General features: G+C 45.5%; 1 protein-coding gene, 1 non-coding gene and 1 pseudogene across 6 annotated transcripts; 1 reads left to right on the forward strand and 2 right to left on the reverse strand.

Annotated features, from left to right (window-relative positions):
• Positions 1 to 11,577: 11,577 nt before the first annotated feature.
• On the reverse strand, positions 11,578 to 109,914 carry Prdm2 (PR/SET domain 2). 5 transcript variants are annotated; one of them, XM_070037906.1, is made up of 10 exons: positions 109,828 to 109,914; positions 97,801 to 97,874; positions 84,353 to 84,470; positions 82,706 to 82,809; positions 73,870 to 74,022; positions 66,757 to 66,883; positions 44,182 to 44,292; positions 36,478 to 40,891; positions 13,310 to 13,447; positions 11,578 to 12,563 (listed from the first exon to the last, which is right to left on the reverse strand). In XM_070037906.1, exons 2-9 carry the CDS (start codon positions 97,807 to 97,809, stop codon positions 13,330 to 13,332), a joined length of 5,154 nt encoding a protein of 1,717 aa, XP_069894007.1. In that variant the 5' UTR covers positions 97,810 to 97,874; positions 109,828 to 109,914; the 3' UTR covers positions 11,578 to 12,563; positions 13,310 to 13,329. The 5 variants fall into 5 exon arrangements, with proteins under 5 accessions (XP_069894007.1, XP_069894010.1, XP_069894006.1 ...); XM_070037909.1 differs by lacking the exon at positions 97,801 to 97,874 and having other exon boundaries at positions 109,828 to 109,908; XM_070037905.1 differs by lacking the exons at positions 97,801 to 97,874; positions 109,828 to 109,914 and adding an exon at positions 93,833 to 93,883.
• Positions 43,128 to 43,652, forward strand: LOC138838022 (small ribosomal subunit protein eS10-like; annotated as a pseudogene).
• Positions 52,619 to 52,722, reverse strand: LOC138838490 (small nucleolar RNA U13). The gene has a single exon (XR_011375627.1). It is a non-coding gene; the product is annotated as a small nucleolar RNA U13 (small nucleolar RNA).
• Positions 109,915 to 128,430: the final 18,516 nt, after the last annotated feature.

Here is a 128,430-nt window from a genome sequence, read left to right on the forward strand (position 1 = left end):
GTGCCCATCCATCCACGTCCGGCTGTGCCCTGCAGACACTGCCGGGCTTTCAGGAGCCCAAAGATCCCCATGCAGAGCAGGCTGGGGACATCCACGTGCTGGGAGGGGCTCCCGTGTGACCTGGGTGTTCACGTGAATGAGGGTAACCTGATAACCACAGAGCCACCATTTGTGACCGAGACCAACGCAGGTCGGGACAGGAGGCCTCCGCCACGGGGGCCCAGAGAACTCACAGGAGTGCTCACGCTTTCAGGGTGCCAGTGGTTCACGCCTGTAATCCCAGCAATTCAGGAGGCTGAGATCTGAGGATTGCATTTTTAAGCCAGCCCAGGCAGGAAAGTTCATGAGATGCTTATCTCCAATTAACTAGTAAAAAGCCAGAAGTGGAGTTGGGGTATAAGTTGTAGAAAGCTAATCCTGAGCAAAAAAAAAAAAAAAAGGGAAGAAGAAAAAGAAGCCCAGAAACTGAACTCAGGGCCCAGGCCCTGAGTTCAAGTTCCAGGATAGGCACAGAAAGAAAAAATGAAGCACTCAAGCTGCACTGGTATTTTGTTTCCTATCAGCTCCACACAGGAGTTTCATGGTTTTCTTGAATCCTGCAGACTTGCCTGAGAGGGAAGGAGGGAGGGGGAAGGAGTCTAGGCTGAGATTTACTGGGCTGCTCAGTTGACCTTGGAACAGATTCCCAGGAGAAGGCGTGAGCTCTGATCTGTAGAAATGCATGTCCTTGGGCAAAAGGGAAAGATGGCCTGTCCCTTCTAGAGACTGCCAGGGCAGAGCTATCATTTTGCAGAGGATGTGTGTTACCCTGCACCAGGACCTTTGCACTTGGAATATTCTCCCACAGTGTTATTTCCTACTTTCCCTGTGCACAGTTAACTTTGTCATTCTGGTTTGGGTTTTTATTTTATTTGAGCGTCTCCTCTGACCCCCTTTAGCTAGGTTGGACATTTTCCTCTAGGCCTTCACAGCAAATAGAACTTCCAGAAACTTAACCATCACACCTCCCTTCCCACACCCACCCCCCACTTTTCAAGCAGCAGAAGCTCATCGGAGTCCTTTGGGGAGTCCCTTCCACCACGGCTCACTGTTTCAGGACCTTTGGTGGAGAAGGGACGAGCACAGGATGATCCAGCGGCCTTGTGTTCAGAGCATCTCCCATGGCACCACAGCTGCTGTGCTTTTACTGGTCGAGCTTGTAAATCTAAGAATAGCCAACTGAAATCCGGGCCGACTCTCTGGTTGAAAATACACATAAAGCAGGTGTGGGCGGCTATTTCCATCACATAGTTTTAGCTGTGTTGGCTTCCACTGTATTTGTAAGTCTTCATGCCAAAATGTGATTATTCACAATTTTTAAAAATGCCATTTTTGAGCCAAGCCGTGGTGGCTCACGCCTGTCATCCTAGCTACATAGGAGGCTGAGGATCAAGGTTCAAAGCCAGCCCAGGAAGGAAAGTCTGTGAGACTCTTATCTCCAATGAACCACCAGAAAAGCTGAAAGCAAAGCTGTGGCTCTAGTGATAGAGCACTAGCCTTAAGCCAAAGAGTTCAGGCACACCAACCCAGGCCCTGAGTTCAAGCCCAGGACCAGAGGGGGGCGGGGGGAAACTTTTATTAAGGTTATATACTTGGTAAGATTAAGGTTAAGGTGCTATTTTAATTAAATACATTGGATATTTTTGCCCCTAACTTTATGGGGGTTTGAGCATGATCTCTATGCTGGCTAAATTGACAGCTTCACTGAGCCACACTTCCAGCCCTATTTTCCATGGATTGTTTTGTAAGACAGATTCTCTCCTGAGCTGCCATCCACCTCCTCTAGACTTCTCATCCTTGCTGAGATCACAGGCAAGAAGCAGTGGGTCCAGCTTCCCTCCTATGGAGAAGGAGTCTCACAGACTTTTCTGCCCAAGCTGGTCTGGCACCTTGATCCTCCCAATCTTAGCCTCCCAGCTCTCTTAGGATGACAGATAGGCAATGCTGCACCCAGCTGTGGGGTTGAGAAGGAGTTGTGGTAGCTTTTCTGTTGAAGCTGGCCTTGGACTGTGATCCTTCCATTCTTAGCTTCCCAAATCCCTAGGAATTACAGGTATGAGCCACTACCCCTGGTTCGTTTGGTCTATAACTTTCTATAAAGGATGTCTACTGCACATGTAGAGAATTACACATGTGTATCTTCTACCTGAGCCCTTAACATTCCCATCTTATTTTATGCACTGGAAATTGGTAAAGACTTTGCCAGAAGCTGTAGTCTAAACATTTCTTTCAGGCTGTGGAATGTTAGTTGAGAGAGAGAGAGAGAGAGGGAAAAAAAAGCTGTTTTCACACAGACAGACCTAAGATGGATTTGGCTGCTATCTTATGTAATGTTTTTTTAAGCTTTATTTTCCTTTTAGCATTTTGAAAAATGTGTGTTTTGGTCAGTCTAAAAGTAAATCTTTGAAAGTTAAAAAGAAACTTGACCAAAAGACAGTACTAAAATGCTGGCCTGTCAGAATGTCACCGCAGGCGACACGGTATTTAGGGCAGTGTGAACATCTCGAGTTAAATCCCCTAAACCTCTGACCAAGTTCATGTGACCTGACATTGGCCATTAGCTATACCTTTCTGGAAAAATTAAAGACAAAACTGGCAAAGACTTGAAATTAAAACCTACCAGCGGGGCTGCGAAGGTGGCTCAGTGGTAGAGTGCTTGCCTTGCATGCATGAGGCCCTGGGTTTAATTCCTCAGCGCCACATAAGCAAAAAAAGAAAAAAGCCAGAAGTGGCGCTGTGACTCAAGTGGTAGAGCGCTAGCCTTGAGCTGAAGAGCTGAGGGACAGCGCCCAGGCCCAGAGTTCAGGCCCACGACCAGACCCAAAAAATAAAAAATAAAAATAAATAATAAAACCTACCAGCTTTCTGATTGCGCCCTCGATCCTACCTAAGATATTCACAAAGATGCCTCTTCTTTTCTCAGTTTTTTCTTTGATGATGCTGGGATTTGAACTCAGGGCCCTGCACTTACTAGGCAGGCACTCTACCACTTGAACTATGCCTCCAGCCCTATTTGCTTTAGTTGTTTTGTTTTGTTTTTTCAGATAGTGTCTCACCGTTACCTGGGGCAGGCTAGGACTATGATCCTCCTATTTATACCTCCCTCGTGGCTGTGATTACAGATGTGCACCACCATACCCAGTCTATGACATTGGTTTCAGACATGTTCAGGCACATTTTCAAAGGTTTGCTTAGCTGTGTTCTATTTGGATGGGTTTTCAGTGACTGTCAGGCCTAGCTGTCATTCCAACACAGGCTTGTATTTGTCTATTGCCATCACTAGTGGCTTTTACACTCAGGTTTATTAGCCGGCAGTACTCACAGTACATTGAACTTGCTAGATGGGAACACTGAACTTCCAATCACTGTGCAAATATAGCTATTGCTTCTCTAGATCCGTTTTAGGGGCCAGCACTGAGTGAGTTGTGCTTATTCTAACTTAATTGAAATAAAATGCTATTTTATGAGGCCAATGGAACGAGTCTGATCTGCAGCATCACAGCTCATCCCTGGTCTCTGAGTTCGATTACTCCCCTTGTCTATCTTAAGGACTATGTCATAGCTTCGCTCTTCACTGGCCTGTCTGAGATTGTCCACTACTCTATTACTTCTACCACTGACGAGCCCTCTGGGTCTCTAGCCATCCACCCCAGCGTCAATGTGAGACAGACAAATACACAAATATAACTAGGAACCTTTTCACCCTTCTGTTGACAATGAATGGCCAGACATGAACCATACGGCTATAAAACAGAAAAAACACTATCAACAAAATCCTAATTGACATTTATTCAACACACCACCTAACAACAAAATAAGCATTCTTTGCAAGTTTCCCCAGAACACATATGAAGATACACTATCTGTGCCATAAAGCAAACTCTAGAAAATATATTTAAAAGAACTGAAATCAAGCTAGGTGCTGGTGGCTCACACTTGTCATCTTAGCTACTCCGGAGGCTGAGAACTGAGGATGAGTTCAAAGCCAACCCAAGCAGGAAAGTCTGTGAGACTCTTCTCTCTAGTTAATTAGCAAAAGGCCAGAAGTGAAGCTGTGGCTCAAGTAGTAGAGTGCCAGCCTTAAGGGAGAAAAACAAAAACTGAAGTGAGAGCTCAAGTGTTCAAGACCCAGTACTGAGCCCTCCCTCCCCCCGCCCCGCAAAAAAAATCATGCAAAGTGCATTCTCTGAGCATAATATAAGCGAAGCATAAGTTGAAAAGAATAGGAGCAATTCCATGCTTCTGGAAACTGAGCAACTGTGTCATCTAAATAATGCATGGATGGAAGAGGAAGAAGTCTCAGAAAATGCTAACATGTTCCAAATGGGAACAGAAGATGTAAACATTTCTGGCACATAGCTAAGCCGAAAGAGGAATTTATAGCACTAAATCCACACTGTAGATAGGTAGGTAGGTAGGTAGATATAGATATAGATAGATAGATAGATAGATAGATAGATAGATAGATAGATAGATAGATAGATTGATAGATAGATAGATGCATACATACATACATACATACATACATACATACATACATACATACATACATAAATTTGAAGCTGGCTTTGTGAGTGAATCTGCTTCAAAGCACAAAAAAGACAAGTTGCAAACTGGGAAGAAAACATTTGCCACAGATCCAGGCCAAGACAAATATGGAGAGGATCTAGAGTCCTCATCCCAGCCGTAAGAGACAAATGATCACAAGCAGACATCAGAGAGACACTAAGGGCCCCTCCCACTGCGGTCCTGAGGAGCCTGGGCAGAGGCCCCTGGCCCTGTGCTCAGACCCCACATCCTCTCCTCCTGCAGCAGCTAGGGCCTGCGCTCACCAACACTGACCACATGGAGTTGGGGCTCAATTTGCTCAGCTGTGCTGAGGATGGAATAGCTCCGCCCCAAGACGCTGATCCCTGAGATGTAAAAATTACAAAGCCATCCCATCAGACAAAACAGTTCCTTGACTCTTTTCTGCCCAGATGCCCCAATGTGGCATTATAGAGTCTTATGCTGGCAGAAGCACTTGGGGACCATGATTCCCTTAAACTTCCCTGCAAAGCTGCCTCTCCTGCTCTCCTGCGCCCTCCACAGGATGACACCCACACCTGCACCCTCCACCGGCTAAAACCGTGGAGGACCAGGGCTGCATCTCCAAGAAAGGACCCCTGGAGGGACAGCCTTCCTAAGGGCAGGGACAGGATAGTCAGGAGGAGGAGCTCAATGTGAGAGGAACTCAGTTCAAGTCCAGCTCAGGCAGATGTTAGAAAAGGCCACTAGAAGCAATGAGCTGAGTGTGGTGGCATACACCTATGATCCTGGCTATTCCAAGGAGGCTTAAGGCTTAGGCTGGCTCAGGAAAAAAAAAGTCAAGACACTTACCTGAAAAATAACTAAAGCAAAAAGAGCCAGGGGCATTGGCTCAGGCAGTAAAGCACCTACCCTTGCAAGCACAAAACCTTGAGTTCAAGCCCAAGTACCACCACCACCTCGACCCCCAAAATAAAGTACTTTTTCCAAAGTGTTTAAGGAACTGCTGAGTCCCAGGGGAGTACAGAGGGCAGGGGACCCCAGCAGTAGGAGCCCTCTCTTGTGCCAGAGCATCCTGACAGCTGGTGCCAAAGCAGGTCCCCTCACATGTCCCTCTGCCATTTGGTCTTCGCATCAGACAAGAATGGGAAGACTTAAGCAAAACTAACAAATAACAACAACAATAACAACACAGCGAGCAAACATCAGAGCCACAATCCCAGGGGCAAGGCCTCAAGTCCACTTGAAAACTCTTCAGAGCCTTCGTGACTCCACTTGACATTGGATGACCTTCACATCCAGGCATGAGTGGCTCTTAAGAGTGGAGATAGCAGTGGCCCGGATGCTGGGCCGAGAGCCAGAGCAGGCTGAAGGGCACCAGGGTAATGAGCCTGAGACCTTCATGCTGACCCAGAAGAGAGGACCATCGTGAAGGGGCTCAGCCCTCCAAATCAGCCTGCCAAATCCTGCCAATGGCAGCCCAGAAAGCCCATCCAATTGGACTTCCTGATAAAGGATGGTTGTTTTAGTGTGAGGCTGTAATGTAGATTTGGGACATTGGGGCATACTTAAACTTAATATTAATTGATTGGTTGACATTCACGTGTACCCAAAATGGTTCTTTATTGTTCTGTTCTTGGGTGAGGTGGGTTTTTTGTTTTTGTTAGTCCTAGGGCTTGAACTCTGGGCCTGGGTACTGTCCCTGAGCTTTTTTTGCTTGAGGCTAGTGCTCTACCATTTGAGCCACCATGCCACTTCTTCCAGATTTTTCTGATTAATTGGAGATAAGAATCTCCCAGACTTTCCTGCCTGGGCTGGCTTTGAACCACGATCCTTAAATCTGAGCCTCCTAAGTAGCGAGGATGACAGGTGTGAGCCACCGGCGCCCCGCTTTTTGTTGTTGTGTATTCATTTGTTTGTTTGGGGGCTAGTATTGGAGTTTAAACTCAAGGCCTGGCGTTCTTGCTTTAGCCTTTTCACTCAAGACTGGTGCTCTACTACTTGAACCATTCCTCCACTTTTGGCTCTTTGCTGGGTCATTGGAGAAAGAATCTCTCAGATTTGCTTGTCCTGGCTGGCTTTGAACCTCAGTTGCCAGATCTCAGCCTCCTGAGTTCCTAGGATTCCAGGCATGAGCCACCAGCGCCCGGCTGTATCCTGTGTCTCACCTGGCAGTCCCATCTCTGAAGTAAGAGTTTAAAATAAAAGGCTTCCCTGGAGTCAAAGACAGACACAGAGAGACCTGGCAGGCCAGGCTGCAGGTCCTGGCTCAGCCCTGAGGCTGGAAACCAACCTGTGTCTTCACTTCACTGCTTCATACCATCACATTCAGGGAGGCCTTCCGATGGCTGTCACGGTGAATCCTTGAAGGGCCTCCTGGCAGCCAGAGGGCTGCTGGCACCAAGGCACAATGTGTCCGGGGACAGGTGGAGCCCCTCTGCTCCATGGGATTGATGTTCTAGTTCAACTAAGGGGCCAGGAGTGCCTGCAGGACTAAATGCTGTAAGAATAAAGCAAAGCCAGGCCCAGCTCCTCTTGGGAGCGTCTCTCCCTTCTTCCTTGAGCAGGGAGGGGTATGGGGACACGGAGCTGAGTGGGTCCTGCCTCCCCAGCCCCCGGCTGCAGAGCTCTGGAGCCCCAAGGCTCCCCTGGGCTCAGGCCCTGACTGGGTGCTCTTAGCTCAGTGGCTGAACGCACTAAAGGGAGGAGCCTCAGGGCGCTGCCCCATCCACCTGGGCCTGGGTCCCAGCCACAGCTGATGTGATGCTGTGTGGCGAGCAGGCATCTTCCTGTTGCCTTGGGCCAACTGAGCTGGCAGAGACTTGATCACTCTAGTCTTCCTGCTGCAGAGGCTGATGGGCTTCCTGTTCTGACCCCTCCCCCACCCTCCCCTGCACAGCGCCCTCTCATGGCCCAGCTCCTTCCTGTGAATGCCCATGTCCCCAGCCGCCAGGGACACTGTCGGCAGGGCATCCCAGAGCCCTTGAGGCAGCCTTGGCCCCCTGGGGGGCTGGAAGCCTGTGCTCACGCTCGGTCACACCTCAAACTAAAGAGGTGGTGAGAAACAAAGAGACCACCCAGGATGCAGGTGGTCCAGGCGCACACCCTACCCCTTGGTCTCATTCAACCTATTTTTTTTTCTTTGTGTGTGTGTGTGTGTTGGTTGTGGGACATGAACTCAGGGCCTAGACCCTGCCCCTGAGCTTTTGTACTCAAGGTTGGTGCTTTACCACTTGAGCCACAGCACCACTTCTGGCTTTTTGCTGGCTAATTGGAGATAAGATTTTCCCGCCTGGGTTGGCCTTAAGCCACAGTCCTCAGATCGCAGTCTCCTGAGAAGCTGGGATTACAGGCGTGATCCACCGGTGCAGCTCAATGCAATCTCTTTAAACAAAACTACCAGGTGATTCGAGCAACAGTGGTTTCCTCCACCTGAGGAGACACTGGACCAGACCACGGGGAGGCAAATACACAGATGTCACTGTGTGTTCAAACAAGGAACAAAGCTGAGCTCTGGGGCCAGCCGGGCCTAACCCCTGGGAGCTGAGCTGAGGATGGGGTACTGACCCTTGCTCAAGTCTAGGAGGAACCAGCAGTGTGGAGACAGAGGCAGCGGGGCAGGGAGGGATGGGTGAGGCAGGTGAGGGGGGCTTGGAAAGATGCGTGGAATTCCTGGCCCACAATGGCCAGCTGTGGGACCCTCACCAAACTGCCCAACCTCTCTGAGCAGACGGCTGTGGACGGAGATGCGAGTTTTGCCTGGCAGGCCTCTGAACTCAGTAATGGTACCGCTGCTGCCACCACCGCCGCTGGGCTGACTGAGCAGGGGTGGCCTGGGGAGCTGCCGCTCGCTGACCTCCTCTGTGCAGAAGAGACATGGGGCCTGCCAGGCCCTCTGGAAGCTTCTTCTGAGGGAGCTGAACTGTGGTCTGGAAGTGGACACCACCTTCTTTTTCATCCTAGCCTGCTTGCAATCTTACCTTTTAAGGCTCAGTATGACCTCAGAAAATGGGGTCCTGATTAGGGCCTGTGAGCCTCTTATGTCCCTGCCTCCTCCAGGAAGTCCTCCCAGATACCCACCTGTTGCTCGCAACCCAAGCAGGGCTGGCTTTGGATCTGCTGCCTCCTGACACGGTCCTTCTTCTCCAGCCTCTGCCAGCACCACCACGTGGAGGCCTATAACAAGGCCTGTGTGCATTCAACTCCACCTGCTCGAGTTTGGGGGGTGGCTGGAGAGCCGGTGTGAGGGTTCCACCCCCTCATTCCGAGGCTGGCTTTTGCTTTCCCAAAGAACAGGAAGTTATGGGTGGTGCTACTCTGGTGTATAAGCAAGCAGGCAATAGGGTGGGCTGTGCCTGTGGGATTCTTCCCAGAGGAGATGAGCCCCCAAGTCACAGAGGACCGCCCCATGTGGTGACAGTCACCCCAGCCTCCCTCACCAGGACGCTTTCCCGCACCGCCAGCCTGCGGGGTCTCGTGGGATGTGATGGGTCTCCATCCACTCTGTTTGCATGGAGATCCCTGGCCCCCACACCGCGGTGTCTTTTTAGAGGAAAGTGTTCAGGTGAAAAGACAAAACTCCAGGCTCTTTCCCTTATGATTGTACAAGATTAAGACAGGAGCAGAGCCCCTCTGCGGGGCAGGGGGACCCACCCCAAACTCCAGAGAGAATGCAGGGCTGCTGTTCCCACACTTCCATCCTCTGCCCCACCCACGCCTAGGATCACCCTCCCCAGGACCACAGCCCCTTCCTTCTAGTAGAGTGGCTAAAACCAAACTAAGGCAGCAGTAAGTGCAGACAGACACAGGGAGAAAGCTGTTCCCTGCTGTGGGAGTGCCATCTTGTGTGTAGGGGTGACGTGTGTGTGTGTGTGTGTGTGTGTGTGTGTGTGTGTGTGTGTGTGTGTGTGTATGTGTGTGCCCACAGCTCTACTTCCAGCTTTTTGCTGATTAATTGGAGAAAGCTTTGAGGCTAACTTTGAACTATGATCCTCAGACATCAGCCTCCTGAGCAGCTAGGATGACAGGTGTGAGCCACCTAAACCCAATTAGTGCCATCCTTTGTATCAGCCCCCATCTTGGAGCAATCCAGGAATCATCAGCTGCGGCGGATAAGTGGACTGAATACAACCTGAAGATGCTATACCAAAAGTCGCGTGTCACATGGTCCATTTATATGCCATGGATAAGATGGGCAGATTCTTAGGGATAGAAGGAGGTTTTATAGTAAAGGCATTTGGGGGAGTGGCTGCTGAAAGTTTCTTTTTTTGGAGGTTTGTGTGTGTGTGTGTGTGTGTGTGTGTGCGCGCGCGCGCGCACGAGTGTGTGCATGTGTGTGCTGGTTCTCAGGCTTGAACTCAGGACCTAGGTGCTGCCCCTTAGCTTTTTCATTCAAGCCTAGTGCTCTACCACTTTGAGCCACAGCTCCACTTCTGGCTTCTTTTGGTGGTTAATTGGAGATAGTCTTACAGACTTCTCTGCCCAGGTTGGTTCTGAACCTCGATCGATCCTCAAAGCTCAGCCTCTTGAGTAGCTGGGATTACAGGCACGAGCCACCTGCACGCATCTGGGGTTTCTTTTGAGGTGATGAAAATCTTCTAAAGCAGATGTGGCAGCTCACACCTGAACTTCAGCACTTGGAAGGTAGAGATCAGGATTATAGTTTGAGACTAGACCAGGCAAAAAGTTAGCAAGACCCCCATCTCAAACAGTAAGTTGGGTGTAGTGGTGAATGCTTGTGGCCAATACATAGGTATAAGTGGATCTCAGTCCAGGCCAGCCACGGGAAAAAATAAGCTAAAAACAAACAGAGCAGGGAGCGTGGCTCAAGTAGTAAAGTTCAAATCCTAGTCCAAACAGAATAAAGAAATAAAATTGCTGGCCACAATGGCTGCACATCTGTTACAAATCCTCCAAACATGATTTATCTATTTTTATTTTTTTGCCAGTCCTGGGGGCTGGTGAACTCAGGGCCTGAGCGCTGTCCCTGAGCTGCTTTTGCCCAAGACTAGTGCTACTTGAGCCACAGCACCACTTCTGGCTTTTTCTGTGTATGTGGTACTGAGGAATCGAACTCAGGGCTTCATGCATGCTAGGCAAGCACTCTGCCACTAAGCCACAGTCTCAGCCCCTAAACATTAGTTTCTAAGGGGGCACACTGCCTGTGAACTGGATCTCAATAACATTGTGGAGAGAAACATTTTTCTTTCTATGTTAAAGGCAGGCCTCCTGTTTGCAGGCATGGGTGGACTTTAGGACTTGGATAAATGGCTTCATTACTGGAGGGTCAGCGAGTGACCAGCGAGAGAAGCGTGGCTTTCCAGATGTGTGTGGGGGTGGGGGAGTCTCTGAAAAAGCCTGTGTCTCAGCCTCAGCCCTGCCACCCACCCACCCATGTGGGAGACCACAGGCCAAGATCCACAAAGACCACACCACGCCCTCTCCTCGCCATCCCTCTCCAGCCTTTATTTCCACTGGCTTCCCGCAGCAGAGGCAGCTGACCCGTGCCCCAGGCTGGAGGCCTTTGGAGGAACCCCCTCCCCCCGCCCCCCGGCCGGGCAGGCCCACCCCCCATGGACAGCCTGGTCTCTGTGAGCGGAAGCGCTCTCCTCACAGCCGAGTGTGGACGGGGCTTGGTGTGAGGTGTGTGGACGAGGAGGAGCCCTGGGCGCCGACGCTGGCGGCTTGCTGCGTGTTCCTCTCTCCCCTCGGGGTGCAGAGGCCGGGGCACGGTCTGTGAGTGAGGACGTGCAGGGGACAGAGCTGTATCCGTGCTTCGTGCTGGTGAGAGGCCCCCACTGGGGTACGGATGGATTTATACAAGTGGAAAACAAAGAACCAGCTCTATCTGGGTGGAAGCTGGGACAAGGGCGACCTGGGCCGCTGGCCGGCACCTCTTTGCGCATGTGGCTTTCTCCCAGAATCCCCGGAACCCCCATGCGGCAGCCAGGACACGGACGGATTCGATTAGAGGCATTATAAAACTTTAAAAACGGGGCATTTACAATCGGGGCCATAAATAACGTGCTTTTTAAAAGTGTCTCCATACATATTTACAGAGTTGGGAGATCAACCCTAGTAGCCCTGAAAAAGGAAAACACAAATCTCTCTACGGTGTCGCGCTGTCCCACCACCCGGGGCCTGCCACGTGCCCAGGGGACACAGCACCAAAGGGGTCCCAGGGCCCCTCTGCCTGGGGTCCACCCCCAAGGCACCGGACCCACCAACCTCACTGACCCAGACTATGTCCAGGATAAGCTGATGTGACCCCCGACTTTCCCTGGCAGGAAAATCATTCCTATTCCCGCTGTCCTTTTTGTAAATTCTTCTCCTTTTCTTTCTTTTTTCATTTTCTCTGTGTGTGTGTGCGCGTGCACGCGCATGCACGTGCACAAGTGTGTGCGTGAGTGCAAGTGTGTACACGCATGACCCTCTGCTCTGGTTCCTCAGGCAGGAAAGAGGATTCCTCCCAGTGCTGGGGCTGAGGACTCAGGCTCAGCCCGTGGGGTCTATATGCTACTGATTCCCAGAGGCATGGCAGGGGGAGGGGGGAGAGGGAAAGTAGGGGTGGGAGTCAAGGGGGAATTTGGCCTCTTGGAAGGCCTTCCTCAGGCAGGACTAAGGCTGACTCCGGGGGTTAACCCAAAGTCCCCACAATGGCCAAAGACAGCTCAAGAAGCAAAACAAACAAACAAAAAGAGCAGGGCAAGGAGCTCTTGAGAAATTGCATAGTATGAGAGACCCCATCTCAACAGCGAGACTGAGCTGCAGAACACTTTCTGGGGTCACATCCAAGGATCAGTCCAGAGGATGGTGTGAGCCAGCTGCCTGCCTGCTCCCCCGGGTTTGGGACCTTGGCTTGAAGGGCATGCGTGGACCCGCACGCCCAGACACACACGCATGCACGCTCGCAATCTCACACGGGGCCCGGTTGTTAACTTCCTGCAGGGTCGACTGCCAGTCCCTTTGGCTTCACTGATTCCAAGTCACTTCTGGTGCTGAGGAGAAACAGGAAACAAACAGCGATGACCACACGCACTGGTGGCTATTTTGTTGTTGTTGTGCTAGTCTTGGGACTTGAACTCAGGACCTGGGCATTGTCTCCCTTTTAGCTTTCCCTAATCCAAGGCTGGTGTTCTACCATGTGAGCCACACCTCCATTTCCAACTTTCTGGTGGTTCACCAGAGATAAGAATCTCATGGATTTTCCTGCCTGGGCTGGCCTCAAACTGGCCTCCAACCTCAGCCTCCTAAGTAGCTAGGATTATAGGTGTGAGCCACGGGTACTTGGCTGCCTCCCAGGTTTTTCCCATTGTGGGAATGGAGACTCCACAAGGCTTCGTGGACTGACAGGCACTGAAGCTTCGATTGTTGTTGTTATTTTCCCACTATTTATCATTATATCACCATACCACAGGCTAACACCCAGAGCTGAGTGATGGCCAGGCACCAGGCTACATGCTCTGGATACATTTGACCCTTACTATGTGCACAATCATCCCACAAAGCACGCTCTATTGTGCTCCCCATTGTACAGATGTGGAAACTGAGGCCTGGAGATCACATGACTTGAGTGAGTGGCAGAGCGAGGGTCTGAAGCCCAGGGGCCCCACGTCTCTGCCTTCGGTCATGAAGGCTTTCCTGGAGGAAGGTCCTAGACAAGCCCACCCCAGCCCACACCAGCCTCTCCACCCCCAAGAACCACCCACGTCAGAAACCAATGCCACCGCTCCCTGCTTCCTACCTGTCAGGGCAGGCGAGCATCTACTCTTTGAAGAAAGGTGCCTGGAAGTGGGGCGCAGCCGAGGGCTTGACCTTCCGGCACTGCCTGGTGATGTAGGCGGCTGACGAGGGGCTTCGGGATGCCAGGCGGAGGCTGTAGCTGCACGGGAAGAGGAAGAGCAGAAATGTTACCTGGGGCTCAGGCAGGATGGCATCTCCTGGACACCGGGCGGCTGAGTGCCTGGTTTCAGCCCATGTGACCTGAGATGTTCTGCTTTGTTTTGTTGTGCCATTCCTGGGGCTTGAACTCAGGCCCTGGAGGCCCTGAGATTTTTTTGGCTCAATGCTGGTACTACTGTGTGAGCCACAGCCTCACTTCCAGCTTTTTCGGGAGTAGTCAATTGGAGACAAGGGTGTCACAAACTTTTCCTGCCTGGGCTGGTTTCAAACTATGATCCTCAGACCTCAGCTCCTAAGTGGCTAGGATTACAGGCATGAGCCCAGCACATGCACTGTTGGGTCTGATCAACATGCCCTCCCCCTGGGGGACCACACAGAAATCTGGGCAAGAATAAATAAAGGTCTATTTCTGAGGCCCCACAACAGACAGACAGACAGACAGACAGACAGACACACATACACACACACACACACACACACACACACACACACACACACACACACACTCTCCCAGTGGACAGCTAGGACTGGCTCCAGCCGCAGAGACCACAGCCTGACCCGCTCTGTGGCTCCATTTCCCACTGGCCTCCCTGATCTCCTACCTGCCAGGCCTCAGCACCACAGGCAGAAAGCTCCTGGGGCGGTACAGACACACCTGTGTGGGGACAGGAGGGCAGTGTCCCGAGCCTCTGGACCCAACATCCAGCCTACATCTCCGGAGTGTCAGCCACTCTGGAGGAGGGTAAATGGAGTCTGGATTTTATGACAGCCCACTCAATAGAATGTGTGGTTTCCGTGTTTTTCAGAAATTTTAAAAATAATATTATAAATATATTAAAATTATACTAATATAATGTATGTGTATATGTGTATCATATGTATATGGGGTGCGCACCCGTGGCTCTGCCTGTAATCCCAGCACTCAGGAGGCTGAGGCAGGAAGGTCCCACAATCTAGGCCAGCCTAGGCCACATAGACTCTGCCTCAAAAGCAAAACAATAAAATGACTCCAAGGTGATAGTGGTATACAGGACTGTGTCGTATTTATACACAGGCCATGCCCCTCCCAGCACAATCTGTTGTCTCTGCCCATCTCTGGAGACGGACCAATAGGAGGCCAGCAGGATGCTGGCCAAAGCAGCTAGAGGCAAGATGGGTAGGCCAGGGCTTCTGGGCCTCAACTTCCCTGGGTGCTGGCTGACTGGGTGATGGGGCCGGTGACAGACAAAGCGCAGGGTGGGAGCCAGTGGTGCCCCAGCCTGGCACGCAAGGTGGTAGTGAGCATAGACTAATACCCAGCTCCATCCAGCCATGCCCCGCCCCCACAGCTGTCCCCGTTCTCTTGTCCCCCATCTGCGGCATGACCATTTCCACTAGGGGGCGTGCTCTCCCCCTGCCTGCACGCGTGTGTACACACACACACACACACACACAAGCCTGGCCACCACATCTGGATGCTCTGCCCACCTGGTGGACAGTTCCAGCTGCCACTCATAGGAACCCCACTTCCCCAGCCCTTTCCCGGCCTTCCCTCTGGGCCCCCCAGCAGCCCAGGAGATAGGGAGGGTGGATGGTCACATTGTTTCACAGATAAGGAAACTGAGGCTCAGCTCACCACTTCAGGGTCCTCTCTGGCCCAGGGAGTGGTTGTCCTGATCTTGGAGTCCTGCATTGGTCAGGGCACCCCTGAGACCCCAGTGTATTCCTGGTCCCCAGGATGCTGGGGGCTGAGCACAGGGACTTTGGAACTAACTGGTCCTCCGGCAGTCTGCTCTGAGTCACACAGAAGATGGCAACATAACCTCACAATGCTGGGTGCCCACTCCCCGGCTGTGCCACCCCGGTGAGTCAGGGGTGAGCACCAGGCCCATCGGCAATGTGGGAATACCGGCGTTGAGAACCGTGGTCCTTCCACATGGAGACGGCCCTCGGCATGCTGGCACTCCAGCGCATACTAGCAGGGTTTGGAGGGTGGCATTTGGAGACATTGATGCCAAGGGTGGCAGCATGGCCCTCAGAGAGCTGGGGTGTGCTCCCCAGGCCCCCTCCCCCACACCATCCAGGCTCAGAGCGGGACCGCAATCCACCCAGGGGATGGCCTGTGTGGGAGCAGGAAGCACTGGGCGGTGGGGGAGGAGGGGTAATCTCGGATCCTCAAAGGCTGACTGCCAGCCTGCACCCATGGCTCACACCTGTCATCCTCAGGAGGCTGAGATCCAAGGATCACGATTTGAAGCCAGTTCAGGCAGGGAAGTCCATGACACTCAACTCCAATGAAGCACCAAAAAGCTGGACCTGGAGCTGTGTCTCGAGTGATAGAGCACTAGCCTTGAGTGCAAAAGCTAAAGGATGGTGCCCAGACCCTGAGGGCAAGCATCAGACCGGCACAACACACACACACACACACACACACACACACACTAGTGACAAGAGACACTTCGTGGGTCCCCCCACAGCTACTCCTTCTCCTCGGTCCCCTTCAGTCCCCCTCCGCCAAACAATGACGGCAGCCTCTTCAGGACACTAGATGGAACAATGACCCTAGACTGTATCGCTGCATCAGAGTGTCCTGCTGGCCACCCTTGGCTCCCCTTCACCCCAGTTGCTCTTCTCCCACCGATGGCAGACGGGGCCTGGCCTCCCTACCTTCAGAGCCCCACCCCCACCCCTGGGTACCCCACCCTCAGCTCCAGGGCCTCACCCCGGCACATCTGCCTCTCTGCTACCCTGTGTAATCAGGCATCCACTTCCGTACAACACAGTATTTCTGTACAGTCCCTTCAATACAGATCCCAACCCAGACTCACACACACAATCACACACTCACACTCATTCACCAACACAAGACACACATTCCCACACTCACATTCACTCACGCACAACACACATTGCCACACTCACACTCATTTGCACACACACTTATTCGATCACACTCACACACTCCCCATCTTGGTGAACAGTTCCCTGCTCATGTCTGGCAGCAGTGTGGTTTTCTCTTTCCACATCTGCTCCTTCAGAAATCCTGGCCCCTGCTAGCATCTGGCCCACCTCCTTGCCTTCAGAGCTCGTCTCGGTGAACTTGGGTGACGCCTCTGGAAGGGATGGGGCCCTGGCTGATCCAGAGATTCCCTGAGAGAGGCCTGGCCTAAACACAGAGGTCCTGCTGCCAGAACCTCGGGGAGGAGGGGGACATGGGGAATGGGGTGTCTCCAGGGACCCAAGGTGCTGCCCAGGGGAGAGCCACCACCCTGGGCCACCCTTGAGGCAGAGTGGCCGTGGGCCAGGTCCCATAGCCCTGAGCTCCAGAGCAGTTAGGGTGAAGACCGCCACCTGGGTTTAGTACCTTGTTGTGTTGTTAGCACTTAACATAGCACTGAGTGAACACAGATCCAGTGGTTCTGAGTCCACGAAATTCCCACCACTGGGGCTGCACCAAGATGGATTTAAAGGGCTCCCGCGCACATCCCTCCGTGAGGGGTGCCAAGTAACTCTGAATCCCAAAGCCAAGGCGCTGAGCAGGGCCCAGGAGTTTTGCCACGCAGGGTGCGAGTGCCGTGTGCAGGTTCTCACAGAGTGGCTGGACTTCTTCAAAGCAAAGATGGGCCGTGAGGAGCCAGCCCCCAGCTCCGCCCTGACCTGGCTCAAAGTGGGATATCCACCCACAGGATGCCTTCCAGAAACTACTATGCGGCACACAGTCACGTACAGGCCGCAACGTCGGGGACCCCAGAGCGCACCAGCTACCCCAACCGACAGCTTGCTTCCTGCGGTCCCCTCCTGCCCCAGGCAGCACGCCTCTTCTGTTACGCAGTGATCTGGCTTGCCCCTCTCTCCTACGGAAGGTCTTTGCTCAGATGCCCAACACCTGAGAGGTGGAGATCAGAGGATTGTGTTCAAGGCCAGCCCAGGTAAAAGTTAGCAAGACTCTGTCTCAAAAATACGGTATGGTAGTTCACACCTATAATCCTAACTACTAGGAAGGTAGAGAGAGGAGCAGGCCAGCCAGGCAAAAGTGCGAGACCCTATCTGAGAAACTAACTGCAAAAGGACTAGAGGTGAGGCTCAAGCAGTCCCTGGCAATTTCAGCTAAAGGAGAAAGACAATGAGGGGCCGGGAAGGTGGCTCAGTGGTAGAGCGCTTGCCTTGCATGCATGAGGCCCTCGGTTCGATTCCTCAGCACCACATAAGCAGATAAAGCTGGAAGTGGGGCTGAGGTTCAAGTGGTAGAGCGCTAGTCTACAGTTGAAGAGCTGAGGGACAGGGCCAGGCCCAGAGTTCAGGCCCCACAACCAACAAAAAAAAAAAAAAAAAAAAAGAAAGAAAGAAAGAAAAAAGGAGAAAGACAATGAAATATACAAGAAAAATTGAAAAGAAGAAACAGGAAGCCAGGCCAGCTGGCAGGGAGAAAACAGGGAAAGACTGAGGGGAGGAAGAAGGGAGGTTCTAGAAGTGAACAGGAAGGTTCTAGAAATCCCAAGCAGACAAGAGCTACTGTGGACCCTATGGGGATCTCTCCCTCTGGGGTCCAGAGCTTTCTCAGGAACACAGTATGGCTGGGCCAAGGAGACAGACCAAAGCCAAGGCAACAACAAAAACAGAAATTAGGGAAATAATAACTACAACCTAAACACAGGCAAAGGATAGCCAGCCACCGAGCAGAAAAATAGACTTGTGGGTGGGAGAATATGGAGAGCAGCTTGTGTCCCTGCCAGCTTCAAACCCAGAGACAGAGACAGAGAGACAGAGACAGGCAGACAGAGACAGAGAGGCAGAGACAGAGACAGACAGGCAGAGACAGAGAGACAGAGACAGAGACAGACAGGCAGAGATAGAGACAGAGAGACAGACAGAGATAAAGTCAGAGAGACAGAGAGCGAGACAGACAGGCCAGACAGCAAAGGAACCTTGGCTGCTCCCCGGGCTGCTGTAGCTGAGTGTGGGGTAGTGGCCTCAGCCCCTCCCGTGTCTCCTGAGACCTCCCCAGCCCAGCCCAGACTCCAAGGCCAGCAGGCGCAGAGAGTAAGCAGGTACATGCATGCGTGCCTGTGGCCCCAAAGACCCCAAGATGGTGATGACAGAGACCCCACAGAGGGCAGACCTGAAGTGCTATGGGGAAGACCAAGGCCTCAGAAACAGCACCAAGTGAGCTAGGACTTGCAGGAAGTGGAGAGACGGACCCATGTTGGGCCTTCGGTTCCAAGAGGTGGGAACAGCAAAGGCCCTGAGGGTCAGATGTGCCTGAAAAGCCAGAGAGATGATGACGAGGGTGGAAGGAAGGGCCTGGGGGAGACCTGCCCGCATCCAGAGCCTCACGGTGGGAAGGAGGAGGGGTCCAGGCATGGCAGCACGAAGGGAACAGGGGGAGAGACTGGGTGGAAGTGTGAGCAGCCGAGGTGGAGCAGGGAGACCGCCACTGCCAAAGGTAGAGGACGGGGCGGGAGCACCTGGAGGATGCGGTTGCCTTGGCAACAGACTCCTGGGGAGCTAGGGGAGCTGATCTGGAGGTGCACAGAGCCCAGTCTGGGGAGGAGAGGGGCGGCTGCCACTCTGATGGATGGGGGGTGGGAAGGCAGCAGTGTCCCTTTGGGGCATCCTGGGCTGAGACTCTTGTGCACCCTGTCCCGCCTCGTGTCTCTCCTGTGTACTTGTCAGGACTGTGCTAGTTGGGCCATGGGCCCAGCCCAGCAGTCTTACCCAACCCTAGTGCCTGGGACGTTCTGTACTTTGGCTGCAAGGGGGTGGGGGATGGAGGGAGATGGAGGCCCAAGAGTTGTCTGGCATCTACTCCCAGGAACTGTCGGGTGTCACCCAATGCAGGAGCCAGGCGTGGCTGGGGAGAGGGGTGGGGCTTCCTGGCTTTGTCACCGACTTGCTGTGTGGCCTTTGGGAAATGCCTGTGCCTCTCTGAGCTCAGGTAGACTCATGGAACAAGGTACATGTCAGGAAGTAAACTGAGGAAGCAGATGAGCTCCCTTCCCCCCCCCCCTTTCTAATGGACATACACGGGGGTATGTAAATCTGATATCTTAATTTTTTTTAAATCTGGGAACGCCACAAATGGGTAGAGATAGAAAGAATGAAAGGTATGTGTGGCAAAAGAGGTCCTTGCAGGTTACCTAGGTGATGGGGGGCTGTCACCCATCTTAGCCCCCCCACCCCTGCAAAAAAACAAAGGTTTAGGAGCTGCATGAGCAGAGCATGAGAGTCCTCGCCCAGCTTGGAAAGCGGACAGCCACAGGACGGGGACCAGCCTCCGCCAACCTCCAACTCCCACTCTTCCTACGCGGGGAGCAGGACGCGTTTCTCTCCCTTCCCGTCTCTCTCTCCCTCTCCCTCCCTCCCTCCCTCTCTCTCTCTCCCTCCCTCCCTCCCTCTCTCTCTCTGTCTCTGTCTCTCTCTCTCTCTCTCTCTCTCTCTCTCTCTCTCTCTCTCTTTCCCTACTTTATCTGAAGATACTAAAATAAACTCTTGCTAAAGCTTGAAAGAGAGAGAAAGAAAGGAAGGATGGGAAGAAGGGAGGGAGGGAAGGAGGGAGGGAGGGAAGGGGAGAGAGGGAGGAAAGGCGAGAGAAGGAAATAATGTAATAACATCATCACTGAGCACCTCAGTGGGGGGGGGCAGTTACTTGGGGTGCCTTGTGGAGTCCTCAGCCCCCCTGTTTTGAGGCCAAGGCTGCCACATTTGGGAAAGAGGCTCCTAGGCAAGTTCTCTAGACCATCCAAGCTCTCCTGGACAACAAGAACACTGTGAAGATTTGAATTCAGGACCTGTGGCTCCCAAAGCTGTGTCCGTGCAGCCCCAGGCCTTGTAGTGGTAGGGATGGAAGGACAAAGCAGGTGGAGTGGGCCCTGGGCCATGGAGTGGCCACACAGACCTGGTAGAGGAGGGAGGAGTCTGCTGGGGGGATCTCAAACACCATGCTCTCTGGGTCCCCAGGCGGGGGACAAGGTCCCCCCACCCAGGAGATCTGAGCAGAGGTGGCTGGGGTATAGCCCAGCAGTGGGGTGTGGGGCGGCAGCAGGCTGCATCCCCCTGTCCGGGTGAGGTCGGGAGCAGCAGCACCAGCGCTGTGTGAGTGCTGCAGGCCCTCGGCCCCACCACCAGTGAACACGGGGTCATAACAAGGCCAGCGGGGCCTGGGCCAGGCCACCTTGCAGGGTGTGCAGTGTAGTGAGGTCAGGCTGGGCAGAACCCAGGAAAGCAGATGTGGCTATAGCACCTAGTGGCCAGTGGACCAGGCCCCTCCAGCCATTTTTCTTCTAACAGTCCTGGGGGAAGACATGGGCTCAGTGGGCCTCCATTTGGCCACTTCACCCTACAAAGCTCATCCTACTCTACCTGTGGGTCATCTAGGCTACGTCCTGAGGCCTTTGGGGGCCACAAGTCCCCAAACCCAAGTGGCTGGCTCTCAAACTGCTCAGCAGGTGATGCGCTGGTCACACCTGACATGGTGTGAACAGGAGGAAGGCAGGTGCTGTGGCCTGATGACCTCGACAGGGACCCCCATGGGCCGCCAAGAGCCTATGCTCAGTCAGGGAAGCCAAGCTGCACTCCGCCTATGGGAAGGGGACAGGACAGGCTCACGGCTTCCTTGAGGAATAAAGGTGTCGGGGTGAAGCCTCAGGAGACATAGGAAGGTCGGGAGGCAGGGACCTTCTGGCCCTGACTGGCACCACCCACCAGAGAGCCTGGCACAAGAGAGCTCAGAGAAGGCTCTCCCAGTCAAGAAACAGCACAGTGGAGCCAGGCTCCTGATATAGACCTGACCACACACCCCCTCCCCGCCCCTCCCCATGTTATTTTCAAGAACAGAATCTGCCTGAGGTGGCTCACACTTGCAATCCTAGCGACTCAAGAGTTGCGATTCAGAGACTCACAGTTCCGGCAGAAAAGGCCCGAAGACTCCAGCTCCAAACACAAAGCTGGGCTGGAGGCATGGCTCAAGTGGCAGAGCACCAGCCAAGGAAGCAAGCAGACTAAGCATAAGGCCCTGAGTTCAAACCTCACTACATAAAACAACAACAAACAAACAGATTGTCCAGAGACCCAGCTTCCTGGCAAGGTGGCACTCTCTGCCCAAACCATGGGGCAAAGGTTCCATTTCCCCAGTTCTGTGAACCCAATTGTGTGTGGCTACAGGTCCCTCAGGCAGAGCCTCCCCACGCATCCCAGGGCTGGGCTCCAGTCCTAGGGACCTCACCCCTGCAGGAAGCCACCCACCTGACGTGACCCTCCTGGGCCAAGGAAGTACCAGCCAGCCTCAAAACTGTTTCTCCTGCCTGCCAGACCCTCTGCCCAGCATCAGATCTCACCACATCTCTCCCCTACAGTCACAGCTCCAGCACGCCCCAATGCCCTGTGGTTGGCCCAGGCTGCTTCTTCCCAAAGGAAATGACTAAGAATGGGATGCAAGCCTAGAAGAAAATGTGGAGAGAATGCAGGACCCGCCTAGGGGAAGCGCATTCCCATCTGCGTCAGGCGACGTGGCATCCCCATGACAACAGGGAAGAACGCTCTTTGAAATTGGGGAGCCCTACAAGGACCCTAAGAGTTCATTACTGCCATTGTTACTAGTCAAACAACGAGGCCAAAGGGGTTAAAAAGCTGAGGTCAAGCTGGTGCCAGTGGTTCATGCTACTTGGTGGCTGAGATCAGATCATTGAGATTCAACGCCAACTTGGGCAGACTGCTAACTCCAATGAAGCCACAAAAAGCTGAAGTGGAGCTGTGGCTCAAGTAGCAGGGCTCCAGTCTTGAGCAAAAACACTAAGGGACAGTACCCAGGCCCTGAGTTCAAGCCCCAGGAGTGGCACCTAGCAAACCTAGATGCCCAAGGTGGGACATAAGATCACAGGAACTTGGAGATGGGGCATTCTGCATTTCAGGTACAGAACCAAAGCACAGAGAAGTCAGACAACTTGCCCGTCAACACATAGCTGGCCAAAGCCAGGACTGAAGCATAGCCATAAACCTACACACACAGGATTGGGGGGGCGGGGGTGGAACAACATAAATAAGCAGGAGTGTTTCAACAAAAGGGTCGAAGACAGCTTGTCATTTACGCCAGACGATATTTTATCTGGCCACTCCAGGCTGCCTACTCAGTGCTAGGCCTCAGGGACAGGGTAGGGAGCAGGGCGCATGCTCAATTCTCACAGGTGGAGGGTGCGTGCTAAGGGCTCATGGTAGCAACGCGCATGCTCAGTGCTCACGGAGCAAAGCACATACTCGGTGCTCACGAGAGGAGGGCGCGTGCTCAGTGCTCATGTGTGTGTGTGTGGGGGGGGGATGGAATGGGGCAAGGCACATGCTCAGTGTCCAGGGGGAGAAGGCGCATGCTCAGTGCTCATGGGAATTGGGGGGGGGGAGTGGGAGTGGGAGATAGGCGTGAGGCGCATGCTCAGTGCCCATGGGAGCATTCCTAGGATGCGGCTTTGCTCAGGGCCCTGGGTCGGGCCTCACAGGAGCGCTGGACAGGTCACAAACATCTTCCAGATTATTGAATGGAAGTTTTCTCAAAGCAGGCACAGCATAGGTTGGTCTGTCTCCTTGCTGCACAGACCCTCCGCCTGCACAGGCATGTGGGCCCCGGAGGTGCCTGGAGACGGCAAGTGGCAGAGCGCTAGCCTTGAGCTGAAGAGCTGAGGGACAGTGAGTGCTCAGGCCCAGAGTTCAAGCCCCACAACAGATCAAATCAATCAATCAATAAAATGAGGTGGTGTTTACACATACTTGGTTGAGAATTACGACAAGAAGGTGTTTGTGCATGGTGAGGAGACACCCAAGTTTTTCTTGAATATTCTCCAAGTACAGTTGGTTACATGTGTGGATGCAGAACTGGTGGCCAGATGGGGTGGAATGGGCTCAGCGGGCCACAGCCCGGGCTAGGCACTCTGGGCTCTGCCTGCATGGGGCACAGGTTCTAGGAGACTATTATTTGTGTAATATATAATGCATGGCCACTGTGATTAGGACAGAGGAGGGTAAAGGGCCTGCAGAGATCATGGGGGGTGGGGGGGCATGACCATGCTTGTGTGCAGCGCTTGGTAACCAGAGGCCACTGGTCTTTTACGAGCAATGGATCTACCGGTTTGGGAGTGGTCAGGAGAGGTGATAGGATGGGGTCATGCCTGGCTGGCTGCAGGCAACATTTCTGATGAGACCCCCCCCTGCTTCCTTACACAGAGAAGTGAGGGAGACTGCTGGGGACTAACTCCAGGGACAGCCGGAGCCATGTGCACTGCTGTGTACACCCAGGCCGCTCATGGCAAGCAGAGTGTGCCTGCTCCAACAGAAGAGCAGGCCTGTGCACAAGGACCCTGCCCGAACACCTCCATCAAGAGCCACTCCAGCCCTCTGTCCATGGACGGGTCCTGGTCCCTGTCTTTGGCACTCTGCTTGCCCTACTGCTCCTGAGAAGGCGGAACCAGCGGTGTGGAACCTGACAATCTTGCCCTCCTGCCATCTGAGTGCCACCCACCCTTGCAGGGCAGTGTGCTCTGTGACCAGCAGGAAGTCCTGGATGGTGCAGTGACTTGGCTGAACAGGGGGCCCTGAAGCAGGGACTCCATACCAGCCAGGCTGGTATCAACCTCTGTGATGAATCCTGTAACCCTAGCTACTGAAGAAGCTAAGACCTGAGGACCCTAGTTTAAAGCCAGGCCAGACAAATCTGAGAGATTCTTATCTTCAACCAGCAAAAAGCCAGAAGTAGAGGGCCAGCTTTGGGCAAAAAACTAAGAGTGTGAGGCACTGAGTTCAAGCCTCAGTACCTGTGTGCATGCACACACACACAATTGCTTTTAGAGTACATAAACATATCATTACTTACAAAGGTGAGATAATTCTGCTCAGCACATACTTGAACTAGCCATCTAGCCTACTCTCTCAGACCTGTATCCCCCAACCTCACTCATGACCCCTCAAAGGAACCTAAAGTAGGCAGATGGCCAGAGTACAAAATTCACATGCAACTCTACTGAAGAAGTTATACAAAACTTCTATAGCCACTTCCTGAGTCAAGAACAGAATGAGTTACAGAGCAGATCCATAGCTTCTACTTGGTAATTAGAAGAGGAACTCAGGCTCTTCCAGGGGTCTGAAAGGACCAGGGAACCAAAGCTATCAAGATCTAGCCACCAGGGAACCCTCAACATTCACTGGCCACACGTACTGGTGGATATAGGGAAGTTGGGAGAAAATGCCTCTGTTCAGAATCCAGTATTCCTGGTAGCAGGTCTCATTGAGAAAGGGCCTTCACTTCTTCCACCAAACTTCCTTTCTGTCCATAAGTCACTTACAGGATGCAGACTTTTAACAAAAATGCAACGAGGAGTGTTGGCACGCATCTGTAAGCCCAACTGCTTCCGAGGTAGAAGGAAGGATGGAGAGTTTGAGGCCAGCTGAAACAAAGATAGTAAGATCTTCTCAAAAACAAAGTGCCAAAGATCTGAGGGCCCAAGTGGTAGAGCACTTGCCTAGCACACATGAAGCCCCAGGTTCAATCTCCAGCTATCAGGGGGAAAAGCCAAAACAACGCAGGCCCCATCACACATCCACCAATGCCGCTTACCAGCAAAGAGCCAGGAGACAAGACCACCCGTGAGAGTGACATGGCACACCAGGTCACCAGAGAGGTTGCTGACCATGGATCCTAGCTAGGACTTCTTCCTGGCTCTGGGTTTGGGTCCAGGAGGCCGAGGGTGGGAGGAGACAGCACTGAGATGCACTCATCCCAGAAAAATTCTCATCTTCAGCCTCTGGGGACAGGGTGTCTGTCCCACATTTGATGCTCACACACCTCCAAAGCCAGGTGATCGCTTCGCAGAGGCCCCAGCCCTCCATGGCTGGGACAGGTACCTGCAGCCCAACTTTCCCCAAGAGTGAATCCAGCTCCAAACAGTGCCCCAGGCAGCCACTACACTGCTATATGCACACGCACACACTGCTGTGGCTTGGAAGGGTATTTGTAGATGGGGACCAGAGTTGACTCTCAGGCAGATGAGGCCACACCCCACCCCCATGCTTGCTAAGATGCTCACAGCTGGCTCCCACCCAAACACATACCACCCTGACCCCAGGAAGAGCCACTGTCTTTCTCCTGCTAGTTTTCAGTTCCCCAGGTTGGCTGGTGCTCCTTGTCCCTGGGCAGCAGGCCATGTCTCCTTGCTTCCTAAAGCTGTGTGCTGGAAGATGACATGTGGCGTGCTCACGCGCAAGACATCAGCAGGCCAGAGTAGGAGAACTCAGGACGGAGACACAAGACTGGCTGCCTGGTCCGGATTCCAGGCTCCAGCTCTCACTCACTGCACTCACATTATTTAGCCTCACTGTTCCTCAGTTTCCCTGCCTTTGAAACAAGGGGACTTCCAAATTTTTACTTCACAGGCCTCCTGTGGAAACTGAATGGGGTCATGTATACAAAGCCCTCAAAACAGTGGTCAACAAGGCTGAAAAGTAATGACAATGACAGAAGGAGTGACAGAATAAAATGTACTTTAGAAACTGATTTGTACAACTACTTACAGATAATAATAATAATAATAAAGTACCAGCAGCCATTAGTGTGCATCAGTAAATCAGAATTCTTTTGTTAAATTTCCATGGTTGCACCCAGGTGCTGGTGGCTCATGCTCATCCTAGCTACCCAAGGAGGCCAAGACCTGAAGATCACAATCCAAAACCAGCTCGTGATACCTTTATCTCTGATTAACCACCAAAAAGCTGAAAGTAGAGCTGTGGCTCAAGTGGTAGAGTGCCAACCAAGTGATCATGCAAGGCCCTGAGTCCAAGCCCCAGAACATGTACACGTGTACACACACACACACACACACACACACACACACACACACACACACACACACACACACACACACACACACACACACACACACACACCTGGTTGCATAGAGTTAATGAGATGTTTTCTTTTAAATCAAAGTAATTTTAAAGTTTACATTTGGCATTTACATTCCAATCAGGGGACTCATGATGAGTACAAAGCTTGCTGACTTGAAAAATGACTTCCAGTCCTACACCTCACCTGTTTCTTGTTATGTTTGGGGGGGAGGGAGGGCATCCAGAAACAAACAGCAATAGTGTCCCTGGCAGCAGCAACAGAACAATTCCAGGTCACTCAAAAGCTCAGTCTCCAGACATAGGCAAGAAATTAGGGGACACTCTGGCTATTTTGGCTATTGCATTCCAGTCTCTGCTGAAATCTTATACCAACCACCACTCCTCAGGTTCAAGTTGAGGCTCAAGAGGGCATCTTTCAACAGCAGCAGTGATGGCAGCTGTCTGAAGCCCACTGAGGGCAGCATCTATGATTCTCAGTGGTCACCAGGCATCTTCTCAAGGATGCTGTGTGGGCACAAAGATCATCTCAAGTTTATAGATATGGAACCCCTGATCCACCCAAGAGGGTCAGTCAGTAGCTGGCTGAGGATAAGCATTCAGATAAGTTCAGGATAGAGCCAAGGATTCAAATAATTTATTCAACGAAGATTTATGGAGCAGCTACTACATGCAAGGCATTGTGGGTCTAGAAGCTGAGAATGTACCCAGAGCCAAGTGAAGTTCCTGCCTGGGTCGAATCCTCGTTCAAGGAGGGGGAGCCATATAGTGAACAAGCTGCTACCACAATGCAGAGAGGAAGCCCCAAGAATAGTAAGGCAAGTAGGCAGAGGGGCAAGAACTTTCTCGGTTGTTTTGAAGTCTTGTCTCTCTGAGAGGAATTCCTCCTTGGTGACTCCCTGTGCCCCCATCCTGCCACTGCCTACCTGGGCAGGTGACTGAACATTATCTGGCCATTAACTTGGTGCTGCCTTGAGTCTGTCATTGAAAGCACTCGGGCCAGCTGTCAGGATCATCATCACCCTGGCCAGCAACCATCAAGTCCTGCCTAGGAACCGGTGCCACTTTTAACTAACACGGCCACATGGGTGGGGAGTATACCTGGCCTGTTAGAAAACAGGTACCCGGGGAAGGAAACACAGACCCACAGGAGCTCTGGAGAAATGCTTATTTCTATTGGACCGCACAAACTCCTTGCAACAAAACCACTCCATTGTTTAAAACCTCCAGGCCAATCAACTGGTTCATACTGCAGCAGAGCATGGAGCCCTCCCCAACAGCTATGCATGGCCACCCCACACTGCTGGTCTAATTGACCTGAAAAGTGAGAATCTTGTCTTCCTTGGGTTGTGGGAGAGATCAAGATGAATGAAGCCATGGCTGTGCACAGCGGCAGCCAGCAACACCAGCTCCCTCCACCGCAGCTGGCAGCACCCAGGTCCTCACAGTCCCAGCCACCCTGCAGAATGCATCAGCTCCACAGCCTGACACCCTTACAATCCAGGCTGGCCACTTAAGGTTTTAAGTTTGAAAACGCATATTGCTGCAGGATGTGCTTGAACTCCCAAGTTCCATTAATAGCTCGGGAAAAACAGCCATCTGAAAATGTTCCTCCACTCTAGATGGGCTGGCAAGCATTGCATGTGATTATAAAACAGGAGAATGTTGCCACAAGGAACACTGAATCGTGAGTCTTTAAATAATTTCATTCCAATAAAGAATATTACATTTTTTGGCAAAACTAAACACTAAGAAACAGCCAACTGCTTGAAATTGAAATTGCTTGTAAGTAAAAAAATAAAAGTTGCTGCAGCTCTACCCTCAAGGCCTCAGTGTCCTTTGGTTAATTAACTTACCTGTGCAGCAAATCCCAGGTCCTATTTAAAATTTCCTTTGGATTCAATGTTAAAACTTGGCGCTTGCAGATGATATAGGAGGGAACCTGTCTAGCAGCGATCTAGAAGGCTCTGGGGTTTAAAAGTTTGTCATGTTCAAATACAATCATGTCCTCCCCTGCCAAGTGACCCTGTACTTCCTCCACACAGGAGGTACTCAGCTGGCACGGATCACGGGATGTGCAGAAACAGTTTCCCCAGTGGGCTTTCTGCTATGGTTTGTTGGTGGGACAAGAGAAGGCACATTTAGGAAGTCAAGTCTTCAGATATTTCTACTACAATCACAAAGACTTGCAAAGAAATCCAGCTGGCACCCGTAAGGCAGGAAATGCAAATCCTATTGTCCCAATAGGCTGGTAAATTTTCCTCTCATAAAAGTATCCCCACGCCCCTTCTGTGGTTCACCATTGAACTTGATTTTTTTCAGTGGCTGCAACTAACTTTATGCAGAATAGTGATGGTTTTCCAATTCTTTGTAATCCAGATGGTAAATGAAGCCACCTCACCCCTACACACACACAAATGCCCTCTATGTCCAATCCTCTAGTGGCAAATTTTAATGCACTTTTTGTTGGGGTGAGAAGTGAGCCTGGACCAACTCTTTTTGAGTTCATACCCTGCAGATCAGGCCAAGGTCCTCTGGGGTACCTGTACCTGAGGTGTCTCACAACACCCCAGGTGCTCTCAGTCCTCTCCCAAACCGTAAGCCTGTTTTCCAAAACCAGACCTGAGGAAGCAATGGGCTCTGGCATGCAGGGGGCCTTGAACCAGTGGATATAGTGGTAGCATGTTCCTCCTGAGGGGTGAGTGGTTAAGGCCACTGCTAGTTCCTCCTAAAGCTCCTGCTGAGGAGCGGCTTGCTGGCCAGGAGACCCTCACCCCTCAGGTGACTGTCCAGTATGCTTACTGATGCTGGCAGGCTTTCATGGAGCAGTGTTAGGCCAAAATTCTGCACTGAGGAAACTAAAGCCACTAGAGACACGCAAAGAAGGTAGCAGCCAACATCCAACAATGTTCTCCCGAAAGAACCACTTTCGGCCCTCCAAGTCACTCCAAGTGACAGCACCACCCAGAATGACAGCCTCAGTCTGAACAGCTTATTCAGCACTGGGAGTCTGGAAGAAGGCTTTTCTGGCCTGTGCAAGGGTCTGGACTCCATCCCAGAAAAGCACTTATCCCAGTACTCTGCAGAGCAGCTTGCTGGAGCAGGAGGGGCAGGTGGGAGAGGTGATGTGAAAGAGACTGGTGGTGGCTGGAAGCAGGTGCTGGCCCTGTGGCAGAGTGTCCATGCGCCAACCAGTAAGTATCCATTTCCATTTTCCCTCCTGACCTCACATCCATCCACAGAGCTCACGCACTGCTCAGTGTCACTGCTGGCTCCATTGGGGGACTCAGTCTAGAATGTTGTTAAACATCAGAGGTGCCACCCATCTGGATCTCATGTTTATCAGCTGACCTTTGAGAGCATGTGTTGCAGTCCTGCATTTAAGGCAAGCCCTGTAGGAGGAATGGCCAAGGCACTAACGGGGCTAACCTGGCCACACACACAGTGGAAAAGCAGCAGCCGACAGGCCAAGGTCCCCGTTCCCCCAGCAGCACACAAGCCTTCAGCTCCCAAGGACCAAGAGAGACTTCAAAGCCAGTGGCTCAGGCCCATTGGTAATCCTAGTTACTCAAAAGGCTGAGATCTGAGGACCATGGGTTAAAGCCAGGGTATAAAGTCCATGAGATGTTTATCTCCAATGAATGAAAGTCAAAAGTGGGAGCTGTGGCTCAAGTGACGGTGCCAGCTTTGGATATAAAAGCTAAGGGATAGCACCCTGTCCCTGAGTTCAAGTCCCCCAGTCCTGGCACAAGAAAAAAAAACAAAAGCCAGAACAGCCCTGGCTCTTCACCTCTAATAACCCTCAGCCTTCAGACATGGGTGCTGACCACACAGAGACCTAAGGGATTACATGTGGTGCTGAGTGTCATAGCAGAATCTGCAAGCCTTCTAACAATGAAGAATTAGAAGCATTCCTTGTTTCCCAGCATGTACTCAAGTTCTTCTCTGTGTACTCAAATTACCCATAGCTTATAAAGGCGGAGTAAACACTAAATAATTTGTCTAAAGCAAAAGGCTGGCCCCAGGTGAACCACACGGCAGCAGGCTAGCGAGCAGGGTGTATGGCCCAGCTTACATCTCTTCAACACACACCACCAACAGGGCTTTACTTGAACCTTTACTGAGAGCTGGTCCCAGGGGGTAGCAGCAGGGCTGGTGCCACAGGAAGCAAGTTCTCAGGGAAGCAGAGCCCGCCTAGTCCTTAGAGCACTGGCCCTGTAGACTCCATATCCATCCATCAGACTAGCCCTCTTCCACATACCTGGGTTCTTGTCCATCTTTTTCAAGGCAAATCACCTTATAGGGATTTTTATGAATATAAGCCGACCTAAGCAAACTTTATCAAATCAAGATCTCCATGAATGCAGCCTTCAACCCACGAAGTGAGCTCTTCTCAGCAGTCCTTCCATAAAGTATCATGGACTGTAGCTGTCCAAATGTCAGAGCTCAAGCGTGACACCAGAACCATCGCCCCCAAAATGAGGGGCAACCCAACAGGAAAGCAGAAGCTCACAGGACCAGGAATTATAGCCCCTCATGTGTCCAAAGATCCGAGGACCTAGCCCAGTAGGTACTGAATACTCAGCAAGCCCTGGCGACAGCCTTCTGCATCATCAGCCTGGACAGGGAGTCCTCATTGCACACTCAGAGGCCCAGAAACAGTCATGGACTTTGAAAAGAACCAAAATGAGGCAGCAAGACAGTGGTCAAGCAGCAACTTGTAACATATGCAAGGCCCTAGTGTCAGAGTCAGGGTGATGAGAACTGGAGCCTGGCCAGCTCCTTGGAGCAGCACGCACAGCCAAGGGCTGCACAAGACCCGGTCCTCACCTCTGCAAACTAGGGACTAAGATCCAGGAAACAGGACACCTTCTCCAAGGAAGGCCTCGTGATGTGCTTCCTGAACACCTGGGGGTGAGTGGCAGGCGGGTATGCCAGGAGGGACCCCCCCCCCAGGTCTCCTGCCCAGTCAAAGGCTCTGCTCTCTATGATGCCCAGTTCCTCCACAGGGCAGTGCTGTGTGTTTATGCACCTGAGTATTTAAAACTACCAAGACTGAAGGCCATTTATAAATTCCCAGTGCCCCACAGCCCCCTTCCTAACGTAAGGAACCTAGGAGGCCTCAAGGGTGACACTCCTACCCCATCCTCTTCCCCCCCAAAGCCAGTCATGCCTATAGCGCCCTCCTGGAGGATACTGGATGTACACTGAGGATGAAACAGGAAGTGCTATGGTGGCCCCCAGGAACAACTGATACCCCAAACACTTTGGTTCTTAAAACACTGCAGCCGGAGGAAACCCTAAAACAAAGGTTACAATGTCTTTGCCTTCTTGTTAGGAGAGTCACAAAAATAAAGGTCAACTAAACTATAGTAAATGAAGAAACCCCAAAACAAAGTATTTTATTCACACTTACCAATTCGGTCCACAAGGCACTTCCTGGCATTGCTGTCCAACTATGTATCTGCCCTCCAGACACAACACAGTACTGGAATTAGCAAATTTCCAACCAGTGCCAAATAAAGCAGGCAAAGGAAGACCTCAGGGGCTGACCACACGCCACGTGCTGTACTTAAAACAAAGTGCTTACCCAGCCAACCAGTACGGTGGCACAAGGCCAGTATTCCCAGCTACTCAGGAGGCAGAATTTGGGGGATTGTGATTCGAGGTCAGCCTGGGCAAAAGACATTAATGCATCTCAACAAATAAGCCTGGTGTGGCAATGTGTGCCTGTGATCTCAGCTAGGCGGGAGATAGGACAATCCTGGTTCCCAGGCCCATCCTGGACAAAAGCACAAGACCCTATCTGAAAAACAACCGAAGCCCAAGAGGGATGGGGCATGGCTCAAGCGGCAGAAGACTTGCCTAGCAAGCCCAAGGCCCTGAGTTCAAACCCCAGTGCTGCATCCCCTACCCAGAAACTGCTCAGCCTTCCTCTTGCCCTTCACTCTTCCCATTGGTACAAAACGCAGTCCTTCCACAAGTGTTTACAAAGTTTTTATTGGTTACAATTATATAAAATGTGTCATTAAAATAATTCTCCCTTAATGATTAGGTGTCTGTAGTCATAACATAAAACATCTTTTTTTATACAGCTGACAAGGACATATTTCCATGCTAGCAGACAAAGGTAGCGACCTTTGCTATAACCAGATTCTCTCTCTGTCTCTCTGAAGGCTCTATTAGTTAAAATCAATGAACAGCCTCTTTTGTATGTCAAACTGTAAAGTTTAATGTGTTCATTAGAATAATCTTTTGTAGCACTCTTCAACAAGAATAAAATAACTAACAGCAAACTTCAATACAAGACACTCTCCAGATTAACAATGCAAACAAAAATGAAAACGTAAATCACGTATGATACAATTGAAGCATCGAAAACAATTTAAATAATTTTAAATAGTTTATTTTTAAACCGCTACAAATGCATTTGATACAATATTTCAACATGAAGTCCCCATAACAGAAATGTAACAAAATGGGAATGACAGTGAAAGAGTTAAAGTGGCACAAGTTCACCAAATAAGCATTCAACTACAATCTTTAAGAGGTAGATTACTTTTGAAGTTGATAACAAAAACAGTATGAATAAAATGCAGGCATTTTCCACCAACTCTGTCATTAATTTTTGGGGGAGTGGGGGAGAAGCATAAAAACGCATAGAGAATGATACTGCTACACATAAGAGGCCAATTTGTTGCTTTTAATCTCTGCTAGAAACTTGCGTGAGCCTGGGATGTGCACTGATTTATACTTACGCGTGGACTATCCAGGCCTGCAGAGCACTCTGTGTATTGACATACCACTACATCATCTCTCATAATACAATAGCTATAAATTAGTGCCAGATAACAATCTTGAGAGGATAATGTCCATTTGGATATATACAAGACATTAGGCATAAAGAGGCATAAGAGTCCATATCCAATGTGGTTTCCTCTCCATTATACTGGCAATCTGCTTATGATTTTTAAAAAGGGGTGAGGGAAGGATGGGAAGAGATCAGCCCAGTGCCTCTCTCTCTCTCTCTCTGTAATTCACGTTAACAGAAAGGCCATCAAGAGCTGGTGTGTGAAAAAACGTTTTAAACTGAGTGCATCATGTCTGTTATCCCTGAAATCTACAATCAACTGCTGATAGAGAACTTGCTTTGCAAGGTTCAATTCAAGCATTCCCTTCTCTATGTGCCAAACACACCCGGGGCCACACTGAGACCTGAGTCCTAGTCCCGACGAGGAGCCTGTGTGGCTAGCCCGTCTCACAGTGCCCTTCTCTTTGGATCTCAGTTCCCTGGGAGCCCAGCTTGCGTGTGGGCACCAGTGAAGAAGCAGATGCCTGACTCTAACCAGGGCAACAAGGAGCCTGCCGGCAAGCAGCTGTATGTTACAGCTTTTGAGTCAGCTTCAAATGGTCTTGCAAGGTTGGTAGATTTCATATCCTTTGCCGTAGTGCTTATCCTAAGTTGAGCATGCAATATCTTTTAGTCAATTAAGGGCTGTTTTGTTTGGGGGGCTTTTCTACAGGAAGTTCCTAGAAAATAAGAAAACTGAAGATAAATGACAACATAACACAATCATACATGAACTGACCATGTTAAAAGAAAAAGGTGAAGGGACCATAAGACAAATGTTATCAAGACAAACATAAATGACTCTGAAGGCATTTGCATTTGGAACTCAGTGTCCTACTCCAAAGCCGCAGGCCAGGATAATTATGGCAGGCTCGTTTCTCAGGGTCATTTCCAAGCCATGTGGCAGAGATGTGTCAGGGGAAGCGAGTGCTGTACTTCAACTCATAAAGAGGGATCTGGTCTGGCATTTTGTCTGGCTTTTCTACCTTTCAGTTTTCTGGACTAGTTGCAGTCTGCTTCTGTAAACCCTTAATGGCACAAAGGCTGGTGGCTCCTGGAAGTGATCAACTGACAAAGTCCACAGAGCCCTCTGTTAAATGGCAAACTAGCTACAACCACATACTGGAGGTAGGCAGGCCTTCAACTGGCTTTCAAATGAGGTGGGTTGTTATAAAAAAAAAAAAAAAAGCAGGAAAAGGATATACTGCTAGTTTTAGGACAAGAGCCCAGCATGCCCATGGAGGGAGGGAGAGTTAGGTCTTGGTTTACAGAAGGTGTTCTGCATCACAAAACCATCTCTGAACTGAATTTGTACGTGGAAACATACTGAAGCAAGAAGACAACTAGAAGGTAAACCACTCCATACCAGTTAACACAACAAACATGTGGAGATGAGGCCTAATCTGTGTCAGCTGGGATGATGAGTTATCAACATCCAGCCTACAGATGCCCCAGCTTTGAGGTCAGGAATTCCAGCTTTGTACAAAGTACTAGGACAACCCAAGTAAGCTCTGAAGAAATGCCCACCACTCTCATGCCCAATCAAAATAGGATGTTCTCTTGGACACGTGCTTTGCAACTCCTCAAAGCACTTTACAAGGTTACTGGGTAAGTGCCCTGGTCCCTGGGTAGCAGCCGTGGTCCCACAGCTATGACCCCAGCACAGCTCCAGTGCCTCACAAGGGACAAACAGCCAGAAGGGTGACTGCTGCCACCATCTATCTACCAACCAGTTGGCACATTATTTTCTTATCTTTTCAGTCCAAATTTGACTCAAGCAATGTAATCCTCTAACTATGAAGCAAAGCAAAACAATTAACATTAGAATAAAGGAGGGAGAAACACTTCTTAAGGCACGCTAGCCCTTAGCAACTTTAAGGGCTCTTTGAACTAAGTACTATGAAAGAGTGAACAAACTTCACAAATGAGTATCATTTCTTGACAGCTTTTCTTATCAACTTTATCCCTGAGCTCTCACTGTGCTGCTGGCAGGGAACCTCTATGACACAGGCTGAGCCCATGCAGGTACACAGATCCATCAGGCAATTCCAAGGCACACCAACCTATGGGTCACCTTGGCCACTGCATGTTCCTGAAGAACTCGCTCCTTCACTTCCCCAGGGAACCACCAGTGAGTGTTCCTGATGTCTTCAGCCCTGCTACAAAGCACATCAGCTTCAAGAATTCTATGCAGTAATCACCTCACCTCTCTGTGTTTCATGCCTTCTCTAAGAGGCCACTCCAGTTAGTCCTTATTCTGTTTGCTTTAAAACTCTGAAAATTGTAGCTATGAAAGCCTAGGGTCGGGTCAGGCTACATATTCTGGAAAGAGAAGATTCGAAAGCATTTGCAGAAATGCCATTTGATGACAAATGAGAGAGCTTCACAAGAAACTGATCTACAGGCATTATTTGGGAACCAGCAAGAATTCTAGGAATGCACATCGACTCAGGGTAAGTGGCTCAGAAACCTCTAGAAGTCAATGTCACAAACTTAACTAAGGCCACATCTTTCTATCTGTCCCTGAGAACAGTTCTCAATGTGGGAAGAGCATGGAATAAGGCAGAAAAGTCAGCTCAAATCTGAGACGAGTCATTAAACTCACTACTGGTGAAAAGGCACTAACAAACAACCTGCCCTGGTCACCACAGGCCTAAAAGGGTTGGGGGGGGGGGGAGGAGAATAGGGAGGGGAAATGGGGAGCTGGGAAAAAGGGGTCCCTTCCTATAGCTCTAAGCACCCTCTCTTCTCTTCACCTTTGGAACCTGGCTCGCTGATCAATCACCCTATGGCTAGAGGCAGGGAAGGGAAGACCATAAGGCATTTATAGAAATACAGTGGTTTTTTTTTTTTTTTACCAACATGGCAAGTGCTTAAAATTCAAACTATTAGTGAGATATTAAAAGTACCAGTTTATTATTGCTAACTATGTGGAAATCACAGCTACTACCCAAGACCAGTTTGCTAATGACCTCACTCACATTCCACCTCAACCAAAGACATGATCTATGATCAGGAAATAATACAAGTGACTGAGATAATATCCAAGATATAAACCAAGTGTGAGAAACCTTGTCTTTTCACATGGGGTACTTTCAAGGGCTTTCCCATGGATTCAAACTCAAAGAAATGGTACCACTTTTTGAGTCCTTGGTCTGAAATAACAAGTATTTATTTATTCATCTCTACAAGAGTCAAAGCAGTAACCATTCATGCCTAGAGCTTGTCAAAATCTTGCAGGAGAAGAGTTAAACCAGAACACCACTTCCTGCACCATCCTTACCTCCCCCGAGCTCCGGGCTTACCTGAAGTCCTTCAGCTCGTGCCTGGCACTGCTGTCCTCACTCCTGTTCTCACTCAGATCCGCAGCAGCTGCCAGCTGAAGGCTTCGGGTAATTGGGCCCCCACTCCGTTCTCTAGATTTTACATTGAACCGGTCTGTTCTCTTCTTACTTGTCAGAGCAGACTTACTCTGCAAAACAGCTTTGCTTTTCTGTACCCTCACATGCAGGGTCCGGGACGGTTTGCTGGAGAGCTGAGCAGAATGGTTCTTGGCCACAGCTTTGGATTTCCTGCCCTCCATGTGGGTCATTTTAGCCATTCTTACGGGGCTGGAGTTTCTTAAAGAGGAGTTTGTTTTTTTGGCCTTGACCGAAGCTGCAAACTTGACGTTCTGCTTGGACCTGAAGGACGAGGAGGGCAATGCGACTTGTCCAGGACCTGAGCTGCGAGCTCTGGTCTTGCCCAGAGGTGCCTGCGTGCTCTGCATCTTGATCTCAGCATCTGCGGTCCGCCGGCGGTGGCTGCTGCTGTGATTCTTCTCCCCGCTTGCAGGAGACGGGTGGCCACTTTTCTTGGAGGAGTGAGAAACTTTTCTTTTAGAAGGAGAAAGGGGCTTTTTGGGGCAGCTGAAAGCGGCATGCTTGTTCAGGCTGCCAATGTACGTGAACTCCCTGTTGCAGTAAGGGCAGATGTGTGAGGACGACTCAGCAGCATTTCTCAAGTCAGCCTTCTGCTTGGCAGATTTGTTTTTTTGAAGGATTGCTTTCTGGACAAGTTGATTTTTTTTCTTCAAGGCATTTAATTTCAGCTTGTTTGGTGACATTTTGCTGAGCTCCACACTGAAGTTCAGTCTTTTGGGCTGCCCCATTCTTCTGAAAGCATTTTTCCCAGGGCCGTCTGAAACTACCACTCCGTTTTTGGGCTGCACAGTTTGTTTCAAAGGTACCGGGTTTTTCTTGGGGGTGTACCTCTTCTTGTCGCTGGCAGAGGCACATGCCAGGATGTGTTTGTGCAACTCAGGCATGTTGTCAACGCCTTTCCCGCATTTTGTGCAGCGGATGGCCGTGGTGAAAGTCTGCGGAATATTGTGGGTAGTAAAGTTTGTAGCTGTCACCCCAATACCCATGGGGTTTCGGTGATGGTACTGAAATGGGGGTGGCTTAAAGCTTGGGTAATGCTGATTCAGACCCAATCGAACATCTGGATCTTTTGTCTTTATTCCAGAAGCCATTATTTTTATGGTGGTGTAAAGCTCCTCAGAGGAATCATTTAATTCCTCTTCTTCTTTTGAAGGTTCCAGAGCATCTTCCGGCAAGCCCTGCATATGCTCCATGTGGGCCTTGCTAGGGTCTGTAAAGTTCTGGGGCCTTAAGGTCCCGCTTTCAAACTCATGGTGTGTACACACTTGGTCTGGGTGGAGATCTCGCTGGTGTTGCTGTAAATTGCACAAAAAAGCAAATTCCTTTTTACATACAGAACACACAAAGATATTCCCAACTCCATGAAGCATAAAGCGATGCTCTGATAAATCAGTTTTATCCTTAAAAAGCTGGACACAAAATTCACATTTGAAGGGCCATTCTTCAGCATGAATAGATAAATGCTTGGTTAGATCTTTAATGGAAAGAAAAGGTGATTCACAGACATTGCAAATGAAGTTTTTGCTGAATGTTTCCTGAATAACATCCTGTTCAACTGCAGGCTGGGGCTCTTCCCTGGGCTTCACACCTTCGGTCTCTAACTCCTCCTGTTTCAAAGTTATTGAAGGGAGAACAGCCTCCAGATTGTCCCCAGAGGAAACTACTGATGACACTGCTGACAGAGGGGGTGGTGAAGGGGAGGAGGAGGCAGGGGAAGACGAGAATGAGGAGGAGGAGGAAGAGGAAGCAGAGGAGGCAGAGGAGGAAGAAAGCTTAGGAGGTCCAGGTGAAGCAGCAGACACAAGTGGCTCCACAGGAGGAATGGGAGAGGGGGAAGGAGACACTGTTGGGGACAGAATTGGAAGGGGAGACTGGGCAGTGGCATTTGAGAGTGGAGAGGGACATGGGCGAGGAGAAGCATCGCAAGAGGGGGTAGGAAGAGGGACAGTAGGCAGCAGAGGAGGGGGCGGAGTGGCAACAGTTAACACTGGAGGGCAGGGTGGAGGGGAAGTGGGGTCCGTGGGGACCAAGAGAGGAGGCAGCTGAGAAGAAGACTGGGAAGTGGTCTGCAGGGTGGGTGATGAAGGACAAGCTTCAGGTGGGGACTCAACAGCAGGGGCAGAGAAGCTGGAGTCAGGACCCAGGTCAGGGTCTGGCTGGGCATCTAGGGATTTACAAGGACTCGGGCTCCTGGCCATGTCGGGAGCAGCTTCCCCAGGCACATCGATGCCATTGTACTCATTAAGCAGGACCTTCTGCAGCATGCATGTGGTTGGTTTCTTTTTCTTTCCAGAACTACAGGCTGGCGGTGCCAAATGGTTTTCTTTGAGTTCCTTGCCCTCGAGGTCAAGACAAGGCTTTTTATGCACACTGAGATCTAAGACAGCCTCCCACTGGACTGGGGTCTTGCCTGTGCCTTCCATCTTCTGCTTGACGCCACTGGACAAATCCAGGGGCTGCTGGTTGCACACATTGCTGAAAGTGGAAGAGGCTGCCCACTCTTTTGATACTTTGTATTCGTCAAAGCAAGGAGGGCTCCCAGCTTCTCTCTCATCTCTTCCAGACAAACTCCAGGCAGGCGAGTCACCACGGCTTTCTAACCTGGGCTTCTTGGAAGATAGAACTGTGTCTGTCCATACCATCTTCCCATCGCTTGGCTTACCAAAGTCCCGAAGGGCAGGGCTGTGCTGCGGAGAGCTGGGTGGGGAGCTGGTCCGCCTCTTAAATCTACTGGAGGTCCCCGGTAACATGGATGCTGGCGTAGACACACACACAGGACCTAACTTAGGGATCTCAGTGGCTGAAACCCCTGCAGGAGGAGTCAGCTTGTCCTGGGTTTGGAGAAGCTGCTTGAGCTTTGATGACAAATACACACTCTTTTCTTTATGGAAAGACACTGCCTCAGTCGTTGCTACACTAAGAGGCAGAGTTAAGGAGCATGGCGGGGCCCCAGGCTCAGAATCCATTTCCGTTTTAATCTTGGGGAGCACTGGTGGACTGGCAGTCCTCCGTTTCTTGGACTCACAGTTTGTGCTGCTGGGAGGCTCCTTCGGAAGATCATCCGTTACTGGAACTGGGGCAGTCTTTATATTTTGAGTAATCTCTACCGTAACTGGAGTGAGAAGACAATTTATGCCATACAAGTCTGCTGAATTAGACTCCATCTCGATCACATCACAGTTACTAGTGCTGCTGTTGGTCTGAATCTTACCATCAATGTAGTAATTTAAGTTTTCAGAGATATTGCTAGAAATGTCCATGATGTATACATCATCGGCCTCTCCTTCCTCCTCTGGCTCGGTGCTTGGAACGTAGACATTCTGGGTAGGCTGGGCCTGTTCTGCCGGGGGCTGTGGCTCTTCTACAAAGCCTCCTTTCCGCCGGACACCTTTGGGAATCAGGTGGCGTTCATGAACTCTGCGTTGATGCCGTCTCATATTTGTATGAGTTCCAAAAACCTTCTTACAGTATTTGCATGGATGAAGTTCTTTCACTTCCCCATTCTCCTCTACAATGGACGAATTTACTGTTTCCTGGGAGGCATTCTCTGAGTTCAAGGTCAAACAGTCTTGCCCAAGTGGAGGATTTGACTCATCTTTAGGAAGAGCTTTTTCTCCAGAAACTTTGCTATCAGCCAGCTCTTCTGGTGGCTGTAGTATCAGGCTAGGTTTTCGTTTTAACCCTGCTTCATGGCGACGCTCGTGCCGCCTCCTGTTAATTTGTGTGCCAAATGCCTTCCCACAGTATTTGCACTTGAAAGCATGATTGACTGTAGACATGTGGATATGCATGTGACGCTCGAGTCCCTGCTTGGTTGTAAACTTCCTTTCACAATGCTGACAAGGAAACATGAAAGTGTCAAGCACATCTCCATTGGCCGCCTCCTCAGTTCTGGGGACTTTGGTAAGGGGTGGCACTTCCTCAGAGTCTTCAGGAGGTTCTTTTGAAATGGTTTTTGGTTCTTCTAACAAATCCTCTAGCTTCTCATCACACCGTATTTCTGGTTCTTTCTCAGAGCTTTCATTTGGCATGTCGGCTTCTTCTTCCCCATCTTCTTCCAGCTCATCATCCTCACCATCATCCTCCTCTTCCTCCTCTTCCTCCTCCTCCTCTTCCACTTCCTCCACATCATTGATCTCACAATCTGTGGCTTGTTTCCCACCTGGCTCTGGTTGTGGCTCACAGGCAGGGAGAGGGCCAGCCAGCTCTGGAGGCAGGTCCTGACTGCCCACCTCTGGGATAAGAGCTGGCTTTTCAGGCACCGAAGCCAAAGGCCTCTCTTCCTCTTCTTCAGGACCTAGAAGATCCAAGGAAGCAGAATCAGAGGTGAAGGCAAAACTAGGTATTAAGCTTAATTCCTCTGATTCTAGCTACTTCTCACCTAAAATGCCTGAGAATATAATGAACAATAACTTCTACTTTATGCAGTTCATCTATAAACCTTTCTTCCACTCACTGAACAAATCTGTATTGAGTATCTATTTTCTATCAGGCAACATTCTGGGCACACAGACATGGTGGACATTCTTTTCTGTATCCGATCACACACAAGTATCTTTCTTTTCAGGAATTGTAAACAGTAATATGCAGTACTCAATATTACATTTAAAGAGACTATTTGTATTCCATTCCTTCCTCATCATGCACAGAAACATCACCAGGTTAGATTCTTGATAGCATGGATAGAGCAGATGATCCTCTCTCCCATTCCTGTATAAAACTATGTATTCAGAAACTAGACCACTTTCTAGGGCACATTGTTAGAAGTTCCTCAATCACAAAATTGGATCAAATTCTTAAGCAGGTCACTTCTAAGTTTCTATGCTCAGCCCCATCTGGGACAGACAAGAGCTAGGCTGCAGGGGTCTCTAATAAGATGACAAGAGCTGGGCGACAGTGCTCATGCCTGTAATCCTAGCTACTCTGAGATCTCAGGATTGTGGTTTGAAGCCACAGGAAAGTCCGTGAGACTCTTACTTCCAATTAGCCAACAAAGACCAGAAGTGGTACTGTGGCTCAAAGTGGCAGAGCAGGGACAGCAGCCAGGCCCTGAGTTCAAGCCCTACAACTGACCCCCCCCCCCCCAAAACAACCTAAGAAGCCATGCAAAGATCAAGGAAAACAGCAAACATACAAGCTCTGAGTCAAGAGGTTGTGAGACAGGTTCAAGGAAGGACTGGGAAAGGAGCAGAAGAGGCTAGAATGGTAACCAGGGACCTAGTTACCTCTACCTGCTAACACAAGTCATCACAAGCTGGCCTTAGCACCTTGTGTCAATAGGGATCTACCAGAAGAATCTAACAGACAAGTAAAATGAATATAGTCAAGAGAATCGTGTTGGCTGCCATGAGGAAGAAGAACAACTAGAGGTGGCCATGGGAGAAGGTAGGCAACAAGAAGAACAGTGTGAATTCCAGAAGGGCAGGGTGGTAACATGCTGGTGAAGAGTGGGGAAAGGTGGTACAAAAGTAGTCAGACTGTGGACATAGACTCTGGACATGAAACTGATGACACTTGCTGACACACTGGCCATGTGAGCCACTGGAGCTAAGCAAGGACTGAACAAAAAACTACAGTCATCCTGCTTACCACACCAGAGGGCTGCAGGACAAGCAGATGTGGTCTATGTACTCATGAATGCAGTGGAGGTGGGCAGAGGACCAAAAGGAATAGCTGCTGCAAGCTCTGAAAACAAGCTCAGTATCATCCCAGCCCTCTTGCTACGTCCTTGGAATACAGGCCTCACTTTTTTGCTAGTACTTGTAGCCCACCACTACACTGACTAGTAATGAGGCTCTTGTTTCTAAATAGAACCAGCTTTCTCTTCCCTAGACAAATTTCAGAAATTCTAAAAGCTTTCCACAAACTGGGAAACTCATTCAATTTCAAATTAGGTCTCTTCTCAAATGTATTTTCAACAAATACCTAGAATATTGTTTCAATTATCAACAACACAAGAAGACAAAAAAATGTGCTTCTAGGATTCAGGAATCACTTCCTAAAGTTCATTTTCGATCACTATCTGTGACTTCCTCGGATTAAAAAAGAGACTCTGAGAGATTGCTTTTCCCTATGATTGGCAACAACCCAATTTAAAGCTGTCAGAAGTTATAGGAACCTAAATATGCACAGTTCCAGTAACTCTAATGCCCACACCAAGGCATGTCTACACACTTGATGTGGTGTGCTGAGACCTAAACATAAAGAGATGTGAGGGGAACACAAAGCATAGTCTCAATCATTTGCTTATCGTGTAAACTGTTTGCTGAGAAGAATGTAAAGCATCCAGGGGACCCCCAACTACACTGTTCAGGACCAACCTCATTCTGATCAGACACATCTCCCTCATTTTTGTATCAATAGACTCAATATAGTGGTTCAATTGCAACAAGCAAACTGCTTCACTGATTCAATACCTGCCTCTAAGAATTATTACATTATCAAAGGTCTAGAATATTAATGCTCAAAGGGACTAAAAGAACATTTTGTAGAGACACACAGATAAAAATAACAAAAGACGCTTTTCCTGAAGCTGCCGTGATGTTGATGACCAAGAAAAACCGGATTGCCATTTATGAACTCCTTTTTAAGGAGAGAGTTATGGTGGCCAAGAAGGATGTCCACATGCCCAAGCACCCAGAACTGGCAGACAAGAATGTACCCAACCTTCACGTCATGAAGGCTATGCAGTCTCTCAAGTCTCAGGGCTACGTGAAGAAACAGTTTGCCTGGAGGCATTTTTATTGGTACCTAAGCAATGAGGGTATCCAGTATCTCCACCTGCCTCCTGAGATTGTGCCTGCTACTTTGTGATGCAGCCCACCTGAGACTGGAAGGCCTCAGACAAAAGGTGTGGAGGGCGAGTGGCCTGCAAGACTCACAAGAGGTGAAGCTGACAGACACCTATAGACGGAGTGCTGTGCCCCCTGGTGCTGACAAGAAAGCCAAGGCTGGGGCTGGTTCAGCAACTGAATTGCATTTTAGAGGTGGATTTGGTCATGAATGTGGTCAGCCACCCCAGTAAAGATGGAGATTGTTTTGTGTTGAATAAACTTGTAGCCAGGAAAACAAAAACAAAAACTTGCACTGTTTTATAAATGTCAAGTGTTTGATATTTTAAGTATTTATTTGAAGTATAAAGCATACGTTAAAGTGGACAAACTATAAAGTATATATAGCAAGGTAATTTTTATAAAATAAAAGTGCCCATTTAGCCAGTGCACAGATCAGCAGTAGAACACTGCCAGTGTCCTGGAAGCCTCTGCCTTTCCTAGTCAGTCCTGCCTTCTGTCACCACAGATTTGTGTTGATAGCTGCACATTTCACTTTCTTTGTAAATGCAATCAAATAGGTTGTTTCATTTTATTTCAACAAGAGTAAGTTCATGTTTAATGAAGATGCTCTTGGGTAATTTCTTGAAAGGTAAGATGTGGAAGATTTGGGTCACCATACTAAATGTAGGCAGTTTTGTTTGTTTGCTGTTTGATTCCTATATAGCTCTTGGACAATTCTCAGAAGAACAAGATAAGGCAACAACTAACTGGTTGTACATACCCAAATCAGACAAGTCCTGCATCATGAGCTTACCTTCCTCAGAGTCTCTCATATTTGCACAGCTGGAATCTGGATCACTGGCTTTCAGCTGTATGTCGTGGGCTTTATTTCCTTTGTTTTTATTTTCCTGGGATTTTTTCTTCCCTGCAACACAACATTTATTTATTTGCTCACTCAGTTGTTATCACTCTGAATTCTGGAAGGAGATTATTAACCCAATCATGGTACATTGTGTATTTGTAGGAAATTATTATCATTTTGGATTCCAAAAGAATGGATGATGAATATATTTTTAAGCCAAGTCTTGGGAATTCGTTTCCTTCATAGTTACAGTACCCATCAAGTTAATAATCCTATACAAGTAACAGGCACACAAGAGCATATTGGAGAAAAACAATATAGTATAACTTGGGAGCCCTTTTGGTTAAGACATAACTATTACTGTCAAAGCAAAATAAGAGAAGAGATTCCACAGAATTGTAAGGGATATGCATGCACACCGGGCAAGTATCAAACACAGGGTAATTATGAATAAATCACACGGGTCAGCTTGTCTCTCAAAGGGCCCTATGGTTTTGACTAAGTCCAGCACAGTTCAGCATTTCACTAATGGTTGGAGGAATGAAGTTCAGGAAATACTAACTGCAGCATTTCAAGTCATTTCATACTTTAGGAACTGAGAAAATAAACTGAGGTCCAGAGAGAATGCAGTAAGGACATGAATTCATTACAGGCAGGTTCCAAAGCATAGGCATAACCCACAACTGCTACTCCGCCTTTGGCATATTTTTCCCTCCAAGAGCTGTTGTTCCTCTGTCTCAAGATGTAAGCAGATTCATACATCTTTCCTGGAACACTTCCTTTTCTCTAACTACTCTCCTCCACAGACCCCTACTGACACAATTGTCCCCCTTTTAGAAACAAGCCACTTTTATCACCGCATTAGCAAAATGAAAAACAAGAACCCATTTATAACTCCTGGAACATATGGAAAATTATATTCTCTACAACAGAGAATCATTAGAGGAACATGTCAAAAACAGATGACATAAAATAGCACCATCAAAAAAATAATAATTAGGACTGAGCCACGTGCTGGTGGCTCATGCCTGTAATCTGTAGCTACTCAGGAGGCTGAGATCTGAAGATTACAGTTCAAAGCCAGACAAAACAGGAAAGTGTATGAGACTCTTATCTCCAATTAACCGCAAGAAAGAAAGAAAAAGAAACAGAGAGAGGAGAGAGAGAGAGAGAGGGAGAGAGAGAAAGAGAAAGAGAGAGAAAGAGAGAGAGAGAAAGAAAGAGACAAAGGAGGGGAGGGCGGGCGGGCTGGGAAGGTGGCTCAGTGGTAGAGTGCTTGCCTTACATGCATGAGGCCCTGGGTTCAATTCCTCAGCACCACATAAACAGAACAAGCCAGAAGTGGTGCTGTGGCTCAAGTGGTAGAGCGCTAGCCTTGAGCTGAAGAGCTGAGGGACAGCACCCAGGCCCAGAGTTCAGGTCCCATGACTGACCAAAAAAGAAAGAAAAAGAAAAGAAAGAAAGCTCTAAGTGGAGTTGTGCCTCAAGTGGCAGAGCACTAGCCTTGAGTGAAAAAGGAAGGGGTCAGTATGCCTAGGCCTTGAATCCAAGCCCTAATATTAGTACACACACACAAAAGTTTTTAGTTTGGTTAGCTTCTGTTCCATCCTGTACCCTAAAACTACAGTATGTAAGGTTTCCCTGTAATTCCTATTAATAAGCCTGTTTTTGTCCACAGGTAGTCACTACAGCTTGGGTACACAAGCACACGCTTCACTAAAGCCACATCTGGTGCAAACAGGAAGGGGCACAGTAGAGGGCAATGGATACAGACTATTTCATGGCCCTGCATAGAGATAGGCATCCATCTGTTTAGATGAGAACCTCCCTTTGCCAAACTAGCAGCACTTAGCCTAAATCTGATGGCAAAAGAGGCTCTGGAAGGAGCCACTTGCATTGATGGGAAATCTGGATTGTCTCTTGTTAACCAGCTTACTTGTCCCTACTATGACACATGCCCTTCCTGTGTGAGGCCATATTAGATTACTGATACCAAATACAGTGTTATCACCCACGCACATGCCAACAGAAATGACTATCTGCCTACACAGAATGACCTAATGCTCTTGGCACCACTGCTGTCTGAGAAAAGCCATGCTTCTTTCTTAACTGTGAAGCACCCTGGCCCAGCCCTTGACATGCTTCATTCAAAAGTTACATTGAGATGTTTTTCCCTGAATGAAAAGCCACAAAAATCTTCTAAGGCATCAGAACTACCATATGTCCCAAAGCAAATGGAAGAATGTGACCTTTTCTCACTGGCCACTTACATTCTATAGTGTATGAGATTTTAAGATAAACTAAAATAGAGGGGTATGGTCTAAACATAAATCTTATAGATTTATAAGTCCACGCTGTAAAATTTTGTTGTGATGTAGTCCCTTACAAAGACAATGCAAAGATTTCCTGCAATTCACTGTTGTGAAAAACCTAGTTAGCACTTCACATACCAACAAAATCACACTGGCACTTAAGTACAGTACTGAATAAATGAAATTTGAATGCTTCCATTACAATGAAGCAAAAAACAACTTTACTAATACTGTTCACTAAAAAGTAACAAAATGTTAACTGCATAACTATTTTTAAAGCGCATTTTATTCTTTCCTGCTTAAAAGAATATTAGAAGACCTAGCTCAAACCAATGTCCATTTTTTGGACTCCCCAAACCTAATCCATGAGAAGTTTCCCTTTTACCTCAGCAAAGATGTTTGTATAAAAGTCATGACCATTGAAGTATAAACCACTGTGTAGAGATCAGAAGCCACTTGTACCCTACACAGATAGCTACAGGATATCCAGGTATCTTGACTACATCATGTAAATTTGGATTAGGCTAATATAGATTAATTCTTTGTTGTGGGCGGAGAATGATGTGCAACACTGCTGTATTAACCCACAAATCAACAGTGACCCCACCCCCCTCCAATGTGATGCCCATGTATCAAGACATGGCCAATGTCCCTTGGGGAAGAATTTCTACCTGTTAAGAGCTAAGGGGGGGGGGGGGGAGGGAGGTGGGAAGGTGGCTCAATGGTAGAGCGCTTGCCTTGCATGCCTGAGGCCCTGGGTTCGATTCCTTGGCACCACATAAGCAAAAAGAAAAAAGCCAGAAGTGGCGCTGTGGCTCAAGTGGTAGAGCACTAGCCTTGAGCTGAAGAGCTGAGGGACAGCACCCAGGCCCAGAGTCAAGGGCCCACGACCGGACCCTCCCCCCCCCCCAAAAAAAAGAGCTACCGGGTTAGCCCAATATACTGTGTGATGGAAAACACTGACAAGACTGTAGTGCGTGTATATATATTAAAAATTATAGTTGAGTACCTGAATAACACTGAGAAACCACTTGTAAAAATGAAGGAATGCAACAGGTAGATTTATCACCAAAGTACTTTGGCAGACAATGACAACTGTGTATCATGGTCCTATGGCTTGTTCACTAAACCCAGATTTGCCTATCACATCAAACAGTTGTCTCATTCCACCAGAACCATCTCTCAAGACACCAGAGATGAAGGCACTCTGAAAACCGTCTGCCCTATTGGCTATTTTGTGGGAGATACCACAATGCCGAGGAGCCAGTAGTATTAATCAGGTTAGAACCAGAGTCCTGCTCACACTTATGCCTAGGGTCATGATACCCAACAGTGCAAGGACAGACAGAAGAATCTGCTACATTTCCTCAATCAGGAAACATCTTCCCTGATACTTGTACTCAATGTCATCAAATTAAAAGGAAAAAAAAAAACCGGACAGGACACTGCCAAAGGGGATGGGGGCTTGCGAGTTTCTATCTTCCAGGCAAGAGGAGTGGCTGGGCTGGCATGTGGCAAGTACACAAGTGCACTTACCATCGGGGTCCTGCAGAGTCCTGCATGGCGCTACTGCCAGCTGGCTGCTCCACTTGGTCTAGACAAGAAAGATACAGGAATGAAACACAGGAAGTGAAATGGCAATGAAAACAAAGAACAGCATGAAGGACAGGACAAACGACGTTATGTACAGAAGGAAAGGCAATGGGGAAGGAAGGAAAGCAGCAGTTATCTACCACAGCAAGACCTCCACACAAAATCCCTGCATACTTATCTGCTGATGCCAAGATCAATGAAGCAGATTCAATCTCAGGCGGATCAGCATTCATATTTAATCTGATGCCCATACTACTGTGGACCACTCTGTTAGAAGACCCCAAATTTCCAATTTATCCTCCTCTCCTTTCACAGAGTAAACACTCCTGGACTAGAGAGGAGAGTGACCTGCCTGAGGTCCCTTGACTGTCATTAGCTCAGGGGCCACAATTAAAACTCAAAGACAGTAACACCAGAAGTGCACTTTCTGCTACAGTTATTTCTTCAGAGCAACAATGGCAATAAGTATACTTTTATTCTTTAGTGAACACACTTTACACCTATTGTTTCACTTGGCAAACAAAAAACAAAGTCATAAAAACTGAACACAGCTCAGTGGCTCAGGTTTATAATCCCAACTACTTAGGAGGTGATCAGGAAGATATGGCTGCAGGCCAACACTGACAAACAAGGTAGCAAGAAACATCTAAACTAACAAACAAGCTAGGTATATTAGTACACATCTATAATCCCAGCTACACAAGAGGCATAAGTAGGAGGTTCACAGTCTTGGCAAGTCCCAGGCAAAAACACAAGACCCTAAGTGAAAATGACTAAAGCAATGAGGGTTGTGGCATGGCTCAAGGGGTAGCTAGAGAGCCTGCCTACAAAGTGTGCAACCCCAAGTTAAATCTTAGTACAGATAAATAAAACTGTAAATAAGTTATATAACAACTTCTACTGCATTTGTAAAGGAACAAAATCAAATTGTAATTCAGCTTTTTTCCTTTACAGTTTTTGACTTTAACAAGATCCATCAAGCCCAGAAGCCTGATCTGAAATGTCTGCCTGGCACTGAACAATCTCAATGTGTGAGCTTTTACTCTGTAGTAAAGTAAAAGCCATACCAGTGCTTCGACATCCTTAGACAACAGACGGTCAGCTTTACACTGGGAGTTGCAAAATCAAAACTGCCTAAAGCAGCACATGAGTAATTTAACCCAGTCTGGACTATGTTCTACTATTGTAATAAACTAGACAAATACAAGGAAATTCTAGAGAATAAAGTTTCATTTTAAAAAAATGTTCAGGCAGCAAAGAGGATGCAAAATTCCAGAAGGTTTGCTCAAGTTACATTAAAAATTCATCACAGCAGTAAAGGCTCATGCATTTAGCAATTTCAATAATAGATGTGTAGGTGTGCTGTATCCTTAGTCACAAGCTAACAGCAGTATAAAATCAACTGAACTCCAGAGCCCAGAAGCCAGGCCACCAGTCTTTCTTGAGCTTTCCCCTCTTATTTACATTCACAGTTGATTCCAAATCAGTCAAGACCGAATTAGAGTTCCACAGTTGTGGCATGGAAGGTCACTGAAGGACAGGACAACCCTGGACAGAATCAACTCCCTAAAGGTGACCTGCTCCCACTACCTCCTTCCTGTCCTCACCACCCACCCAGCCCTTCCTCCCCACAACTCGACTTCCATGCTCACCATTCCAGTGTAAGTCTACCAACTTCAGAATGCCAAGTCTAGGTGCCTGGATTTCTCCTTGCTATGTTGATAGTGTGACATACCGACCTATCTTCTCTTTCCTACAATTCTCCCCAGCCCTGTGATGCTGCCCTGAAGCTTGGCACAAACTTTCTTTTCTTCCTGCCCTTAGCAGGAGGGCCCTGGTGGCCCATCTGAGGGCTGGAACCATGCTTTCACAGTAGGCTTTAACGAACGAAAACAGCTATACTAAGGGTAGGAAGGCTTAGGGAACACACAGATATGAGATCATGAGGTGAGAGAGAAAAGAAACAGAAGGCCATGGAGTAGGGGAGTCTTGAAGATCATCCTGGTCAGCTTCCCAAAGCTCATAAACACAGCTCTGAGGCTTCATGTCATTCCATGAACCACCTCAAACCTCCTACCCAGTCAGCAGTGACACGGACTTCAACTCCCATCCAAATCTACCACTCTGACCTTTGTGTTCCAGTAGGACTGGTAGTGACACATTCTGGGTTGTAATTTCACTCCTAAAAAACAACCTAACAATGTCATCTGCCTCTCTGGCAAATGTGAGAAATTCACTAAAGCTTCAAGTTCATCATATTATCTTTTCACATTTCTGAGAGAAATGACAGTAGGTCGATAGCATTCAGGGCATCTGGTTTACAGGGTTTGAGTTGCAAAAGGACAAGGAAGACAAGCTAACGTCTATGCTAAATGATCCCTTCCTAATGTTTTAAAAAGCTGAAATCCCCGTTTGAATATGTTGGTAAGGAGGAGAACTGATGTGGCATTAAAAATGGTCAGTTGAGGCTTTATAAGAACCAGTCAATGGGTGGGCAGGGGTTGGACTGCAGCATCGTTTTACATGTGGTAGGTGTGCAGAAGAGGAAAAAAGCTGGGAACAGATAAAATAAGGTTTTCCCCAGGAACCAAGGCTCTATCTAGTTCAATGTCTGCATCCAAAGGGCTTTGGGAGAAGTCAACAGGGTCACACAGGGGATGTGGCAATAGGGTAACTAGTGTCCAAAGGGAGATCAAGGGCGCCAGGGTGGGGCCCTGTTGGTCCAAGCTGGGAGATGCTGCACGTTGTGTGATGTTTTTCACTTAAAACAACTCTGAAGTTCACCTGGCGGTAAGAAAATTCTGCTAAGCTCCCTTGGCAAAATCATACATCTTTTCCTGTAGTTAAACTTACCAAGAGTAGTGCTGTCTGTAATCCTGGAGGTGAATTATAAAAATAAAGTCTCCTTGGTTTTAAGTTGCTTGTGGTATTAAAACAGGGCTGGAGACTTTGCTTCCAACAGAAACAATGGAAAAGTTCTGCAGATCGCAGTAAATTCCTGACATAGCTGCTCCTACCAGGGGGTGGTCGAGGAGCCTGGCTGTGGGCTCCCTCACTCTTCCAAAGGGCAGGCTGGTAGGAGTTGGCAACAGTCACATCTGAAGGGAGTCATGCTTTTAATTTTTCTTTTAAAAAAAAAAAGACTTTATAGTGGCTCCTCAAATACACTTTAACAAACTTAAGGTTTCCTACATTCTTTGAAATCTCAAAGACTTAATTGTCACTAATACTTAAACATGCTGCTAACCTGTTCTATTTTATAATTTAATTTCTGCTCATGGTTTTTTTGTAGGCTTTATCTGTGTCAGTCCCTCCAGGCCATATTAGGGGGGTGTAGTGGGGGGGGGGGGGAAGGGGGAGTTTAAGGACCCAAGGCAGAGGCATGCACTCCGAGTGCCTGATAGCCCCACCTGGAGATCAAGAACCAACCCGTTCCCACCTGAAAACAAAGTCCTTTCCTTTCAAAGCCCAGGAACTATAACACTATATAACATTATAACACTATAATCTCTTGAGTTCACTACCAAATTCAATTTAAAATATTTTTAGGAATAAAAATGAATATGTAAATCTGAGACAAAATTTAACTTGAAACACAAAATACTTTAACATTGTTTATAGAAATGCACACAGAAGCAAGCATCACACCATCATTAACCAACAGAAAATCAATGTAAAATGCATCCACAGATGGAGAGTCAAAGAGAATGGGTGGTGGCAGGCCCGTAGCCCCAGGGCTGTGATGACTAGAGGTGGGCTTTCTTGGCTGACTGTACTAAGATGAATATAACAATAGATTATTTTTCAAAAAAACAAATGACATCAGAAGCAAAATTAATGAGAAAACTGAAAATATTTTTCTGGTTGAGATTAACATACACCATTTTACAAAAGCACAATCTGGAAAAGGCCTCTGCTCAGCTGTGCCTCTACCACAGCAGAACTGTTTCTCTGTCCTCCACCTCCTTCTTGTACAATTGTTCACAAGTCCACTATTCTCAAATCCACAACCGTTACACATTCAAATGGAATTTAAAATATTCTTAACTGGTACTAAATAGCCAGAATTGTTTCTTTATTTGATTGAGTGATGCTAACCTTTAGTGTATATCTTCTGAGTCTTTTCTGTGTGTATCACATGACTTCAAACAAAAAACTAACATCTCCTTCCAAACAGCCACACACTTATTCATCTTCTTGTTTTACTGAAGTCTGTCATGACATCTGCTACTATGTAAATAAAAATCCAAACAATTATCTGTCAATATTAACCGGAGGGCCAAGGTGCTCACAGTCAAGGGTGAACGTAATGATAATATTATCTACTTTTATTTTGCATCTAGCTTAAGACTACCCATTTGAGTATATTCATTTTGCTAGAAGTTTCTAAGCACCTGAGCATTGAAAGACCTAACCTCTTGGCCCTACCATGAAGTCCTACCACCTATTCAGGTGCAACTGCAATTCTGTACAATTTATTTTCACATCAGATATGTAATATGGCCACATCTTAACAAAGTTTGAAAGAAGCACATGCCACACAAGCCCGTGAAGACCCAATCATCATGCTTATGAACTGGAAAAGGATCTGTTCCACCTTTTTTTGCCAGGCAATCTAATCCTCCCTCTGGCAGCTCTCTCCTGCCATGCAGCACCCTCCACACCTGCTGCTATGCCCTTATCCGAAATTAAGGACCAGGACAGACATGGTGGCTCATACCCATAATCTTAGCTACTCTCAGAAGTGAAAAGTCAAAGGCTGGGGAGGCCCCGTCTCAACCAACAAGCCATGTGTGGTAGCTCCCATCTGCAATCCTAACTAGGCAGGTGGAATGGGCAGGAAGAATGGTCAGGGCCAGCCCAGGCAAAAATAAGATCCCATCTGCAAAACAAAAAGTAGATCTAAAGAAAAATTGAAAAAATGCTTGAGAGCATAGCACAGATGGCAGAACACCAGCCTGGCAGGCTCACAGCCCTAAGTTCAACCCCAGTATTACAAAAAGTAAAATAAACAAAAACTTTAAACAGTTATGGGTGGGGATAGGAGGAAAACAATGGGAGAGAGAGAGGGAAAGGTGACACTCTCCAAAAAGAAATATACTCTTCACCTGTCACCTCTCTGTACATCACCTTTATAATAACAATAAAAACATTTTTAAAAAAATTACTTCAATTATCAGGACCGGGTTTTAGAATTAGAGTTTATCCTACGTGAGTGCCCGCAGGTAGGGAAAAGTATCTCTCTCAATCTAGTCCCTTATTTCACCTGTCCCCAGAAGTCTCCCATGCTCAAACTCAGAAAATTCATACTCTTCATTTTCAAAGAGCCAGCCCCAGCCAGGTACTGGTGGCTCACCCCTGTAATTCCAACTACTCAGGAGGCTAAGATCTGAGGATCACAGTGCAAAACCAGCCCAGGGAGTAAAGTCCACGGGACTCTTATCTCCAATTAACCACCAGAAAACACAAAGTGGAGCTGTACCTCAAAGTGGTAGAGCACTTGAGCAAAAGAACTCAGGGACAGCGCCCAGGCCCCAGTTCAAGCCCCATGACTAATAACAACAACAAAAGATTTAGCCTCAATCAAGGGGAGAACACTATTCTGGTCTTGCATTCCTTCCCCCAGTATTAGGGTGGTACTATGAATAAAATAGGTCCTCAACAACAGAAACCCACAGGACTGAAATGGCATGAAACCGCTCCATGGCCCTGTGCCTGGATCTGAGTACTGACAAATATTCTGGTTCAAGACAGATAGGAAGCTGCCATGGCCCATTCTGGTACTATGCACACACCTGACCAGATTCTGTCACTGAGGAGTTAAGACAATGCACATAAAGAGTGGCACAGTGTCTGGCACAAACTCAATAAATGCAATCCATGTTAAGCAGTACCTACTGTAGATTTTACTGCCCAAGTTGTAGAATCCCCATGCCTGCAAGTATAAATTGTCAGCAGATGTTACTTCTTATGAAGACAATGCCATTCTGCTTCTGCTAACAGTTCCTAAGTCAGCCATTTGTTTCATTTGTCTTACCACCCCCAGATTCCTCCCCCACACACTCTGGATATTACAAGTCCACCAAAGACAAAGGAAGAAGAAATGACAATCCTGTTACTCCTTCCTTATGTCCCCACCGGTACTGATGCTTTAAGTGTCGGTTGCAACTATATTTCCATATTTTAAGTCTATAAGTCTATAAGCCTCTGATTTTACCAACTCTGATTTTAACCAACTGTTTCCATTTAATTTTAGGACGCCTATGAGAATCGGGTACCTAAACCCTCTCTCCAGACCGCATGTAGCCAAAGATGAAGGCTGCCTGGGACTAGGGAGGTTGTGTGGTTCTCAAGCACTGTTTAAGGAATAGAAGAAGCCAACCCTTGTGCTGCCTGAGAGTCCCAACTTCTCACAATGCTAAATAAAGATGTGGCCCAAATCATCACAGCTGCTTCTCTAAAACTGATATTGCCAACTTAATGCCTTCTTTAAAAAAAAAAAACACAAAAAAACAGTTCTTTCACACTTCATTTTTTCCCCCTAATTTCAAATCCAGAAAGATGGCAAAGAAATCTGTCATGTTACCAGGAATGTTTATATTAAGTAACAGGAGAATGCATGAAGTTCATTAATTTTCTACAATTATGGTATTTATCATGTAAAAATTTATACACACACAACTTAAAAATACTTGTTTACTTTTCTTTTTTTTTTTTTGGTCCAGTCGTGGGGCCTGAACTCTGGGCCTGGACACTGTCCCTCAGCTCTTCAGCTCAAGGCTAGCGCTCTACCACTAGAGCCACAGCGCCACTTCTGGCTTTTTTCTTTTTGCTTGTGGTGCTGAGGAATCGAACCCAGGGCCTCAGGCAGGCAAGGCAAGTGCTCTACCACTGAGCCACCTTCCCAGCCCCACTTGTTTACTTTTCTTATTGTTGTTCTGGGCCTGGGACTTGAACTCATAGCCTGGGCACTGTCCCTGAGCTCTTCACCTCAATGTGAGCACTCTATCACTTGAGCCACAGTGCCACTTCCAGTTTTCTGGTAGTTAACTGGCGATAAGAGTTTCACAGACTTTCCTGCCCGAGATGGCTTTGAACTGCGATCCTCAGATCTCAGCCTCCTGAGTAGCTAGGATTACAGGCCTGAGCCACCCATGTCTGGCTTACCTACTCTTTATTTCTCTTAAAGAATTTACTAATGTATTTGACACCTTTTTTGTCCTCCCTAGCTATAACTACTATTTTGAATTTTACTAAATGCTACCTTTTACTATTTATTGTTTTTATCTTGTATTTCAGTTTTGTATACTTTTACTGTCTGTTTCATCTGGAGTTCATTGAACTTCTTTGAGGGTTCACAGTCTTACTATTAAGTTTAATACAATTTTTTTAAAAAAGACATATGTCACACACCCCTGTAATTGCTTCCAAACAGTTACTTTCATGGCTGTCAGATGCTACCTAAGAAAATAACACTTCTGTTGAGCTGTAGCTCAAGTGGTAGAGCGCTCGCCTAGAGCTGAAGAGCTGAAGGGACAGCGCCCAGGCCCAGAGTTCAAGCCCCACGACCGACCAAAATAAAAAAAAAAAGAAAATAAGCCCTTTTTTCAGGCAAGAAGCCAATGGTGAGATACGCTCACTTCTAACCTGGCACATCAACAAACTGAATTCCAAGAGTCATTTGTCCAACTTTTGTACGCGCAGGTGTCCTAGTTTGGGTAACAAGCAAAACAAAACAGCTTTGAAGAGAGAAGCAAGCCTTTGCATAGGGGGAAGTAAGTGTGTGTGCATGCACGCATGCGTGTGCACATGCGTGAGCACACACTTATACACGCATACTTAAACTTGAGGTGTATGTGTGTGTGAATGTGTGTGCTTATTAAACTCCAAACTTCAATTCTTGCTCTTGCTGGCTTTTTTTTTTTTTTTTTTTTTTTTTTTGCCACAGTAGGAAATTCTTTAGTGCCATGGTGTGGAACTAGTTACAAGCCTCCCCCCAAAAAACTTTACAAATCTACATAAGTCTGTATTACAAAAGCAAAATATATGGACTTTAATAAAAATGTTAGAAAACATTTAAACTGTTCATCTTTTCCTAAATGTGCTGATAAACTCAAGGACAGACTGTTACCACAGAGAGAATTTTGCTGGTGCCTCCCATGAGAATCGTTGATGGGCTACAAAGCAAATCCACAGGGTAGGTTGTGTTACCCCATTTTGCAGACAGGTAGACTAATGACCAAAAGATGTAATCTGTCCAAAGTCAAAATGGTAGAACTGGGATTTGACAATGGCCTCTTAATTGCAAGACTGCTTTCTGGCACACTATAATAAATTCCACATTTTGTACACTCAAGGTATGGATGAGTCTGCAGTTTTCCTTTTCTCTCCAACCAAACACACATACATTTTAGATAATTTTAAAGAAGCTATCAACTTTTGCAGGAGTAATTTGCAGGCAATGCGCAAGAAACAGAGTAGTGTATTTCTACTCAGCGGAGAAAAATGAAAGGGAAGACAATTCCACATACTATTTACATAATGTTCACAGCCTGGTCTCTCTAAAACAGTAAGTAAGCACTGTTTTTCATTTGGCATTTTCTATATTCTACTGCAACCATGAATTTATCTTGGCATACACAGTAGTAATTCATATTATTTTCAATCTTGAACTGCTAAATTTAGTTTTGATAGAATCAGAACTATAATAGGTATTTATTAAGCCTAATGCTCAAATTTGATCATATTATCAAATATTTCTATGGTCCACCTAAACAAAGAAAAATATTCCTTATAATAATTCATTTAGCAGTTACAGACAAGTAAATTCAGAACCCTAGGTCCCTTATTCAAAAAAACAAAAAACAACCAACACTGCAACTAAGCACAATCTGATTTACTTATCTGGATGTCAGTGAAAGGGATCTATAAACTTCAACTTCACAGTTAATCCTATCAAAAGTACACCCCTTCATGTGGGAGCAAACAGGGCAACTTCCACATGTGGAGGACTTGGCACAGTGACCATTACTCCACGGTTGTCTGCAGCACAAACCTGGACCTGGGATTTCCCCACCCTTAGGGCCATAAGAGAAGGAATCAAGGCGAGAGGTAGAGAATAGTGAGCCATCCACTGTTCCTCTGCTAGGCCCTGGACATTCTGCTTAAAGCCAGTGGTCAATTCATCCCACAAAGAACCAGGCTCTGGTAATCCCACAGATTAAACACAAAACTATGGGCAACAGACCAAGAAAGACATTTTCTGCAATTCAAACTGATTAGAGAAGGAAAACTGAACCTGAGAAGCCAACAGTAGAAACAACAGAAGTATAGAAGTTGCACTGTTGTCCATTCTAAACCATACTGTAACTTCAAACATTGAACATAAATTCCATTTTGAGACTTAAACATGGGTGAGCAAACCAGTTTGCCTTCATTTTTGTGGGCATGTGATGTTTCAGGAAACTTACAAAAGACTGCACCAAGAGGTAGATTAGAAGCACAAGAGAAAAAGATTGTTTATCACTGTAGCTTAGATGGAAAAAGGGGAAGGAGGGAGATTTTAGTCTAAGAGTTATTTTTCTTTTTAGCCAAAGCATAGACAACCCCTTGCAGCTACTGGGCTGCAGAAACTGGCCTTTGATCATTCAGTAAACCAAAAACATAAAAACCAAAAACATAAAATTTCAGGTTTTTAAAGCATCAGATGAGCAATAATTATACTTATCACTATTTTTGGAAAGTGTAGCATTTTTATGTATCATACATAGCATACTATTATAACAAATCTCTTGCCTCTGAAATTATCTGGGTTTGAACTCCTGGCTTTACTTCACTTGGCTTTGCTTGTTCAGTGGATGCCCTACCATCTAAACTATGTCTCTATGAGAAAAGCATCTTTTCTATCAAAATAGTTTGCTTTTCTGTTAGTCTTGAGAAAACCTTTTCTGAAGGATTCCTGCTTTGGCCAGGTGGCTTGGCCCTTGTCAATTACATTTCCCTGAGCACTTTAATTAACACATCCTATTAGAAACTCCTTGAACTTTAGTTACATCCTGTTAATTAAGCTGTTTCCTTTTCCAGACTGTGAACCCCAGCTCAGCCAATGTGAGCAGAGGGGCAGGGTCTGCTGGGTTAGGGGATAAAAAGGGAGCAGCCTGCCTGCTCTATGTGCTTGCTGGCCAGAATTTTGGCCTATGGCACACCTTTCTGCCTTATGAAGAAGTTCCTGTCATTATAGCTATGTGACACCCCAACTTAATCCTAAGCTACTTTTAACAGTCTCTAAAACAGCGTTTTACTATTGCTTTTTGAAAAAGGAGTCTCATCACCTTTTCTGCCTGGGCTGGCTTTGAACCTTGATCCTCTGGATATCAGCCACCTAAATAGCTAGTATTACAAGCATAAGCCATTGGTACCCCTCTAAATGTAATGTACTTTCAAGATGCAATAGTTAATTACACATTTACCAGTTAATGATTAAATTTTCATTAAAAATACTGCAAAGCTGAGTGTGGTAGTACATGCCATCTAATCCCCACACTAGGAAGGCTGAGACAGCAGACCTTGGATCAAGGCCAGCCCAGGCTCTAAAAATGAGACTGTTTCAAAACAAAACCCCTAAAATGTGTGGAAATTCTGGGATCAAGATCAGACATGGAAACAAAAAAGCAGCTACAATCAATGCTTCAGAACCTTTTTCTAATCTACTCATACTCCATCAAATTCCTCTTAATAATATATGCATCAAGTTTGTATTTATGTGTGCATGCATGTATATACACTTGAACTCAGAGCCTTTATGCTCTGGTTCTGTTTACATGCTATGGCTGGCACTCTTACCACATGAACTATGTCTCTAGTCTGGCATGTTTTTTTTCTGTTTAACTGGTGATGGAGTCCCATGGACTTTACTGCCCCACACAGCTTTTAACACAGATCTTCCAGGTCTCAAGACTCCTGAGTAGCTAGGATTATAGGTGAAAGTCTCTGGTGTAGAACATGTGCTTCAAGTTTGAACTGTTTACCTTCTTCTGTTAAATTTCTAGAGAAAAGTGTGAAACAAAAACTATGTAAGAAATCTGAAAAACATAGATAGGACATGGTGATCAGAACAACCCAGATTCTAGGCCAGTCCAAGCAAGCTGGCATCATTGTCACAAGAGTAGTGACACGACAGGCAGTTGAGTTAAATGTTAAATCATTAGATGTGTCCATAGCAGATACAGCTTAATAAATGAATTCAACCAAGAACAGTTGCAACGTTATGAAACTGGTTTAATCTGAGTGATAAACAGACCAACAGCTACTTTCTGTTTTTGCTTAAGAGTAACCACAGTAATATTTTGAAATGGCTCTCGCTTCTCATCTTGGCAGTGTGAATATGAACTGGGAGCCGGCACTGGTGGCTCACGCCTATAATCCAGGTACTCAGGAGGCTGAGATATGAGGATCATGGCTTGAACTTTGGGACTGGGCGCTGTCCCTCAGCTCTCCAGCTCAAGGTTAGCACTTGAGCCACAGTGCCACTTAGGTTTTCTGAGTGGTTTATTGGAGATAAACCTACCCGGACTGGCAAGTCCATGAGATTCTTATCTCCAATAAATCACTCAGAAAACTGGAAGTGGCACTGTGGCTCAAGTGGTGGAGTGCTATCCTTGAGCTGAAGGGTTGAGGGACAGCGCCAAGACCCAGAGTTCAAGCCCCACAACCAACCAAAAAAGAAAAAAGAAAGAAAAATGACTATGAACTGGTAACCTGCCTGCCAGCAGAGCACCACGCTGGACAATGTGAAACTGCAACCTAGTTCACTGGGAAGCTCCAACTGTTTGTCCTCCAAAGTGGTGCTCAGGGGCTGCTTAGCCAACCCACATTGCCTCTCAGCAGCAACTTCAAATACATGACACCTCCCTGCCATGCTCCTAGGAGCAAGAAGTCATATACCCTAACAGTAACTGGAATGAGAAGCTGCCCAACTTCTAGAAATACCTTAAAAAATCTGAAATTCAAGAAAAAAACCTGGTGTTCATACTTAAGACAAGAACAACAGACTAGAACTTTTCACTTTCAAATCACAAGCAGCTATCTAAAACAATCAGCTACTTCAAATTAATTTTAAAGGTCTTTTTTAAAACCTTTTTAGAAAACATAATCCTTCAATAAGCAGATTTTAACTTTCATTTACTATACATACAGAAACAAACTGTCAGCTAACAATAGACAGATCATAATGCTCTTAATACTCAAATGTTATATGAAACTTCATAACAGCATTATGTAAGAACATTGAAGATTCACTCACGCTAGTTGATTTTTTTTTTTTGGGAGGGGGGGTCAGTTATGGGGCTTGAATTCTGGGCCTGGGCGCTGTCCCTGAGCTTTTCAGCTCAAGGCTAGTGCTCTACCACTTGAGCCACAGTGCCACTTCCAGTTTTCTGGTGGTTAACTGGAGGTAAGAGTCTCATGGACTTTCCTGCCTGGGCTGGCTTTGAACCGCGGTCCTCAGATCTCAGCCTCCTGAGTAGCTAGAATTACAGGCTTGAGCCACCAGTGCCCAGCTATAGTTGAAATTTTTCCAAGGTATTTTTGGAAAAAAATTTTAGCTAATTCACATAATTTCCCTGTAAATGAAGTTACATATAACTAAGAATCAAAGTCATAAAAAAAAAAAGTACTGACCAATATTTTAGCCTAAATGAGTAGCAATTCAGTGACAGTCAAAGAAGAGTTCGAAATCCATAAAAACAATCAAAACTGTACTGAGTTTTTAAAAACAGCCACCACAGTGTCAATAGAGCTGCCCTGGCAAAAGCTACCAGAGATCAGACAGTCAAGACTGCCTGGGCCCCCCTCAGCAGGAAGGCAGTGAAAGCTACTGCACAGGCAGCTACAGCAAGACCCATCATACAGGACGCAGACCACCTGGGTTCTATTTGGTCTCTGCTTTATGGCTTGTAAGTCATAGTGCAAGCAAGTCCTCTCTAACTGCCCCATGCCTTGCCCTGCACCTATAAACAAGAAGTACAATCAAGTGTCTACCAGGGCCCAGAAGGTACAGGCCTGTCTGCCATAATTCCTTGGCACCACAATCAGGCCTCTCTCAGCTTTGGGCAAGGAACATGCAACAGAGCAGTCAGATGCTACTGAGGGTCAAGACAACACTTTACAGAAACCTACCTGTTCTCATTTATTAAATGCATTCTCTTTATTCACTACAAGATGAAGCAACCTTCCTTACCCTAGCACTGCCATTGCATGTGCAAGTGCTCAAAACACAGCAAATCACCTATAAGAAATAGCACCAGGCACCTGGGTTCAAGAGAGATCCTAGACAAGTCCTTGTCTGAGCTTGGAGAGAGCACCCCTCTAGCCAGGGTTAACAGGTGTTTATGGGTGGTCTCCAGGGAGCAGATCTGTGCATATCTAGGAGGTTCTATCACATCATCAGTCCACATCTGCTTCCCACCTGTTCTCCAACAGTTTCCTGGGACCTCTCATTCTCTCTCAGGGAGTAAACATGGATTACTCTTCCCTTCTTCCTATCCTCATGCTCTCTCAAGTCCTCCTCCTCAACACTTCCCTCTGAGCTCATAACAGCCCACCTCCTCTTCCAAGGAACACCCATCAAGAGCTACTGTCATCTGGCTCTAATGACACCAAAGGTGTCTAATGATGCCAATCTCCCCTAGCAACCCAGCCATTGACGGGAATGACAGCAGAAAAAAGACCAATTCAGCCACTAGCAGAACTCAGTTTCATAAATCAAAAAATACTCAAGTGGAGCCAGGCACCAGTGGCTCATACCTGTAATCCTAGACACTCAGGAGGCTTGAGATCTGAGGATTGCGGTTCAATGCCAGCCTGGACAGAAGTCCATGAGACTATTATCGCTCCAATAAACTACTCAGAAAAGCTGGAAGGAGTGCTGTGGCTCAAGTGGTAGAGAGCTAGCCTTGAACACAAAGAAACTCAAGAGTTAGTGTCCAGGCCCTAAGTTCAAGCCCCAGGACCAGCAAAAATAAATACACCACGCACGCACGCACGCACGCACGCACGCACACTCAAATGGGTTTCTATAGCCATAGAAATACTAATAGAACCTCCTGTGTCATTTATGCCACAGCCTCAGGAAAGCTACTAGCTCCCCATTCTGCTGTCCCCTACTCCTTCCCTCCCACACTGCTGGTATTATGAGGCGTGCCTTGCTCAAAGCCTGGAGTCCCCTCAACTCCAGAAGGTCACTTGGTTCTCTGCTGTGTCTCCATCACCCAGAGGAACATTTGACAAAAGAGGAAAATTTGTTGAAGAGGCCCCTCTAGATGCTTGCAACTTCTCTGATATGCTCACAGCCCTTTGCTCCTCTGAGCATTTTCATCTCACCACTTTTTCTAAACAAGGCCCTGTGGGCAGCCCAAACAGGAATGCCTTTTCCCGCCTCAAAAACACAGCAACTTTGGCAGCCCATGCAGTGAAAGAAAAAAGGGTAGCACTTTTTTCCTCCTCCCTGACCCAGTTTGAGTTCTTCAGCACCTTTGGTGCGTTTTGTGCTACATCAAGTTTTGTCATTTGAACAATCTGTTGTAACTTAAGGGTTCTATAGCAGAAGTCACCTAAAAATGTAAACAAGTTGGTATTTTCAGATACTTTAGGTTTGATTAAAAAAAAAATTGAGAGGGCTGGGAAGGTGGCTCAGTGGTAGAGCGCTTGCCTTGCATGCATGAGGCCCTGGGTTCAATTCCTCAGCACCACATAAACAAAAAGAAAAAAGCCAGAAGTGGCACTGTGGCTCAAGTGGTAGAGCGCTAGCCTTGAGCTGAAGAGCTGAGGGACAGCACCCAGGCCCAGAGTTCAGGCCCCACAACCGGACCCCCCCAAAAAAAGGCCTCTCTTAATTTGCTGGACTAGTGAGGTCAGTAGGTTACAAGTAGGTCTCCAATAAGGGCAAATCAGCAGAGAGCCATAGCGCTGGGCAGAGAGGACCAGGGAAAGCAAGAGACTTGACGCTCCTGTTGAGTTACCCCAAGTGTCCATAAGTACCTACTGCTTATAGGAGTCACTGACTTATCACAGGCTCAGGAGATTCTCACCAAATACACATGTATACACAACACAAATGTTGCAGCCAGCCTGAGGTATGGCACCTGTAGTTAGCAAGAGCAGCCACATTTCACAAACTTCTTTCCTTCCATTATCTTGCTTGCTCGCTCTTGATAGCAATGACATTAGCACTGCTACTATGACATGTTTTTAAAGCTGGGGAACTGCATCTCAGTGACTTGGCTTGCCCCAAGTCCTGGTAGAAACCTGTGGCTGTTCCTCATTCCTTCCAAGCCCCTTGCAAAAAGCGTCTGTTGCTTCTTAGTTAAAAGGACTTTGGATAAGGCTGCTGCTGGGGAAGAGTGGTCACTAGAATGTGATGCAGAGCAATGTTCCATCGTGCCTGCCCAGCATACACAGGCTCTGGGTTACAACCTCAGCATCCCTAAATACACAGAATAGCAAATTTCATCTCTCAGTTCTCACAGTCCCCAAAAGGGATCAGAGATCCAGCAGCTGACTAACACTTCTATATGTGGTCTTTCCAATGTTACTTCAGAGAATATAATCTTCCTATGGTTCATATCCAAATACTCAGAAACATCAAACACTGAAGCCTTCTCTTCCTGTCTACCAGAAAGGTTTCAATGTCCCTTCCAAGATTCAATCATACAGAACTAGTCAGACATGTTTAAAAAAAAAAAAAGCTAAATACAAATACAAAGCAGAGAGTCCAAAAAAAAAATCCTAGTTAAAAATGCCTAGTGTACGTACAGTTTATGCAGCTCTGGCCCATGGCAAAATGGCATGCTCTTTGGTCAGAGACAATATAACCTGTGTTCTCACAGCATGGTGTTCTTCTTTGTTTGCTGATCAGCAAATACATTGAGGGCCTACTACCTGCCCTGGTGCTGATCTGCAACTTACCAATACTGTGTGTTCCTTTGCCAGCCTGGATTGCAAGTGCAGACTCCAGGAGAAGAATTACTGCTGATTTTGTGCACACTGCACAATCCAGCAGAAAGCCTGACACACAGCAGAGGCTTCATAAACATTAGTTTGAGTTAATGAGAGACAGTCAGACAGAGATAGGCAGGGGGAGGAGGGGTGAGAAAGGAAAAGAAGAGGGAAAGGGAGGGGAAGGAGAGGAAAGAAGAAAGAGAGAAGGAGTTAGTTTGTTCTACATAAAGGATTAGGGATTTTTTTCCCACTGTCCAAATAGGCAGTACAAGCTGATGAATTCTGAAAAGCCCCATATTCAATGCACAGCTGTAGACACCACTGCTGTCAGGCAAAGGAGACAAGATCCAGAATTATGAAAAATTCCGCCCTTTTTTCCTCTCCCCGCCCTCCCCACCCCCAACATGAGGGTAGACCCAATGCCAAGCTGTCAGCTCTATTTCTTCAACATCTGGATTTCAGAAAAATGAAAGTTAATCCCGCCTCTGAGGGAAATTTATGTTGATTTTCTCTGACATCACTGCCAGAAAAGGTATTATTTAAATGTGTGAGATCACACATAAGACATAGATAGTAGCAAATTAACATAAAAAGTTTCCCTTTCAGGTCTTTGCACGCCATATTTCAGCCTTCAGAGTATTCAATCTAAAAATTGGGTGGGGGGGAAAAAATCCCCGGCACCAGTAGCTCATGTCTGTAATCCTTGCTACTCAAGAGGCTGAGATTTGAGGATCACAGTTCAAAGCAAACCCAGGCAGGAAAGTCTGGGAGACTTTTATCTCCAATAAATTACCAAAAATAGCTGGAAGTGGAGCTATGACTCAAGTGGTAGAGTGCTAGCCTTGAGCAAAAGCTCAGGGACAGCACCCAGGCCCCAAGTTCAAATCCCAGAGGACATGCACATACACGCATTTTAATTCATAACTTAAACTCTCTAAACTTTAGGTCACAAGAGAGCAGACAGTAAAGTGTCCCAAACAGGCTGGCTGTGTGTTCTGAGCCTGAGATTCAGTCAGGTCTCTTAATTAAAATCGATGACTCAATGGGTTGTATACTGCCCAGAGTAGGCTAAAAAAAAAGTGAGTAAGAAATATTAAATTTCAATCCAATAATCAAGCAATGTAGGCATAAATGCATAAGTTCATGTATCACTAATAAACATTTTTAGGTTTTTCTCCACATCTACCTAAGTAACTAGAGTAATAAGCTACAGATAAATGCAAAAGAACAAAAGAAGGAAACAGCATCTAAACATGCACACCCAAGTATGCCAAGCAGAGAAAAAGCCTTAATGTGAGTCTACTGAGCTACGAACACCCTTAAATAAATGACTGTGTTAATGTGCAGTGGGTACAGCAAAAAGCCCCCAGTCTTCAGCTACTACAAATCACAACTTACCTGGAAAAGCTGCAAGCACGTATTATACACAAAACGCAGTCTAAATAAAAGAACAAGTCACGTGAAGAGCTTGCAAAAAGCAACCGAATCCCCAAATACAGCTGGAACAGTTTTAAAATAAAAAGACCTGGAATTTTCTAGACCATGATCACCCAATACAGAATCAGTGTTGAATAACCAAATGCAGCAACTGTATGAACTTCAATAAACTCAGAAGTTAGTGACCACAAGGCCCACCAATCCTTTCTTGGATGAATCTCTACTTGCATCATTCTGTGAGATACAAAGAACATGTCACTGAAAAATCAAAATGGACTTCTTGTGTGCACTTTAAATACTGCTTCACAAATTTCAAGATTGTTTCCTTTATGATTTTATTTACAATCTGACACGGTGTACTAGTAATTTTCTGGATTAAGGACAAAATCGTTTGTTCAGATATTACAAAAATGTACTTATGACCTTAGGAGGGCAACAAAAAACTAACGTACCTAGTCTAAAAAACAATCATGTCGTGCGCCTCGGTATATTCCAAGTGGGGCTCTATAAAAGATACCCAAATCCATATTAAAATTCTATATCAAAAGAATTCCAACGACGTATCAGCATGCCAGCTGGAAATATGATACAGCCAAGCAAACTATTTTCCTACCCACAAATTATGCCCTCCCTTTGTAAGTGCAAATACACTCTGCCTCCTGTTCAAGACCATTAGAGATGAGAAAACACCAAGACCAAGTCAAAATGACAGTGGCCGGGGCCCAAACGCCCCCGGGCCCCAGCCCTGTGTCCGGGACCTCCCCCCACCACCACCACCGGGGCCCCGTCTCTCTCGGTCCGTTCTCGGTCTCGGTTCGCTGCGGCCCATCCCGGTCCGCGTCCTCCGCGGCGAGCTGTCAGCGGGGCCCGAGGGCGCCGGCCGCCCGACCCCGACGCCCACGCCGACCCCGAGCCGATCCCAGGCCGGGTCGGGCCCGGCCCGGCTGGGCCGGCTGCAGGCCGCAGCGCGCTCTCTGCCGCGCGGGCGCTCCCACACAAGTTCACACGAAGCCCGAGCGCCCGACACTGCGGTGATTCAGCAGCGGGCCGGGCCGGGCCGGCCGGGCCGGGCGGGGACCAGAAAAGGTCACCAAGACGCCGCGGGCGCCGCGCCAGGCCCGCCACCCGGACGGCGGCTGGAGGGGTGGGCGCGGGGCCGGGCGCAGCGGGCGCCGGCCCAGGGTCCTACCTTTCCGGCTCTTCGGGGAGCTCCGCTTGCTCCGGGCGCTGGCTCGCTCTTCCTCAATCGCAGCTGCTATCTCGGGGTTGTCTTCCCCATTGTACCAGACCAGGAGCTCCTCGCCCGGCGCGATTGGCTGTGGAGAGAGACGAGACAAGCACGGGTCCAATCAGAGAGGCGGTTGTTGGCGGAGGCGGGGCGGCACCGCGGCGAGCGGGAGCGGCGCGCCGGTGGCAAACAGCTGTCGGGCGGGCGCCGCCGCCGGACGCGCGCAGGAGGGGCCGGCTGGGAGGAAGGGCTCACGGACGCGCGCGGGATGGGAGGAGGGGCTCGCGGACGCGCGCAGGAGATGTTGGCTGGAAGGGAGGGCTCGTGGGCGCGCGCGGGGAGGAGGGAGGGGCCAGCTGGAAGGACTAGGGCGCGCAGGGCGGGAGGGGTGCTCGCGGTCACGCGCAGGGAGGCTCCTGGGCCCAGGGTGGGCCCGGCAGCGAGTCCGAGCCGCAAGCCAGGAGCGCACTAGCGCTTATTCTAGACTGAGTGCCAGGTACTTCCACGTCCCCACAGGATCTGACCCAGCTCTCACGCCACCGCCACGAAAAGAGGCGCGGTGACGGACACCCAGGGGCGTCAGGGAAGCCCTTCGCGAGGCCGCCAGCCCGCTTCGGTCAGTCCGCGCCAAGACAGCAAGACCCCACATCACAACTTTTGGTCCTCAGGAAAATGTCTGAATACCAGCCAGTTGCTATGCTCCTACAACTGGCGGGGTGGGATCGGCACTATCACGCCACCACCCCTGGGAGAATCCGAAGAAGAGATTGTGAAGAGAAAGGCTGGGCTGGTCCCTGCACAGAAATGAGGGGACCGGCTTACTGGTTTCTTTCTCTCGGGGACTCCTCTTTCCCAAAAGATGCAACAGACGATCTAAAACCCGCAGAACCGGAGTCCAGGAGTCCACCCTGACCCTAACGTAAATGAATGAACAAGTGATAAAAGAGAAAGACCTTTCCTTCAAGTAGATATCAAGGAACCAATGAAAAGGAATGAGAATTCGAAATCCATTAATTGGTAATCATCATCAGAAAACTGATTGGGACAAGACTCACCAATGGATGCTCAGACTAGCAAGTGGAAGTCTGGAGTGGAACAAGAATACTTGTGTAGTCTAGAAATATCTCACCAAAAAATTTCATTAATTACAAGGGGGAAAATTCTATCTGTGTAATGAGAGCATCGAGTGTCCCTCCTGACAGGATGCAGAGTTCTACATGTAAGATTTCTACACGTAAGGCATAAATGCAGTTTAATCAGAAGACATGTAAGAATAACTTTTATTCTGTGAAAAACTAATTGCCAGTTCTCCTTAAAACTGAAAGGTTATCAAAGATGAAAGCACCATCCAATCTAAAGAGACAGAACATATGATATCCAAATACCACAGCATTCTTTTCTGTAAGGAAAACTACACTGATTGCCGTGGAGTATAATTTCAGTGCTGGCTCCCTGATTCTTTTTTTTTTTTTTTTAACTGTCCGTCATGGGGCTTGAACTCTGGGCCTGAACACTGTCCCTCAGCTCTTCAGCTCAAGGCTAGCCCTCTACCATTTGAGCCACTGCAGCACTTCCAGTTTTCTGAGTGGTTTATTGGAGATAAGAGTCTCACAGACTTTTCCTGCCCAGACTGGCTTCAAACCCTGATCCTCAGATCTCAGCCTTCTAAGTAGCTAGGATTATTACAAGCGTGAGCCACTGGGAACTGTCCCTGAGCTCTTTTGCTCAAAGCTAGTGCTTTACCACTTGAGCCACAGCACCACTTCCAGCTTTATTTTTTTCTGATAGTTAATTGGAGGTAGAGTCATGAGACTACCTGAGCTTTTCTGCCCAGGCTAGCTTCAAACTATTCTCCTCAGATCTCTAAATAGTGATTACACGTGTGAGCCACTGGTGCTCAGCTTGATCCTGCTTTTGTTAAGGATAGGAAAATTCCACCTAAAATGACAGTTCACATTGATGAGATGCACTGTACTCATAATCAGACTTGTAGAATTGAAGGCCCTTTGTACAACTACTTAAAATTATATTTTTAAAAAACCTAAAAAATAAATGTCAATTTAGAGACAATATAGTTCTTTAGTTCTGGGCCTTGTTGTTTAAATAAAGCACTTGAGGGTAACATGTAGAACTCCTGGTATGTAGTTCACATTTCAAAATACTCTCAATTCTTCAAACTAAAATAAAAAAAGAGCTACTGTTTCCTTTACTCCCCCAGAATGGCTAAAACCTGTCATTTTCTTTTTCTTTTTTTTTTTAGGGGGGTCAGTCATGGGGCTTGATCTCTGGGCCTTGGTGATGTCCCTCAGCACTTCAGCTCAAGGTGAGAGCTCTACCACTTGAGCCACAGCACTACTTCTCGTTTTCTGGTGGTTAATTGGAGATAAGAGTCTCATAGACTTTCCTGCCCAGGCTGGCTTTGAACCACGATCCTCAGATCTCAGCTCCTGAGTACAATTACAGGCGTGAGCCACCAGCACCTGGCTCAAAAGTAAATTACTTTTTAGAAATAAATTGTTTCTAGATTATATAAATTCCAAATACTGTTTATTCCTCTACCTCTTGGCTATAAGTGACATTTATGAAATGATGACATAAAATAATATTTGAAATGGCTAGGGTTCTAGGAAACATGTAAAATCTTAAAGTCAAAGAGAATGGACTGAGGACAGATGTATTTTAACATGTTTCTCACACAAACTTCATCACTGCAACACCAAGGCTACTACTGGAACCCGCAGGAAGCCTCCCAGAATGAACATGCCTATTCCCACCTTCCTGTTTGTGTATCCAGTCATCAGAGAGATCTATCAGCACAGGGCTGGGGAATATAGCTCAGTGGAAAAGCATCTGCCTTGTTTATTCAAGGCCCTAGGTTCAATCCCCAGCACCAAAAGAAAGAGAAGAATAAAAAAAAATTAGCCCAAGCTTTTTAAGTAGGAGGACACTTACTCCACCCAAGTTATTCTTATTGCCAAACAAACACCATGAAACCACATGAATCTGTTTGTATGACATATATAAAACATTTTAAACACCAATGGGCTGGTGAAATGCTAGGGAAACTTGACTTAATTTGCTAATAAATAGTTTCAAAATAGTTGGTGGCCAAGATATTTAGACTATGGAACAATACATTTCCCAACTTCTGTATTAAAACAGCCACAGAGATAACAATCTATATAGAGGAATTAATTTTTCAATCAATTTTTTTTAAAAAATCAAACCGTTTTCCCCTCCTGTACAATGCTATTTTAAATCTTTCACTCCTTGCAGTTCAAGATTTCGTGTCTCAAATTTTGGAAGTAAAGCTGTGTCATTAAAGTAAGTATAAATCTATATTTTAAAAACTAAAATCAAAAAACCATACATAGTTATGCATCTCATGGGAGGAGACACTTTCAAAGAAAGGTGTCATTAGGCCATCCCAAGCTGCAGGAGCAATACCATGCACCCACACAAACTAAAACTATAAGGAGTCATTAGCTGCTGGCATTTACTAAAACTGTGATCCTGTGCTTGTGGTACATGACTGTGTTATATTTTCATATTAAAAATAAAGGCAACAAGATTTCCAAACCTTCCAACTTTACTCTTGAGTGACAGGCTTTATAAAAACTAAGCACACTCCTTTCTCTAAATCATCAGAATATTTAAACTTGAATTTTACCAGAACAATTGAAACGAGACCCAGGTTTTTGTATTTCTGTGGCTGGATGAGAATGAGAAATCACTGCACAAAGAGCTCATCTCCTCTGCCTCCACAAACCATTCCCTAGCTTGGTCTCTATGTCACAATCAGAACTCAGCCTCTGCTCTGGAATGGGTGCAGAGTTGAAGACTAACATTCCTGCCTCTCCCTGTGGGTCATCAGGCCCCACCTGATAGGGCCTCTATCTACCTCACAGCCCTCACCTCCTACGACTCCTGTCCTTCCTCAAGCTACACTGGCCTTGCTCTACTCTTTCAGCAAAACAACAAAACCAAAACACCCTTTCAAAACCAAAGTCCCCTATCTGTCCACTTCAAGTTATTTCTCCTACTGGCCCATCTTCCCGCACTGCTCTTTTCCCCCAGTTCTTTGCAGGGCTGGCTCCTTTCTATGAGGGTATGGGGTATAGGGGGTAGAACTCAAATGTCACTTCTCACAAACATTTGCTCTGACCCCCTGGAGCTAAAGCAGGCTTCCCTCTATCTAGTCACTGTCTAAAGCACGTACTGTTGTCTAGCATTATTTTGTCAATTTATTTACTCATTATCTTCTTCCTTCCCCATAAAGTGGACAAACATTCCATGAGACTGGAGACCTTTTGTATCCTGCTCATTACCATAGACAGTACCTGGTACACAGCAGACATGTGATCAATACTTGTCAAATTAATGAACAAATGAGTAAGTGGACAGAGGCTTAACTATTAACTGTGGAGACTTTAAAACAGCTTCCTTCCTTTGTTTTGGGTTTTTATTTTTATTTTTGCAGTGCTAGACACAAGTAGCAAGTGTTCCAGCACTGAGCTATCCATAGGCCCAAAATAGTTGTTAACTGTAGTACAAACAAAAGTGATACTGATGGTACCAGTTACTTGGGTGGAATACAGGGACCAGAGAACAGCACACATGATTCATTTACAATGCCTAGAAGAACATACTTCATGTTGTCAGAGAGGGGCCTGAAAGGCCTCACGTGTATTTAGGCAGATACCATAGGTCAGAAATCAGAACTATGCTGTTTCAAAGATAGGCAAAAGTAACAGTACTCCAGCCAGTAGGGTAGCATCCTACTTACAGTTACATTAATATGCTACATAGTGGCTTAGTTAATCTTGACAACAAATATAAGAATTCATGTTTACATTAAGTGTGACTAATTCCAAAATTCAAAACCTAAAATGCTACAAATTTAAATTCAGCACATGTGGAAAATTCCATACCTAACCTCATGTGGCAGGTCAATCACAAAATGAGGATACTAAAAATACTATGCCAACTGCCTCTGGCTACTTATATAAGATGAACTTTGTATATAGAATTGGGTCCCATCCCACATTACCCATACCACATTATGTATATGTAGATACAAAATCCAAAGCAATCCAGAATCCAATACACTTCTAGTCCCAAACATTTTGGAGAAGGAACCCTCAATCTGCACTACTACTTCATCTTCATGGACGAGAAGACTAAGAACTATATCAAGAACTTGGCTAGAACCCCCCAATGCTGAGCACAATGCCATACCTTACCACAAGTGACAGGCATCACCTAGCTCTATCCACATTCACCATGTGCTCACCACAACTCTGGCTCACACTACCACTACCTGTGTCTTCCCACAAGGGAGTTGAGGCACAGACAAACGATTTGCTATGGGTCACACACAGAGGCAGGGCAGGCTCAGGGCCACCCTGTAGATCACATCTGGCTTCTGGGCATTCTGCTGTCAGGGTGAAGCAAGTTAAGTTGATGCTTAAGGAGAAAGCTGTACTGGTGCCCTCCTCTCATGAGTGAGTGGCCCATTTCATCCATTGCTGCTACTGAATCACTACCAAGGTTCCACCATGCTGGTTCAACCACGTTAGTCTCTCAACTTTGAATAAATTTGAGGAACAAAATGAATTCTTGCATTCCATTCTGAATTCAATTTCAAATCCAATGTTTCAAAACTACAATAATCCTACTAGAAAATCATGCTCTCACATGAAGCAAAAGGAAATGGGAAGAGAGGGTTTGTTGTTCTCATCAGTGAGAAAATAGCACAAACATGCTGTGTATGTCTATCTTTAGTCCTACATTGCCTAGAAATAATTGACATGGGTGGTATGAAGTACCAGGCCATGGCAGGAGAAACACAGCAGAGAAACAGCAAATAGCATGTACTAATTAAACTTGCAAAGGCCAATGCTACCACACTGACAAAACTTAGCCCCTTGCCAAACCAGCTGCCATTTTCAGTGCTTGCTCATCAAGAATCCTCCACTCCACAGAGACTGCCTCTCATGGGCTTGTCTCCAGACTTTGACATATTTAATAGAAATGAGTACAGAAATTGCCCCCATTATGGCGATTTTAGCAAAGGTCTTCACTCTAAAAAAGCAACAACCAGGAAGTGGAAGTGTGAGTCAGGTGGCAAAGCACCAGCCTTAAGTGAAAAAGTGAGAGCACAAGGCCCTGAGTTCTAACCCAGTATCAGCACAAATAATTAACTAAAATTAACTCTTTTTTTTTTTTTTTTTTTGTCAATTATGGGGCTTGAATTCTAGGCTTGGGCGCTGTCCCTGCACTCTTCAGCTCAAGGCGAGTGGTCTACCACTTGCTCCACAATGCCACTTCTGGTTTTCTAGTGGTTTATTGGAGATAAGAGTCTCACAGACTTTCCTGCCCCAGCTGGCTTTGAACCACAATCCTCAGATCTCAGCCTCCTGAGTAGCTAGGATTATAGGCCTGATCCATCAGCGCCTGCTAAAATTTAATTTTTTTTTTAAAGCATCTATGATCTAGCTTCTCAGCCCCAAGATTTGGCCTGAGAACATTTCCTGGCATAGTATGCAGACCTGGAGAGTGAGGGCAAGAAAGAGCATCTTGCTTGCCTAAGGAAGGCAGCAACATACAAGGCTTCCAGGCTGTAAGGTCCCCAATGTGTGGACACCTCCCCCCAGCCTGAACACGACTGTCCTCTCCTTCCCACCTCAACAGTTAATATCTTCAAATAAAAAAATTGGACCAAGGAAGAAATATGCTCTGTTTTGAAGGAAAGGAAAGCCATTGCATGGCTCCATTTGCACTGAAGACAGACTGTCTCTGCTGAACAAAATACGGCTGTAATACAGCTGCTTGTGCATGGCAGGGAGATGGGAGTGGCCCCAGTGGTCATCAGCCATGTGGAGAATCAGTAGCATGTAATTACTCCACACAGCCTTCCTCACACTTTGAAGCCCTGACCCCACAAAGTGGCAGCAAAATATATGTAATCAGAACCCTGAGAGCACAGGTCACATGATCCATCTCAGACATGATCCTTCCCTGGTCTCACAATCACTACTGTTAACGGGCAGTGGCCAATTCCAATGCTGTTACCTTCAAAGTTTTATAGTAGATTGCTCTGTTGATCTCCAGTGGAAACAAATTCTGCTCTTGTCCCGAGCAAGCCCAGTTCACATAACGCAGCCAGTTCCCCTTCTCTGGATCCGTGGCATCGATGCACATCCACCCCAGGTTCGGGTAATATACCTTGGCAATGGGGAAATGAGCCTGGGTTAAAACAGGGCTCCACTTTCAAGTTCATTTGCATTAAATACAAGTATCTCTACAAAGCATTTCAGAGGAACAAAAGCAAGCAAGCAATAAAGAAAAACACAAGGTGAAAAGTGAAACCCAAAGCTGTAATTCTCATTGTTTTTCTATTGCTTATTTTTTCCTCTAACCATAAAGGTACTGTAGACAATACACTTAATCTCTAGATGGGTCCTGCTTTAGCAAATACATTATCCATACATGTAAGAACAAGTGACAACTCCATTCCCCCAGGTGAACTTAGGAAAATGGCAACAGTGCTTAACAGCAACCAAACCGGAGTTTTCTGGAATGTTCTGCCAGTCTATGCATGGCTGGACCGCTGGGCTACAGAGTTCTGGCAAGGTGGACAAGAACTGAGCACACCTGATGAGCTAGCATCTGTACACATTTACACACGGAGCTCACTGATAATGCCTACACCCCATCCAGGTACACCTGTGGGGCCTGTGGTGCAATGGAACATTGCTCTGTGCATTACAGTGTCTGGCAGAGAGCGCTCCTCTTCTAGGAGTCACCACCGACCCATCCCACAGCAGGTTCCATGCTGGCCTCCCTCTGTGCACAGCACTGCCTAGTAACCCTGCTTGCTGACTGCTCCTGGATACTCATTCTGACTTCTCCCCTCTACGTTGCCTCTTATACCTCTAATAAGAAAGACAGTGTGGCTACCAGCTAATGAGCACATGACAGAGACAGGCCAGAAGTGCTGTGCAGTTCATTTATTTAACATTAAGTCCCCAGATGAATACTTTCACTGTTATATAAGTATCCCTACCAGTTTATCCAAAAATAGGTCATTTACTAAACACCTATCAGCACCATGCTAAAAAGAGGTTATCTGATTGTTAAAGACTCCTTTCAGCCCCATTATCACACTCACCCTCTGCTCCTAAAGGGACAGATGCAGAAAGATATGCACGTATGGAAGACACAATAGCCCCCCAAATGGTAGATCATAAAGTGACAGTATTATAATGCAAAACTAGGTTAAACTTAACACAAACAACAAACTTTCAGTCACTTTTAGTTTAAATGTCTACAGGGCAATTTTATCTTATTTGCCGGCATAGTAAAGCTAGCAAACAGAACAGAGGGATGGTCATGGAGCACTAACTGGTCACAGAAGCTCAGAGATACCCCCATGGACTTCAGCCATGCCCACCCACTCCCCCACCCCACCACCCAACACCCTGGCACACTGACAGAGATCAGTAGGACAGGAGAAACACACACAGAGACAGCTGCCAGAGAAACGCACAAATGAAGAAGGCAGCTAGACTATCTACATGCTTCAGCATCAAAGCAGGCTCTGCTGGAACTTCCTGGCTCACAAGTCAGTAGAGACCTTTGCAAAAAGTGAAGTGTTCTGGTTGACTGAGTTCTTTATGCACAGCTCACAGTACTCCAAAGGAGACTAAGGGATCTTCTAAGTACACTAGTGTGCAAAAAGAATAAAAAGAAATCACCTGACTTTTATAGAAAAAAAAACATTTTACTTTTTAAAAATAGGCACATAACTCACAAATGAATACATACCTGAAACCTCATAAAAAAATAAACTTATCCAGGGGCTGCTGGTTCATGCCTATAATCCTAACTACTCAAGAGGCTGAGATGTGAGTATTGCAGTTCAAAGCCAGCCCAGGCAGGAAAGCCTGTGAGACACTTATCTCCAATTAAACACCCAAACAGCCAGGAGTGGAGCTGTGGCTCAAGTGGTAGAGTACCAATTTGAGCATAAAAGCTCAGAGACACTGCTCAAGGTCCAGAACTGGCACAAAAAAAAGTAATAAACTTAATAATAAAATAATAATTTCAAAAGTTTTCACCAACTAAACTGAAAACACGTATTTAAGAAAATGAATACCATATACTGTTTTGTAGAATGGGAACTTCTTTGTACAACTACTTAAAGATAATAATAATAATGTTAATAAAAAGAAAAAGAAAAAAAAGAAATGTAAATTCAATCAGTGAAAGAAAGAAAGAAAGAAAGAAAGAAAGAAAGAAAGAAAGAAAGAAAGAAAGAAAGAAAGAAAAATTAAGAAAAAGAAAAAATACTTTGGAAGTAATGTATGAGAGCAGAAAATCTACCCAAGTACTGATGATCAGAGAACACATTGGCAGGATTTTTCTTCGTCTTCTTCTTTATTAAGGTGCAAGACCAGGACTCAAACTCTGTATCTGCTGCCTTCAACTAACTGGCTAGATCTCCAAATAAGCCATGCTTCCAACCTGAGGATTTTTTGTTTTTTGTTTTTTTGGTCAAATGAGGGGCTTGAACTCAGGGGCTATGCACTGGTCCCTGAGCTTTTTAGCTCAAGGCTAATGCTCTATCACCTTGAGCCACAGCTCCACTTCCAATTTTTTTAGGTGGTTAACTGGAGATGAGTCTCATGGATTTTTCTGCCTGGGCTGAGCTGGCTTTGAACCCCAATCCTCAGATCTTAACTTCCAAAGTAATTAGGATTATAGGTGTGAGCCAACAGTGCCTAGCCCCCAGGGAATTTTGATAAAATTTAGCTATACCTGAACAAAAGAAAATGTTCTATATACACGTTTAATCCAAAAATACACTTGGAAGAATTTGAGATAATTGGACAACTATACCCAGATGTTTGTACAAAGATGTTCATAGCCACATACTAACCACTCCCAACTCAGGGAAAGATGAAATACAGTATGCAATTAGTTCAGTGCAATACAGCCCATGCATACAGCAGAATACCGAGACACTAAAAAGTTGCACAAATAATTAACTGGATTACACACAAACTTGTTTTGTTAGATATTTCTACGCTGCTCAATTTTTTTGACTAACATGCATTATTTCTATAATCAAAGGAGAATAAAATTGCCACATGAAATCCATTATTTCATAGTGAATAAAAATAAATACATGTAACATTTATAAATTAATGCACTTTAATATTTAAAAAAAACTAAATAGATGTTGTGCAAGTCAGTTTACTGAAAAATATTCACAATAGATTTGTCACTGAATAAAGCCATTTAAGGGTAGAATGGATTACGTATGAAAATATGAAAGAAAAATAAAAAAAACAAATAAATAAATAAATATGTCAATAACAGTTTTCCCCTCCAACTAGGACAATTTATAACCTATTTTCTTCTTTTTTGGGGGGTAGAAGGGGCAGTCAGTCACAGGGCTTGAATTGGGGGCCTGTTCCTGAACTCTTTTGCTCAAGGCTAGAGCTCTAGCACCTTGAACCACAGCGCCACTTCTGGCTTTCTGTTGATTAATTGGAGATAAGAGTCACATACTTTTCAACTTAGGCTGGCTTTGAACCACAATTCTCAGATCTCAGCCTCCCAAGTAGCTAAGATTACAAGGCGTGAGCTAAGAGAACCCACCTATAATTCCTATTTTCTCTTTTCTTTTTCTGAGTATCCTCCCTGTCCACTGATTTTTGGTTATTTTGTGTTTGTTTTTGTTTTTTTGTGCCTGAGTGCTATCCCTTACCCTCTTTGTGCTCTATCACTTGAGCCACAGTGCCACTTTCAGCTTTTTCTAAGTAGTTTCATGGAGATAAGAGTCTCAAAGACTTTCCTGCTTGAGCTGGCTTTGAACTACAATCTTCATATCTAAGTAGCTAGGATTATAGGTGTAAGCCACCAGCACCCAGCCCTTCACTGATTTAGGAAAATGTATACCACAAAGAAGGGGGAAGGATGAGAAGAATAATCCAGACTTTCGGAAAGCAAGTAACTAAGGTTTGCTGAATGCTAAGTTATGCTCTCCTTTACATCATCCTATACACTGATTTCAAAACAAAAAAGAAAAAACAAAACAAACAAACAAACAAACAAACAAACAGTGGAGCATAGCTTTCTTTTTTTTCCTTTTTTTTTTTTTTTTTTTTTTGCCAGTCATGGGGCCTGAACTCTGGGCCTAGGTGCTGTCCCTCAGCTCTTCAGTTCAAGGCTAGCGCTCTACCACTTGAGCCATAGCACCACTTCCAACTTTTTCTGCTTATATGGTTCTGAGGAATTGAACCCAGGGCCTCATGCATGCAAGGCAAGCACTCTAACACTGAGCCACCTTCCCAGCCCTGGAGCATAGCTTTCTTGGTTTTATTGAGTTTGACTTTGTAATTAGGAACTAGAATAAAAGGTTCTGCTAGAATTCACCTTTTAGTTGGCCAAACCTTGGTTTCCAAGGACTTGAAATCTGCTGACTGACACATACAACTTTCATTCAAGATGTGACAAGATTTTGTTTAATGTAACTATAATTTAAAACTGCCAGTCCCCATCAGCCAGGGTAGAAGATAGATAGTGGAAAGCCAACTACTCTCACTTCCTTTCAAGCAAAGACAGAAGGCCTCCCACCTTAGCTCAAACCCAAGAACTAACATGCAAAAAGTCCATTTCCAGACCTTCATGGTGAGCAAGAAATACTCAGCTCTCTTGACTCCAAAGAGAAATACTACATAAAATCAAAAATGGTTTTCCTGACAATTGGGATTGTTTTCCAACCCATAATAAAATTCCTTTCAATAAAGCAAAGGTCCTGGATCATGGACTACTATAAAGCATTGTTGGCAAGTGAACTCACTTGACTAAAACTCCTCACTTGGGAAAAAACTAGCAAAAGAGGAGTACCCCTATACCAGGCACCAGGCTTTACATGTTTGTAGCTAAACCTTTAGAGAATCTAGGTAGACACCTGCCCAGATTACTGAAAGCAAACCAAAACCATCCCTAATCCCCAAGCTATCAAGGCCTTCTCTGCCTCTGTCACTCAACAGAGATCAAGCACTCTTTATCTAACTGTGATTTTCATACCACCCAATTTTCATTTAGTTTAATAGTCACTTTGAAATAGTTATACAATACAAACTAATCTAAATTCAAAATTTAATACAGTGATTATTGGTGAGCATAAAGGCCCATCTTACCCTAAGAGTTAACAGTATAAGGAGGTGTCTTTACTCCTGGGAGTGACTTTTGTCACAACTAATTGCCTACTGCAAACTGGGGCTGGTCTAGGATATTTCTGGCCAATAGACAAGGACGGTGTCCTTGTGTAAAGTGAATGGGAGGTTGGGTTTGTAGTTTTAATTTACAAAGTGAATGAATACACTTATATAGAGAGCACATTTGCAAATCTTTCTCTAAATGGCATAAAGCTGTAATTTTCAATATGTGTTTAAAGAAAAACATTTACTAAATTTTGAATTTGTTGCACAAAAAAATAAAATGCAAAGAGAAACAGGGAACTATGATTTAAAAGAACAGATCGTTTTAAAACTTTAAAAAGGTTAAAAGCACTAGCGCTGGGAATGTGGCTTAGTGATAGAGGGCTTGCCTAACATGCATGAAGCCCTGGGTTCAACTCCTCAGTACCACATAAAATGAAAAAGCTAGAAGTGGCGCTGTGGCTCAAGTGGTAGAGTGCTAGCTTTGAGCAACAGAAGCTCTGGCACAGTGCCCAGGCTCTGAGTTCAAGTCCCAGTTCTGGCCAAAAAAAAAAAAAAAAGCTTAAAAGTACTGAGATTCATAAAGCTAGGGAGAAAAACATGGTTTTGTTAGTTACGCAGAAAGACTGGAATACAACTCCTCTGGAGAGAAGTTTGTACAATTTCCCAATGATTAAAGAATAAATAACTTTCTTAGTTGAAATGACTTTTGGCTTCATGTTTATATTTTTCTGTACTGCTCATATTATTTTGTAATGAACATATATTACCTTCAAATGTTAAATACTTACTAAAAGGTACAACACCAAGAAAGTGCCCTACATAAGTTATGAACTCTGGGCGATAGTGATGCATCAGTGCAGGTTTCACACGGCAGCAGTGCCCTAGTCGAGGACAAAATGTGGATGGTAGAGAAGGCTGTGGGTGTGAACAGGGGCAGAGAAAAACACTCTGGTTTCAGTGGATCCCAAAATGTAGCATTGGGGAAACTGAATCCCCATGGAACAGCATGGAGATGTTGGCTAATGGGAGGAATTTAGGTCATGATGAAGGGCTTAATGCCAATAACAAAAGGGCTTGAGGTGCTGTGTTCAATCTCCTGTCCCACCTTGTACTGTGTTGTTTTACCAAGCTGCTTCTTAGTTTCAGACTTGTCAGCCTGCAGCCCTGTGGGCCAAGAGAACTTCTATAAACTGCCCCATACGTGGTATCTTATTACAAAGCACAAAACATCATGACAGAAACCTTCAGGTCCTATCTAGGAAACTAAAATACCTTTTTAAAAAGTCTATTTTAAAAAGATTAAACTAATTCTTATTCCAACAACTCAAAACTTCTTTTCATTAGGAGCAATCTGAGCCCCAAAGAAGTGAATTGGAATGGCTTTTATCAGAGGTGGATGAAAATTTTGCAGACTGCTCGACCAAGGAGTGGTCAAGAGAAGCATGCGTAACTCACAGTCCACACCCCAACTCCATCACAGTGTCCCACCAAGCCATCAAAGCAGCTCTTCCCCTTTGAGAACCCACCTGAATTGTGTGTTCACTCTGTGTATATACCACTGTTTCTCCTGTTACTCTTTAATACAATGTTTTCCATAAACGCTTAGATGATTTACAGAAGAGTTGGCTAATCATGAGTTCAAGAAAAGCAATGTAACACTTTGTCTTATATTAGAAGTTCTAGCAGAGGTAAAAAGATGCTGCCACAAAAGACATGCTGGGCATAGGGGGCTTTTCTGGAAGTCCAGATAAGGATGAGGTTCTAATGACAAACCAATTATGTGAATAAGTAGTATTCTGGTGAAAGTAGAATAATTTAGGGGAAAATACTAATTTTTACTTTTATTTTCAATTTTGTTTTTAATTAGATATATATACATTCTAATTTATACTTCCTACACATTGCATATGAATATGTATAGATATATGTATAGCCATACACATCACTAATATCTACCTTCATTTTAACCGAACTTATAATAAAAGGCTTTCACTCACTTTTAAAATCAAAGGTCCCATATCAAATATATGCATATAGAAGGAGCTCTGAGCCTGAGAGCCACACCTATTTCCCTACCCACCTTCACTTAACCCTGACCACACACCCTCACAAAGACTTACAACTGCAGCAATGTGTAAAGTGAACTGTCTCAACAATGGGGGCAGGGAAGGGGGGATCGCAAGTTTACAGATTCTAAATCACAAATATTCAACAAGTTCCTCTCTGATAATACTGTGTACAGATTTCGGTGTAAGTGAAACTTCCCTTACACAGACAGAGATAATCATTTATATGGTATGCCCAGCAACCTCAAATTGTTACATGTGGTAATATAGGCAACAGGTAGTACCATCAACTTCTGTTTAATTCAATAGCACTGTATACACAGAAGCTGAGTCAGCACACTCCAGCTCCTTAATATTATCCTGGCTATGGTTCAGCAGGTTTGCTAGTTTCCTTTGGAAAACATCTGAAAGCAAAAATGCACTTTATTTTGGAGCATAATTTTATGGTGGAGACACTTTTAATGATGCAGACATGGTCTTTAGTACTCAAAGCATTTCTTGCCTGGGCAGTCTTTCTATAGTTACACAGCTGTGACCTCAAAGTGGTGAAACAGCATAATGCAATGACTGTGGTGGTAAGTCCTGTTTCCTAAGGCCTCTGGGTCCTCTGTCAGAAGGTATGTCCTAAGTGATTACAGGAAACATTCCAACTCCAAAGGGCTGGGAGCAACAATGAGATCAACCCAAGAACCCTGCTATAGCCTTGAGGAAACAGCCCTGCCTCCAACCTCTTACCGCCCCAGCTTCCTAAGCCAAGTCTCTACACACTTCCTAGCCATATTTTTCTTCCAGGCTTTTATAGGTCCACATGTGAGAAACAGATGTGAGAGCTTATCATCTCACAATTGAACTTGTTTTTAAAGGACTCACACTGTGGAGGCCCTCTGGGACTGCAGAGCACCCCCAAGGCAGTGACCTGAACTCCATTCTACATGAGTGCAGGATTCCATTCAGTACCCTGGGAACATTTTTTACTTCACAACTTTTCTAGTGAAATGTGTCCTAGTGTCACCATTTTTTTTCAATTCAAGAACTTACAGCCCTGAGACTACATAGCCTGCTCAAAGTCACAGAGCTAGAAGCAGGACTTCAACTCAGGCAAAGGTGCAAACATCTATAATTGCCAGTGTGAGACAGAAGACAAGGATCTGGCTGTGCCTGTTTCCTGGCTTTTCTCCTCTAAAGGCTATTGCCTTGCTCTGCCTTCCTGGGCTGTTGGGAGAACACAAAAGAGAAAGAAAAGCTTGTGCAAAATTAAAAGCTCTATAATGTAACACAGAAGTGATGTTCTGAAACAGTGACTCCTCTGCAGCCATACTGCAGTGTCATTTATGGTATGTATCTGGTGTCATCTATAAAGGGACAAACCAAAACACAGGAAGTCCAGGACTGAAGTGCAAAGCAAAACAAAAAATAGATTTGACATTTACTGTTGAGGAAAGCAGAGCTACTTCAAAAATAAACAACATATATAAATAGTCTGTATCCAAAAAACACATTTGATCATTATTTTTACTTTAAACTATCACATCCTAAGAAAACAGGACAGTGATGTCTCTACAATGTACAGACCTCTCGTAAGCAGAGCTGGAGTTCGCGCCTTACCTCCCACATGTACACATTGTTCTTCACCTGAGATCTCTTCTTCTTTTCACCAACGAATGGCCCAAACTTTTTCCCTTTTAAAATCGGTTTAGTGGCCCAGACACCTAAGAAATGAAACCAGTATTTTTATAGTTTACTATAGTTTATAGTTTACTCTAGTTTACTGAAAGCATTAAAGTCAATCCAGTTTCATAAAACAGTTAAAAGGCTAGAGTGTCTGAAAACCAAAACCAAAACAAAGCAATGTTTAATTATGACCAAGTTAAATCATATTAAATTAAATCCTTAAGGGGCTTTTGATTTCATCTGATTCTAAACAGATAACTTCTGTAATCTTCATTGTTTTATAACTAGATAAGAGTTTTATGATTTGTACATATCAAACTAACATATTGTTCTTCTGCCAGAAAAACAACATGATCACAAGAAAAATATCAGATTATGGTAAATCTGTCTATCTACGGATTTCAAGTCATCTTCATTAAATGTGAGATGTTTTTAGAGGGCTCCTGACAATGTGGCAGCCAGAAGAACTTGTCTTCAGTTTCTAACAGCAAGAATACATGCCCATCTCCTATGTGCTGGCCAGGGAGCAAACTCACATGCAGAAGAAGTCACCAGAAAAGTGGAGGCAAGGCTAGAATATAAGAGCTTCACTTTTCTCTACGTCTGCTTTGAACTAAATTTTATAATACTACCGGTAATCAATCAGTTGAGATATACATTCAACTTTTTTTAATTTTGTTGGAGAGTGCCGGTTTTGAGGTTTGAACTTAAGGCCTCATACTCTTGATTGGCTTTTTCACTCATAGCTAGCACTCTACCACCTGAATCACTCTTCCACTTCTGGCTTTTTGCTGGATATTTGGAAAGTCAAGAATTTGTATATCCTAGCTGTCTCCTGAGATTCTCAGATCTCAGACTCTTGAGTAACTAGGATTATAGGTATGAGCCACCAGTGTCTGGCTAAAAATCATTTTTATTTGAATACTATAAATACTCCAATTACTCACTGACTAAACTTTGAATGAAAATTAGAAAACATACTAATTAAAAACATTCATATACAGAAATATATCTAAAAAACAAAAAAGAAACAGAATATAAGCATGGTATCTTTCAGGACTAAATTTTTATTTTTATATTCTATTCCCTTAACTTTCTATCCAATAACAAGGCTACAAAATGTGAGTGATACAAGCTTGAATGTATTCAACATCCCATACAGAATCATCTGAATACAGTGGTCACATCACTCACTCAAATACCTATTGAGGGTCCACAAAGAGCCTGGTACTGGAGACATAAATAAGAAATCAAGGCACCCACAACAAATGACAGGGGCAGATGTAAAGACAACTACAAAATCATGAAATCAACATAATAACATAACCATACTGAGACACAGTCTGTGGGAAGAGGCCACAGAGATGAGAAGGGTGAATTCGCCAAGGGTGGGGATGGGTGGTGATGTATTCCTACTTTCACCTTCTATAGACATGCTGGATATGTAAGGGGAAAACACATCAGCACCACACAGTGTAAGTCAAGGACACATCTACAGGCAGAATGCCTGCTGCACATGCTCTCACAGGAAGCTGAGCTGCCTGCTTTTCACTGCCTGTCTCTCTGTGACTGCGTACTCACCAATCCGGGCTTTGTCCACAGCAGAGGGTAAAAGCCTTACTTCCTCTGGAAGTCCTCGCAGCACATGCTCAGGTACCTCAGCCAGGGTCTCGGTGGCTACTGCAGGCTCAGTAGCATTCTGTAAATCAAGAAACAGAGGATCATGCCAAAAGAGCATCTAGTAGTAGTTCAATAAGCAAATTTGTAACTGAAACCTGAAGCAGGCAACTGGACCAAACTCCGACATCAAACATTCAGGTAGTTCTACAGATGCTTGTTTGTGAGTGTCCAAAGGAAACCACTGTGACCTTCAAGCCAATCTATGTTGACTATTACATTCCAGCCACCTAGAACCATTTTTAAAATGCGTGAATCTCTAGCACCACAGTGCTAACAATTCTAACAGAATCTGGCAGCAAAAATGAATCCTGTTTGCTTTTAAATCAAAGGCTAAAGGCAGCATATCTGAACATTTAAAAAATAAAAAACAACACTCCCCATTAAAACAAACAAAAAACTACTTTGGGTATATCCTGTAAAGGCTGGGCTGATCTGGGTACCAGTGGCTCATGCCTGTATTTCTAGCTACTCAGAAGGCTGAGAGCTGAAAATCAAGATTCAAAGCCAGCCTGGGAAGACAAATCCAAGAGGCCCTTATCTACAATTAATCAGCAAAAAGCTGGAAGTGGTGGTGTGGTTCAAATGGCAGAGCACCAGTCATGAGCAAAAAAAAAAAAAAGCCAAGTGAAAGTTCAAGGTAGACCTGAGCAGGGCAGAATACTTCATCAAGAAGAACAGCCCCCTGTAGCCCTGACTATAAGCATAAACTTCCAGGATACAGCAACTGACCACTGTGTACAGCAAAGTCACCCTAACACCCTAGCATCCACAGAAAACAAGAGTTTTATACAGTTACCTGTCCAAGTTTAGGCTGAAACTCATCACTCTTAAGAAATAAGATTGCTACTAGATAGGAATTACTACTGTAAGTCAGGGGGAGCATGGCTGCTACTTTAAGAATAACTTTGAAATCAATGGGAAATGCAGTGTCCATCCACTGTCACACAGCCAAGAACAGAGTGAGAGCTCTGTGTGACAGCCTATAACACACTGCAGACATGATGGGTTTTATAGTGTGAGTGCTCTGACCTCATGACAAAGGTAAATACAAGGACCAGCAAAGGAGTCAACATAGGCAGAAAGCAAACTCCAAGCTGAAAAGATTCCTTTTTCTCACAACGAAGCTCTTGTAGTTCTCAATAATGTTATATGCCAAGAAAAAAAAATTATTCAACTTTGCAGCCTGCCAGCATTTCAATTTTTAAAGTATCATCAGTTATTTGCTTAAAGAGAAATCAACTCCAAAGCTATACAGAAACACCCTGGCATGGTGGCATGCTGGTGTGCTGGGGACTTCAGCAGCTGGGCCACCTTGTGGGCAGGGCCAAGTCACCTTTAGAAGCACAATTTATTAGCTGTTAAGTTAGATCTTTTGTCTCAACTAAATCCCTAAAACACCTTCCAAAATAGAGGAGCTTCAAACTGCCCTGGAAAATGGAATCTGCTATCTTCTAATAGCTCAAGAAAAGATAAATTCAGTATAGGCATTTCTTACTTCTAAATAAGGGTAGGGGCTGGGAAGGTGGCTCAGTGGTAGAGCGCTTGCCTTGAATGCCAGAGGCCCTGGGTTCGATTCCTCAGCACCACATAAGCAAAAAGAAAAAAGCCGGAAGTGGTGCTGTGGCTCAAGTGGTAGAGCGCTAGCCTTGAGCTGAAAAGCTGAGGGACAGCGCCCAGGCCCTGAGTTCAGGCCCCACGACTGGACCCAAAAAAAAAAAAAAAGAATGTAGATGGCCTTCCTTCTGCCTTGCCTTTGTTCCCATCTGTACAATTCTGTGTACCTTCCCTGGGACTGCGTCTCTCCCACTTGTTACTCTACTGTGGGCTCACTTCCCGCGACCAGCAGTAGACTTGACCTGTCTGCTGTCACTTAAACACCTGAATGTGTACACAAAGAACAAAGTGTCTGGAGCAGAGGAAGTAAGAAGCAGCCAGAGCTGAGGCAGGGAAGCAGAGGAAGCCATCAAAAGATGGAGCCATAAGCAGCCAGGGCACAGGGGTGGCTGCTCCTTCCAGAGGTTCTGCTTTGAGTCCTGTTTGAAGGTCCTCCTACTGACTGCAGTGCCCAGCATGGCTTAGAGGCTGCAGCCTGGACACTATACCAATGTACAGCCCTGCAAGCACTAGCCATCCATCTAGTGTGCCACATCTCAGGGAACTTGAATCAATTACCTGCTTATTCACCAGTTGTTGATGTCCTTCATCTGAGTTTTCCCACTTCCTGATACAGACAGCACAAAGTCTATATTCTCTCTCTTCCCCAGCTAAAGGTCACAGGGCTTTGTTTCACTGGATCCACTGTCCAATCACTAACACTTCCCAAGAGCCAGTTCCCTCCTCCCTTCCACCTGAAAGTTCACAGCACCAACCAGGAAGCCCACCCACTAGGTGAAGGACCTCTGCTCCTTCCCCACTGCTTTCAATCAACCTGAGAGATTTTCATTCTCCACGTGTGACTGTCACACCTCCACATGGGAAGGGTCCTTGCACTGTCATCGCTGGCTAAGTGGACGCTGAGCTCACTCAGAACTCACTGCTTCCTCTGGGCTAAGATCATGCTAAGCCCTTCACCCAACCAAGTTCCTTCACTCCAGCATCCCACCAACAGTAACCTCAGAGAACAATGACGGGCTCACTACATGTCACTCACTATTCCAAGCACTCTGGGTTGCTTGTCTCCTCCCTCTCTCTCCCCTTTCTCCCTCCCTCCCCTGACTCCTTACTGAGATTTGGATTCAGTGCCCAGCACCTTCTAGGCTGGCACTGAACTATTTAAGCCAAGCTAAGCTTGCTTTTTGAATAGTCTAACTTGGTGTCAGGGCAGTGATCCTATTTATGCTTACCATCACAACTTGTATGATAGGCATATACCATCATACCCAACTATTGTTTAAGAAGGGGTTTGTTGAACTTTTTGCTTGGGCTGGCCTTGAATCTATGCCTCCAGAGAAGATGGGATTATAGGCATGTGACATCACGCCTGGCTCTCATTTATTCTGTATTACTACCTGCTGTAGGTACTGTATGGTCTCTACAGAGGAAACTGGGTGTTGTTTGCTGTCACACAGTAAGTGGCAGAACTAGGTAATTCCAACCCACACCATCAGGCTTTGGGTCTGCCTCTCTGATTCCAGGCCCCAGAGCAACCTCAAGGAGTCCCACGATTCCAAACTCATGGAGCTAGAGTGTGCATATTATGACCAACCGAGAAGGCGCTTTCAGGGTCCTCTAGGGGAGGGCTAGATGACAGCACCTTTTTTTCTCAGCTGTGCTGACAGCAGGTGAAATGTGTAACTGTTTAATTTTGCATTTTAAAATTCTTTGCTTTATGACTAAGGCTGGCATACTAAAATTATACTAAAGCAACCTCTTGAGTTTTGCTAGTCCATACATCCAGCAAGGTAAAATTGTGGGCTGCAGGAAGCTAAGATGAAAGAGAACACAAGATTCTGCAGTTTTTGTGGGTTTTTTTTTTTTGGGGGGGGGGGTTGTGGTCCTAATCCTGGAGGGGGCTGAGTTCAGGATACTGCCCTGAGCATTTTTGCTCAAGGCTAGCATTCTACTACTTGAGCCACAGCTTCACTTCTGGCTTTTTGGTGATTAGCTGGACATTAATTGGACTCTCACAGACCTTCTTACCTGGGCTACAATCCTTAGATTACAGCCTCCTGAATAACTAGGATTACAGGCCTGAGTCACTGGTGTCCAGCTCTCCAACAGGGTTTTATTGGAAGGTTTGGCATTAATCTCTAAAGGAACACAGGAACAACCAGAGCAGATAGATACATACACTGGCTTCTGGGCTAATGCAACCCTGGCCACCACTGCAGTGAGCTCCAAGCTAATGCAACATGAACCACACCGCTGCAGTGAACTCTGGACTAACATAACATTGACCACATTGCATTGAGCTCCAAGCTAATGCAATGTTGACCACCACTACAGTGAGCTCCAAGCTAATACAACGTTGAACACCACTGCAGTGAGCTCCAGGGAAGGGACAAAAAGACTGGACAGCTCCACATCTACTGAACCCCACAGAGCAGGAGCTAAGACCTCACAAGATAAGGAATAGTCAAGGCAAGGTGGTGCACTTGTACTGAAGACCTCTGCCCTCCCAGGGTACCTATGGTTCTTGGGAGCCAGACCACTATCCTACTCTGGGATACTCCTTACCAGCTGGGGGTCCCCCTTTACAATGCACAGGGTGACCTAGGCAGGCTGGTAGAAGCCAGAGGCTCTGCTTTGCTCACTAGCCATGGCTGGAATTGGTGTATGGCTGGATGCAGAGCAATCAATGGCTGCTGTCACCACTGCTGATAATGAGATGCTAGAGTAGGAAGGGGATGGACAATGGCCAGGCCTCGGCAGCCTTCAATCCAGAGTGAACAGATAAAGAAGCCAAAAAAGAGCCTAGTTTAAAAGTCAGAGCAGGAGCAGAAGGGATGCTAGGGAGGCAGCATGCCAATAGCCAAGCCTTTGAAACTGTTCTATCTGATTCCTTTCTCCATCCCCCTATCCCCAGCCCTTTTCAAAACTGAAAGGGCAATCTCCAATGGGCCCATGTAAACCCAGGCAGCACGCATGGGCAGTAGCCTGCTCCCCTAGGCCAGCAAAAGGGGCAAGTCCAACCCACTCCACATGTAACACAGGCCAGTAGGGAGCTGGGGTATCTCCACTATTACCAGCATCATCAGAGGTAAAACAACAGAGCTAGAGATATAGCTCAGTGGTAGCAAACCCCTCCTCCCCCACTCCCAAGCCCTCAGTTCCCCCCACTCCTGAAGTACACAGACTAACAGAGAATGGGTCAAGGTGGGATGGGGAGGGGGGGGCCGTCTCTGCTGCCTCTCAGAGAGGCTCCTGTAGGTAAGACTGAATTGCCATATCTGGACCCATCCTCATCCAAGGCAGTAAGGCTTATCTGTTTTATCCAGGGCTTTATTTCAGGATAGAAAAACTACTGGAAGAAATCACAGCTAGTCCCCACTTCACTTTTCATGCTCTTCCCTTGCATACTTCATGGAGCTCCAGGCTTACAATCTAGCCTCCTCCCTCTTAGACAAGGTCCTCTTCCCACCTGGGTCTGTCACAAATCAGCCTTTCAGCTGCTACCAAGCTGAGTCCATTTACCTCCCCCTGGCTTCCCTACTCCTTTCCAGCATTCCCATCATCTACCACTTTCCAGGTTAAGTTCAAATTCCAGCTCATCCATGAAGACATTCAGCACCTCATCATCACTGCCCCTTTTCTGATTTCCTGTGTGGTACGTTTTAGGAGCCCTGGAGAAGAAGGTTCCCTGGGAAGTGAATCACTTAGGAGGTATGTGAGGATACCCGGAAGTGCCAGGCCGACCAGAACCAGGACTGGCTACTGGCTGAACACAACTCCCACACACACAAGGCATTGGCCTCAGGGACTGTGTTCTGGGGACTCATCAGATAAAGAGCAAAGACCAAGAAGCCAGGTGACCTGCCCAAGGCCACACAGCCAGTGGGAGCAGCAGTCAGAGCAGGAGGAAGGAGTGGAACAAAAGGCCATAAAGAGGAGGTCAAGTCGGCCTGTCCCCAACCTAGTCCACATCAACATCTGGACAGGAGGGCCAGGTTTCCTGCCACCAGGCCTGCCGGTAGTTTATGGAAATACTATCTAATGTATTAACATTTTTCAAATTTTAGAAATAAGGTAATACTTTCATTCAGAAAAACAATGTCCCAGATTTTATAGAACTGCTAATTTATCTAGAATACATGATTCAAAATGAGCTCTAAGTCCATCATTACTCTAGATGTTAATTCTTAAACTATATATTTATTGAGATTTAAGTCATAACACATAGAACACACCTTACTAGAAAATCTTTTCATAAAAAATCTGAAAAGTTAAATTTTTGTACTTATAAAATATGTAATATGCTACATAATTGCCATGTGTTAAAACAGCAAATGGTTTTGATTTTTTTCATATCATGTATATTTTTAGGATTAGAAAAAAGTGGTAAAGGGACCAGGGATAGAGCACACACCTATAATCCCAACTAATCAGGAAGTAGAGAAAGGAAAATCATGGTTCTAGATGAATATAGGCAAAAATCCTATCTGAGATATAAGAAATCCTATTTGTGATCCTATCTGAAAAACTAGGTAAAAAGGTCTGGTAATGTGACGTAAGTGGAGAGCACTTGCCTAGTAAACATGAAGCTCTGGAGTTTAATTCTCAGTACAGCCAAAAAAAGGAGGGAAGGGGTATCAGGTATGGTGATATACACTTACAATCCAGCACTTGGGAGGCTGAGGAAGGAAGATCCAAAATTCAACACTACATTTGGTTACACAGTAAGAGCCTGTCTGTGTGTGTGTGGGGGGGGGGGGGGGGGGGAAGGGAGGGGGAGGGAAAAGAGGAAAAAAAGTTTTGTTGTTTTTTTTCTTAAAGAAGGTAGGAGAGGGGGAAGGCAGTAACTAAAATGAAAGAGAAAAAAAGCCAACCCAGGGCTCAATTTATAAAAGCCTATTCTAAGATGATCTCTGGTAAAAGGAATGAAGTCCTGATGTGGGCCACAGGCGACTCATCTCAAAAGCAGCTTGCCAACCTGTCGAAGGCACACAGGAAAGAGCAGGCAGCCCAGCCACTTCTGTGAAACTCTAGACCAAGACAAACCAATCTACTACTGACAGAAGGTGGTCAGCACTGGGGACACGGGATGAGAGAAATGTCCCATGGCCTGACACCGGCAACAACTATGGGAATGCAGACATTTGTCAAGTATGCCACACACTTCACATGGCCACATTTGACTACCAATGGTACACCTCAAGAAGGACTTTTAATGTCAAATCATCAGGTTAAGTCCCTAACTGCTCAAAGTTCATTCAAGTGAACCTTTAAGGCACCAATGAAATAATATAAAGAACAAAAGTGCCAATACAATAGAAATTTTTTTTTTGTTTGTGTTTGTTTGTTTGTTGGTCATGGGTCTTGAACTCTGAGCCCAGGCACTGTCGCTCAGCTCTTCAGCTCAAGGCAAGCGCTCTACCACTTGAGCCACAATGCCACTTCCGGTTGTCTGGTAGTTAATTGAAAATAAGAGTCTTACAGACTTTCCTGCCCAGGCAGGCTTTGAACCACAATCTTCAGATTTCAGCCTCCTGAGTAGCTAGGTGTGAGCCACCAGTGCTCGACATAAGTTGTGTTTTTTGTTTTTGTTTTTTTTTTTTTTTGGTCGGTCATGGGGCTTGAATGTGGGACCTGGGTGCTGTCCTTGATCTCTTTTGCTCAAAGCTAGCACTCTACCACTTTGAGCCAGAGTGCCACTTCTGGTTCTGGTGTTTAATTCGAAATAAGAGTCTCACTGATTTTCCTGTCCAGGCTCGCTTTGAATTGTGACCCTCAGATCTCAACCTCCTGAGCAACTAGGATTACAGGTGTAATCACCAACACCCCACTAAGGTTTATTTTTTTTAACACAACTCATAACTCTCCAAAGTCCCCCATGGCCCAGGAAAAGTCTACTGTGATCCCATGGTCCCACAAGCTAATGCCATCCCTCCCGGCTCCATGTGGCCTCTCCACATGGAGAGTACTAATATTTCATGAAAACATAAGTAACTCTATATATCCTTGTTAGTTTTAATTTGTTTAGAATTATTTATGGCTTATAATTATTTACAGTTATTAATCAAAGCTAGTATTAGGGAGTGAGAACAGTAGGTAACAGAGAAACTTCAGTCTTGTTTAACATTAAGAATACTTTAGAGCTAGGCATGGCTCACACCTATAATCCCAGTTACTCAGGAAGCAGAGATGGGAAAATTGTGAGTCAAGGTCAGCCACGGCAAAAAGCTAGTGAGATCCCAACTCAACACGTATGTCAGGCATAGTGGTACAGGCCTATAACCCCAGTTACACAGAAGGCAAAGGCCAAAAGAAAACCACAGCTGAGCAGGCCAGAAGCTGGGGTAGGAGGGAATGAAGCAAAACAGGACCGGGAGCATGTCTCAAGAGACAGAGCAAGCACCTACCCAGCAAGTGCAAGGACCTGAGTTCAAACCCTAGTAAATGAAAAAAAGAATGTCATAGTAGATTCATGCCAAGATAAGGATTACTGCCACAACAGGGAAATAATATAATAATCCCCACAAAGAATCTCAGAGTATGAGAAAGCTCTAAATTTCTAGGGCCCACTCAAGATCCTGTCTCAACACGTGTGTGCATGCACACTCACACACGTTTACACACAGAAGACGAAGCCACTACTGGAGGGCTGGGGAGAAGAACAGCATCCTGCAGCAGCCGACACTGCTGCACCTGGGTTAGGAATGAACAAGCCCTCCTCAAGGAGAACAGAGCCAGGCAGGAAAGGAGGTTCCAGTAAAACAAGCACTCTACTTCTAAAAGTGGTGGCTGTGAGCTCATCCAGTCATTCTTACCAATGAGTGAGCAAACAAACTCTACATGTTTACCCGCACCCAGCCTCCACCAGTCAGGGCTCTGGTCTAAACATGGAAATTGGAGAATGCCACTGTCACTGTGTCCCCACTGTATTTGTCATAAAACAACACTCTCCATGCTCCTTAAGGCCATAGAAACCTGGCCCTCGCCTTTCACGCTGAGTCTCTGAGGGGGCCAAGCTGCAGCCCCTGGTTTGCTCTCTGCTCCTTTAACAAGCCCATTCCAACCCCATGACCTTTATACTTGCTGGGTGTCACTCTGACAAAATGCTCGTCCCAGATCTGTGGACACCTATACAGAACCTCCCTCCTTTTCACTTACCATTCCTCATCATAGGGATCTAGCCTGCCATCTTCCCCGCACTATTGCTATGGCAACTGCAGAACATGGTCTACCTGGTTCTCTGTGCACCTGTGCCCAGGCCAGCTGGAGTGGTTGGCTGCCTTACATAATGCTCAGGGTGGACCTACAGCACCAAGTCACTGGTAGCCTCTTGGGTTACCCTTAAGTCTTTTTTTTTTTTTTTTTTAAGGTCATGGGGCTTGAACTCTGGGCCTGGGGACTGTCCCTGAGCTCTTCAGCTCAGGGCTAGCACTCTACCACTTGAGCCACAGAGCCACTTCCAGTTTTCTGGTGATTTTACTAGAGATAAGAGTTTCACGGCCTTTCCTGCCCAGGCTGGCTTTGAACTGAAATCCTCAGATCTCAGCCTCCTGAGTAGCTAGGATTACAGGTGTGAGCCACCAGTGTCTGGCTCCCACAAGTCTTTAAAACCAGTCTGGAGGGCTGGAAGGCTACCTTGCTTTGCTACCAGTTATAAACAAGAACTCCATGGCTGATCAGGACACTGAGACACTGTCACCATTTGCCAGGAGGCAAATAATTCCAAATATTAATAACACTCTGATTTATGCAGACACTGGGAAAGCATACCTGTGGACCCAGTAACCCAGTCCTCATGGGACATGGTGATCCAGCATGGCTCTTCCGACACCACACTCCCTCTGCGGCTGGCACCTGGGGGGGGGGGGGGGAGGGCAGGGTTGCACTACCTGAACTTTAAGTCAGAAGCTCATCACATCCCCAGCCAGTCGCCACGCCCTGACACACACACACAGTCAGCCTCTGTGTCCATGGTCCTCCAGTGACTGTGATGGCAGACCACCGCACTGATTCACTGGATGTACAGCAGCACAGGAAATATACTAGGTCCATACTTAGCCCCTGAGATTTGGGAATTCCCTGTTACCTCAATATAGAACCTTGGTTATCTTCACTTACATGGCCATACAGCAAGGTGACCAAGAACAGGGACTTTAGAATTTGATAGGCTGTTGTTTTTAAACTCAGGAACTTGTATGGTAAACACTGTATTACTTCAGCCATGCCTCCAATACTTTTTGCTTCACCTGTTTCTTAGATAGGGTCTCTTACTTCGGCCTAAGGCCAACTTCTGAAAGAAATGCTCCAAGCTAAGATTACAGATGTGTGCCACCACACTCAGCTTGTTCTCTGAAGTTGGGTCTTATAACTTTTTGCCCAGGCTGGCCTCCAATCACTATTTTTTTCACCTCTACCTCCCGAACAACTGGGATTACAGGCATAAGCTACTGAATCCAGCTCAGGCTGAGTCTGTCTGATATCAAAGCTCTGTCAGTAATGGAATCATCACTTCTCAGGCCTTACTGTCTTCATCACAAAATTAAATTCTAATCACTATGAGTAGTTACAAAGATTGAATCAAAAGAAAACATATTCTGTGTCAAACAGAGTGCCGACATGCATGCTAAACACTCTGTAGCTAGACAGCAATTAGTATTAAACTCCAGCATATCTAACCTAAGCTACCATCTATGAACATATCTAGAAGGAGTAGAACACGACAAAGTTACATTTGTTCTCAAGGTGGCTTGACTTACCATATTCAGACTTCACCATATGTCTATCAGGATGCAACCCCACACACGGTTGAGAAGCACCTGCCCTGGGCTGTGTGTGAACTGCCAATGAAGGAATGGAGGACAGCTGCGATTTAAAATGGAGAAGCAGAAAGGGGGACATGAAGGCTTCTGCCCACCAACCAGGCACAGGGCAAGGGCACAGCAAGCAGGAACAGGGCTGACATGCAAAGAGAGCTGGGCTTTACTCACAGAGGAAGAGAGATGGCAAAAGAGTAAGAGTGAGTAAGGAGCGTAGGGAGCTGGGCTCAGTGGCTCCCCTGTAATCCTCACTACTTATAGCAGTATGGAAGATCATAGTTCAAAGGCAGCCTGAGCAGAAAAGTTCTCAAGACTCTACCTCCAATTAACCAACAAAAAGTCAAACTGGAGGCATGGCTCAAGTGATAGCACGTCACCATGAGCAAGCAAGCCCAGCAAGTATGAGGACCTGAGCTCAAGTCTTAAAACAGAAAAAAAAAAGAAAGAAAAGAAAAAGAGAAACAAATACAACAAAACTGTGCAGCCATGGAAGAAAGCAAACACATACACTGGGACCTTTGTGGAGGTCCATGCAGGGTTCTGAGAGGAGAACTACCTTAGATGCAGACACAACACATTCAATGGTCAGAACACCACTTCAACGGTCAGGCTTACAATACCAACAGTGCTGGACTCCACTTTCCTTCTAAAGAAATTGCTTGCAAGCAATCTGGCACATCTACACTTGGGATGCTTCAGCACCTAAATCTCAACTGGCACTTGTGAAAGTAATGTCTTCAAGACCACACCCACCAGGACAGATCTGACAGCTAAAATTCCCAAGCGAATGCCTGTCAGTTCCCAGAGAATATCCCAAGTGTAAAATAACCACTAGCATTGATGTTACAAGTCAGTCAAACACAAATTTTGGTATAGAATTATTCTGAAGTCTTCAATACATTGAAATGAACATTTTCATGGGCTCAAAATGACTAATACAAGTGAAAACCATAAACTATCCTGAATTATTTTTTTTCTTTTCCATTTTGTCAGTCATGGGTCTTGAACTCTGGGCCTGGGCACTGTCCCTGAGCTCTTCACCTCAATGCGAGCACTCTACCACTTGAGGCACAGTGCCACTTCCAGTTTTCTGGTAGTTAATTGGCGATAAGAGTTTCACAGACTTGCCTGCCCGAGCTGGCTTTGAACCACGATCCTCAGATCTCAGCCTCCTGAGTAGCTAGGATTACAGGCGTAAGCCACTGGCGCCGGCTCTGAATTCTTAATTTTTAAAAAAACTACAGGGTCAACTACACAGATACATTTTATGCCACAACATAACCATATCTTAACAGCACACAGCTAACGACAAAGTGGGCCTAATTTTCCTAATACAAATAAAACGTTCATTACTAGCAGACTCCTTACATCACACCCAGTGAGCAATATGCTGGTCATCAGAATGAGAGAAGCCCATCCACTGATGCCACATGTGCTACTAGAGAGGAGGTCTGCCCACTGATAGAACATCTGGCATCAAAGCAGACCTCTACATCTGATATTAAAACTTGTCAAAAGTAAAGGAAGATTGTAAAAGAGCCAAGAAAAAGATATGCTTATTTCCCCAACTTTTGAATAGTGTGCAGACTTCTATAAACACAGATTCATTTGATATGTGGAATATTAAAGCCAAACACACCAAAAATATTACTCACCTCAAGCGATAGAAGAACTAATAAGCCTAAGGTCAAATCTTTAGGCACCTCAACGTGTGTACAGCGATGTGACTCAACAGAACAAAGCACTTCTAGGTTCTACTCTGGAATCGTTCACTAACTCAGTAGAGAAGCAAACTCATTTGGTGACCAGATTCACATTAGGAATCAATCTTAAAATAGGAAAACAAACAAAACTTTTGGCATCTCAGCCTGTAACTGTGCCGGTGAGGGCCTGACGATCTACTCTGTTCTTTCTTCCCTCCCCCTTGCCATTCCAGACATCACAGGCCTTCAAATGCATGTCAGTAAATCTCCAAGTTTCAAATAATAAAAACCATGTGCCCCATGTGTTTCCCGGACTCGCTCTTTATGATGGAGACGTCGGCAGTAAAATAAACAGATTTCTGATAGAGAAAAATAATGAAAGGAAATCAAAAGAATCCATTCCAAAAATGTCCCACCTCCTAATGCTACAAAGAGTGAACTTATTGAATGTGGCTGCCTGGTGAAGCTGGACTTGTGAGTTCTGGTTAGGAGCATCTGTACATGGTAAAAGGTGTCTCAAGTCTCCACTGATGGACGAGGAATGAGAAACACAAATTGTTTCCAAGTCTGAGAGCTCTGAGCAAAGCAGTCAAATACATGACATAGTTTTTTTTTAAGTGTATTTACTAAGATTTTTAAGATAGTATGTTTCTGACACCCACAAATTTTTGCAATTGCAAGTATATTGACACCAGAAAAAAAGAATAGTACTCTAGAAAACATAAAACCTTTGTAATAGACACTCTTAATGTTGTAGATACAGCCAGAGCCTCTTCTAGGAAGAGGATTTTCCAAGACAAAAGACTTAAACACTTGTGTTTGCTCCACTGCAATCTCCAAAAACAACATCATATTCCCTTTCCAATCAATGGAAAATTATAAAACAGAAAGTGCTAAAAATGAAAGTTGAGTAAACTTCAAAGCAAAAAAAGGACAGGAACCTCACACTGGGGAGGGTGGGAGAAGGTGAAACAAAAGTCTGAACTAAAATCCTACTACGAGTGAGACGCAAGGGCCCCGGCACTGCCAGGCCAGGCCCAGACGCAAAAAACCCATGCCACACCACACACACATGATGAAGGAACACACGGATGCATGGTGTGAAGGAACAAAAATGAACATCTGGAGGAAGGAATGTGGGTGGTGCTATTTTTTTTAATCAAGAGCTGGTCTAACATCTAGGTCATGAATTCATATAAATTTTTATTTTTAAACTCACCTGATTCATTTTCAGTTCCTGTTGTGTTCTGAAAAGATACACACAACAAAGAAACTTCTTTGATTACATGAGCCCTAAAAAGAAAAACAGACAATTGTAATATGTACCTGCCTACAAAGGTACAGTGATTTAAAACCACATACAGAACTGCAGTTTGCTCAGGGGACATTCACACAGATCACCTTCCTGCTAGGCTATGCTGACAGCTCACTACTCAGACTCCCTTCCATATAGCAAATGCATTTCCTATGATCCTTGCCCAGCCCTCAGTTCTTTGGAACTGCATCATATATTTGCTCAGGAACTGCATCATTCCTAAGAAGTGAATTAGCTTTATTAATAGTCAAAAGCACAAAGCACTGAGGAGTGGCCTGCAGTGCCTCTCCCTTCCAGTAATGTGCTACATGCAAACAATGAGACCCCATTATATTCCTGTTTCTCCAGTTCTGGAGGTTGAAAGGCAGATTTACTAACTGGCTGCAGGAAATTCCCTTTGAGGAAAAGAGTATAAAACATGCAGTAAAATGCAACTGTTTTAACAAAAAAGAGGTTTGGAAAGAGCTACAAATGAGCCACACAACTCATGTTCAACATATTCACAGTATAGCAATGGATGGGCCATACACAGAAGATAGGCCCCCAGAAGACGATCTTGACTCATGATGCCACAGTTGTCTCTACATTGTGTAGCACACTGATGATGGCCACAGGGACAAAACTGCCTAATGATCTTCTCAGAACATACCCTGTCCTTAGGTGGTGCTTGACTGCATTCATTTCTAGGAAATAATGCAGATGGCCCTTTGTACAGTACATGTCTCCAGTCACCTGACGTTCACAGTATATGAAAAGCACACCACTTTAAGTAGAACTGCTGTCATTTCTAAATGTTTCCAGTACTTGCACGCATTCATACATATCCCATAAAGTCTAATTCTTATTTGTTCATGCAGTTGCGAGAAATCACTTCTCTCTCCTTCCTTGTACCAGAAACATGGTTATACTCTAACCTCCTGTTCCCATTGTGAATAACCCAAAGAATATGTAACTGAATAGCATTCTTCATGCTGCTAACAATACCCTGCCTCCTACCATCAGAAAGAACTTGGCTTTGACATTTTACCTTTTGCTCAGTTCTGCAGGAAGGAGAGCTGTGTTTTCTTTTCTTGAACTACCATTAGCAAGGAAAGGCACTTGTATTTAAATGAGGGCTACTTCACCTGTTTTTTATTTTAATGTTACAGTATGGAACATTGCATCTTGAAAGTTAAATCCTGAAAGAGGTTCCTACTGGCCAAACCAATACAAACTCTATACACAAATAGCCACAGAATGAAAAGTCAAGATAACGGAAAGATAACCCATGAAATCCACATCCATAAGGCCTAATGCTGAGCATCTTTTTTTATATTTAATGTCCCTTACTGTACACCACAAATTGAACATAACCAATTCTAGTTGGTTTAAAATGGTTATATGGTTATATGTGTATCTGGCTATAAAAAAAAGCGAAAGGTTCAGGGTCTCTAAGATTACACAGCTGAGGCCCCAATCATAAATGCCCACTGAGCACCATCAGTTCCACGAGGTGGTCCTGGTGGCCATATGTCCCAGGGCTTCACTGTGTGCTCCAGACAAGGGGGCATTTTCACCACTTTGCAGAGGCCACCGTGTATCACAGACTTGCCTCATATGAAATGCATGACTCAAAGTACTAATACGTCCACAGAGCTGTGCAGGCATCACCACCATCAATTCAGGCCATTCCCACCAGCACAAAGTGAGCCCCTGTACTCAATGGCAATGATCCTATCCTTTCCTACACCCCTCTCCCTGGTCCCCACACCAGATAACTACTAGTCTACGTTCTGTCTCTATGGAGTCTCCAATTCTGGTCATTTCATACTGTCAGAGGTCAAAATGTACTTAAAGATCTTAAGTAATATTCTTTTTTTCTGCGGGTCACGTGGTTTTAACTCAGGGCCTTAGGCAGTAGATCCCTGAGCCTTTTTGTTCAAGGCTTGGCGCTCTACCACTTTGAGTCACAGCTCACTGACTTGCCTGCCTGAGCTGGCTTTGAACTACAATCCTTAGAGCTCAGCCTTCTGAGTAGCTAGGATTATAGGCACTCAGACATCAGTGCCTGGTGTTTAAATAATATTCTTTTTTTTTTTCTTTGTCAGTCGTGGGGCTTGAACTCTGGGCTTGGGCGCTAACCCTCAGTTCTTCAGCTCAAGGCGAGCTCTCTACCGCTTGAGCCACAGCGCCACTTCCAGTTTTCTAGTGGTTTATTGGAGATAAGAGTCTCACAGTCTTTCCTGCCCAGGTTGGCTTTGAACCAAAATCCTCAGATCTCAGATCTCAGCCTCCTGAGTAGCTAGGATTACAGGCATGAGCCACCGGCACCGGGCTTAAATGATATTCTTAGGAGAGGAACCCAAATGTGTCTCTGATCAGATAAAGTAATATTTTTCTTTTACTTTTTGTTTTCTTTTCTTTTTTGTCTTATTTATCTGTCTTTCGAAAGGCGGGGGGACACAGAAATGGAAGGACAAAGGGTGAACAAATACAGTAGTGGTACTCACTAGACACTATGTTGAAAATGAACCATATAATTTGTACGTGGGGACAGGAGGGAAAAACTGAGAGAGCGAGGGAAGGGGGGATACTGTACAAAAGGAAATGTACTCTTTACCTGACTTGTGTAACTGTAGCCCCTCTGTACATTACCCTTATAATAACAATAAAATAAAATAAGATCTTAAGTGGTTTATTTTGGATTCTCAAACTAGGCACCACTACCCTCCAAAGAGAAGAATAACCATTCCTAGCCCACATCTCCAAGCTCCTGCCTCCCCATTAGTACCTACTTATGTTTCAAGCACTTTTCTTGAGCAATCGTTAGGGAAGGCTCTTGTACTATAGGAAGGGGGGCTAGAGAGAAATTACATACAAGGCGTAGTATATCAGGAAAGAAGGGTCTTAGAAAACAAGTAAGAGGCATTAGGGAGAGGGAGATGAGTTACATCTCTGCCTCTACCTCCACACTTGCCAATCCAGCAACCTGGTCTTAAAGGACAAAGGACGAGTGAATGCTAGGAAGAACAGCTAAGAGTCCAGAAGATAACGGATGAAACTTCACACCACAGGAAGGAAAGCAAGAGGGTGGCTATGAAGCAGCCTCAGGGATGGGCACCGGTGTAGGGCAACTTGTAGGAGATCAATGCAGGAGATCAATGGTGCTGGTTCAGCCCAGTTGGAAGAAGTGACTGGGTCCAGGGGAGATTTTAAAACCAGAGCCTGAGTTCGTTGTTGTGTTACATGTGTGAATCAAGAGGAAGTCAGGAATGACAGAGTATGGGGAGGCTGTCAGCTGGGCTTTCTGGGGCTTTGCCTTCATCTCCCCATTTTACAACCTTTGCAATTACTAGATCCCAGCACCACTCTCAACAGCTGCTCTGGTCTAACTTCTACTGTGGGTTAGCTAAAACACCACAGAACTGAAAACATTGCATTCTTTCATTTACTATCAACCAGTGGCAACTTTTTCTCAACTATGAAAGTAACAGTCTGGTCAGATTACTACATGAGTAAACATCTTTTCTGATTCTCCACATTGTCTGCTCCCTCTTTGTCCAAACACAAATGTACTCATCCTTACCAGAGAAGACATAATCCTAACACTTTCTTTTGAAGGTTCATCATGGACCTGTGAGCAGGCTCCCTCTGTCACTTCTAATTCTAGTGGCTAAAAACCAGGCCTCTGTTTTAGAGACTGTGTCTCTCCTGACTCACAACATGATCAAATTACATAGGTAAAATATTTTGCAATATCCAAAACATTACAAATCCAATAGTGGCTTCCTAATTCCCAGTTTAAAATTAAATTCTGTACCAAGTTCCACTAAACATGGAGTTGAGAGGTGAAGCTAGGCACAGCAGTAGCAAGTCTGCAGTCCTAACCGCATGGGAGGACAAGGCAGGGGGAGGCAGGGGGACTTGAGCCCAGGAGTTCAAGAACCAGCTTGGGCAATCCAGCAACAACCTCTAGGCAGTCCCTAAAAGTCTAACATGGTAATGACACTCAGGAGATCACAGACAGGACTTGCTCAATCTTCAAAAGCACATGGAATTAAAAAAAAAAAAAAAAAAAGCCAGGTACCAGTGGCTCACATCTGTAATCCTAGCTACTCAAGAGACTGAGATTTTAGGATCACAGTTTGAAGCCAGCCATGACAACAAAGTCTGTGAGACTCTTATTTCTAATTAGCCACCCAAAAAGCTGGAAGTGGAGCTGTGACTCAAGTGGTAGAGTCATAGTCTTGGGGGGGAAAAAAAAAAAAAGCTCCGGGATAGCGCCCATGACCTGAGTTCAAGCCCTAGACCTAGCACCAAAAAAAAATTAAAGACACAAGGATCACAAATAAAGCAATCATTTTTCATACTTTGAAAATGTTCATCTGTGCAGCCCAACACACCTGAGTCCCTGAATGAGCAGTGTGAAGATCTAATGCTCAAAACACCACTGTGCCAGGTGCCGGTGGCTCACACCTATAATCCTAGCTACTCAGGAGGCTGAGATCTGAGGATCATGGTTCAAAGCCAGCCCAGGCAGGCAGGAACATCCGTGAGACTCTTATCTCCAATAAACCCACTCAGAAAACCAGAAGTGGCGCTGTGGCTCAAGTGGTAGAGCACTAGCCTTGAGCTGAAGAGCTGAGGGACAGTGCCCGGGCCCAGAATTCAAGCCCCATGACTGACCCCAAAAAAACAAAAAACACCATTGTGTACAACAGACTGGAAAACAGAGGTTCTGCTGCCCTCAGGGGCTTTAGAGCCATAGAGTGCACATAAGAAAATGGGGCGATCACAACTTTCTTTAAATATGAGAGTTACGAAGCTCAGAGGTCAACGGGCCTCAGGCTCCAATGGGCCTTTAGCAATTAAACTCAAAGAACACATGAGCTAATAAGCCAGGAAAGTACTCTCAATCTGCATTCAGACTTGCAGAGAAAACATAAATATAAATATAATATGTAAATACTATATTAAAAATATAAAACAAAATATAAATGTAAATATACATTTAAAATTACATATTTTAGTATAAATATTAAATATAAATATGAAATCTTGTACATTTTATAAATACATATATGTGGAAATTTTTTGAAAAAATACTGCTCCTGGGCTGGGGGACTAGCTCAGGAGTAGAGCACTTGATTAGCTTGTGCAAGGTATGCATGCTGCATGTGCACACACAGACAGACACACCTATACACAAAATTGTAATAAAAAAGACTGTTCCTAGCACCAATAACAGCACTAGGCTTAGAAAGAAATGTGGCCACTGCAGATTATCATTTACCTGATTAATCTAGTAGACATCTATCAGTCTACCCTATATCATACCACACCAAACATGGAATTTATGACATCACCAATCTCAAACTTTCAGCAAGAATTTTCACTCTCTACTTCAAAACGCCTCGCTTCTCTAAAGAATTTACGTTTCCATATCTCCCAGGCAGTAGGGTTTTCTTCCCCTTGGTACAAAAACCCAAAGACTCATTGTTAGTTTTCCTGGATGTGCTTACTCCATCCTGTCACAATAAATACTATGAATTAAAGTTCATTTTTCTTCCCCATTTTCAAGTCTGTCAGGATATACAGTTGTGAGAGACTGGACAGGAAAAGTGGGGCTGCTCTCAGAGCAGCCTGCCCTCTGGAGGGGCAAGGAGGGGTGGGGTTCTTCTGGGACCAGGCTACAACTGCCATCCCTCCTAGTAAAAATACAAAATAATTCACTATTAGCTGGATACTCTACAAAACAGTACTGAAGGACTTTCCTTTCCCTAGTTAATATACAAGAGCTTTATATTATTATAAAGAAAAGTAAGTCAATTCCTCACTAACCACTCAAATGCAAGCTTCAAACAAAATGTCTCAAGCAAGGAGCCATGTGATAATTTTCTGCACAAAATGGAGGCTTAGCTGACTCTGGAAGTACTTGTTCTCTAACAGAGTTGCCAACTCAAGTACTAATCTTGAGAACTTTGAAAATTAGTATGTTCAGGATATGATTACCCTGTTCCTGACAGCACTTTAAAAAAACAGTGATGCCTACTGTTTGCAATGTGTGCTGTTCTCCAATTTAAGAAACCTATGAATACACTTGAGTTACTATTTTCAGAGGAAAATATATTTTCACAAAATAAGTTATCTGTAGCTGTCATTTCAAGGGAAAACTAAATGTCTAAAAACAACGAAAGCCTCTTCACACTGGCTGGCCCCCAGAGAGGATCTACACAGGCAAGAACAGGACAGCCAAGAGAGAGCTGAGCTCCAGGTGAATCTGGAAGATGACTTTGTGAGCAAGGCTCCCAAGATACAGTGCTAGAAATTACTAACCTACTCCCCATGCCCTAAGGGCCTACAGCAAAAGATGCAAGAGGAATTCTGAAAGCAGGGTCATGGTGACCCCAGGAAAGAAGCCTGGTTCCAGCAAAGCCTGTCAAAAGGCTAATTTAGTTGGCTGGGATGGGCAACCAAGTACTTCTCACTGAGGTTGTGCTGTAAATAAAATAGTTGAATGTATAAGGGAGGTTAAGTAGATAGGAAAGAGTCAAGTGGGCAGCTAGAAAGATGGGGCAGACATGCCAGTTAAAAACCTAAGCTAATAAGCAATTAGCATCTAGACCACAGAAAACAGCTGGAAGCAGCAGTGACAGACTTGCAGAGCAAAGGAAGAACAGGAGGGAAGGACAGCCCAAAGCGAGAATGTGGCTGACTGCAAGACTGGGCTTGAACATATCTGCAGAGGTGTTTTGGAGAGTAACTCTGAGGAAAGACCAGACACTCCCATGGAGAGCTCAGTGAGCCATGGTCTCTGTACATTCAGGAATGGCACTTGGGGTAGAGATTCCTAATCTTTCAGTCCCAAGGGGTTACTCAAGAAGCAATGACCAAGGTTTAGAAAAGTGGCCAGAGAGAGTAGAGTACAAAGATTTGGCTTTGTGGACGGCAGGGAAGGGACTTGAAAACTGACCACCTGTTTCTTTGTCCAGCAGGGAACAAACTAGTAAGGTCAGAAGGCCCAAGGACTCAGGAGATAACGTGCAGGGATCAATAACTGTGCCAACCTCCTCACATACACATACACATACGCATACGCATACGCATACGCATACACATACACATACACATACACACCCAGAGAGCTGCTCCATTCAATCACCACTTGCTTCTTCTGAATCACTTGCAGCTCCAGAAATGCTCAGTCCATTTCTCCTAACAAATGGGAAGAGAGCTTCACCATTAAGAATGGAAACGTAGCTAGGGGTATAGCTCAAGAGCATGTAACCCTGGGCCCTAACTCCAGTACAGAAAAAAAAAAACAAAAAAGTCTGTATTTACCCCAAGAGCCTTTCTTTTGAATAGTCCTACTTACTGGGGTACCATAAAACTAGATACTATCTTAATAAGGTCTTAGAAAATATACATATTTCATACTAAATATATGGTTTGGGAACTCCCACAATTCTTTGCCAATATTCATGGCATCGTTTAAATTATATGATAGTGCCATAGAACCGTTCCTGCCAATGTTTAACCAAGACTTAGGAAAACTACCGATAAGCAAGCACCCATAAAATGCATTGGTTTAGCAGCTTTTAGACTGGCTACCCTAGGTAATAAAACTCACAGTTGCATTGTTTTCCATATTCCAGGCGAGCTATGCAAAGAAGTAATTCTGCTCTTTCTTAATATATAATTTATTGCAAAAGCTATAAAATATTCTTCCCTCCAAAATGGCTGGAAAATACGTAAGTATTCAGTGAAACCCCCTTTATTTCATGCTCCAAAGGACTAATAAATACAAACACAGCATAAGTGTGACATGGACCAGCCTCAGTTATAAATACTACACAGGACTGGGAAAAATATTACAAGCATATTTCACTCCAAAGGAATCATATCCAATGCATACAGGAATTCCAACTCTAACTCGCAATTTCACAATTTGGTCTCTGAAAGAATATTTACCCCACTGCCGTGAAAAAAAGAGAATAGATGCACTCATTCCAGTGAAACCCACCCTATTAGTACATGGAGCTCCAATGGAGATCCTTCTATATAGTTTATTTACCAATGTCTAAAGATTTCTTATTCCAGAACAAAAAAGAAAAATTACCCATAAATATTTGAGAGCTGGGTTTTTTTTCCCCAAAGAGCATTACTGATACATGCATTCCATGCAGATCAATAAGCCACCATTACATTATAATGTATTAAGTTACAGTAAGGTAAGTGCTTGGAAGCAAACCACCTTTCCTCAAGACAAATTCACTACTTCTGTATCCCCAAACTGATTGAAGAAAAAAAAAAAGAGGCAGTATTTAAAAAAAAAAAAAAAAAACACTAGAATTTAGCTTCTATTTTAAAAGGGTTTCTTTAAGAAACCTCATTTTCTAGAAGACAGTCATTTCTGAGCTGTTCAGTACAATGGACATGTTTACACAATTCATGAGGCATCAACTCCATGTAAATTTATTTAAATTTCATAATTTAATCTGCATATTGAGAATGCCAATCCCATCGTGAAAAGTTCAGCATCTCCATGGTCTTTCACATTGCTTTATCTCTGCCACCTAAGGAGGTGGATGCAAAACTGCTCAAACTGACCATTCACAAAGTCACAGAAACAAAAGCTGGAAGGAACTGGGACAGCACAGGAAGCTGAGTCCCTGCCTTCCAGGTAGAGCCTACACCATATATTCTTGCAGTTCTTTTAAGATTCTTCTACTGTTTCATGATTAAACCATTCAGTCAAAGGGGCCTTCCTTCAATATATCTTTTAATGCAGCCACTGAGGACCACTCATTTTTGTCCCCACTCCACCTCATGCCACATCTGGTAATGTCTGGAGACTTATTACCTGACATAACAGGGGTGGAGAGGCACCTCACAGGCAGGGAAAAGAAGCTGTTAAATGTTCTACTATGCACAAGAGTCCAAGAGTCATCCCTGCCCCCCAAACCAAGAGTGAGCCAGCCCAAATGTCAACAGTGCAGAGGCTGAGAAACACTGCTTTAACAGAACCCAACCAACGGCATCCACAGCTTCCAGCCTGTCAGCTCCACAAAGATGATTTTTACAGCTCCATCTAGAAACTTCTGACTTCAAAAGGAGAACCAGAGCACAATCCGGTGGGTGGTGAAGACAGTGATGGTTCAAGACACACATAAGCACAAGCAGACATTTCCAGATGTGCAGGTAAGGTTTTATCCCCACCCCACCACCACCCAGAAACTTCTGCTGCTGGCCCTCACAAATTACCCTTTCCACGTCCATATTTCTCTTCCACTCCCCACTACAGAGGCTTCTAGGGGAAACCCAGTTTGTGGTGTTTCTGATTTTCTTTTCTGCATGGGTATTAAAAATAAAATGAAAAGCTCATCATAAGACAGGAAAATAGTCAATAACCTAAGGTGTTTTCTATCCTAGAGAATAATTTAGCAGGACCTAAGAGGTTTGTGAATCATTTCCTTGAAACTTGAAAAGAGATGAGCAGTTTAAAGGACAGCCTCATGAATAAATAAACATCTAAAGTGAAATAATCATCAAAAGAAAATGTGCACACAGTTATGTACATAACTGCACAGATCTATCTGAGAAAGGACAGGGAGCTGAACCTTAGAACTGTACGTGACAGAAAAATGTATACTGAGATGCTAAAAAGTAGAATTTATGTTTTTTACATATCTTACAAGACTGAGGAACTTTAAAACTCCTAATAGGAAAAAAAATTAATCTTAATGAAAAGCAAATTTCAGGCTTCAGAAACCTGAGGGATCAATATGGAATTGATTGGTAACTTATGGCCCATCCACATTTGAGACACCATTCAACAGCACACTGAAGAACAGGTATCGGCATGGACAGAGGCTCACAATACCATGAGTGAAGACAAGTTACAATCAATATACATAGGATATCCACTCTGTGTTTATAAATGTATAAACACAAAGGCACACCAATAGGGACATGAGATTTACCAAAATATTAACAATGGTTATCCTTGGAGAGGGAAGGTTATGGCCAATTCCTTCTCTCCCTTTGTGCTTTTTACTATTTTCCAACTATTCTACAATAAGAATACTTTGTCATGTTTTGTACTTACAAAACTAATAGGTTATTACAAATTTACACTCTATTATTTCAGGCATTTTCTACAAAAGAAGAAAACAGCCCCAATGAATGTTCCAAAAGAAAACTGCCTTCCACAAAAGCAAGCACTTACTGAGCATTATTATTCTGTGGCTGACCCTTTCCTAAGCAGTTTAATGTACTCACTGATTTAAACCAAATCAAATGGCTGAGGGATAAAATAAGCCTTGGAAAAACAGCAAACGCCTTTGTGCTTGGTTCCTGCAACCAATTCCTATATCCCATTCCATAGTTTGAAATAAAATGGTTTGATAAAATTACCTTAATATTCCTCAAGGATAAACTGAGATTTAACATGGAAAAGAATTCTGCTAAGTGCAGCGTTTACAAGTAAGAAAGCCTCCAGTGGCTTTTGAGTTGGCAGCTGGGCACTGTTTCAAAAACACAAAACTTACTACAAAGAAACACAACTGTCTCTGAACATCATTCTTAATATTTCTTTCTACTCACATTTCCCATCACATTAAAAAAAAAAAAAAAGGAGAAACCACTGGACACCAGTGGCTCAAGTCTGTGGTCCTACTCAGAGTCTGGGAACTGGAGGATGGCGCTTTTATGGAGATTTAAATCCACCCCAGGCAGACACATCTGTGAGACTTTTAATTCCAATTAAAAAGCTGGAGATGGTGATGTTGGTGTTCAAACCCCAGAAATAGCACATACACAAAAAAGAGGGTGGAGGAGTGGGAATCTACGTGCTTACATACAAACAGGGACAGTGCTGACCAAAGTGAAATGAAGGCGATGCTACTGTAGGTAAAAGGATGTAGGTAAGAGAAGTTGTGGGTGTTGAAAACGCTGCAAATCAGTAATAAAACCAGAGGAAACTAGCGTGAGGTATATTTTAGTCGTGTTTAGGGGACAAGGACTGCTCCAAGGACCATCATTTCAGTGTCTTGTGATCAAAGGGTTCTGAGGATGGATTCCAGGGATCCAGCCAAAAGCGGTCCCCGTCTCAAGTACACCCCAAAACCACCATGCAGCGACAGGAACCTCACTTGTCAGAGGAAATTCAGCTGCGTAGCTGGGGAAAAGCGGCTTCCAGGCTGGCTGAGGGGTCGTTCCCCCGACGTCCGGACCTGACCCAAGGCTGGTCTCAAGGGGATCTGGGGTGGAGGCTGGGGTCGGTGGTCCCCGGGACGGTCGGGAGAAAACTCGGGGGTCGGGGGACGCTGGCTGGTTTGGTTTACTTCTGTCCCGTGGCCACCCGCAGAACGAGGTTCATGGATGGCTTCGGTGACGAACCGCGCCGTGCAAACACCAGCGCGTGTCACACAAATGCGCGCGCGCGCAGACACACAGTGGGTCTAGGGCCACACGGGGCGGGGGGGGGGGGGCGGTTCCCAGCTTCCGATCGCCCAAAAACTATCCCGGAAACACAAAAGACACAGGGGAAATCGAGGCACCAGTGCGGAAGGCACACGCAGCCGGGACACAAAAGAAAAAAATAAAGCACCGCGACCTGACCACCGGGCCGGCCCCGGGGTCGGCGCGAGGCTCCCGGGGCCCCCCGCGCGAGCGAGCGCCGGGCCGGCCACGCCGTGACCAAAAGCCCGCCCGGGCTCCGCCGCGGGGGCCCCAAGCCCCCCGCCCCGCCCGCCCCGCCGGCCCGCACCTCGGCCCCAGCCTCTCGGCCCCGTCAACCTGTCGCGTCCGGGACCGCGGAGGGGGCGCGTCCGCCGGCCCCAGGTCCCCGCGACGCCCGGTCCCCGGCGTGTTCCACTCCCACCCGCCGCCGCCACGCGGAACTGGCCCCGAACCCGTCGTCCCGGCGCCAGCCCGCCCCACCGCCCTCACCTGCGCCTCAACGCGCCCGGAGCCGCCGCCGCCGCCGCCGCAGGTCCACCCACCCCGGCAACCGCGGCCGCGCCGCCGCCATCTTTGACCAAGCCGGAAGTGACGTAGGCGACGGCGCGGCCTTCGCGACCCTCGACCTCGACCCCGCGCGTCGCCGGCGACCGCTGACTGCGGGCTTGACGCGACGACGCGCGACGACCGGACGGCCTGGGTGGACCTCTGCGCCCTTCGCGGGGCTCCGCGGGCCCCAGGAAAGCGTGACCCCGCCCTCGGCCTTTGACCCCGGCGGGGAGGGAAAGCGCCCGTCGGAGGCCTTCGAGACCAGAGACTCCCTGACGGCACCCAGAAACGTGGCCCTCCGGGCTGCTGGGCGGACGCGCTGCCAGCGGCCACGCGGCCTGGCGTGGGCCTGGACCCTAGGGGAGGCCCCGGGACGCGGCCACGCGGTGTCCTGGTGGGCGTGGACCGGGCTGGACTAACGGTGGACATCCGGAGGGAGGCCTGCGCCGGGAGCTCACCCCGACCTGCGGGGAGGAGACCAAGCCCGGGGGTCGTGGCGTCCCCACGAGATAACGTCCCCAGAAAACGAAGTCAGGGTGGAATCTAAACATGCTGAGCAGCTGGGCGCCTGTGGCCCACGCCTGGAATCCTAGCCACTCTGGGAGGCTGAGACCTGGCAGATGGAAACTGGAAGCCAGCCCTGGCAGCAAAGTCCACGGGACTTCATTCAGTCGTAGAATGCCGCACTGGAGGAACAGTTCAAGTGGCTGAGTTTCAGGTCTACATTTCTAGTGGAATGGGTCTGATCTAATAAATAGTACATTAGGTTCCAGGCGTGCCTCCAAATCTTTGGAAAGACTGGAGGAGCTCATTTATGTAACTCGAATTTAAGGAAGCACGTGTACCAACATAGACCATAAATCGCATTATAAAGGGTTCATGCTGTAGCTGGGAACCGAGTGAACAAATGAAGATAACTTCATCAAAGAAAATATCAACCGAAATGACAGGATCCTCAGAGAACCTACAAAATATGCAAATCAAATCTCCACAGTTTGTTTATTTCTTCTGCTCTGCAAGGAAAATCTGCAGATCAGAGAGATACTTGAAAATAGTATGTTTCCTAAGCCAGTCAATCATGAGATTACTGTACCCTTTACCTTGATTAATACCTTTCAGCTTAACCTCTGCATCAAAACCATTTGAGGTATCTTTGGGGGAGAAAATAGGGAGACTTCACCATTTCATCCACTACTAACACACACATACACACACACACACACACACACACACACACACAAACACATCAACATTTTAAAGAAAAAGTTATATGCCACAGCATTTAATGGAATGTAAAAGGAAAATCGAGTGTCAAAGGTGGCAGGAATCTTACAAAAGAAGGTTGGCAGAGTAGTCCATTATTGTGCTTCCTGTTGTTAATCTGAAATGACTGGATAAATTTGTTTCCTGGAATTGCCATTACAAATCTGATGATTGAAAACAACAAATTTATTCTTTTAAAATTGTTGATTCTGGGGCTGGGAAGATGGCCTCATGGTAGAGTGCTTGCCTTGCATGCATGAGGCCCAGAGTTTGATTCCTCAGCATCACATAAGCAGGAAGTGGCGCTGTGGCTCAAGTGGTAGAGCACTAGGCTTGAGCTGAAGAGCTGAGGGACAGTGTCCAGGCCCAGAGTTCAGGCTCCATGACAGACAAAAAAAAATAAAAAGTTGATTCTGAGGTAGGTGATGGTAGCTCACACCAATAATTCAATTCAAAAGCTAGCCCAGGCAGGAAAGTCCATGAGACTCTATCTCCAATAAACTACAAAAAAGCCACAAGTGGAACTGTGGCTCAAGTGGTAAAACAAAAATTGCAGGGACAGCACCCAGGCCCAAAGTCCAAGCCTGGACTAACAAAAAAAAAAAAAAAATGTAGACTGGCCAGGTGCCAGTGGCTCAAACTTGTAATCTTAGCTCCTTAGGAGGCTGAGATCTGAGAATCAGTTTGAAGCCAACCTGGGCAGAAGTGTCTAAGATTCTTATTTTGAATTAACTACCAAAAAGCCAGAAGTGGAGTTATGGCTCAAGTGGTAGAGTGCTACCACTTGAAGCTCAGGGACAGTGCCCAGGCCCTGATTCAACTCTCAGGACTGGAGCACACACACACAAATCATAGACTTTGGAAGTGCAAAAAATCAATGTATCTGATCTAAAATGAAGGTGTTAAAAAAGCAATTCTCCCTGTAATGGTTTTGAGCGATTACGTCTGTCTTCTAGTTTCTGGTTGCTACCAATGTCTTCAAATCTCTCCTCACATCATCTTCATTAGTAGTCATATTCTGGGGTTTGCTTCAAATCTCCATCTTCCAAATTGAAGCCCCCTGAATATGGTGGAATTACAAGTCTCCAGCATCCAGCCCTATAGTTTTCATCTGTGTATTTTGCTTGAATATGTTTCCATTTTTCAAGTTGGACAGCAGCTTAGAGTAAATAATTATACATTTTATCTATTTTAATTTTAAAAAACAGCATATTTTAAATATCGAAAAAAGAACTAGCCAGGCACTGGTGGATCACACCTGTAATCCTAATTACTCAGGAGACTGAGATCTGAGGATCTTGATTCAAAGCCAGCCCAGGCAGGAAACTGTGAGACGTTTTAACCACCAAAAAGCTAAAGTGGAGCTGTGACTCAACAATAAAGTGCCAGCCTTGAGCAAAACAGCTCAGAAAGAGCAGCGAGCCCTATGTTCAAGCCTCAGGACCAGCACACACACACACACAGAGGAAATGCAATGTAATTTAAGTGATTATTATCTTTGTGGAAAGCTAAATATTACTCTTTGAAATAGTGACCTGTGTTGCTCAGTGATGAAGGGAAGAATTCTCATTGCCCTTTTCATCACACTTCCTAGGCTGTATCTATGTTATGGGATGAAAGTACAAAATGTATTTTGTCAAAATCTAAAACATGAGTGAAACAGCATACTACACAAATCATCTAGCACAACTCTGGTTAGTTTTGTGCCTGACCGTGGAACATGATTGGCACCAGAACATCCCTGGCACCAAGAACACTTGCCAATAAGTATCTTCTCCCTAGCTCTCTTGAAGTAAATGAATTAAAGTATGTTGTAGGTCAGACATTGTGGGGGGTTTTGTTTGTTTTGTTGCTTGTAAGGCTTGAACTCTGGCGGGCAATGTCCTTGAGCTCTTTAGCTCAGGGCTAGTGCTCTACCACTTTGAGTCACAGCTTCACTTCCTGTTTTTGAGTTGTTAATTGGAGATAAGAGTCTCATGAGGATTTTTCTGCCCAGGCTGGCTTTGAACCATGATCCTCAGATCTCAACCTCATGAGTAGCCAGAATTACAGATGTGAGCCACTCATGCTCACATGTGAATTTTTAAAACAGTGTACAATTATAATTGGCATCGCAGCAGTGTCTATAACATTGCTCCTAAAGAGATTAACGATGTCACAACCAAGATTAAATAATCTACAACACACTGCCAAAAGCTCCCCAAATGATGATAGCTTATTCTCTGAGGGGATCTGCTCTCAATATTTGCTTGGATTATCGCATTTATCCTCTTAACAACTCTGTGCAATAGGCATTTTTGTGTACAGGCGAAGAAACTTAAGGCCAGGATAGGTAGAAGAACTTGCCTTGGTAAGTGATAGGACCCAGTTTGAGCTTAGACAGTAGTTCAGCTTCCTCATATTGGTGTCAGTTACCTGGATACACACAAGATAGGCATTGGAAAGTATTTAAATATCTTCATAAAGAGGCCATTCTAAATACTAGCACCATCAAGCAGGAACATTTATTAAAAGGTCATAGGTGCCCAGCACTGGTGGTTCACGCCTGTAATCCTAGCTACACAGGAGGCTTAGATCTGAGGATTGAAGTTTGAAGCCAGTTGGGGCAGGAAAGTCTGTGAGACTCTTATCTCCAAAGAACCAGCAAAAGAGGTCATTAGGTATGGCCTTCGGCTAAGGGCTCAGTGTCGTCAGGACAGCCTCAAAATGAACTAACCTTTGGTTCAGATAACATACTGCTTACCTTAAAAAAATAGAAAAAAGTTCCTTTACCAAGGTTTGACCTCTTGTTTGGCTTTTTTTGTTCAAAGCTGATACCATATTACTTGAACCACAGTAATTTCCAGTGTCTCTCTTAGGTTTGGTCACCTCATCCCTTCCTGCCACCACCCTCTGTGCCATGTCATTTACCAAAAGCAAGCACTGACATCCAAACCATCACCAAAAGACATGTAATTTATATTCTGGGCTCTGATCAGAGAGGAATAGATCAGAGAAAGACAGAAATCCTGGGGTAAAAGTTGTCCTATTTGTGTAACAGACCCTTTTGGCTGCCCCTTTGATGAAAAACTTTGATGAAAACAACGTTGGAATGATAGGTGATTTTTAGTGATGAAATTAAATGGTGGGAAAAGCAAAGCTATCACCTGTACTTAGCCACCAGTCCGCATTGATACTATATCATCTTTTCACCATTGCAGCTGCAGTAACAGCTGCTATTTACAATTGAATACACTGGAGCTGAAATTCCATGCGGGGAAACTCAGCTGATCATAACCAGAAGCATTAAAGAACTTTTAAGATATCCAGTCCATAATGAGACCGGCACCTGTGGCTCAAGTCTGTAATCCTAGCCATTCAGAAAGCTGAAATCTAAGAATCACAGTGTGAAGCCAGTCAAGGCAGGAAAGTCCATGAGACTCATCTCCAATGAACCACAAAAAGCCAGAAGTGGAGCTGTGGCTCAAATGGCACACCACCAGCCTTGAGCACAAAAGATCAGGAACAGCACCCAGGCCCAGAGTTCAAGCACCAGGACCAGAAAAAAAAAAAAAGTCCATGATGTGCCCACTATTTGCCTAGTTTTCAGCCATGAAGATGCTTGTGGACACTGCTGATCTCTGAGAATGCTGGGTCCAGAGAGGAGACTGGGTGTATAAACAGCTTAGAGGGCAGTGGGAGGCTAGAAAGGCACCGCAGCATTTCAGATATGCTCTGGAAAAATTGGCACCTCCCCACTTCTTTTTTTTTTTTTTTAGGTACTTTTAAAAAGAAGAGAAGACTCAATTCCACAACGCTCAAAAATTTCCAACCAATTCGAATCCAGGCCCCCAAAGATAACTTCCCTCCATCCTACAAGAAAATCTTGAGCACTGATTCTACATTCTTCCACTGCAATTCCTATGCCACATGTAATGTTTTTAGAAACAAACATGTTAAGTCAAAAGCAGTTCCAGCCTTTCCCACCCACGTGGGCCCAAGCAGCAGAGTTTGCTCCTGTCGCAGACACCCCAGTAATGAGCTCAAAGATGGATGCGATTTGCTGCAGGGAACAGAAAGGGAAGTTTCTGTCTTCCTGGAAGGCAGAATTAATTCTCTAATACACCACCATGAGAGCATGAATAAAACATACAGGTTGGAACAAAGTCATAAAGTTGAAAACATTTTTTTCCACAGGGGAAAAAAAAAGCAGTATGAAGAGGAATGGAAGATAAATCATGTGCTGAAATCCACAGGCTGCAGGGCAGTGGTGACACCACAGCTCCAAGCAAGCAGCTTTTCTGGGGGCCTGGAGGGGGAGACCCACCCTACCGACATAAACATGTCACATGGGGCCCTGCTTCTGCAATGACATGGAACCTTGTGACTGCTTTCTTCACCTTTCCTTTTGTCTAGAATTCTCTCATCACACCCTCAGTTCTGCATCCATGTTTTGCCTCTTCCAAAGCCAGCCTTGCAATGCCTCACTTCTGCTCAGGGCTACCACCGTATTCTCTCCCAGTTCTGCAGGGGCAGGCAAGCTTACTTACTGCTCAGGCCTGAAAATGCCTCTTTCAAGCTTTGGGAGTTGGCCTTGTAAACACATTGCTCCCACCACTTTGTTCTTCCTGTGGCTGGCTTATACCAGCCACTAGATTTAAGGCCTACACTCTACCAGAAAGACATAACTACCTGTGCTGACAAATAGAGTCACAGTCTAAGGTCCTAGAAGGGGCATGAATTTGGGGGAGATACTACCCCAGTACTGAAGTACAGTGCACGGGAATCATTTCTTCTTAATAGCCATCCCATGAAAACTCCACCAAAACATCTCCAGGTGCTACTTCCTGCAGTCAGACAAGTGAACAACGTTACGTCCGAAGTCCTAAATAAATCCTAAGTCCCAGGAGAGTTTATCGCTACTAAGCACATATTTTCCTCAGTCAATGCTGTTGATTAATAAATAATGGTACAATGTTTTATCACATAAATATCTCTGGAATGGAAATATACTGGCCACAGTCAAGGGCTGTGGATGTAACTCTATTGAGGGTAGGATACTTCTAGATATGTGCTAGGCTGGGTTAGATCCTCAGTGCTGGACTGAATTTTCTCCGAATTCCCTTTTCTTCTCATTTAATTCCCTCCTTCACTCCTCCCAAAGGATTGAAAATCTATTTTTTAAGGTTGTTGGGCTGTTGATAGAGATAATTCCTTATCAAAGATTTGTAAGCAGGGTTGGAAGTCCTGGAATTCGGGGCCAGCAAAACACCATCTCAGTCAACAAGCAGATAAGCAGTAGGCGAAAATAGAAGGGCTATGGTCCAGATCAGCCCCAGGCAAAAATACAAGACCTACCAGAAAAATAAAACTGTTACAAAGGGCTGAGGGTGTGCTCGAGTGGTAAAGTGCAGGCCTGGCTAGTGTGAGACTCTGAGTTTAAACTCCAGTTCCACCAAAAAAACAGGGGACTGTTGAGTTTTATTACATCTTTTCCCCAGTTATTTTTTTAATGCTGAACATTGTTTATGCAAAATAGCCTTCTTTTACAAGATGTCCAAGGAGTGTGCTTAGCAGATCCAAAGACACAGACAGACCAGAGCTGTAAGCAATGAGAAAAGCCGAGCTACACTTCCTGTGCTGTGGCCACCTAGCCTGAAAATATCTACATGCCCAGTCTCCATCAGGACTGGAGAGGGACTTGGCCCCATCCAGGGGTATTTCATGATGCAGTGCATAACAACGGCCCTGTAGAAAGATCACTATTAATAATGCTCTGGTTTTGTGTTCTGTTCCAAGAGCAAATGTCAAAAAACAATTGCCAGCAAAATTGATGCTTCCTTATCACCATGTTATAGCAGTGAGATTATGGATCTGCTTCATGAGAGACAATCAGAGAAGCAGCATATCCTGGGCCGCAGTTTTCAGCATTCCTGTCTTCTGATGTGATTGCAATTCTCCATAGGCCCACTTGGGGCTTGTGTTTTAATCACTTTGTGGAATCCTCAGTCAAAATACTTCAACTGCCTTTTTTTTTTTTTTGATGCCTGTCCTAGGCTTCAACTCAGGTCCTGGGAGCTGTCCCTGAGCTTTGTGCTCAAAGCTAGTGCTCTACCACTCTGAGCCACCACTCCACTTCTGGGCTTTTTTTTTTTTTTTGGTAGTTAACTGTAGGAAGAGTCTCATGGACTTTTGCTTGAGTTGACTTTGAGCTGTGATCTTCAGATCTCAGCATCCTAAAATAAGAGGTGTGAGCCACTGACACCCAGCTCTCAACTGCTTTTGGTAGTTGAATGTGAAGAAGTAGGATGATTGTGGTTACAAAAGAACAAACATATTTTAGGAGGAAGGAAACTAATCTTTCATGTAAGAGTATAAATGGTGCTTAAATAGAAAATGGACTCCTGTATTAAAAATATTTTTTTCATCTTTGGAAATCTCTTTTATGATGTAATTTTTTAAATGGATATGACTTTACTTATGATACCTAACATCTCTGGACTTGAATTATATCTGTAAAATTAAGGGTCTGAGTGAACGGCTACAGTCCCTGGTAAAGTCTAGCATTCTGGACGTATTTTACTACAGGACAGTTTCATAAGTCATCAATATCTGACAATATGAGGCATGAAAAATTAAAAATAGGATATCTCCAAAAAATAGGATATGTCTTAGATTATGAGATATGCTCTTAAAAATAAATTTCCTAGTGTTAGTGCATGTCTGTAATCTCAGCACTTGTGAGACTGTGGTACCCAGATCACAAGTTCAAAGGTCAGCCTGGGCTACGTCTCATCAACCATTGAAGTGAAAGTCATATGCAAGTCACCATATGTAAGCAAACATAGGGGAAAAGACAAAACCAAACCAAAATAGCAGGGCTCTGTGGCTCATACTTGTAATCCCAGCTACTCAGGAGGATGAGATCTGAGGATCACAGTTCGAAGTCAGCTGGGGAAGGAAAGTCTGTAAGACTCTTATCTCCAGTTAACTACTGAAAAAAAAGCCAGAAGTGGAGTTGTGGCATAAGTGGTAGAGCACTAGCCTTAAGCAAAAAACAAGCAAACAAACCACAACAAAAAACACACACAACTCAGAGCAGCACCCAGGCCCTGCATTCAAATCAAATTCCATATAACTTGAGGTGCTCCATTATATTCATTTGAAATGTTATCATGGAATTTGGACACTTGCAGTTAAATAAGGTTTATTTCTCCGTCCCCCCCCACACACCCCCTAGTGAAAAGACTAAACTTACCACCAGGTACCTATAATCCTTGCTACTCAGGAGGGTGATATCTGAAGATTATGGTTTGAAGCCAACAGAAGCAGGAAAGTCCATGAAGTTGTATCTCCAATTAACCACCAGAAAACTGAAAGTGGAGCTGTGACTCAAAGTGGTAGAGCACTAGCCTTGAGTGAAAAAACCTAGGGAAAGTGCCTAGGCCCTGAGTTCAAGCCTCATGACTGACCAAAAACAGAAAGAAAGAAAAAGACCAGACCCTATTCCTTTGTGATATAGAGGAGTATATACAAATATACATAGGTATGTATATGTTACATAATGCATAAATGATACATAACTATATATGTTAAAATACATGAAATATAAATGTCCTGTAAAATCTCATATGAAGTAGGCATGTATATTTATTGAATATTAAATGTAATATTTTAGCCAGGTACCAGTGGTTCACACTTGTAACCTGTAGCTACTTAGAGAGCTAAGATTTGGAGGACCATGGCTTGGATCCTGGCCCAGAAGAAAAGACCTGAGACTTCAACTCCAAGAAAAAACTTGGCTGGAGGTGTGGCTCAAGTGGTAGACACCAGTTTAGCAAGAAAACTGAGCAAACTTGAGGCTCAGTTAAAACTCTAGTATTGGGGGGGGGGGAAGTTCATATTTTATCTCTATTAAAAGTCAATAGTTTTGACTGAAAAAACAAAATTGTGTAGCTATTATAAATGCATATGATATAATGTCATACATATTGAGACAAGGTCTCACTAGTTATCCCAGGCTGACCACTCAGACCCTTCTGTCTCCATCTCCCAAGTGCTGGGATTGCAGGTGTGCACCACCATGCTGGCCTTATAGCATCTCTTTTCATTCAAAAATATTATGCATTCTTTCACTGAGTTGCAAGATTACTGAATAATAGAACAAAAATTGACTGTAAAAAAGAGAGGGGGAAGCCTCTCTAAATGTATAATGTATATTTTAACAAAGAGTTCCAGTCCTATGAACATAAATAAAATAGTAAGAAAAGCATGTATGCGACTAATCAATAGTGTAACAGGGTCTGAATCCTTTCTAGCTTCACCAAAATCTTTTTCTGATAAGATTTTGAGCTAAATTTATGTAGGAGGGATCCACTGTATTAATGGATATCCACTGTGAATTCACTGTGAATAATGGATACTATGAATTAACTATATGCTTTTTTTTCTATTTAGCTGAAACAAGACTGGCTGCTACACATATACACAGTACAGCAGAGTAAAAATGAGTAAAGCAAAGTGGAGGAAAATAAAAACAAAAGATGAGCTCCAGAGGAGTCCCTATATTATGATTCAAACAGCATATGTGTCACACATCAGTCATTTAAATGTTCCCACACAGGGGAAGGGAGGGAATCATACAGTATAGAGAAGAGAGAGCAATTCTGCCAGGGACTAGCATTAAAATTACATTGAGTTTTTATTAACATTCCCCAGAGAAACAGGCTCAGTGGGATATGACAGCGACAGGGGGAAAGAGATGGAAAGACAGAGAGATCTGACTTGGTATAGCAAATTTATATGTTTGGGGAAGCTACCCTTTCCAAACTCTGCCCAGACAGCAGGCTCAGGATACAGGAGAGCCAGTATTCCGGTTCTGGCCTACAGGGGGGCAGATGAGAGACCCTGAAGAGCTGGTGATGCAGAGGAATTCTGATGACAGTCAATCTGCCAGAGATTCTCTTATTCCTTGTTCTACAGAAGCTCTCGGCAGAGAAGAGGCCCAGTCAGTACGGAATGCAGTCTGCTGTGCCAGAAGTTTAGTAATTGAAATGCTGACTCATCAAACATATCCTCCACGCCAGGCACCCTTGGTGGCTCATGCCTATAATCCTAACTCATCAGGAGGCTGAGATCTGAGAACCCTGGTTCAAAGTCAGCCTGGGCAGGAAAGTCTGTGAGACTCTTATCTCCAAGTAACCACATTAAGCACTGTGGCTCAAACTAGTAGAGTGCTAGACTTGAGAAATAAGGCTCAGGAACAACATTCAGTTCTGAGTTCAAGCCCCATGACCGACCAAAAACAAAATAAAACATATTGTCCATGTTGATACATAAAAGTCACTGCCACTGTGACACAATGCTACTATAATCCATGTTTTTGTGAGCTCTGTTCTAGAGCTCATGTTTGCAGAAAAAGCTGGTTTTTCACAGGTCTATGGTATTCCTGCTCTTGCCAAATCTCTCATGCTCCATTGCACTCTGTTCTTTTCCTACGAACATGAACTTTTTTTTTTTTACTGTCACTTTTTTTTTATTGTAAAGATGCTATACAGAGGGTTACAGTTACATGAGTGAGGTAATGAGTACACTTCCTCTTGAACATTGTTACCCCCTCCATTGTTTTCCCCCTACCATCCCTTCCCTCCGTACCTTCCCCGAGGTTCTTTTTTTTTTTTTTTTTGATTGTGATTAAGTGATTACATAATTTCTGGAATTTCAGAGTATTGTGGAATAATGATGCTCATTTAAAGTCACAAGACGAACATGAACTTTTGAGGAAAGGTTATTTCCATACAGGGGTAGTGATGAGTACCTACAGTCCTCACTGATCAGGAAGCTTAGGTAGGCGGACCACAAAAGGCCAAGAGCTTGAGGCCAGCCTGGAAAATATTTATATTTAAAAAAGATTATTTCTAAGAAAAAGAAAAGAATGTGTTAAAGAAAGAAGCTTGATCATATAATGTTTACCTGAAGATTTTAATGCCATTGTTAAAACAAGCATTAACACCATATCTAGGAGAATGTTTGTTACTGCTCAGTTGCTATTTTATAACACAACTATTTGTTGTTAATGTATCTTTAAAGAACAGGAATGGGCATGGCGGCATTGTAATCCTAGCTGCTTGAGAAACAAAGATTGGGGAGATTGCTGTTTGAATTCAGCTCAGGAAACCTGTTATGAACAACTCCCCCATCTCAACAAATAAGCTGTGTGTGGTGGCATGCGCCTGTAATCACAGCTACTGGGAACCTCCATAGGTAAGAGGATTATAGTCCATGTCTTGGGCAAAAATGCAAGAACCTATCTGAACAATAGTAGCTCAAATAGTAGAGTACCTGCCTAGAATGCAGAAGGCCCTGAAATAAACCTCTGGGACCATCACGCACGCATACACACACACACACACACACACACACACACACACACACACACACACACACACACACACACACACACACACACAGAATATTGTCAACCAGTAGAAGGAGATGTAGCCAGGTGCTGGTGGCTCATGCCTGTAATCCTAGCTACTCAGGAGGCTGAGATCTGAGGATCATGGTTTAAAGCCAGCCTTGGCAGGAAATTCGGAGAGACACTTATTTCCAATTAACCACCAGAAAACCAGAAGTGGTGCTGTGGCTCAAAGTGGTAGAACACTAGCCTAGAGCAAAAAGAACTCTGGGACCATGCCCAGGCCCCAAGTTCAAGTCTCACGACTCTCTCTCTCTCTCTCTCTCTCTCTCTCTCTCTCTCTCTCTCTCTCTCTCTCTCTCTCTCTCTCACACACACACACACACACACACACACACACACACACACACACATACACACAAAACTCAAAGGAGATGTATTTGCAATAAGTCACTTTCCAGAGGAATGTATGTATGGCAAATATATATGTGCTTGCATGACACACACAGGGCATTTATGGGGAAAGTTTTTATGAAAGCAAAAATAAGGATGCATTATCATAGCTAAGTGCTGGTGGTTCTTGCTTGTAATCCTATTGACTCGGGAGGCTGAAATCTGAGGATCATATTTCAAAGCCAGTCTGGCAGGAAAGTCTGTAAGACTCTTATCACCAATCAACCAGAAAAATACTGGATTGGAGGTGTGATTCAAGTGATAGAGCACTAGCCTTGAGCCCATAAGCACAGCGACAGTACATAGGCCCTGAGTTCAAACACCAAGACCAGTACTCCCCCTTCCTCTGAAAAAAAAAAAAGAATAAATGATCAAAGCTGGGTGCTGGTGCTGAGTAACTAGCTGGTGCTAGTTCCTCAGCAGGCTGAGATCTAGAGGATCACAGTCAAAGGCAACCCAGCAGAAAAGTCCGCAAGTCTCCATCTCCAACTACACAATAAAATACTGGACTGGAGGCATTATGGAGTACCAGCTATGAGCAAAGAAGTTGAGCAAGTATGAAGCCCCCACTGGCAAAAAGAAAATCAAGCTTAAAAATTAGTGTTGTTTTTAATAACCCTTTACCTTGGAGTCTTTATAGGAATGGAAACTCGCACTCTCCTTTTTCCTTGTACCCTTGATCTCTTTACTGCACTGTTCATTAGCTCTGCTGTGAGATGAATTGAGGCAGAGAGGTGAACGAACAGCTATTTGTATCACTAAATTGACAAGGTGCCAACTTGCATTGCAGTGGATCCAGATTCCTTCGTTCACGTGGCACAGATTTATTGAGCACCTTGCAAGGGAAGAGAGATTTAGTGTGTGCACACAGACCTCTGCCTTCATAGGACTGAGATTTACAATCTGCTGATCTAGGCTCGCTATCTTCTGCCTAGCTGTCAAGGCCTTGCAGGCCATTGCGTTAGCATAGGCCAATGCTTGTCGGCCTTGTCCATCTTAGCCCGGTCATCATGTATCTCTTCCCCATCTGTCCCCTCCAGGATGCCCTGAGCTCCCATCCGGGCTCCCTCCTCTGTCCTCTGCTCAGCTGTCCCTTTATGAGCCATTGCTGGTCCTTTCTTATCCCACAGCAAGGAGAAATCCCTCTCATCTCTATACTCCCAAGACTTCTTAGGCTCCATCAATCCTCTCGGATGGCATCTAGAACTTTCTACATATTTGCATACCCACCCATCTTGTTCTCTAGACGTATTTGCATACACACTTACCTTGTTTTCTCTAATGATGTCAGGAGAGTCCATTATTTATCCTTACTACCTGACCACATCCAACACATGTTAGAGTCTTCATACAGGACAAATAAATATGTTGATGGGTTAGGGGAAGTCATCCAGTCTCATGAATGCTGATTGGAAAAAGTAAGGTGAGGGGTGGGAACACTGGAATTCTAGTTTTGTAAGTATCTTTAGTAGCAACTCCTCCTCACGCTTCCCCCTAACTACTAAAGCACAGATTTACCATATTTCAGTCTTACATAGATGCTGGAATCTATGATCATGAACTTAATGAATATCGAGGATCTGGGGAAAGCAAAGGAAGGGGTGATATTATCCAAAAAGAATTGTTTTCATTTCCTGATTTATGAAATGGTAATCCCAGTACATAACATCCTCCTATTAACAATAAAATTATATATATATAAAAAAAGAATATGGAGTATCTTTTTCTGGCCATTAGGTGATTCTTTCTCCAGACCTAACCAATCTTCCAGCCAGAGTATCATGGCCCTTAATCAACCATCATCTCATTTCAACCCCCCTCCCCATCTCATTTCCCCATAGGGGTTGGATCTCCCCCACTTCTCTGATCAGCCTCCACTCCTGGAACATCCAGACATGCCAAGTCACAGCTCACACTTTTCTTCAAATCTGTCATGAATTTGCATGACCAGTTTCATGATATTATATTATTACATTATATTATCACAATGTCCCTTCTCCTTCCCTTCATCCATTAAAACTATCCCCAGCTTCACAATTCCACTTTCTGCTTTCCTCCCAAATGCTTTTCTCCCATGGCTATACTCCCTGAACTTCCTAGGGCCCATCAGTCCTCTCTGACTTCCTGCATATTTGCACATACACCTATCTTGTTCTCTCCATTGCTAACCATCTCTGCAGAGTCCCCTGCTATTTATCTTGACTTCCTCCAAGAGGGGTCCGCCTTCGGTGTCCAGGAAGCCTTCCCCCTTTCAAGGGATCTTCTGGTCAGCATCCACAGTCTTCTTACCTGATCTGTCACTGGGTCCCAGGCCCTCAGCTTCACGAGGACCAATACTGTGGCTTGTCTGTTTTGGTTATATAATAAGTGTTTAGGTGTTGTGCTCAGCTTCCAACTCAGCACTTTGCTATTCCTAGCCTTGGGTCCTCCCTCCACCATCTATGACCTGTGCGTCAGTGGACAATGCTCTCATCCTTTGTAGACCTCAGCACACCATAACAACACTGAAGCATACCAATGATGAAACCCAAGAGGGAGGCTGAAGTGGAAGACATTGGCCCAATCTATAGGACCGATGCTAATGTCTGTCACGTCCCAGCCCAGTGCTAAAGCAGCACAGTGCTTATTAAAGATGGACACATCTGAATGTGGTGTGGTGGTACATGCCTTTAAGCCCAGCACTAAGGAGGAAGGGGCAAGATGATCACCAGTGGCAGGCCAGCCTGAGCTACACAGGTTGAACCACCTCCCCCTCATAAAAGAGGGATGCCATGCCATTTATGTTGGCTCTGCATTTGCCAAAGTAAGTGTCCAAATGTGTGTGCAGAAGGAATACAAGGGAGATGGGATTGTGACCGGCCACCCTATATAAATCGCACCTCCTAGAACATAAAATAATCCTTCCAGGCTGAAATTGAGATGGATTTGTCAATCCAATGCAGACAGATAAAAGGGCTGCGCTTTGTTTCTCCCAGCATTTCATAGAGAAATTGTTTTAAAGATAAAACTTGGAGGAGGAAGAGGAGGAGGACAACGATGACGACAAATAGCTAATAGGAACATGAAGAAATGCTCAACGTTCTCAGCCATCAAGGAAATGCAAATCAAGTACACTAAGATTCCCTCTCATCTCAGTCAGAATGGCAACCATAAAGTAAGCAACTAACAAACCGTGCCAGCGAGGAGTTGGGGTAAAGGGAACCCTCATCCATTATTGGTAGGGGTGGAAATTCATGCAACCACTATGCAAGTCAGTATGGCTCCTCAAAGGACAAAAATAGACACATATAGGCACATATCCAAAGAATCAATATACAAGAAACACACCCACTTCATTTTTTTATCTTAATTTAATTGGTACTCATTCACTGTCACAGGAGGTGGAGGTGGGGATTCACTGAAGAGCAGAGAACATGATCGAGGAAGTGAAAGGCAATCCAGGCAATGAGAGGTAATATTTACAAATATTTACTGATCTCTGATAAGTGATACAATAAAGAACGCATTAAGAGTTGTTACAGTCCAATAAATAAAAACGAAAATTAGCCCACTGCATTAAAGGACACGGGATTTGAATAGATACCTCCACAAAGAAGATATTCAGGGGTTGGGGATTTAGCTTAGAAGAACACTTGTTTGGCAAGTGCAGGGCCTTTAGTTAGATTTTCAGCACCAAGAAAAAGAAGGAGGGAGGAGAAGGAGAAGAAAGAGAAAAAGGAGAAGAAGCAAAAGGAGGAAGAGGGAAAGGAAGAGAAGAGCACCATGAGGAGGAGAAAAAAAAGGAGAAGAGCAGTAGGAGGAGGAGAAGAAAAAGGCCAACAAGCACAGATACCCCACGTTGCTTGTTGTTAGGGAAATGCAAATCAAACCCACAAAGAGCTACAACTCCACACTCCTAGGGTGGCTGTCATCAGAAGCAGAGATAACAAATGCTGGCAAGGTGTGGAAGAGCTGGCATCCCCAGCATTATTGATGGCACGGCAGGAAAGCCTTAGGGAAAAACAATACATTGGCCACTCCCCAAAAACTTACCCGTAATTACCATGCCACCCAGCAGTCCCTTCCTGGATCCACATCCAAGAAAACTAACAACACATGACCCCACAAACATCTGCATGCAGTCACTGCAGCATCCTCTAAGATGGCTCCAAATGCAAACAGTGCCCTGTATTTATCCCCTGGAAGATTAATCTCTTACACAAGAGAGTTGGGGGTATTGACACATGCTACAACCAGAACGAACCTGGAGGCCAGGTTTGGTGGCTCAAGCCTGTAATCCTAGCTACTTGAGAGGTGTAGATCTGAAAACTGCAACACGAGAACTCAAGCTATGTACATATACAACTATATTCATATTTACATGTAATGCAGTATAAATCTGTGCTACATATCATACATTTGATACCAGTAATATGCATATAAAACAGAGAGCGACTACAGACCCCCAACTGATCTTTTCCTGCACATTTTTAATACATATGGAAAAAATATATTTAAAAAAAAATAGACCGCGAACTAGGCTATAAAAGAAGTCTCCACGGATTCCAAAGGCACAGCGTCATATTCACTGTGCTGACCTTTTCCTCCACTCAAAGACAATAAAGAGAAAAGTTAATAATAAAAGACAAACACAGAAATAACATATGCTTGGTAAACGAAGTAAGAAATGGCCCATGGATTGTAAAGGAAATCAAAAGGGGGAAATTAAAAATTCTTACAGCTGAATCTCATCAGCGAGCACATTTCTCTGCAGGGTTAACCGCCCTGCAAGTGTTACATCATGGCCAAGCGCCGGTGCCTCACGCCTGTAAACCTAACTACTCAAGAGGCTGAGATCAAGAGGATCATGACTTGAAGTCAGCCCAGGCAGAAAAGTACCTGTGAGACTCTTCAATTAACCACTCAAAAACTGGAAGTGGTGCTATGGCTCAAGTGATAGAGTGCTAGCCTTGAGCACACAGAGATTCAGGGACAGTGCCCAAGCCCTGAGTTCAAGCACTACAATTCACCCACCTCTCCCCCCCACCCAAAACAAGAGTTACATCATGACCTGTGTCCCACTGACTTTTAACAGAAAGCCTGAACCTTCTGCTCCAGCATTAAAAATGGTATGAATTTTAACCTTATAACTCAAAGCAATTCTGTGTGTGTGGTTGGAGGAGATAGGATCTTGCGATACAGCTCAAACTTGAGCTCTTACTGCCTCAGCCTCCCTAGTGCTGGAATTACAGGTATGCACTACCTGTATACAGACTCTGTGTGTGTGTGTGCCTGGATACAGACTCTGTGTGTATGTGTGTGTGTTTGTGTGTGTGTGTGCGCGCGCGCGCCTGTTGGTACTGGGGCTTGAACTCAGGGTCTAGGCCCACGCCTGTTGGTACTGGGGCTTGAACTCAGGGTCTAGGCACTGTCCCTGAGTTTGCTCAAAGCTAGTGCTCTCTTAAGCCACAACATCACTCCCTGAGTGGTTTGTTGGAGAAAAGAGTCTCATAGACTTTCCTGCCTGGGCTAGCCTCAAACTCTGATCCTCAGATCTCAGCTTCCTGAGTAGTTAGGATTACAGGCGTGAACACCCATCAGGATTCCAATTTTTTTTTAAAGAAGACTGAAGTATGGTATACACAGCCCAGATCACCAAGAGTTTGAATTGCCTTTTCTTTTAGAAATCAATCATGCTGTGTGGTCAATGAAGAAATGACTCAGTGGAGTATGATTGTCAACAGTGTTCATGACATACCTTCCCTTAAAGAGAGATAACTCTCCCCGCTGAGGAAGCCAAAGAGAAGGCAGGAATTCATGGGTAATCACGAAGCCAGGAGGAATCCTCTGACATTCACTGGTCCTGGGAGCAAGGTCAGTATGAAGGGCTCACCCCCAGAGCCTGTCCATATCTCTAGTCCCAATGCTACCTGCAGCTTCACAACCAAGAGGCAGGACCATACCTTATTTACTACCATTCTTTTTTTTTCTCTCTTTTCTTTTTTTTTTTTAATTTTGTTCTGGTCCTGGGACTCAAACTCAGAGCCTGGGCACTGTCCCTACGCTTTTTTGCTTACCAAAATAATAATAATAATAGTACTCTATCACTTGAGCCACAGCACCACGTCCAGCTTTTTGGTGGAATAAGAGTCTCGTGGACTTTCCTGCCCAGGCTGGCTTTGAACTGGGATCCTCAGATCTCAGCTTCTTGAGTAGCTAGGACTACAGGGGTGAGCCACCACCGACATCTGGCTTCCCATCACCATTCTTGATGAGTGAGGAAGTTGCAAGTATTAGAGGAAGGCACCAACCATGTTTTCTCCTGCTAGGCCTTCTGTCTCACTTCTCACTCTTATTTTTGGTGGCGGGGGGGGGGCACCCTCTGCATATAGTTCATGCAGACAGTGCTCCTAGCTTGAGGGATGGCTGTGGCCTGGGTCTGATCCCTCTGG

The sequence above is a fragment of the Dipodomys merriami genome, unplaced genomic scaffold (genome assembly GCF_024711535.1).
Source record: "Dipodomys merriami isolate MVZ:Mamm:240054 unplaced genomic scaffold, mDipMer1.0.p SCAF_28, whole genome shotgun sequence".
Classification (NCBI taxonomy): domain Eukaryota; kingdom Metazoa; phylum Chordata; class Mammalia; order Rodentia; family Heteromyidae; genus Dipodomys; species Dipodomys merriami.

What these genes read in the sequence shown, in the direction of transcription:
- Prdm2 (XM_070037905.1), bottom strand. Translation starts at nt 93,859, where the DNA reads ATGAGGACTGGGTTACTGGGTCCACAG. An exon ending in TGTGGACAAAGCCCGGATTG is followed by an intron (nt 82,810 to 84,352) that starts GTGAGTACGCAG and finishes TTCATTTCTTAG; the next exon opens with GTGTCTGGGCCACTAAACCG. An exon ending in ACAATGTGTACATGTGGGAG is followed by an intron (nt 74,023 to 82,705) that starts GTAAGGCGCGAA and finishes CCCATTGCCAAG; the next exon opens with GTATATTACCCGAACCTGGG.